Source organism: Leptosomus discolor, chromosome 8 (assembly GCF_034619465.1).
Source record: "Leptosomus discolor isolate bLepDis1 chromosome 8, bLepDis1.hap2, whole genome shotgun sequence".
Classification (NCBI taxonomy): domain Eukaryota; kingdom Metazoa; phylum Chordata; class Aves; order Leptosomiformes; family Leptosomidae; genus Leptosomus; species Leptosomus discolor.
Genome location: NC_141398.1, coordinates 31,353,647 through 31,497,825, shown reverse-complemented (window position 1 = coordinate 31,497,825; position 144,179 = coordinate 31,353,647). Strand labels below are relative to the sequence as shown.

General features: G+C 43.5%; 2 protein-coding genes across 3 annotated transcripts; one reads left to right on the top strand and one right to left on the bottom strand.

Moving 5' to 3' along the window:
• The first annotated feature begins 25,015 nt into the window (after positions 1-25,015).
• Positions 25,016-49,701, top strand: TXNDC5 (thioredoxin domain containing 5). Of its 2 annotated transcripts, none has more exons than XM_086469416.1 (10): positions 25,016-25,254; positions 30,346-30,495; positions 33,274-33,379; positions 34,660-34,756; positions 37,080-37,195; positions 39,399-39,485; positions 42,433-42,573; positions 45,562-45,644; positions 48,868-48,997; positions 49,579-49,701. In XM_086469416.1, the coding sequence occupies exons 1-10, from the start codon at positions 25,016-25,018 to the stop codon at positions 49,699-49,701; spliced, it is 1,272 nt and encodes a 423-aa protein (XP_086325542.1). The 2 variants fall into 2 exon arrangements, with proteins under 2 accessions (XP_086325542.1, XP_086325541.1); XM_086469415.1 differs by having other exon boundaries at positions 42,433-42,579.
• Positions 49,702-52,555: 2,854 nt separating this feature from the next.
• BMP6 (bone morphogenetic protein 6) lies at positions 52,556-143,492 on the bottom strand. Its single transcript, XM_086468993.1, has 7 exons — positions 143,066-143,492; positions 76,658-76,850; positions 63,795-63,943; positions 62,363-62,560; positions 54,576-54,652; positions 52,797-52,907; positions 52,556-52,705 (listed from the first exon to the last, which is right to left on the bottom strand). Exons 1-7 carry the CDS (start codon positions 143,490-143,492, stop codon positions 52,556-52,558), a joined length of 1,305 nt encoding a protein of 434 aa, XP_086325119.1.
• Between the last annotated feature and the right edge of the window lie 687 nt (positions 143,493-144,179).

The following is a 144,179-nucleotide window of genomic DNA, read 5'->3' as shown; positions in this document are numbered from 1 at the left end:
ATTGTTTTTCTTCAGAGCAGGAACAATGAAGTGCTTTTACATCCTCTTTTGTCCAGTGGCAGGCATGGCTTCTTTCTTAGTGGGCTTTCAGCAGCAATCACTCGTAGAAGAAAAAGGAACCTGACAGCAAAGTACTTTGAACCAAATTCATTTAGAGATAGGAAAGTATGATAAAGTAAAAAGCATCATTAAAAAAGTTTAATTTCTTTTTCTCCATTTTACCTCTGTGAAATAAAGCCAGTAACATGGTCTGAGAACTGCACTGTAACAGGAAAATAAATGGGAAAAAAATTAGTTGGGGAAAAAAAAATAGCAGGGAAAAGCATCTTTACCTCTTTCTCTTGCATCTCAAGGAAAGCGATTTTTACCAGCATTATTCTGGTCCCCTTTCTGTCACTGAGATCTGCTGCTCATATTCATTTTATGCTTTTTTTTTGTTTTATTTTGTTAGTGCAAAGGAAAGAAGGGTAAATATACTGAAAAGGATTCAGATACTGCTTTTGCAGGTTCTCTGTCCAATGACATTTTCAGCTTACTTGTTAATTCATGTTTAAATGGTTCTTAGATGGGATTGTAAATTTGGATTGTATGATAGACATTATATAGGCGTATAGAGAAGTGAAATGCTGCTCCTGGGAAAAGTTGATGCTCTTTGAAGAGCTCACTTTAGGTAGTTTGTAATCAAGCAGGTTGAAAATACTTGTGAAGATCTGTGTGTTTGGATGCGAAGTGAAGCATTTTAGCAATGGCAAAGGTAGCATGGGGAACCTTGCACTACTAAATTTGCAAAGACATAGCAAGAAAACAGCAAATAGATGCACATCAAAAATCAAACAGTATTCAACCAGAAGCTTTTAATTGAGCCTGCTCTTGTTCTTGCTTCTAGATGAAGTTCAAAGAAAATACTCACAAATGGGAAACATATAAATTATATTTAATGGATTAAGGGAAGAGAGAGTTCTGATTCAATGAGAAGATGTGCATATTGTATAGCTTTTCTAGGAGATGTTTTTCTTTGTTACTTCTTTGAGAGAACTTGACTGAGTAGTCCTACCAGCTTCAGGGGTAAGTGTGTGAGCACGTGCTGCACGCCAGCAGAGGCTGCAGGGTCTAGCTCTGCACTTGGTGTCTTGAAGCGGATTCAGCATTTACAAGGGATCGCTTGGCCAGAAAGACCTCGACTCAGCAGAGGGGTTTGCTTGTGTCCACTGTGCGTTATGTTTGTGCAAGGGAAAACGGGACAAAATCCTGCTCCTACTGAAATCTTTAGCAAAATTCCCATTAGCTTCACTGCAGCTAGAATTCAGCTAGCCTTTTTGGAATCAAGCACAACTCTTCAAGGACAAAAGCAAATAGTCCCTTTTTTTAATAACAACCCTGAACTCTGGTAAAGAAATGCAATTAATGTAGTCAGTGTTCCCGTACCACTCAGCTTTCATGCCCATACTATTTAGATATTTTTCAAGTTGAATCTATTGTTACAGGTTTGTAATTTATCTACTTAGTTCTCCTTTATGCAAATTTGAAAAGTGTAATCCTGTTTGCTGAATTGAGCTTTAATTAGTTCATCACAACTAAACACTGGCTTTTTCTAAGCATTTAAAATTGCTAGGCATCTCATCAATAACGAGGTCAAACACCTTTAACATATTTCATGGCTCATGACACGCTTTGTGAACAGCAGACTGGTTGGTAATACCTGTGCGGTGTAGATAGTAAGACTACCAAAATGTCACAGTGACTTTTATATGAACCAAAAAAGAAAAAAATAATAAGGATTAAATTTCGTTTATTGTTAAACAGATCTTTCTTTTCCTGCCTGCCAGCCCTGGATACATAAACAGGGATATATGGAGGTGGATTTCTTATTTTCATTTTGCTTTCTGTACTCTTGCTCATGGTAAAGAGGTGATGCAGTAATAGTTTCTACCGTTGTTTTGGTGGAGCCCAATGGGCTTCACCCCCCCATCCTTTTCAAATGGCTTCATAGTTGCAGCTGATGATAGGATTCAAGCGTGCTGCAGGACTTGATGCGCTGCTTTCCGCAGCTGCTGTCCCTTCGGCTTCATTTTGGCTCATTGCTGAGTTGGCAATGTGATCTTGAAGGAGTAAAAGGTAGTAAACTATTTCTGTTACTGAAACACCTTCAGTGGCCATTAAGCTGGTAACAGATGTTTAAATGAAAGGTCAGATAATTTACAATGTGGAACATAATTTCAGTTACCACCTTCCGCAATTACAAGTACGTAGTTTACCCACACAACACTCTGAGTGTTCATGGCCCCGTGCAATTAGACATGCATGACCGATTGTTAGCTAAAACCTGGGCTAAGAATCAGACCATTCTAGAATCATAAAGAAGAAAGAGAAGCAGACCCAGAGAGTTGAGTAAAGCAAACTAAGAGTCATTATTGTGTCTTGGTATTCTATAATATCTATATCGATGTTTTGCCAAGCCCCTTGATCAGAAGAAATTGAACTGAATGGTAAACAGCTAAAGATTGGAAGACTCAAACAAATGTCAGCTTGCTTGAAAACAAAGTGTTTTGTAGGACATATGGTCCGGAAACCTTGGGCAATCTATTTTTTAAAAAAACCCATGGAATTTATTAGAGAAGAGTGGAATTTATTATCTGTTATTTTAATGTCTGTCAAAACCAGGATTGTCACCTTTTCTTACAGTGCAAATAACTGAGTCATGAAGGCTCAACATTTATTTTCTATAAAATTGAAAGGGAAAGAAAAGGTCTCAAATCATGCTTCTTTCCAACAGGTAACTGTACTGTGCATCCGAGAGTAGTAGGGTTGGGGATGGGGAAGTGTTGGGTTTTTTCTGATTTTCTTACTGGAGTAGCTGTGTTTTGTGATAAGGATGATACCTTGCTCCTGGGATCTATATAACTTGTGTGTAAGTAAGGAAAAGGATAAAAACAAAGCTGTAGGGATAGTGGTACTACAAAGACAGATAAGGCATTTGCAGTCAGATTCTCTTCCTATACTTCTTGCTATGAAATGCTATAAACAGAGAGTAATGAAAGCTAACATGTATTCAGAAAAAAAAATACTTTGCCTACCAAATGCATATATATTTAATTTTTAGATCAGTGGTGGAGCCAGCATTTAAAATAATAATTTAAAAAATTGAAATAAAAATTGACTTTCTGGGGGCTGTTGTGTTGTCAACCGGTGGCCGGATGCTGGGGCAGACTTTCCCCAATTAGCAGGTTGCGTGCCCCATCTGGTTGGCCAACTTCACTGTTTATGCGTCCTACACGTTACCGCAGTCGAGACTTAAAACAGTAAACGCCTCGGAACACCAAAAGTGCCAGAAGCCACCTTATTTTTGTTGTTATTTTCTGTAATTATACCTGGGAGGACTGGAGAGTTCTAGCGCGCTTTTTTTCTCACTTTTTTTTATTTTTCTATTTTATGACTTGGTTTTTGCATTTCATCAACCCTTGGCAATGGGTACAACAGCTGCCTTTGGACTTGCAGGAGACGAGATCCTCTAGGACATGTACACTTCCAGCAATGACCAGTCCCTTCCACCATGCAACATGTCAGGGGTGCGACCCAGAAAGTGGACGTCATGTGTATGGCCGCCTCGTGTGGTGAGGGACTTGCCCTCAAGAGCTGTTTCCCAAGGGGCACATTCACTTCTGTGATTTCCCTCCTCTCATTTCTGTTCTGTGCTTGGCTTCCTAGTGAACAATGATGCCCTCTGAGCTCCAACATTCCTCTTTTACCCACCTTGTCCCTGACCGTGCTTTTTCTCAACAAGCCTAAATCAGGGGTTGCATAGTTCTGATATATTTTTCCTTCTTTTTTTTTATTTCTTTAACATGAAAAGGTCAGTTTGGTTTATTTTATGGTGGAAGGTCTAAGACTTTATAATGGAAAAGGTGGATGCAAGTTGTTTTCATAGAGTTTAAGTAAGGTTAAGCAGAGTTCCCCCAAGGTTTGTACTGGTGCTGGCGCTGTCTAATGTTTGATTTGGAGGAAAGCACAAGCAGTGGAGTGGTAAAATCAACATATGACCAAAAAAAAATTACCCAGTCACATTTAGAAAGGAAGAGAAGGAAATGCAGAAGGCCCTAACAAAGAGCAGGCAATCTGACATGATGACGGAACCGCAATTGCAGTGTAATGTGATTTGGAGAACTGTGTTACTATTTATATATACTAGATATTAAATTTACTGAAAACAGCTGGGAAAAAGATACACACGTTACTGTGAAGAACTGAGTGAAAACATCTCTTCATCATGCAGTGTTGGCTGAAAAGCAAATAAATACGTGGGAAATTAGGTAGTGTTACAAGAAGAGTAAAGAACAATACTAAAAATAAAATAATATAATCCCAATGACTAGTAAATATAGTCTGCTTCGTCTCAGAATGGATATGACTGAGATGGGAAAAGCACAGTAAAATAAAATGAAGTTTTGAGAAGTGTGTGTGTATGGAGAAATGTTTAGAGGTCTAACTTGGAGAGTAAAGTCTCTAATACAGTAAACAGTGCAGAGAAACTAAATTGTATGTCTATTCACATTTCTTTGTTATTCAAGAGCAGAGAGAAAAATGGGTTAAATCTATTTGACTTTTACAACTTATTAAAGAAATTGGTTTTCACACAGTACGCAACTCATTTGTAGTCCACACCACAGGTTGCCTTTGACCAACTGCTTTGTAGGTGAACTTTCTGGGGAAATTGCTCACACTTCATTGAAACACTCCACTTAGGAAACTTTCCATTGGCTTTTTTTAGTCAAATTTCATCGTGACCTTTCCTAACTCTTGTGTACTAACCTTTGTACAACACTTTCTAATACAGATGGGGGCATCTCATCAGACACTTCGCTTTAGGTATGCGTTTTCCATGGATTTTACTTTTTCAAACAATATATTTCACACTATATGCTTGTGTAACAATTGCTGTCTAATTCATAATTAGTTAGGGAACTCTGGGAATGCATTAACAAAAACCCCAAATGTTTTATCAGAAGTATGTGGTCACTTTTTTTCTTTAAGAATCCCCTGTCCTATTGCTGCTTGATGTGTTTCTGGGGAGATACAGATTCATGAGTACTTCACGAAATGCTTAAATGAGGAGAATGCATATGGCTGGTCGTCTTTGATTCATTTCCAGAGTTAAACTTGTCAGTGAATATTGGGCAGGAAGAACGACTAAGGCAGTGCTCTTTGTTAGAAGTACCTTGTAGGAGGTGGGGTGGCTTTGGACCCTGCGTGGCTTTGAAAGGTGCTACAGGGCGTAACTACATGGTGTGGTGACTTGCGGGAGAGAGCGTGCTTCTATTAGGAAAACACAAAGAATCTCTTTTTTTTTTTTTTTTTCCTGTAAAGCAAATACATCCATGCTGTTAGACAGACTTTCTGGGGCTTTGAAATAAATTTACCTTGCAGAGGTACTGAAAGACGAGGTGGCTGCTGTCTGTGCCAAACTTGTAACACTTTCTTGCTCTTGCTGAATGACGGTTCGCTGTAAATAAGCTTTCTGTCTAGCTAGCTTTGCTTTATGTGGAACTTAATAGTCCAGCAGACTGTTTGCCTGCAGCTGGTTTTTCTTCTAGCTTTTCTTCTCAAGTGTAATGTATCTACCTTGCTTTATTTGAACATCGCTGGAATAATTATGCACTTGTGTGGGGACTGACTGTTGAAGTGTCTCTTGGAGAGCAAGATTGGCTTCTGATCGTAAGAGAAGGGGATATGGCTGTGAACATCTCACAGACGATGAAATTGTGGGGCTTTCCCAAAGCTGCTGCAAAAAAAGCGGTAGTACTGTCCTTAGGGATGGTGTAAGGGAGCATCAAGTGACCTGAGAAGAGCCAGACTTTCTCTTTACCACTATAATAATATTGCTGGCCAAAAACTAAGGCCCAATCCAAATGAAATCTTCGCTGGTCAACAGTGAGCTATGGACAAGGCTACTGTGGCAAGGAAAAAATACAAAAATCTGGTCCTTTTTAAAAAACAAAACAAACAAACAAAAACCCACAAAGCAAACCCCACCACCTTCCCCCCAGCAAAAAGCTGCAACCCCTCTGCCCCAATTCCTGTGCTGCAGAATCTTCATAGATTCAACATAGAAAAAAATTTCATGAGAATTTAATACTTCAGTCTTGAGCTTCCCACAGAGCAGCTGGCTTGGGCTCCTTCACAGAGACAGGGTATAAGCAGTAGGTGATGGAAAGTTTTCCAGTTAGCTTTGGCATCCTCAACAAAGCAGAGAAGGTATAGAAACAGAGAAACAGATATAAATTTATAATTAAAAATAACCCACCTTCACCAGTAACAGCACAGAAAATACTTTCCATGCTATGTAAGTAATACATCAATATTTAAGCTGATTAAAATTTGATAAACTACTAACTTCCCTGTTTTCTGATAGGAAGGCTGGAGCCCGAGATAAAGCAGTGTCATGCTGGGGAGGACAAACACCCTAGCATCCAATAAACTTTTTCTGCATTTATTTTGTTAAGACTGATTCCCATTTCCTTTGTAACCCTTTGTTTATTAATGAGTTGACTCATCCAGAGTCCAGCAGCTTGTTTCCACACCAGAGAGATGGATTTGCACCCCCCCCCCCCGCCAAGTGGAGTCAGAGGCAGAGATAACAGCCAGCAACAACAATAGTCTTCCCTGGTCTGTTTGCCAAGAACAATTGGCAGAAAGGACTCGGGAGTAACTTATCACCAGCACAGGGAGAGGCTGAAGCTCTAGAAGCACAGAGGTTGCTGCTTGCCTGCCACAGATAAATGGCAGGATGTGATCAAGAGCCAAGCTCACATCGCAAGCTTTACCTGGCGGAGGAGGCGGACGCAGACACCCATCAGTTAATGTAACACTCCCTGATAACCAGCCAGTTATTTTAAGTAGCCTGCGACACATCAGACCAATGCAGCAGGGTTTTTTTCAAGTGCTAAATTCACACTGACAAAACCCCAAAGACCATTTGGTCTCGAAGTAAGTATTGTTTGTGAACGCACATGCATCCTTGAATCGGTGAAGATCTTAGATGAAGCACTGTATTTTTAAACAGGAGTGAGTCATCAGATCCTGCATTACAGGTGCTGTGAAATGTGCTCACAGCAGTTTGTGTCTGATATTTCAACCTGCTTCTCTCAGTTTTATTCTGTAGCGTGGTGAGCACCTGTTTGTATCAACTCAGCTGTATTCAGTCCTGATGGCTCTTTCACTTGAGAGTAAAAAAATAGGAACACCTGAGGCAAATTCTATTACAAAAGTTTTATCAAAGTTTGACCTTGTGACTGCATCATGGTTCTCTCTGAGAGGAGGTCCCCCTGCTATCTAGTCAAATAAACTCAGACTTCACAAAGATGATAACTCTCAGGCAGCTGCGGCTGTTATTTATATGGCTTTTTGGACAAAGCGGACATCTTATTAAATAGCATTTTGAATTTAATTAAAACACCCATGAAGATAAAAGTCCTGTGTGACACAAAACTCATCATGATTAATGACTCAATGTGTTTAATTTAACAGAACATTGTGGCAAGTTTCGGGGTTTAGAGTGGGAAGTGGAGTGAAAGGGTGTGTTGTGGATTGTCTGCTACAGTTGGGCTTCATCCTGCTAAACCCCCTTCAGATTAAGGAGAAATTTGAGCAAGTTACTTTGTTCTGCGTTTCTTTGTATGTCTTGTCCAAATTTTCTTCTTGATCTGACTCAATGTCAGAAACTATCTTTCCAGTCTGGTGTGGTAGAGATTATTTTTTGTTATTCTTTCCTTTCCCCCATCTATACAGCTAGATCGTATTGCGATCCTTCCACTTTTTCTGCAGATCTGTCTTTTCCATAACTTCAGCCAAATCTCTTATTTGAGCTTTTATTGTGCCGTGTGTTGCTTTTCAGCTTTTGCAACATGCTCTTTGCAAGTGTCAGAGAGACAGATGCTTTCCCCCAAAATCAGGTGTTAAATTCAAAGTCTGCTTTTATTTGTTTGATCATGCTACTTCACACTTCAGATCTCAGAGCTGGCTTCTGTGTAGCATCATATCCAATTTCGTTCCTTCAATGCAAGGACACAAAATTACTGTTGATTTTTAAACTTTAAATTCCCTGGTATTTTGAATTCCAAAGTTAGGCTTTACTGAACCATTAACATTATTTTTGTTTTGCAACAGAAAGGAGAGAGGTAAAAAACAACATGAATATGGCGTGCAATAAAATTTTTCAGAACCACTAGACCAAGAGATGAGAAAGTTACTGGTTTCCGAGGTATATCTGAGTTCATGGTGGCAAAGTAACGATTTCCTGTGAATCAACAATATTATTATAAAATTTGAACATCCAAAATGTACTTATGCTGTAATCTTTGTCCATGAGCCCATCTCAACCTTCTGTCTTCTCACTCCCACTTTATCCTATCATGTCTAAAGTTGGACTGTTAGCACTAGAGGAAGAGCCCACACCTTTCCCCTATCTTCTTTTCCTTTTTTTTTTTTTTTTTTTTTTTAAGAGCATAGTCCATTTTTGCTTGCTCTATAAATAAATAATAGCCAGTGTGGTGCCATGGAAGGAAAGGAAAAAGCTACATTAGATCATAAGGCAAAATAATAAAATAACAACCTTAAAAATAAATATTTTCCTTACAAAATGCAACCACTCTTGGGAGAAATCAACGCATTCAGTGTTCTGTGAATGAAATTAATCTCTTTGCTCTAGCACCCCTGTTCCTGGCTGAAGAGACTGCCATGGCATGCAAGGACATTTGGGCCACCTAAACGACAAGGCAGACCTAGCACTACGGGCTGTTTGCTGAGCATCACCTTGCCAGCCACCGTCAGGCAGCAGCTGCGGGGCTGAGGCCAGAGATGCTCCATGGGTTGCCAAAACTCCAGGTGGGGACTGGCAGTGACCCCCACCTTCAGCTTCTTGTTGCTGTGGTGCCCCTCCCTCGTGCTGGGTGTTTGCCAGCAGGATGAGCGCCCCGACGGGCTCTGCCGGGCAAGGGTGTGCACGGCTGTGTTGGCACAAGAGGAAAGGGAGGAGCAGGGGAGAGAAGGGGCGTTGGGGCCAGGAACTGCTCACATCAGCATGACTTTCTACTTATGTCAATGTGGTAAGTAGTGGTTGAGCATCTGTTTGTCCCCACTGTTAGTCCAGAGTCAAGATGTCACCAGCGTGGCTTTAAAAACCCATTAGTATTTGTTTCCCTTATGGTATTGGGGTTTTCAGCCCACAATCTTACCTCATGTGTTTCTAAGCATTCAGCCATTTGTGTTAGCAGTCCTGCAACTTTTTTGGCATTTGACGTAAAACCCCCTACTTTTATTTTTAATAATGCGCTATCGAATCTATTTGTCTGTTGTGTTTTCACTGTGCCTCCTTCCTTCCCATCTAATATCTCCTTAAGTCTCCTTTCTGTGGCGTCACATTAACCTTGCCTAAGATTCAATTCCGCATTTCATTCAGATTCTAGGTTTTTTTACAAGGATTTGAGGAAGCGGGAATACGGTTCTCCATCATGGATGGATAGTATCTAATTCTTTAAAGTGTTGTAGATTTCTTGTCTTATCAGTAACAAAATATAGATATGGAACATGAACCCTGCTGGATTCCCAGCAGAAATGTAGGGAGTGAGGAAGTTAAACACCTTCTCATGAGATCAGAAGAGAGCATTGTTGTAAATGTCTTCCTAAAAAGAGATAAAAATGTGCGGCCACTTCAGGTGCAGCAGGACTCTATGTAGGACTGTTCTTGGAACTCTGAAATGCTTTTGCTAGCTTTCTCACCTGAAAAGGCCAAGAAATGCTGGTTGGTCCTCAGTAGCAGTAGGAAAGAGCCCACAACAAAAGTTATGTTTCGGGCTGGAGGAGATTCGGAAGTGCAGTGCCAAGACTGTCAGTTGTTTCCGCTGCAGTCATAATTACCAGACATATTGGGCTGTAGTTTATAATTTCTTCATCTGTACCCTCAGGATACATATACATTTGGCAACGATAGCACTTTTTATCCTTTCACAGGTTACTGTGCTATATTCAGACCAGAGCTATCTCAAATAGCTTGAGACTCTTCCTACCACTACTGGCATGGGCAGCATCCTGGTGTTTCAGTCTTGGGTGGATACCATCAGTGAATCCTCCACTTGGACCCTCAGCTGCTTCTTTTAGAGTTGTTTCTTCACGTACAGCAGTAACATTGGCTTGAAGAGGACTTTAAGCGGTCAGCTCATCTTTCTCCAAGCCCTTTCTCACCACAAATTAGTTAAGATCACACTCAAAATGTATATCTGGTAGCTATGCAGTAGATTTTCTTTTTTTACAGAGTAAAGGACTCTAGAAGTTGGGTACACTTAGAGCTGCCTTCTCACTTCCTTTCTACACGGGCAGATGCAGCTGTTTGTGGTTTTTCTCCCCTCCCCGGTGTGTAAATCAGCTAATATTCAGCAAATGCACCTGGTAAGTGTTTCTGAGACTGAGGAGCAAACAGGACTGAACGTGCTCACAGTGCTGGTTGAGAAAGAGCACCTGATGTTACTTCAAAATAGCATTTGAAAGTGGCAAAGGCAAATAACCCTTCATCCAACTACAAGTCAATTTGAGATCTCCTCTAATTTGATCCAGTTCTGTAAGTTTTAGTGAAATCTGTCCCCTGATGGATCCGAACAGATTGGAGACAGAGATCTATGGGATCTGTTAACTTTTCAACAAATACTGCTATTCTGAGCTGCCTGTGGACAACGCCTTCCTATTAATAATTAGACAGACTTGTGAGAAAACTATTTTCTTTCTTGATGTAGAGGACACTGAAGCTTTCCCGCAGTTTCAGGTGTGGAGCATACACGGCACCAGGACAGTCCCCAGCAAAAGAAAGCCATGTGTGGGATGGCAGCTTGATATAGGGAGATGGTTCAGAAGCTGGTGGCTGGAAGCTGCTGAAAGCAGCTTGAATTTGGCTTCATCTCACAGAGCTTTGCCTTTAGTTCAGGGAGGACTTTGTTCATGAACTGTGAACGGTCCAGCATTGGAAAGATACTGTTCTAAAGTGTTAAAGGTGTTTAGTTATTTCCATTGACTGTGCAGGGCTCAGCAGAAGAATAACCTGTCTACGTTGTCGTAATGTTCCAAAGAATATGTAATCTAGTGCCCTGATAAGATGGCAGGGAGGCCATGCCACTGTCGAGGTTGCATTTCTGATACTGGCCTTAAGCAGTTGCTGTGGTTCCCTAGAACATGAGCATGCAAGGAGGAGAGGTACAAACCTCAAATGTCTCCCTCACCTCTGAAGAGATGAGATTCGCAATGTCAGGACAGGGTACTCTTGGAAATGCTACTTGTGGGTAGGTCAGGGTTGCGAGCTCCTCCGAGGCTGCTCGTGTGGTGGAAGGGCATAAGGCTGTGAGGAGTGAGGGAGAAGATGCTACTTTGATTTTTCTGCAGGTATTCTTCTGGGACACTGCTGCAGAGTTCAGCATCTGATAGAGCTTTTACTAGGTCAGCCTGAGACTCAACACACCAGCCTTATCCTTCACCTCGCTTTCCCAGGGCATAAAGAGAAGGAATGATTTTTCCACCTCTTGAAGCAGCTTTCACTAATTAACATTTGAAAACGTATTAAAGATTGAAAATAATTGCAAGAAAGATTTTTAGTTAATATTTAGTTTTATCCTTTACAGAAATAAACTTTCGTGGCCAGTGCTTTGCTCTCTTGAATGTTAACACAATTGTGATAGATATCTATATATTTATATATCTATATAGATAGATAAATACTAAGATATATATATCAATAGACCTGAAGAAGTATTCTGCTGAAGTCCATTAAATGAGATATTCCAGGTGCCTGATAATTAAAAATACTCCATTCATTTAAACAAATACGTGTTCTTGTCTGAAAATTTTCAGTTAACATATAACCAGCTGATTGAAGTTCCATATGACCTTCTCTACTCTTCACTAGTTTAAAGACTTCTGTATCATTTGCAAATTTTGCCACCTTAGAATTCCTTTTTCCAGGTCATTAATTTAAAAGTCTCATCTGGAGGCTTTGCAATCTTAACTCGTCCCAGCTATCCATGGTTTTTGTAGTTTGTATTGGTTTTTGCTTTATGCTGCGGTTTGTAACAGCGTGTAAGGCTCTCGCCATGGAGCACATCACGTCTGTGCTATGTGCTAAACATATGCAGAAGCTCAGGAGGACGCCTCTGTCCGTCGATCACTCCTCTCTGCAAGCTGTTGTGGCTTTGAGTTTTTTTTCCATTTCTTTGTTGGTTTCTGATTCAAGACAACAACATTTTTCTTCTTCCTCTGTCAGTGGCTAGTATCTTCCATAGTCCATTGAGAGCACTTTCCATCAAAGCCTTTTTCAAAATCCGAGTACATCTTATGAATTAATTCCTTTCTCCTTTTCCCTGATTTCTTTGACACAGGTAGAAAATTGTTCCTCCATCTGACCTTTCTACCTACTATTTTAGTGATGGTCAGTGACTGGAAAAGCAACGTCTTACGGTACCTGGTCTATCAGAGAGGCACCTTTATTGATGGTTATAAACATACACCATAGCACAGTATTACCATGCAAAATTAATAGTTTACACCCTAAGACCGTGTCCGTTTGCCTCAGTGGGACTCCAGGCATGTCAGTATGAGAAACACAGCGGATAAATCCCCACCTCCTTCTTTGCAGCGTCTCATTTCAGACAGCTGTTGAAGATGTAAGCAGCTAGAGGTGGGGTGGTACCTCTAAAGATGGAAGTGACACAAAGCCCTTGATGATTTCTGTGTGCCCTCCAACTTTGTAGAAGTTTGAATATGCATCTTGGATTTATGGCTCTGGTTCCAATCAGTAGGAATTGTAGTAATTGTGGTCCGACTGTAGTAATTGCTACCTTAGGGTACCCAAAACGGTAAGTCGCCTTTCACCATCAGATGTTGAGCATGTGAAGGCTTCAAAGAGTGACTCACTGTAATAAAGCCAGTGACGTGTATTGACTTACGGAGCTGTGTCAAGGAACTACACTTCCTTCTTCTGGTATCTGACCTTTGCCAGCAAACAGAGGTCCCAAGCCAGACATCATTGTGACAACAGATGTTAATAGGAGTAACAGATATTACAAAGCTTATTTTTCAGCATGATTTCTCACAATTATATTTTTTAAAGACCATGTTTTGATCTTTCCCTGCACAGTAGGGATGTGCAAGTAGAGTTGTGTGACATCTGTAACCTCACCATAGTTTGAATGAATATGTTATAAGGAACAGGAAACAAACTTAAAGGAAAAAAAAAGCACAAGTTAATCATATGCCAGGGGTTGTTCCTATATTTGCTAGCTGCACTGCTCAGTAGAACATTTACTATTTATTATATCTTTTTTTTTCCAAAATAATTTGCAAGTATTCAAAAATTAATCCTCACATCACTCAGGTGGATTGAGTATAAATTTCTTTGCAGCAAAGCAAAAGTACAGACTTGCCACTGTACAGTGACTCATCAGAAAGATTTTTACTGTGTCGCTCCAAACCTGGTAACCTGGAGGCTTCAATTTGGATACTTTGGCCCATGACGACTGAGGAAGACTCGTGCAGGCAGTGTCTGTCCACCGAGAGTGCTGGAGGCCCAAGTCAGCTGCCTGTCAGTTGCAAATAAAAGATCAGCAGCATATGTTGTCAGCATACAGCTGCCTGTGTGCTGACAATAAAAGATCCACTTTAAAAGCAGGATCTTCCATTTAAAAATAGCTACCCTTTCTAAACAAGCTCTATGTACACAGCCTTATCTAAAGAACCCTATATTGCCTCCACTTTGTGATGCCAGAAAGAAACTGTAGCCAGGACCACGTCTCAGCAGATGAAACAAGCGCCCTTGTCGCAGGTGCTGCCTGCCCAAGGAGGATCTGCTGTGCATCAAACAGGATCTAGAGCTTGTAAACATGCGGGGTGGGTGGCTCATGTGTTCCCTGAGGTACAGCTAAAATGTCCTTCGATTCTTCTGGTACTTACACCAAGCTGCTGATATTATGGTCAAAACAGTTGTTTCAGGCAGCCTTCGTTCAGATCCATCTCATTCACACACAGAGGAAAAAGGTGGTTTCATTGATTGTTTTATGCCCTTTTGTTTTAATGTGCTTAATTTGGAGTTTGAGTTTCCTTTTTTGCTGAAAGCTTCTACAGGTCCTAGCACTGGGTATACCTTTCCAAGTAAAGAAAGGCTGTCACATGGGTCTTTGAGTAGAAATATTCCTTGACACATACGCCTGAATGGTGAATCTTTATTACTTCTTCCCAGTTGTTTTCCCCACAATACGTTAAAATGGGTACTCTGTAGGCAGGAGACCCAGTTCTCTTCTTGGCTTGAGTTGTTTTGAATTTACACTAGAACTAGAAAAAAATACATGAGGAATGGATTCATTACATCTGAACTAAGTGTCACACTGGCTAAATATCAAGTGAAGAAGTGCTGCTTCTTAACCCTGGGTTTTCTCACTTTCCTACTCCTATCACCTAAAACATGCTTAGCCTTTGCCTGTTACTGTCTTAATGTTCGTGGAGGACAGCATAAAAACTGTGAGATGCTGTTTCAAAGTTGAGTCAGTCTTCCCAAAGAATTTCACAGTTCTTGAAGATAACACTGTAATTTGGACAAGAAGTACGTCTGCTTTGCAGGGAGGGCATCTTGCTGGTGGGAGAGAAAAGCTGCTTTCCTTTTTTTCTAGACAGTGATCCGCATGCCTGGTTTATACTGCCTCACGTGCCCTGTGCCAGTGGGAATGACCATTACATGCCTGCATGGTATTATTGATTTAGCAATATGACCTGCTTGCCATCACATACTCCTCGTACTCCTTTGTACACATGAAAAACCGGTAGTTATGGCTCATTTTCTGTTGTTTCCAGAGTTTGAGGGTTCTTCAGTATAAAAGAAAGTCAGACTCTGAGCCAATTGCCAGTTTTGAGTACATGAAATTGTCAATCAGTATAAATAATATGAGTTCAAGTAAGAAATATGTGAGGATAAATAAAGTTTTAATATCATAAAAAACAGAGTAAGATTCTCCCTCTTCCTCTTCTCAAGCAGGAAGATGAGTAGCAGAATACATTGCATAAAAGGCGCTTTGTTTACCTGGAAGTTTTGTAGAGAATGAAGCTTCAGAGAGGTGTTTGCTGGTGACTGACTGTCTTTAAGAGGAATCTTATGACTCACAACACATCATGAGGAACTGACTGTAGCCCCTGGTGAAGGGTTTTCAGTTAAGACTGGGCTTGACAGAAACAGGAATTTTGATGTGTCACACCACTGGCTGAATGTTCCCAGGCTACCCTTTGTACCTCTCTGTTTCATGATCAAATGACATGGTTTTCTGCATGAGATGGAGGAATAAAATAGATTAAACTGTTCAAAGGTTGGTGGTACGGTGTTCTGAGCCGTCAGTGACTGCCGCTGCTCCAGCCTTTTTCAAACTACTGCTGTTTTCTTGTAGGATGCCATGCTGGGATCTATATGCCTCAGGGACAACTCCAGCGTTATGCCCAGATAACTGATTGTCTTTCCTTTGTTTTCAGAATATTTCTCATCTCTCTTGAGGAAGATTTCATCCCCATAGATCCATCTGGGAAGAGGAAAAGAAGATAACTACGCAATTCTAGAGTAGCTGTCTTTGTGTGGTTGGCTGCTTAGGAGTTTCTATAAAAAACAAGTTGTTCAAAATTATTGAATTATAACTGCCTAATTATAAGATTTTTAATTTTCTAGATGCAGAGCCTTAACAAATTGTGTTTGAGCTCAAACCAAGGAAAAATATTTGATCTAATGCTTTCTAGTAGCAGGCACACATACAGTCTATATATCTTGGCAAGACGGCAGTCAAGGAAGGGTTTGGTTTTTATCACATAGTCTGAGCCTTCACATTAAAACTACCATGTTTAGTTTTGTTAAACTGTCTGAAGTACCTGAGCTTTTCATTGAGAACATCAGCAAGGAAAATTAATTTCTCCATGGCTGAATGCCTAAAGCTACAGACACTGATTTGGTTGTGTTTACCAAAGGATTAGATCAGAATTACAGGTACCTAATACTTCACTAGAAACACACTCATGTTTCATGAGATAAGATTAAATTCTGTGTAGAAAAAGAGCAACTTCTCTGATTGAAAATTATTACTCCAAAATCTCTGCTAGCTAAAGCAGTTTAGAGCAAATTGAAATGTCAAAGGCAAAGTTACTGCTCCTAAAACAGAAGTCTCTGCTTGGGAGCTACATGGACACATAAGGAGAATGACAGAAAAGCTGATGAAACTATGCTGGCTACAGGCATCCAGAACAAACTCTAAAGATCCTACCACAGCCTCTCTTCCTCTCTTGTGAATGGGTAGTGATACTGAATTTGTTAAACACAGTGCTTAACGTGTGTGATGTTAACTCCCATCAAGCAGGAGTTAAACAGATCATTCAGGGTGAGCTAGAAAAAGCTAATTTGGCTAAATCATTGTCTAGCCAAATCAGTTATATTTAACCACTGTTATCTGCAGTCCTCTCATTTGTTGTCTCTCTTCAGAAATATATCCATTTCCAAAGAGTTTCTAGACAACTCTCTGTGTTCAGGGGAGTGATGACATGCTTCTCTGCTAGCTTTGACCTCCTTGATGACTTAATCTTATACAGTCACAGAATCATTAGGTTAGAAGAGGCCTCTAAGATCATCAAGTCCAGCCATCAACCCAACACCACCATGCCCACTAAACCATGTCCTGAAATGCTACATCAATATGTTTTTTGAACACCTCCAGGGATGGTTACTCCACCACTTCCCTGGGCAGCCTCTTCCAATGTTCGACTACTCTTTCAGTAAAGACATTTTTCCTAAAGTCTAATCATCTACAAATGCAGGATTGAAATCTTCCAAATTGGTATCTGCACAAGGTTACTAAAAGTTCCCCTTGCAGAGAGAACAGATTAGTGACAGCTGCAGATGAAGGGCAGCAAGATTCAAGAGGCACGCAAAAATATAGAATCGTAGAATCATTAGGTTGGAATAGACCTCTGAGATCATCAAGTCCAACCATTGACTTAATACCACCATGCCCACTAAACCGTGTGCTGAAGTGCCACATCTATATGTTTTTTGAATGTCTCCGGGGATGGTGACTCCACCACTTCCCTGGGCAGCCTGTTCCAATGCTTGACCACTCTTTCATTAAAGAAATTTTTCCTAATATCCAATCGAAACCTCCCCTGGTGCAATTTGAGGCCATTTCCGCTTGTCCTATCACTTGTTACTTGGGAGAAGAGACTGACTCCCACCTCACTACAACCTCCTTTCAGGTAGCTGTAGAGAGCCATAAGGTCTCCCCTCAGCCTCCTCTTCTCTAAACTAAACAACCCCAGTTCCCTCAGCCGCTCCTCACCAGACCTGTTCTCCAGACCCTTCACCAACTTCATTGCCCTTCTCTGGACACACTCCAGCACCTCAATGTCCTTCTTGTACTGAGGGGCCCAAAACTGCACACAGTATTCGAGGTGCAGCCTCACCAGTGCCAAGTACAGGGGCACGATCACCTCCCTACTCCTGGTGGCCACACTATTGCTGATATAGGCCAGGATGCTGTTGGCCTTCTTGGCTTCCTGGGCACGCTGCTGGCTCATGTTCAGCCAGCCTTCGACCAACACCCCCAGGTCCTTTTCCGCCGGGCAGATTTCCAGCCACTCCTCCCCAAGCCTCTAGCGCTGTAGGGGGTTGTGGTGACCCAAGTGCAGGACCTGGCACTTGGACTTGTTAAACCTCATAGCATTGGCCTCAGCCCATTGATCCAGCCTGTCCAGGTCCCTCTGCAGAGCCTTCCTACCCTCGAGCAGATCAACATTGCCACCCAATTTAGTGTCACCTGCAAACTTACTGAGGGAGCACTCAATCCCTTTGTCCAGATCATCAATAAAGATGGTAAACAAGACCAGTCCCGATACTGAGCCCTGGGGGACACTAGTGACCAGCCACCAATCGAATTGAACTCCATTCACCACCACTCTCTCCACTTGGCCATCCAGCCAGTTTTTAACCCAGCTTAGTGTACAGCTGCCTAGGCCATGAGCCAACAGCTTTCTTAGGAGAATGCTGTGGGAGACAGTGTCAAAAGCTTTGCTAAAGTCCAGGCAGATGATATCCACAGCCTTCCCCTCATTGACTAGGTGGGTCACCTGGTCATAGAAGATTGAGTTGGTTAAACAGGAACTGCCCTTCATGAACACGTGCTGGCTGGGCCTGAGTCCCTAGTTGTCCTGCAATTGTTTGAAAATTTGTCTTTTCTTGGATTTTGTGACGTTATTCTTTCCCGTTTCCTCTCTCTTTTTTTGCCTTCTTTGTCCACAAATGATGTCCCTTCCCTCTCCTCGATTTCTAAAGAAATGTCTCACCACATAGCCAAATGCTTCCTGAGCACTTCATGAAGCTCTTGCCTCTTGAACACCATTCTTTAGTCTCTAGGTTATGGCATGATCCCTTGTTTTAAAGTGTGTGACTTTATATTTGACTTTGGTAAATGTCCAGCTTACCAAGGAATTAGCATCCTCTAAAATATTTGCCACTGACTACCTTTGCCTTATTCATGAGTATAATTGTCGACAAAAAGGTGTAAGCATTGACAGGCGCTTCTGAGAGCTTCTCACTGCTCTCAGACCCGTTGCTCCCCAGCAAGTAACATCTTGCAGTGCAGAGCATGGTGTGCCCTGTGGTCCCAGATTCATGCAGCAGACTCAGGTGGGGTGTCCCAGCCAGGGTAACTTACAGCTGCTCTCCTGCTCTTAACTTATATGAGTAAACACTTAGCCTCCAGTTGATTGACAGATTAAGAACAAAAGACCTGGCCAGGCACCATCTCTCTTGCAATATCCTGGGTCCTGCAGCAGGCACACACAGGTTGCTGGACTCAGGTACCTTCTTTTAGATTGCTTCTGCCTTTGTTTGTATGGACAGACACCCTGGCTCCCCCAAATCACATGCATATCTTCATGCCTTTCTACCTTGGATATTTCTTCTTTTCTTCTCACCAATTCTTGTGCTCTACAGCAGACCATGCCTGGTTACCTTTCTTCTTGTCTTACCCTGCTGCTCCCACCTTATCTGTTTCACAAACTATTTTCCTTAACCGTCTCCAAACTTTCTTCCTACTAGGGCTGTGCTGTTCCTCTGGTGGTGTGTAGTAAAGTCCTGCCTGTAGACCCATTCCTTTTGTGAACCTAAGGGAGCCATGATCAATAGGTCATTTTTCTGTGTGTCTTGGATGGATTTGTCATGTACGTGAAACAAAAAGGGGGTTGAATGTTAGCGTCATTTAGAAAGAAACACAATGAGTATTTAACATGGTTTTTTAATATTTCTTTCATTTATCACATGATATCTAGAGAATTTTATATTCCATAGAATAGATAGCGTAACACAGCAATTCCTCAATTAATAAGCTTCCATAATAAAAGAAGGGAAATACTGAGAAGCATGGCTGTAAAGACAGTAAGATGAAGAGGTAAAAATAAAGAAAGCAGCTGTTGGCTTGGTGAGAGTTAGAAAGAAAAAAGTCCTTGTCCCAGAAGTACAAAATAGCAGGTTTTAGAGTCAGAAGAGCCAAGTTTGAAGGGAGTGAAGTGCACATAAGGAAGGCATTTGTGTTTAAATCCTAATCAGCTAACTGATATTTAAAAGGCTGTCTATTTGCTTTATTCTTGAATCTCTGTACATTCCTCTGCTTCTGTGAAACCGTAAATACTGCATTTGACATCAGCTGTTTTACGGGGAAAAGAAGTTCATTAGTGCCCCAAAACATCCAAATTAGATTATGTGGCATACTGAAAGTATAAAACAAACATTAAGTAATGGCAGCACTGTCAGTTAGAATTACAGCCCTCCATAGTTTTCGGTCTTCTTTTCTAAAGAGAGGTGGTGTCGCAGTTCAGAAGAGAAAAATGAAGGGAAAAAAATTGCTTGTATTGGTCCCCTAAATTGCAGCTGGCTTTGAAAGAGCAACATCAGAGTCCAACTTTGACTGGATATTGGAGTATGCTAGTTATGAGCCACCAGAAGGGTACAGGGCAGAGCAGGGAGAAATTGCTGATTAAAAAATAATTAAAAACAGTTTCCTTGCAATACAGCATGTGGAGTTGGCCAGAAACTATGAGTGAGTAACCCTATCTACACAGTGATTTCTTTTTTCCTAATCTTCATTCACCTTCTGGGTATCTCAGAACATTTTACAATTCTGTTCACCCCTGCAGCCCCTGTTTCTTGGTTGGTTTTATTTAGGGTACGTGGAGAAATCACGGGGGCTCTGTAATGTGTCAAATATCACAATGGACCAGCATTTGTGCTGGTAGATAAAAGCAGCTGCAGGTTACTTAAGAGGGTGTGTGCAGTGTAATGGAAGAGAATTCAGCCATGGAAAAAAATAGCCTCCAGTATTCCATCATTAAGAGGAACACGTTAAAGCAGCTGCAGAGTTAATAGACAGGAAATTCTTTCTTTATGATCCATGAAATCTTCAATCTATATTATCCTATTCTTCCTAACAACTTCTAATTGCATAACTGAATTTCCTTGTTTATTATCATTGCAGCATAGTGACTTACAATTGAGAGTAAATTGCCTGAAAGCAAAATTCTGTTTCATTTGACCAAACCGTAAGAATCAGACGACATGAAGTGAGCAGCATTTCCAGCTGTTATATGTTCCTTTCCTGCAGCCAGTGGAGAGAGCAACTATTGAAACTGGGGTTTCTGGCCACAGTGGTCAGAGTCCCACAGAGATATTGGTTGGCCAACACAATGAGCATACTTTTCCCCTAGAAAGAAGAGTGCTCACTTGCCATGAGATTCCTCTTTCCTTACTGCTATGCCTTTTTCTAGGCTGTCAAACTTGTAACATTTTGTGGGTGGCAAAATGATGTCATTTTATTCAACAGCTTGTAGTAATTTCCACTCCTAACCCTTCATGAGAGGTACAAATTACCAAAGAAAAAGGGCTATAAGCTTACAGATGGCAGTATCGCTTTTCTTTTCCATTGAGATCACAATATCCTTATTTCTAGCTGAATGACAATTGTGCTGTCACTAAAATTACATAATGCTGTGTCCCCTGACGCTTTATAGTTTGGGATTCAAAGGACAGCTGTCAAAATACAACTTGCTCTATTCTGAGATTTTAAAGTCACTTAGGCTATCGTACATGTGAGTTTGTAATTAATTTTTTTTTTTGGTGGGTTATAGATAAGAGTTAAGAGTGGAATGTAAATGAGAAAACTACATTTACATGTCAGGTTAAGTGATACACCTGAGATACAAATGACGCACTAATATAATCAGTGTTTGCTGTAAATCATGGGGACCAAAATCAAGAACACAAATGTCAGCATTATGCTGACTTGGTGGAGTTTGGTAGCCTATGGTAAAACTGGCTTTTCCCTTTATTTTGTATACTATCACACCATACAATGTGTAGAAAAGCTGCTCTGGTTTTCCAGGCTTTTGTCTGATGTTTCAGTCAGCTGTGCTCTAATAGCCTCCACTGCTGTACACTGGCTCCCAGTGCCTGCCAGTTACCGTGAACAAGCATTAAATCAGAGGAAAAAACTCATGTAGTTTTAGAAGATTTCCCCAACCAAGACCAAAAAAAAAAAAAAAAAAAAAAAAAAAAAGTTGTGAAAATGTACCCTGGTTTGGATAAGTGTTGTGGCTTAACCCCAGTGGGCAGCTGAGCCCCACACATCTTCTTGCCTGCTTCCCCTGCAATGACTGGGGATTTCTGGACTCTATCAAGGCAGGCAGTCACTTGTTCTAGATTGCTTTGGTTGCCAGTAAGCAAACCACTGATAAAAAACCTGAATGCATACATAATATTATCTTTTCAGGTCAGGGTCACAGAAGAGAAGTAGTTGTCTGTGACTTGAATGGAAAAGGAGACATCTGCAAAATACTCATACTCTTAGATAAGACGCTAAACCTGTTTTAGGGATACATTTAACATCGGGGATAAGGCAACTAAGATGTACAGGCATTAGAAATCATTTGCGGCTCAGCTGTGTGTGAGTGGATGAGAGGATGATGGATTGTTTTTATTTGCCAGTCTGGTTTGTGCAGAAGATTTGTGGGATGATACTTGTGAATGAATGGGAGCTGTTAGCTTGTTTAGTCTAGCAGAACTAAAGCCGAGAAAGGATGCCACTGCTACCTCTAAATACTGTCAGAGAGGAAAAGAGTATTTTGTCTAAAGGACAATGCTGGCACAGGATGCCCTGGTATGCATAAGCTATAAATAAATATAGGCTGACTATGAAAAAAGTTCGTAATCCTAGGCAAGGAACTAACTTTAAGCGTGGTGTAGGCAAAAAAACCCTCTCACTTTTTTAAAAATAGAGCTAAGGCAGCTTCCAAACAGGATTGTATGATGCTATTATGGGGCAGAACAAGGACTAAACTCTGTGATCTCTGAGGTCCTTTTCAGTCTTAGGCTCTCTTGGTCCTCCAAAAGGTTACATCAGGCCTATGCTATTTCACCTTGTGTAACGGGACGTGAGTATGGCTTGGGTTGTGTGGAGCCTTTACGGGTGTTCTTCCCAGCAAACTTAAACAGCGGTTGCCACCAGGCTATCTGCAAAGGTACTTTGACTGTTCTTCTCCCCATCCTTGCTATGTTCCCAAGGCAGTTAACAGAAACAGGAGGACGAGAGCTACAAAGAAAGTTTATCAGCTCCAAAGGCAAAGGGAGCAGGGAGTTGGAGTGGGGTGGTGGACAGAGTAATTGAATTTTAATCAAGATCCAAATCAGCAAGCAGGAAACACTGATTTGCATAAGCAATATTAATCTTATTGGCATTTTACGGTGAGGAAAGAGGTATTCTCGGAGACTTATTCTTATCACCAGTTCTGACCTAGCAGTACTTCTTGCTAACTGACAAGAGTTTAACTATAATCTGTACCTGCTTGTCTTGGTTGAACCATTATACTTGTGCTTCTACTGACAGCGATGCTGTATTTCTATCATTTTTGTGGTTTGTATTTTAGATGGAAACCTTAAACTCGCACATTTACTAGTAATTATTTCAAAATACCTTTTAATCAATCTACTTTTAAATTAAGATAAGAAGATAATTAATTTAATTAGAAAGTGTATTTTAAAATGGGTTAGACGTACAGAGAAAAAGTAGACCAAAAATACACTTGTGTGGAAGAGAAACCAGCTTGCTTAATGAGAGGAGGTACTTTCTGTGGTTAGACAACTCACCTGGTTGTATCAGGACATTGTTCTTCAAGGTCTGAGAATTAGTCATTCTCACGCCTTCTGGTACTGCCTTTTTGGTTAAGGGGGTTTGTTGGTATTTTGTCATATGCTGAATGGGGGAAATAACCTGCAATTCTCTTTTCTTTTTGAATTCATGATTAGTCAATCACTTAATTTCAAGAGCACAGAAATAAACCTCATTTAAAGAAAAGGCTGCTGCTTTGTACTCAAGTTTACTGGTTTGTACTTAAACTCTGATCGTGGTGATTAGCTACTCTTCTGGACAATCTACATTTGTCTTTTTTTCTAGCTTAGCAATAAATGTAGTTTGTGCCTTTTGTAAATGTTTCGCATATACATAGTAAGGATTTTTGGAAGCCTAGTTTTGAGGCAGATAGTAGCTTTCAAAAGTAATTTAAACTTTTTAAAGAAAAGATATCTCCAATTTTCATTTTTACTTTTTCTTAAATAAGTGATTCTTGTTGGCTCTAATGGTGGCTCTTGATGCTGTAGCTAAAAGTGAGCTGAGTGACCAGAGCCAGCAGGGACTCTACGTGCAAACCGGCCCCGGCAACAAGATGGGTGTTGCACAATGTGTACACCGGCGGTGCAGCAAGCTCCTTCCTGGTGTTAGTCCTGCAGAAGAGGTGATGTTAGAGGGAAGCGTTCAGAGAAGAGGTGATGTGGGAAGGAGGAGTCTGGAAGACACCGTACAAAATGAGCTCTACCTGTCTGGACACATTAGTGTACTTGACTTCAAGCAGCAGCTTGTCAGAGCGAGGAAGGGTACCAGGCTGAGCTCGTCTTGTTGGGCATAAGCTCTGATGTTGCATGAGCACAGATCTCTGCAGAGGCGGATGTATGAGGTACAAGGGCCAGCCTTGTGGGCCTGTGCCCGCGTCTGTGTGTGCATGCCCAGTCGCTTGAAATTTTCATCGAAACGCACTTTCCCATTAAACTAGGTGAGCCACTGGTTTTTACCTACTTCTCTATCCCAAACTCAAGGACCTGCAGTTGAAATATAAACTAAAATTAATTAAAATTAGAGCAATTATAGGAACACAAACCCCTCTCCTGTGTTATATCAGCTTGCAGCTATCTCACACCAATTATCTTTTGGTATTATTTGCTGCTACTATTATTATTATTACTGTTTACTGACTGTTGTTACACTGCTGCAACTCGAGCATCCCTCAGTAGACCCAGCACCTGTCCCCTTCCCCCAGAAGCAGGTGGGAAGCGCAGGGCAGGAGAGCCAAGGGACGGAGACCTCCTCCCGGCTGGGCACGGCGCTGGGAGGGAGGACGTGGGCGGCAGGGCTTTCTCCTGGAGGCACGGCACCCTTATTAACCGGGCTGGTACCCCCCGGCCTGCCTTTTTGTCAGTGATTTACTTTAAGAAAAGCTTCATCACGGGGTGTGTGTGTGTGTACATAAAAAAAAAAAAAAGCATTATTACTTTAATTGTGAACATAAATTTATACAAAATATAATGAATATATAATATAAAATGGGATATAATACAAAACCAAGATAATATACACGATATATAGATAATATTATTTTAATTTTGAAAAATTATTTGCAGCAAGCAGGGGTCCGGGGGGTGCGGGGGGGGGGGGGGGGGCGGGGCGCAGGGGGGTGCCCGGTGCCTTCCCGGGTGGAGGCGGGCGGGGGCGGGGGCCGGGGCCGGAGCCGGAGCCGGCCCGGGCGGGGCGGGGCGGGGCGGGGCGGGAGGCCGCAGCAGCCGCCCCCGGCTTTGGCTGCTCGTTCTCTCGGCGCTGCGATGGCTCCGCTCCGCTCCGGCCCGGCCTGGTGGCGCTTCCTCTCCTTGGCCGTGCTCGGCCCCGTCCTCTGCGGCCGGCCGGGGCGGGCTGAGCCGGAGCCGGAGCTGGGCCCGGGCCCGGACGTGGGCCCGGGCCCGGCGGCGGAGGCGGACCCGCACGGGCGGCACCTCTACAGCGCGGAGATGCTGCGGCACGGCGCCGCGGCCGCCCCCCACTTCGTCATGTTCTTCGCCCCGTGGTGGGTATCCGGGGCGACGGAGCACGGCCCGGCCCGGCGCGGCGCGGCGCCCTTCTGCCCGCCTCTAACCACGTTGACGTGGCGGCGGGAGGCGGCCGGGCCGGGCCGGGCCGGCGGCAAGAGAGACCTCGGGGTCGCGCCGCCCTGAGCCCCAGCGGCCGGACCGGGCACCTTCCCCGGGGGCGGCGGGGCCGGGGGGGACTTGCGTTAAATGGCAGCCGGGGGCTGCGAGCGCCGGGCCGGGGAGGGGGAGCTGAAGCCTCGCTTGTGCTTGGCCCGGGCCTCTGAGGCCGTGCTGGCCCGGTCGGGGGCTTCAGCCGGCCCGCGGTGGCCGCGCCCTTACCCCGAGGGCCTGCGGCAGCGGGGTGCACCAGCACCCGAGGCGGCCCCGCGGGCGTGGGCTCCCGGCGGTGCCCCCCGCGTCGGGCCTGCGGGTAAAGTCGCTCGGCGGGGCCGTGAGGAGGCAAGCTGGGTCAGCCGCGGCTCTGCGGGGCTGGAGCTGGCCCCGGTCCCCGGCGGCTGTCCCGGTCTCTCCCCGGACTCTGTTTCACGTCGTTCCTCAAAGAGACCGAGAGCGTGCGGCCTCTGTGTCTGGCAGTAGTTGTAATTTGGTGGCCGTCGCTTACCCTGTGTCCCCCAGTCTCACAAATACTTGCACTGCAGAAGTTACGTTCTCTGCAATCACGGAATTTAAAGATAAATTTGCCCTGAAAGCAGTATAACGGTAGCGCTGTGTCCCCGAGGCCGCAGGTCACTGCAGCAGAGCTGGGTAGTTCTCAGATTTGCGAGACCTACTGGGCTTTTGTTCTGGGCTGGTACTTATGACACAAGAAAGGTTGAGAAGAGTGTGAGAACAGGGCTCTGCTGGATGTTACAGCTGTCAAGAGGACAGTACTTCTGATCTTTGGGCCTTTGTGGTGGTTGTTCATATTCTTTTTTTGTCTCTCCCCCTACCCTTTCTTATCTGACTTGCTGATATCCAAGTAGAGTTTTTGTGGGTTTTGTTGTCAGGGTTGATTGACTTTTTTTTTTTTCCTCCAAGTTTTCTTAAATTTAGGTAAAATAAAGTTAAGGGAACAATGTGCTGAAGTTATGTTTTGATGCTAAGTTATCAGTTGGTACATGGTGCCATTTAGACATATGTGAGTCATGACGCTCTTTGAAATCAGCAGCAGCAAAGGATTTCCTTTCAAAACTGAGGAACTACTGCTTTGTTTTGTTTTGTTTTGTTATTAACATCAACTTGTTTATGCCATATGAAAATGTTAAGCAAAAGCTTGAAAGAGCAGATGCCTGCCTTTGTTCTCTGAAGATCACAAAAGTGGAGGACACCTGACGTGCTGGTGAAGGACCTTTCCCTGTAAGAGCTGTAAGGCCTAAGAAATGCCTGTAGAGAGCAGGAGTGCTGCTGTGTTCTGTTTTCAGGTGATAATATCTTACGCTTTGACTTACTGTTTCATAGGCATCCCTAAAACCAGATGAGCTTTTGTCTTGGCGCAATCTCCTAGGAGACCTTGTGCCAAATGGGCTGTTGCAGTGTCCATCGTATGCTGCACACCCTCAGTGTGCATCAAAGAGAGCCCTGGCCTTGCAAACTTGAACCGTGCTGTGCCGTTAGGAAGGCTGAGGTTCTCCGCCAACATGAGCGTGAGGGAGCTGTGATGTTTCACAGACTTGTGCCTTCTCTGGATGTTCTTCTCACCCTTAGCGAGCCTCCTCCAGATCTCCAGGTCTCAGCTTCAGGGCTCTTGGTCTGGACTCCTGGCTGCCCACAGGCAGCAACAGGGCCAGGTTTTGGGTCCAAGGGGAAGAGAAGGACAAAGGGAACATCTAAGTGCTTGAGCGAGGTGCTTAGACATACCAGTGGTTTTATCACCAGAGGGATCAGGCGGCAACCTGACAGCGCTGGTATCTGTGTTAGAGCCTCTTGCCCTATTCCTAGGTGATGTTAATGTGCTAATCTCCTAATGCTTCTCACAGAGGCATGCGTTTTGGCACATCTCCCTATAGTTAGAAGAAAGAAGCCTAGCAAACAGCCCAATGTTCAGCTGGGATTGTCTTTCAGATTGCTATGGGTGCTGCTAATGTTGCATCGTCAACGCCGCCAGTAAGAGTTGTGTTAGAGCCAACGTAACTCTTCTCTACTGGATTCTTGAAACAACTGTTGCCGAGGGCCCTGCTCCCAGACAGCAGCGGTACGTCTGAGGTCCTGCGTTTGTTTCAAATATGGCAGGCTGCTCCAAGAAGAGAGCATTCCAAGTCATTTGCCATCAGATGTCAAAGGTTTTCAATCATCAGGCTGTCACCCTTGGTAGCTACGCTTGACAAGGGACAGAACCATAAGCAGGTTACTCTCTTGGTGGCACTAGATAATCTTAAGATGTTGGCCATTGCAGTTGTGTCTACAGTGGAAAGAGGTTCTCCTGGATCCTTAGTTGGAAGGAATCTCAAATGAGTAGTTTCATTGCGTTATTTTGACCGTTAGAGATCTTTCCAACATATGTGGTCTCTTGGTACACCTCTGGAAGTCCACTGAGCTGAAGCAGACTTGATCACCAGAGTTTGTTGCTGTTGAACTGAACTCTGTTGACTGGATTTTACCTTAGCTGGTTTCTTTTGTCTAAGGCAAGACTGGGCCTGTGCTGCTTGTACCATTAGACCCTGGGATAGACAGGCCTACCAACCATTGAATAACAATTTGTGCTATATCTTGGTGTGGAGCTGCCCGTGGTAGCCACAGAGCTCAAGGTCTGCTGCTGGCCTCCAGAAATGTCTGTGTTCCTCATTGGCTGCAAAGGACTTATCAGTAACTGTAGTTTTGACATACATTGTTGTTGTGTGCCTTTACATCCCTTCTTGTCATGACCCAGGAAGTCCGCCATCAGGTTTTCCAGATGAGAAGTGCTGATCCTGTGGGAGGAGCACTGACCTGTCAGCATGAGGTAGAGCAGCCTGGTACTCTGTAGATATTGCCACAGCGAAGTAATCTCCAGGCATGAGCACTTGTGGTACATGGTTGCTCAGAGTTAAAATGGGCAACTGAGCTCTTACAAATAACATAATTTCACCCATACCTCCTGATGTTAGTGGTGTATGAGAAGCAGAGGGTTGTTTTGTTGTTTGTTTTGGGATTTTTTTATTCAGAAAGGTGGATCTTTCCAGGGCCTTGTTAGTTTCTTTTGGATCTTCATTTACCTTTGTAAACAGAGATTGTGAATGCTTGCACCTTCCTAGCCCCAGTAGGAAGGAAGAGCAGGACTCCTTGTTGACGCTCAGGTCTCCTCCGTCCCCAGCGGTAGATCCAGCCCCATTGATGTAATGTGGAGTGGTAGCAACAAAAGACTGTAGGTATATGTTGCTAAGGGGGGGCGTGTGATGTTGCATGGTCTTGCTGTCTTTATTTTTGACTTCTCTGGTTTCACATATTCTGCAGCTACACCTTGTGAATTTCAGAAGTATATTGGGGACTGTCTTGTCTTGTTATTTCCTTCTGTGTAATGCTAACTTTTTTTTTAAAAAAAATAAAAAACAAACAAAAAACAAGGAATGACTAACTAGTTGATTACTGATTCAGGTATGAGCATTTTTCCTGCTTTATTTTCAATTTTAGCTCATATAATCCGAAGAAGGAAAGGAAAGGGGAACTTTGTGTATAGCAGAGATCATGGTGTTAAATATGGACAAAGCAGCTCTGTTCTGCACTTAAAAACCAGCAGGTTAATTACTTGAGACTGCCTTACCTAGTTTTCCATGTCTTTAACACCAGTCAGTATTCATTAGGTATTTAAAAATCCCTGCAGCTGGTAGGGGAAGGGACCAGGGAATCCAAAATCCTCCTCTTAATTCAAGCTCCATGAAAGAGCTGACTATGGAGGGACTTCAGTTTGAAGTTAAACACTTAAGGAATTTTTAATTTTAGTAGTAATACATAGTATCCCTTCACCGTGACAATTCAGAATAAGATCATATGGGAGGTTGTATTCCCCCACGTAGTGGGAGTGTGTGTGACCCACTGTGCCTGACTGTGACAGGACCTTATTGAGGTCAGAAGATGTTCTTTATGTTAAGGCAAATCTCAAGGTTATTTTTTTTTCCTTAAAGATATCAGGTTACCTGGAAAGGTGTGAATCCATGCAGCTTTTCTCTCAAAACCAGTTGTATAAGTGAAACTGTTTCAAATGGGAGCAACTTTCTCCGAAGTCTTAATGGTGTTTTAATTGTTACTTATGAAGTAGACTGACCCGGTCATGCCGAGGGCAGTAACAGCTTTCATGCTGCCAGGTTGAGAATGTTTTCTGTTAATCCAATTATGTATTTTTAGAAGTCTTGGAGGGCTGGCAAAAGCAGCCATTAAAGAGAAATGAAAATCCAGTCCTTAAAATTTGTCATCATAGTTCCAGGAATGGGGTATTGCTATAATGACTTGAGAGAGTAGGAAAACTGTGAGATGAACAATAACCATTTTCTGCTTCTGGGGAGCTGCTGTTGTAGCAAATGTATGAGGCCAGTTTTCTGTGTACATGCAGGTGTAGTTAGTTGATGGCGTGCTGCTGGGGAAAGCACGGTATGGGAGGATTTTGAGAAACCCTGCTCAGAAATCAGTCCTGATGTGTTTCATGACTTGTGAGTTACAATTCCTGTGATGCACAGAAGCGCAAGTGGCCTTAGAAAGAGGCTAGAAACATTATCTTCTTACCTGCTGCTAAAATATTGAATATTTTGGAATGTTAGAGCACAAAGAAAGCTGGAGAGCCTCACAGGATTTTTCTAGAAAGCTGGAAGACTGAGATTACTTTTCTTAATAGCCTCACTAAGTTCAGGGGGTGTTCAGTAGGCTTTGTAACCTAAAAGGATAGTAGCGAGAAGTTCTCATCTCTTGATGGTTTTCACATGAGGTGTGTTTGCAGTGTCCTACAATTCTTGATGGTATTCTCTGTGCTTATAACGGTGCTCGAGTATGGAATGTTTCTGACTTAACTATTTTTAATTGTATTAAAGTCTCTGACCATTCTGCATATGACTTTTCTGTAGATTCATTCCCCTCTAAATGTGAGCAACTGTTAAGCAAATATCTTGTTCCTTCTGTTGCAGGTGTGGACATTGTCAGCGTCTCCAGCCAACTTGGAATGATTTGGGAGATAAATACAACAACATGGAAAACCCACAGGTCTACGTTGTTAAAGTGGATTGTACTACAGATACACCACTGTGCTCTGAATTTGGCGTCCGAGGATACCCTACGTAAGTATGAAAGGATGTCTGCTCCTATTTCTTCCTTTTTTAGTTTTCCGTGATCCTCTGCCAATTTGTTGAAGTTGACTTCTAAGCTGTATTTTTCGGTGGGTTTCTTTGTAGCCCTTTGGACCTCATGTGTTCATTTTAAGCCTTTTACCATGTTGCCAGGTATCGTGTGATACACACTACTCTCTCTCTCTCCTTTTTTTTTTTTTTTCCCAAAGAAACTGTTTTATGTCTTGGAAGATGGCTGTGTTTAAAGGAAGTCCAGAATTGCCCTTTTCTTTTCTTTGAGAGTACCTCTTTCTCAAGCAGCAGTATATTATACAGCCATGATATGCTTGATAGAGCTGCTCTCTGGTAACTGGTAACGGTACTGTTAAAAATAACTTGTCACAAGTTCATCAGTACGCTGCACCATTCATAATTAATGTACAGGTGATCTCTTAAATTTTTGAGTGAACTTGGTGCTCATAAAATGATAAACTAATAGTATCGCTTAGCATACTTAGTGGTGGTGATGTTGTACAGACTTTTTCTAGGTAATTTTGCTTATATTGATCTAGGAGAGATTCATTTGGAGTATAAGGTTGTTAAACTTCTCCTGTTGTAAAGGATGTATCCCTTACTACCTCAGCTTTGGTAGGCAGAGCGTGGTCTAGAGTGTCTATGAGAGGGTCAGCCTGAATAGGGCTTTTGTGTTAGATATGTGTGCTCCCTTTTTAGCTGCCAAAAAGGAGCAAAGGGATTTTTTTTGCTTGTGTTGTCGCTAAAGCTTCTTGCAAAAATGGATGGGATCATTTCAACTGCTTTACTACTTACTCATTTTACTGGCGATAAGTGGAGAATGTAATCATCTGTAGCCCTTCCACAGCCTGTATGTTTCAGTTTCCTTCCCTTTGCTCACTTTGTCTAACGTTACTGCTGACCCCAGCACAGCCTGCACCTGACATACGCTCCTGGCTGCCCCAACTTTGACGCAGATGAGTGCGACTGAGTAGAAGTTGAGAGTTATAAATAGTGAAGCCCTTGTTGAAAAAGGCATTGTCCTTAAGGGCAGTTTGTGGCTTAGTTCTGCTAGAAATTCCAAGAAACAATGAGTATTACAACTCTATTTTAATATCCCCAAAAGTGAGCATTGGTCGTCTTTGCATATTTGAATAAATTGTATTGTGGTAGTGTTCCTTGTAAAATAGAGAGAGTGGCAGATATTTTGAAAAGGAAAAACTGAATGGGCATGTAATTGTTCACCCCTTCTCTTTAAGGTCATTGCATATCTAGGAATAGTTAGTGCTCGCTTTCATCTACTTGAAAAGTGTAAACGATAAGGCAGTCGTCTGCTAATTATAGAAATACAGAGATGAAGAGGAATATGTGATATCAATTCTCTTCCTGTCTGAGTCAGATTTTAACTAGCTTGTTTTTAAAAACCTCCATCAATGGAAATTTCATGGCTTCCTCAGGCACAGAGGGGTTGTCGCAGGTCCAGGATGTGCTGGTCCTTACACTGCTTTTCCAAACGCCCATCAAAGGAAAGGCTGCATCCCCTTTCCATCCCCCTGAGAGTAAAACTGACTGAGCAGGTCCCTGCACTCGTTAGTGCAGTTGTCCCAGGATGATTTGCTGCTGCAAAATACTCTCTCAACTGAACTAGAGAAAACTTACCCTCACTTCAAGAAAATAAAGGTGCATCTGGCTCTTCGAGCTGATATCTTTTCATTTTCTTGTTACTTTTCAAAAGCATTGCCATGAGGTGCATTTTAAGTGTTCTTCTGTTTTGTTTTTGTTGTTTCCTTCTTATAATGAAGTTGCTTCCCCCCCACACACCCCAAAAACTTTTTTGACTTTCTAGGATCACAAGGAACATTTGGGAATACCTTAAAAAGAAAAAACAGTATCCTGTCTCTTTTGAATGTATTTGTATTATGTGTTTTTTTCAACACTTTCATATGTTCATTTTTTTCCAACTGTGGAACAAGAAGAGAGAGAAAAATACTTCAAGAAAAAGCAGTATCAAATGACATTGTGGCAAGGGGAACTGAGGGCTAGGTGACAGTAGTAACTGAAACTATGATTTGCTTTAAAAAAATAAGTCTAGATCAGAAGTCTATATTGTTCCTTCACCGAATGTATTTCCAATTTTAGCTTAAATGTTTAATAGTAGAAGCTTTAGGTAGTTTATGGAAAAGTTTTGAAAGCAATTCTCAAATGTTATAATTGTGAAGTCTTGAATCCCTACAAGCAGTCACTTATCTCCTTGTCCTATTGACTTGTTCCAGCCTGTTTTTAATCAGTTTAATACCACATGAAATGTCCTACATTCCAAGAGCAATCAGGGAAGGAAACGTGAGAAAGAAATTCCTGGGAAAATAAGCATTGGCTTTTTTCCTTTGGTGATTTTTCCTTTGCTTTTTGAGAAAACTGAAGTAGGATTCATAGGCGTAATGGATGGTTAACCTTAGAACTGAACGCTGCAATGTTTTATTAGCTCTTGCTTATTGATCAAAGTAATATTAGGCCATGTGGACTTTTAATGTGGTATTTCTTTTTGCTGTTGTTAGAAATCTCCTGTAAAAGCTTACATGGGAATAAAAACGTGTCCAAAGTTCTAGCCATGACCCTTTACATTGCGGGAGATGCCTGATGCTGATGTTAATTGTCAAGGGAGCTGTTACTGCAGCCTGAACTGCATTGATGTGGATTAGCAAAGTGTGTTAGCTTTCTGGGAATGTTTCCTCTGTGAAAATTTTTTTCCTCACGCTTTTCTATATTTTGATCCTTTAGCCTGAAGCTGCTTAAACCAGGACAAGAACCTCTGAAATACCAAGGCCCTAGGGACTTCCAGGCACTGGAAAACTGGATGTTGGAGAAACTGAATGAAGAACCATCTGTAAGTGAAAAGGAAATATTCCCTTCTGCAGACTTGGTTATCTATAATTTCTATAGGTTAGGTTTCATTTTCCAGGAGGAAATCTGTTCCTGAGAATAAAAGTTTTGTGGCAATAACAATATGGAACAGCTTCCACATAAATCAGAATAGTAATTAAAACTGTCAGTCTGTGACCTGTCCTTTGCTTCCTGTATTTAAAACTACAGTACGTAATGCAGTTTTTAATGTTTAGCATTTTGGTGTTTTAAGATACCATTCTTAGTGTCAATTCAGTTGATGCCTGTGGGCCGTAATGCTTCTAGAATAAGAAAAGCAATTTAGGTGTAATGGTTATTAATTGCATTTGTGTTGGGCTTAATTACCTCTTAAAACATGGATGCCATCTTTAGCTCAGTTGTTATCTGGTAATGTTGTAGCCCAAAGAAAGGGTTTAAAATGGTTAGTTAAGCTAAGCTAATACCATTGCTAGGAAACCCCTTGAGTTTAGGGGTAGCACTTAAGTATGGTAGCCAAGCCTTGCCTAAAATTAATTGCAATCACAATTGTGATCGCTGTTTCTAATCAGATAAAGCTTTAGTGATTGCTGAACCACAGTTAGAACACGATTATATTTAAACAAACATGGTAATTTTAATAATTAAGCATTCAATGCTAAACTATTTTAAGAAATATACTTTGACGTTCATAAAAAATTGTTTCCAGCTCTGACCCTAGTATCTAGAAAGTAGTCGCTTGCTATTGCTGCAGTGCTAGTGGGTTTGCTGCAAGTTATACCTATAAAGTGTTGGCTCTTTTCCCATCATTGCTGCCTTCGTGGAGCCGTTAGATTCCTCTTTCTGGCATTAGGGGAGCAGAAAAAGCTTTTTCATTAGCTATTCGTAAACAGCCCAAAGACCCCTGAAACTGGTGCAATGGCAGATGTGGCTGATGTGTGATGCTATGGAGGAACTGTTAGTGATGTAAGTGAATTAGTATATGGTGAAGTGGTGAATGCCATAGCAATTGCTGTGCTGTCACTATACTGCAGCACAGTGAAAGACTGTGTTATTCCAATGACTGTGATAGCTGTTTTCTTTCTGGTAGTCTTTTTCATATTTAGCTTTTGAGAAGTTTGTTAGGAAATGTTAGATGCCCAAATCAACCTAAATAAGGACATTGCTTTAGGAATTTAAAATTTCAGAATACAGAGTTTGCAACACTGCCATGGAACAGCGTGATATAGGAGTTGAACATTGTGTATTTACTGTACAAGACAAAAGTTATTTTTTCTCATGAAATAGGATCCAGAATCTGATGTGGAACCACCAAAAGCCCCTGAACCTAAGCAGGGAATGTATGAACTCTCAGCAAACAATTTCAAGATGCACATAGCAGAAGGTAACTGTTTTTTTTCATAAGCAAGAGATACTTGCCCACAGAGACATCAGTAGTGGGAAGTCTACAACAGAAACGTTAGTTTCCAAGGTACCTCCTTCCCACTTTTGTTTTCCAGTAATACCTAGTGCAAGACTGCAGACTGAGTAAAAATGCAGTAGTTGAATTACATATTGCACACCATGAGAAAGGTTAAGAACAGCACTCCACTCAGAAGGCAGTAAAATTAAGGCCCGTAATCACATGGAAGCTGCTAGTGGGGTTTGCTCGACTAAACTGTCTCTTTCCCCGAGTTCCTTGCTCAGTCACTTGGTGTTTTTGCAAGTCCGGTTTCCTCTTTCCCTAGGTGCTGGCTTGGTCTTACTCCCAGGCTGCTCTTCTGGATAAATATAATCCACCCACTTCCTCCTTACTGCCCACATCCCACTCCGATCTGGCCCCTTATTTGATATTGTTTAGCTTCCTTCCTTCAGAATTTAGTGTGGGCGAAACACTTCACCTGTTTGGCCATTTTAAACAATATTTTGTCTGGAAGCTTTAAAATTAATGCCAAGACCGATACCTAACATGGGAAGTTTCACCCCCTACGTTGTAAGGTTTTTAGAGAATGAGCAAAATCTTACAATACAAACTTTGGGCTGCCATACACAGCAGGTGATTCTATCATCTCTGTCTGTTTTCCTGAAAACAAAGGCTGGATTAAATTGACTGTCTGTGCCCATGTGATACCACCAGCGAGCTAGATACTAGAGCTTCATAAAGTAACCATTAACTGATTAGAAATATTTTCAAGTGTAAAAGAGCATTTTGTGCAGCTAACTTAAAATTTCCCAGCTTGTGTGGCTTAACACAGAATTACATCAGAATTTTTCATGGATTCTTCTCTAAGCCATCAGCTAGTTGCTAAGCATTAAACAACTTTACAGTCCGAGAAGATAGTTTAGTGTATGTGTAAATGTTTCAATATTTTTTTTACATATCCATTGGCACTCATAGAGGAGATATTCTCATGGTCATATCCGATGGTTGAGCGGATTTATGATCATCTGTAAAGCTGTTGTCCTCTCTTGACTTCAATTATAAGCAGTTCAGTGCTTAATTTAGCAGAAGGCTTAGCAGTTCCAGCTGGAAGGTTAACTTTTGTTCTTAAAAAGTCTCCCTTTACCTCTTTGGTGCTCTAGGGCAAAAAGAATTTTAGTTTTTTTTCTATCAGGGAGGAGAATACATCACTGTGTGGTATAGAATAGCTGATTTTGACTGGATGTTCTTATTCATCCATGAGAAATTTCAGCTTGCAGTTTACTTGACCAAAGCAAAGCGCATCAATCAGTTTGAAGGTCTTTCATGTGCAGACCAGGCAAGTTAGAGTACACTGCTACTACAGTTTACATCTCCTAGTTATTTTGTGACAACTTTCTTCTGACCTCCTTTTGTGAACAAGCCCTCAAATTAGAAATGAATTCTAGTAATATCAGCCCCAAAGCAGTCTTCAAAGGATTATGAATAATTCTGTTAAAAAGAGCTTTGCTTCGGTTGCTGGTGCTTCCTTCAAATTAATTTGATTTTTCTTTTCCTCATTTTAATTAAGTTCAGTTTTATTTTGTATTAACAGAGCCTTGCCCTGATGTGTGCAAAAGCATGCAGCATCTTGAATTAATAACAGTCTTAATTGAAGGAAATTACACATTCTGGTAATCTGCAATGAAGATTATACTTTTAAACTAAACATTAGCAGGAGATAGTACAGAGACTCTCTATAAAACACTGCAAAAATCTGCTAAAGGCAGTGATTTCTGCATAGTTGACATAAAAAAACAAAGAGCAGGGCAGAAAAAGGAGAATGGAAAGCTGAACAAAATTATTTAGATAGTTCATGGACTTAATGAACTGGTGTTTCCTAAGAAATGTTTAAGTAGAAGTCCAATACTTACTTTCATTCCTGCTGTTAGAAATGTTCCTTGGTGGTTCTTTCTACTCTGTAATAGGGCAAGTGATTGACATGGTAGAATTAGACATTGTAGCAAATGGTTAGGTTAAAAATACCACTTTTAATACCTCATTTGTTGGCTTGATGGTGAGAAACTGTTTGGATTTTCAAGGAAACTGTTGACACTGTGGGACTGCATACAGTATTGAAAACCTAATTGCTGAGGTATTCTGTCCTGGCCTTTGATTCAGTGTTTCCCATCTTTTAACTCAGGAAATACCATGATAAATTTGCAGTCTGAGATAAGTACTTAGTATTTAATTGCAGCCAAATTTATTCCAAATGAGTAAAATGTTTTTTTCTTTTCTTTTCTTTTTTTTTTTTCCTTTGACTTAAAAGGTAATCACTTTATCAAGTTCTTTGCGCCTTGGTGTGGTCATTGCAAGGCTTTGGCCCCAACATGGGAACAGCTGGCTCAAGCCTTTGAGCATTCAGAAACTGTCAAGATTGGCAAGGTAGGTGAAGTGCTCTTAGTCTGAAAATGTGTTTTGTCTGAATGAACGTTTCAGCCAAGCATCGTTCTTTTCGTGCTGTGATTTGCAAATAACAATTGTTTTGTTTGTCACTTCTTAAATCCTTTTATAGTCATAGTTTCTATTTAATTTTGGGATGCTTCTTTTTTTTCTCACATCCACAGTTGACAGGACTCCCTTTTAAGCAAGGACTTGTTATAAACACAGCTAGTTCCCTGTGTTTCAGAGAGAACTGGGAGTAAGTAATGCTTCAAATGTAGGGAATACTATTTTGAGATTTGTTTTTTATTATTCTTCCCCTTTGTTAGAACTTCATAGACTTCAGGATTTATATTGAGTGGGAAAGAAACTTCTAATTTGCTCTTCATAGCACTGGATTCCTTAGCAAGCTTTAGACCTACAGGGCTCCTTATGATGAATTATTCCTTGGTTGGGGGGGGGGGAGGGGGTTTGTCCTCTTTACCCCCATAGAAATTTCTAAAGGTTTCAGGGGGTCTTCCACCTTAAAAACTGATGCCTTGTCCTCCTTTACTATTTCCCCTAGGGTTGATAACCAGGTTCTGTGGTGTATTTACCATGGGAGCTTGTTACTTGTACATGGAGTGACTGCTGTGCGGAGGTACGGGGGTGGTCTGGCAATTGCAGTTACTTGCTTTATTTGCTGACCTATACTTAAGTCCAGGTGGTTCATGATGTGGATTCCTCTGTATTGGCCAACGTGGAAAACCAACAGGGCTCAACTTGTCCTTAAGCTTTCAGAGCAGTCCTGCTGGTCTGAAATACTGCGTAACAGTTAGCAGTGTTGTCAGCCCCGCAGAGGGACAAACCCCCAGCTATCTCCCCTGCCTCTGCCCTCATAGCACTTTCGGCTATTACTAGGAGCGATGAGCTTGACTCTTTTTTTGCCTTTTAAAATTATTTTTTTTTTTAATGCTTTTGAAAATCTGCAAATTTAGGAACACTGTAGATGTACAGAGTAGGTCAGCATAGCTGAACTTTAGAGAAGACATACAAATACATGATTTTGAGACCTGGTGGATATAAAATTAGATTCCCCCTGAGAATAAAATACTGGAGGCTGTTGCTCCTTTGATGTTGTCTGTACCAAATGTTGCACCTGCTGATTTACTTTTTGAGAACCTGTCTGATAAAATCTTTGCTTAGCTTAAGTGTCTTCTCAAAGTTACCATTCACTGATAGCTGGAGAAAAATAGACAAGAAATTTCCAAAATTTCCGGTTTATTCAGTTGTCTGTCATGTTGACAGTTACTGTTACTGATAGTTACTGTTTAATAAAGGCACTAAGATTTGTCTCAATGCCTAGTCAATTTTGTGTAACGGTCTGCCTTGTGAAACTGTTTGAAACATGTCTTGGCTAACATTGTAAGTCTGTAAGTAAACAGGAAACACAACTGTTTCTAAGAAGGTTGAACCGTGACCTTCATGTAATCTGGGGAGTAGTGTCTTAACAGCAATGATACCTGCTGGCAGGATGCTGTTTAATCTTTAGACTTGATCTTCAGTGATCTGGAGCAAAGCGCTTCTAATGTAAAATTCAAAATTCAAGTGCTGGGTCAAGCAAAGGCTCCAATGCTGAAGTTATCTTTTTTTTTTTTTTTTTTTCTGCTTCAAAAAAGATTATAAACTGATAAGTTTACAAATCAGTTTATGACATACAAGAATTGAATGTTGCTATGCACTTGGAACTTCCCTCAGAGGACAGTTAACTTGCTCTCTGTTGACATGTCTTCTCTAGTCTTCAGAGAGTAGTCTTTTAAGAAATGGATGAGCCAATGTATCTTCACTTTAAAGCGCTCTCACATTAGTGTATTGTCCATGTGGTGATTTTATTCACTGAGAATACCAAGTATTTTTTAATTGGAATATTTAATTATGTCTTCATTGTTCTTTGTAACTGTTACTACTTCCTTCTGTCCGTAACTCTCTCCCTGATCCCCCTAAAAAAAAATAATCAAACACACACAGAGCCTCCCAGCTATACAATCCAAACCCCTGTTTGGAAGGCAGACACAATCATTCTCAAGACAGTATGTGGTACTGAGTTTTGCCAAGCCATGTATTGCTTGTTCCTGTATTTTTCTGAGATTTTAAACATAAGGGAGGCTATCGTACTTGTATATTTATTTTATGCACTGAAAGTTTTATATTTTCTTTCCAAATGTAGGTTGACTGTACCCAGCATTACGAAGTCTGCTCTGAAACCCAGGTTCGTGGCTATCCCACACTCCTCTGGTTTAGGAATGGTGAAAAGGTGAGTCTGCAATCTCAGCAAAAATCAGGCCATTTTTTTCTCAGTAATACTTGGACTATGCTTGCATCTTGGGGGGGAAAAGATCAAGTGGGCGTATATGGAAGTCTGCTTGTGAGAGAAAAGATGTTGGAGGTTCAGTTGGGTACTGGAAAAGGTGTACTTCGTCCACAGATAGAAGTTAGAGGTTTTTGTTCTTTGTGCTCTGCAAATAACTGGTATGATGTCCATAAATCTGTAAGCAGTATTTCTGGTTGTGCTACTGTGTGAGAGAATTCTGGATAAAGAAAACTTGATCTTAATACCTTACCTCCTATGGAAAACAAAAATATAGATGAAATAGAAATAATAAAAAGGTACGTAATTTTCACAATGTATCAGAAGGTTCTGGTCTCTAAGTGGTGCCTGTCTGCTGAGTGATGTCTGAGTGATGCAAATTTTCCTTCTTATAAATCTGAACGCTTCGTATGACACTGAGTGAGAGTCCTGTGGGTGCAGTTGACATTTTTCCTTGTAGCAATTCAAAGGAGTACGATATTGTGAAGTTGCGGGGAAGGAAAATACTTATAAATACCACATACATGAACAGCAGCAGATACATTATAAATAGTAGTGTTACTTACCATGTTTCACACTTTCAAGATAAAGTAAATGTATTAAATGAATATTAAAAATAGGTCTGCAAGCAGAGAACCCAGGACTCCTCTTTTACCTGCTAAGTTTTGGGAGGGGTTGGGTTTTTGCCCCATTCACCTTGCATTCCTTTTTTGAACATCTACAGCATCAGAGATGTGATGTTTGCTGCTCAGTCCAGTTTAGTGGCTGTTGCTTGTGGCAGTTTTCTGGCACTCTAAAGAGAAAGTGGCCACAAGTACATACCAGCGTGTGTGAGTTCTGGTACAAGCATTGATACAAGATTAGCCGCTCCAGGGAATTTAAATGAATCGGCACCTGGATTTTTTTAATCCCAGCCTGATTTGCACAGGAAATACACGGCCTTGTTACTGCTGGAGCAGCGGTGCCTGGCACATGTCAGGAGCAGAAGCTGAGGGAATGCTCAAGTCAACCATGGGGGCATGTCCAAGGTTAGAGATGTTTTCAGTTAATTAAACTTTTGTCTCTGTATGGCATGAGTCTCAAGAATGGGAAGTGTTCTGCTATTTCTTCAGAATGGTTTTTCACCTGCTTTATTTTTATTTTTCAGAGAGCTACAGATAGCAAGTTGCCTTGCCAGAACCATACTATCTTGATCTAGAAAAGTTAGCTGTGGTTTCTCCCAACAAGCCAGATCAATTTTGGGTTTTTTTGACCCTTTGTAATTACTGAACTTTGAGTTGCTCAGAGTTATTTGAATCAAAAGTGCGGTGAAAGAAAAAGTGAGATCACTGCTGTTGTATTTGGTAAAGCTCAATCCCAGCCACTAGTCTGAACAATGTATTTCTGTTGACATCAAACTGGCTTTTCTCCATTGGCAGTGTGGTATTCCCTGGAGGCACACTGCCATCAGAATTGCACGTTCCTTCTTAGGCTGATACAATATATTTTAAAAAACCACAAAACAAACCAACAACTTTCCAATGTGGCCCAGAAATTCCTGGAAGTCTCTCTGGTTGCTATTATACCATTGGTAAGGAGCAGAGGAGGAGGAGGAGAACTGCTTCAGCCATCCAGCCTTGTTGTCTGTAATGTCATCATCCCCTTTGTCTTAACTGAAGTCTGCCTCTTGGTTAGATGCAGCAGAAACCCTGGGAGGAGCAAATGGGCACTGACCCTGCCCTGCTGAAATGGATACAAACAAGCACGTACAGGCTTCTTGCATCATCTTAGATTAATTCCATTGTGATTTAGACCAGTGTGGGGAAAGTGGCTATAGTTACAAGTAACAGTATCAATGACAAAAGAAGGAAAATGCATAGAAACGGTTCCACAGATAGAAGAAATGGTTGAAGAGGTGTCTGTTCTTCCTTCCAACGTATGGAAGATTGTGTGCTGTTTCTTGAAGAGTGTTCCTCATCTGTGAGAGGAGATATATCTTGTAGCCCACACCTCGTGGGACTGAAACTCAAGAATTCTATCCAAAATGGGTATGTAGTGTCTCAAAGAGATGACCTCTCTTTTTGAACAGAGAAATCACTACTAATTTTCACAGAGAGTGCTGAGGGCAATCACGCAAGTGCCAGTTTGGAGATGGCCAACAGTGGATTTGAGACTAGAAACTGCTCAGAGGCACTCTGATTTCTTGTTCTCTAGAGCTATGAAAGTACCTGAGGTATGGGGAAGCACCTAAAGCAACCCGTGGCTTCTCAAAGATCTGGCTGGTGGAGTGCTTTATGTGCAGGTTCAAAAATATGACCTAACTTCCGTGAGAGTGGTGCTGTTGGAAATGCCTGCCCCGCAGGAGGCAGCTGTTGTCTCTTACTCCCAGGTGAACTTGGGTGCGCAGAGAGCATTGCCTTACTGTTTGGGTTTTCCAAGGATGTGTGGCAGGTGTGCGGGCCAGAGGAGCGGCTGTGTAGTCAGGCGACATGCAACTCAAGTCTTTCAACCCTGTCGAAGCACTGGACAGAGCTCTCATGGTAACAGAGACCACCACTAAACAGTGATGGGTATTTTGCTGTTCCTTGCAGTGGCTTTAGGTTTAAAGAATAAAACCTTGAAAAAGCTGATTAGAGTGAGAGATGAAGGTCAAAGTGGAAAAGTTTCTAAAATTTGCTTCTCTTTCTAAAATACCTTTCATTTCAAGGAAATTTTAGATTGTTCCCTTTCGGTACAGAAGAATCTATGGCAAATTCTGAAGACATGGAGTGAATGGAATGCCATGGAGAGGTTTAACAACTAGATAATCATTATGAATATGCTTACACTTGGCAATCTTATGTTTTTCTGGTGACTATTTATTTGCTAGATTAACTGCATCTACACACTTATACAAACTACTTGGTAATTGTAGGGTGACCAGTACAAAGGGAAGAGGGACTTTGATTCCTTAAAGGAGTATGTGGATTCCCAACTACAGAGCTCTGGGAAAGAGCCACCGGCTGATAAACCTGCCGAAGTGCCACAGCCACCTGCAGAACCCACCCGTGTTGAGGTAAGTGCTCCTGCACTCTGCAGCAATGTTAAAAGTATTCAAACCATTTCAGCAGTCTGAGACTTCCATGCATTTTTCTCCAATAACTTGACAATTTCTAGATGTAATCTTTACTAATACTGTCCTGGTTATTGTTTTAGTAATTAATGAGTGGAATCGGACCATAAATCCTAGTGATACTTTTATTAACCTCATGAATTGGGGAAAAAAAAAAATCTAGCTCCTTTTTTATGGTTGCAATAAGCTGTTTGGATAGAGTGGCATAAATGTGGTCTTTTTTTGGTCTGCGGAACTGCTGGCACCTCAGTCTTTATGACAGCGTATTTCATCACCGTGGAGATGAACATTTTTGCAAGAGTCTCACCTGAACCCAGAAGGATGGCACATGCTGCTAAGCCCCTAAAAACAGCCAGGGTCCTATGCTTACAGACTGTCTGCAGAAGCAACAAAATAGCAAAGATTATGAAGACTGATCTAAACGTAGCAAGGTAATGTGTCCTGTGGCAAGAAGACTCCTCAGGTTTGGAGGCTTATTCTAATCCTGGTTGTAGGAGCTACAGGGGTTATGAATGTGGCCAAGGAATTGGCAGAAATAACTTTATCGCCTTTCAGACAATCACAGAATCACAGCATGTTAGGGGTTGGAAGGGACCTCAAAAGATCATCTAGTCCAACCCCCCTGCCAGAGCAGGACCATGCAGGTCACACAGGAAGACATCCAGGCGGGTTTTGAATGACTCCAGAGAAGGAGACTCCACAACCTCTACTTCTTGTCATTTAGTTTTCTGTCTTTTTTAATCACTTTGGCATTTCATCTGGCATTTTTCTTGTAGCTGAACGTGAAGTTGGTGAGGTTGAGAAATTAGGGATGGTTTTCAAGCGTACTTCCTCATGAAATGTGGCAAACGTTCTTCTGCCTAGAAAATATGGGACGATGATTTAGACTCCCTTGTAATGTAGAATGAACTTATGTAATTAAAAAGCATCAATGTTATTAATACAGTTTATACGCAGCTTCTCACAGGAGAGTATTACCTTTCCCAGTTGACTTTTCCAGCAGCATTACTCATCTTGCATAAAGTGGCTTACCAAACATTATGGACAACATCATAGTTTTGCAATTTTCAGACCCCTCAATTTTATTTATTTATTTTTAATTGACCTCATATTTGGAAGACCCTAGCAAGCTGGTGTTAGTACAATGCAGAAAGTAATTAGTTGTCTTACTGTTTTTATAGAAATCACACAAACCATGTGTGATGCAAATTCCCACTTATCCCTCGCATGCACCAGGACACACACAAACAGGATTTTTGTGCGGGGATTTTTTTGCCAAATAATAGTAGACACAGTGTAGGACTCAACTTGTCTTTGCAGCTTTACACCACAGCTTTGGATGCCACCATTTCTTGGTCACTCATCTTCAGATGCCTTGATTCTGGGTTTGTTTTCATGAATTTTGAGACAAGGGGCTAGCCCACGTAGCCAGCAGACACTGACTGCATTTTCCATCAGCAGCCCAGAGCTGGTACCGCAGGCAGCAAGAGCAGTGAGTTGTCTCCCAGTGTTGAGCCCCTGCATGAATTCCCTCATGTCTTACATGAGCCAAGGACTTGCCAGCCTGTTCATGGAAGCTGTACTTTCATGTCTGTGAGACTTCTCTCCTGCAAGACATCACTAAAATTACTCAAAAATGATCCAGATGGATTAAGGTAGAGTGACCAGCAGATGCTCACGTCATGTGATTGCATAAGATATCTTTTCTAAAGAAACCAAGCTAAAAATGTACTATCTGACACTAAACATTTTTGTGGTTATCTAGTTCATATTACTATTCTGATAGTAATCTAGAGAGCTTTAAAATTTGTTTTACTGTGGGGAAGACGCTATTTATAAGGTTTTCAGATTTGATATCTTAGATGGTAAATGATGTTTGGAACATCTGGTTTAGATATCCATTTAGGAAATTCAGAATAGAAGAATATGTATTCACCGTTCATTTTTTCTTCGTTTAATTGTCTGTATTTAATAATTAAAAAGTATAATTTGTGAATAATTCTTTAGAGGTAATAGGACTTCAACTTAATGAAATAATTTCATGAACTAACAGTTATTTACAGAAATGCTTAAAGGTACTGAGTTATTTCTAATTTCAAGTTTCTTTTTGGCTTCTCTTGCTAACACTCTTGATGGGTTTAAAGTAGAATTGGTAATACTGTCAGTTGCGCTCTTTCTTTTGCTTTCATTTGAATTCGAAGCTTTTGTAGGTGTGAGGTTTATTTATTTATTTTTAATCCCTCCCACCCTTAAGGGTCTCACACAACAAAGAAGTTTGTCCAGTTCTGTGCTCTCTTATGAGGCTGGCTGTAAGCAATGTGCTATTGTCTCATCGCTCCTGTGCCATTGCTCTCGATGTTATCAGGAGTAAAAATTCTTCCTGGTGTCCGTGCGAGTGTGGTGAGGTGATGTCCTCTTGACAAGCAAATACGTGTTTCTGGTAACAGATTTTTCCATGTGTGCAGCACAGGGATGTAGCAGAGGGAGAACAGCTGTCAAGACATCACTCGTGTGCCTTGAATACCTCACTAAACTCTCAGATGGCCATTACGTGCTTTAAGACAGCTCCTCTCAGCGTTGTTCCTTGAAACACGTGCATGACAGTGTATTAAAATGAAGATGATTTTTTTTCCAACAACTAAACTTCAGATGCAGGCAGATCCCCTGAAAATAGGGGTGTTTTGTTTCTCCAATTATGGATGAGATTCAGTGTGAAATATGCATTTCTCTTCATCTCTCTAGGGCAGGAAAGTGGCTGAGGGACAAGTGTGAGGTGTGCTGCTGCTACTCTTGTTTATATTATCAAGACAATAATATTATCTTTTCCAGTTTGAGTTTCCCTTTCAGGTACCTAAAAGCTCATTTGGCTGATGTTATATGTACAAAAAGTTTTGACTGTTTTTGGTTTGGTTTTTTTTTTTTTTTGAACAGGCTGCAGTGCTTTCTCTCTCTGAAAAAGACTTCGATGCAACCATTGCTAGGGGGATCACCTTTATTAAATTCTACGCTCCGTGGTAAGAAGTTTGCACCTGTTGTTGTTCAGGATTATTGCTGTCAGTGCATTAGTTGCTGTGCGTCTTTGAGTTGTGTGTAGTACTGTGTGCGTTGTCTGATCTAAAATGAATTAACTGAAGAACGTGTATGTTGGCAAGAGTTCCAGCAATGCAGCTCAATCTGGTTTAGCTTTCTTGGGATGCCCCTCCGTGGAAAGGCTGACTGAGCAGCTTTACTGTGTCAGCCTCGAGGTAATGCCAGGGAACAAGGAGAGTGAAGCTTTCTTTGCAGGCTTAGCGTGCTCCTGTCCCTTGACTAGAGTAAGGCGAGAGGAGTGTAGGACCAGTGTTGAGAAGGGAGAGCATGCTCGCCTTTGGGCGCTCTCCTGCCATGACCAGCCTCTTTTGGAAGCCTCATTTGAGCACCTGGGCATTGGTACAGACTGTAGAGCTATGGATAATTGGCTGTTACTCTTCAAATAACTGACAAAAAACTTAATTTGCACAAGTGACGATTTTGAGATGTTCTTAAGAGTATATTCCATGTAGTATGTTTTTACAGCGACCCAAGGTAGAAATGTCTAATGCAGATGGTGTAGGAGTAGATATCAACTGGAAAGCACTGGGGGGGGGGGTGTGATAAAAATGAATGTCCTATCTGTCATCTGCCATTACTGGCATATCCAGCAGAGCCTGGGACCCAAGCTGGGATGAGACCTCAGTATTACAAACTTGTAGAACAAATATTTTTCCCCTTTTCTTACTGTTCCCTTTCTGAGACAAAGTTTCATGTTTCTCTCTGGCTTATAGACTATATCATATTTGTGCCTGGATTGAATTTAATGAAACTTGTGTGCCATCTTTCTCATCCATTGCCCAGTCTCTTAGCCAAAGAAGGAAGCCTAGTGTAGGGGGAGAGAATAAAAATAAGCTGTAGCTCACTGTGTGAAAGATAACATATCTCTGATTTCATCACTAGCCATTGCATTAATGCAGTATATGAAATACAAAAAGATCTTTTGTCTGGAGTGGTAAAAGGTCACCATCACAAAGCCACACAAGCAAATGCAATGCATATTTAAGTGTGCTCAGGCATATCAAAATACTGCAGCTTAACTCTGTCAGTAGGCATGAATGTGTTTCTAATTGTAGGCAAGAACTACCAGGGAAAATTTCATTTTACATAATCTCAATGATGCAGTCTTTCCCAGTGCTGTCACCCTTTGTACTGCAGTGTGGTTTGCTGCTTGAGAGCCACTTCTGTGCTCCCTTACATCTGAAAGATCTGCTTTTGGATGTGGGCAAGTGTCTGCCACCACTGTTAAGAAATACCCTGCCCATACACACACCTTCCCCCTTCATGTTTATTGCTCTCTCTTTACTCCCTTTATCCTCTCTGTGCACTGTGAAGGACTGAGATCAAATCCGTGCCTGTGCTACTACTGCAGCACCAGTAGAGCTGGCTGGTAAATTCAGTTTACATCTCTGCACAAAGCGGCTTCTAGTCTGATTTTGGAACCCAGGGCTTGTTGGCATATGTAGGAGGTCCTTATCTGAGAAACTTTTTCTGGAAAAGTTTGAGATAAAGAAAAGCTCCCTTTTAAATTAACTTTTCTTAATAATACTGCACTTCAACCATCTCCTCATCTCGGGAGATTCCAGTGGGGTGCTGCTGGATCTCACTGCTGTGATCGGTGTTGGATGGCAGGCTGAGAACTGGTGGTTCAGGAGGCAGAGTGAAGTTCTTAAACCAGTATGTGCTTCCTGGCTGCAGTGTACAGAAAGCCACCGTTTAGGAAAATGCTTCCTATATTTATGTAGCTGGTCTCCTAGTTTTAGCTCTGAAAGTCAGGCTTATGTATACAGTTGTAGTGCTCTGCATATAAATGACCTTTTTCTCTTCCAAGTGGATTAACTTACGTAGGGCTCAGCAAACACTATTATGTTGCTTGGTGGTTCTGTCTTTCAGTTAGTTTTGGGTAAATATTAATGTTAGCTTGCATAGTAAGCATAAAAATCATCCTCTTCTAGTAGTTTTTGTGCATGGTCAGAAGTGCTTTTATACTGCCACTGTGTATTAACAAGGTGGTTTAAATATACACTGGCTTGTATTAAGAAAACTCTTGCAGAGACATCTTTCATTATTTTTGTAAATGCCCTGATCCAGCCTCGAGGCAATCACAGGGCTGTTTTAATAACCCAGTTAAGGTGCAGCTGGGTGACCAGAACAAGCGCTGCAGCTTTAAAGTCTGCCGTGTGGGAATTCTTCTTGCAGGCAGCAAGAAGTTCAAGTTATGAACTGGGCTAAGCCAAGTTCAAAATATAAACAAAATCAATACTTTACTATAGTTCCTACCATTTTACAGTATCATTTTCACTCTTGACACTAGTGTTTCATTGTGTGTAATCTGTGGACCACATTCTCATGTTACTGTAGAGACATAAGGGAATAAAATAGAAATAGGCTTTTTGGTGTTATCAATGATGTAACTGGAATGATTCTCTCTAATGCAAATCAGAGTAGGGCCTGATATATTATTTTTTTTTCCATCTATGAAGTGAAACTTACTGACTCTCAAACAGTTCCATTGCAGACCTGCCTGAAAGTAGAGCAGTGGTGGTTAAACTGCAAAGTACCATCAGTGAAAAAGCGCATTTAACTACCGGAGTGTTCGATAAAAACAGAATCTGTGTTGACAAATGCCTCTATTAAAATTGAGTTTCCAGCACTGGGTGATGCTACATTGGTCAAGGATGCTGTTGGGAACTGGAAGACATTTAATAGGGAAATTAAAATCTCGTTTAAATAATTAAGCTCAGGTTATGTAGCTTTAGTATAACTGGCATATGCTGCCTGAAAACTTAATGTGGACCACAGACATGCTATGCCTTACTTTTAGAAACAAATGTTTTAAGCAAATTTTTTTTTTTTTAATTTAAATATTCTCTGTGCTTGTCTTTATTTGGCTTCATGTTTGTCTGTAGGGTAAACTGTTACTGTACCAACATCCAGAATACCATTCCAGATGAGACTAATGAAGGCCAGAAACTACTTCAGTGCTTAACTTACATAAAATTGCTCATTTTCTTAGCTCGTTTACTGACATAATAGCGCAAAGGAGTCGGAGGGCCAAAGCATTAGGGGATAGGAAAGGCAGCTAGTTAAAGGTACAGCTACAGCAGCAAGATGGCAGAGATAAACTGGAAGGTATATCTGCTAAACAAATCTCTCTTTTGTCTCTAGGTGTGGTCACTGTAAGAACTTGGCTCCAACTTGGGAGAACCTTGCCAAAGAGCAATTTCCAGGTTTGACTGATGTCAAAATAGCAGAAGTAGACTGCACTGTGGAACGTAACGTCTGCAGCCGATTTTCTGTAAGTGTGGAAGAGCTGAAAGGAGCAGGCTAGCATTGTGTACCAAACGTTAGAGGCTCCAGCATGCAGCTGAGCGGGCTGCTGCATTGCAGGTGCCTGGTAACAGTGCAGCTGTGTTCTCTGTTAGCCAAAAAAGCACTGGTTCAGAGCAGCATCTGATGACACCATTTCATTCCTGGACTGTTTGTTCAGACCCAGTCGTTCTCAGTATTGGCTAAAGCTGAAGAAGTCCCTAATGTAAGAAGCCTCCCTCTGTGAAAGCACCAAAGCTGTCTTGTGGTAGCCAGGGCAAAGTTCTGTTCCTAGGAAAAAAAGTCTTTTGGTGCTGGAGACGGAGCTGGAGCTGCCATTCCAAGAGCTGAGAGGAACGTGTATTATTCACTTACAAACGTTCAGAAACTGCAGGTTGACATCGGCACTTCGGGTGTGGTGTTTGGGTTTGGGTTTTTAAATTCAAATGGCTTATTGTTTGAGGGGTTTGGTGGCTTTTCAGTGTCAGGTAAATGCAAGTGATGGATATCAGTGACTTTGGACATTAGTAACAAGTTTCTTTTTTTTGTGTGTGTGTGTGTCTTTTGAAGGTACGCGGTTATCCGACGCTTCTGCTTTTCCGAGGAGGGAAGAAAGTCAGTGAACACAATGGAACGAGAGACCTTGAATCACTGCATAGCTTTGTCTTGCGTCAGGCAAGGGATGAATTGTAATAAAAGTCCTCATGCTCCATCCCTGGCTGTCTTTGTACAGTAGCTGAGGGATTTCAATCATTGCTAGTTTTCAAATAGTGTGTTTGGGGGCGGGGGTGGGGATTGGGGCATTTTGGTTTAGTGTGTGTGTGTTTGTTTGTTTTTTAGGAAACTGAATGTACTAAACATTGGTATCTTCCCTCTGTGTGTGTGTGTGTTAAAGACATGCCACCCTGTTAGCGAAGGAAAACTAACAAGTAGTTACTGTGCAAATTGAGACTATTTTCAGCATTGGTAGGTTTACTGCATTTCTGCATTCCCGCAATGAAGTGTAAATGGTTTCCTTTGAGACTAAAATACATTAAGAAAACCAACTTAAGGGCACCAGTAGAATATTTTTGTCTTCAGGTTGGATTTGGTTAAAAACTAGTCCTTACAAACTGCCCACCATTACTAGAAAGGTAAAAGCTACAGCTGTGTTGAGTCACTTTTGCCTCTACAACTGTACTTAAACCCTATTTGTCTTAATATAGCTGCTGGTTGAGAAATGGAAAGTCACGGGAGGCTGAAAACACACACACCTTTGGAAGATACCAGGCCACCATGAGCTGGTTGTTCCCTGTTAACCCTCTCAGCATGGGAGGTCTAGCCATAATGAAAGCGATGGTACTGTAACACGTGCCTGAACATCACTGATGCTGTAGTGTACATGTGTCAGGTGGATTTTTGTAGGCTGCTTCCGTCCAGCTCCAGAGCAGTAACTATGCTCTACTGCTACAGAGCCACAGTGAAAAGGCACTACTATAACTGCTCCGTGGATACTAAATGCTCAGTTAGACTTCAGAGCTGATGACATGTACATGTTTCCTACCCTCACCTGAAGTCAGACTTTGGGCTGACCTGCTCCTTACTCCTTGTACTTTGAGAACAACCACGTTTAATTTTTCTTTTTCCACTCAGCTGCTCTACAGTAGTGTACAATAGCTCCCCCCTCCTCTTGAGCCTTAACCTTTTTCCAAGCTGTAAGCGTTGATAAGTTTGAATGCTAGGACCATGCGCTCTGTGGTGCCTTGGATTGTAATAGGGATCTGTTCTTTGATGCGCAAGATGTTCCATGTAAGACACAACTGAAAGCCAAAGAATTTACACTGCAGAGACCGTCACAATACAAAGACAACAGCAAACCAAGGACTGAATTCTGCTGTCTCACGTGCACAGAAACTCATGGAATGAGGATGGCTACAGGCTAATTCGACTAATCTGTCAAGATGCTGATTTTTGTCCATCATATGGAGTAAGCTGTGGTGTGGTGTGGGTTTTGGTTTGGTTGTTTTTTTTTTTTTTTTTAAAAAAAAAAAAAAAAAGGCAAAACAGCAATGAACTTTTACATCAGTGAATTTCTCCTGGTACTTCACTTCACTGTCTGTCCAGAACTTTTGATTCTGTTCAATCTACAACTGTGTAAGGATGAAAAAGCTACAATGAAAGCTGTGTTGTACTGGCAGACGTATTAGATCAATGTATATGCTTCTGCCTTAAAGGAAGCCTTTATTACCAAGTTTTTAACAACTTTCTAGTGAAGCACAATCTCATGAGTTTCTTATATAAAATCAAAGTGGTACAATTGTTTACACTGAGATTTTTCTAAATAAACACTTTTTTAAAAAGCAGTCTTTCTATAAATGGTACAGCACAATGAATATACAGTGACAGGTGCAATAAATTATAGCTTGTATTTACAAGAAGCCTTTTAAATGCAAGAATTAGAGGTAAGTGCATTTAATACAACTTTAATATTGATCAAAACAATTTGCTATTAATTTCTGCTAGACAAACTGTGGCTAGGCTGTGAGTGTATCCTTTACACCAGTTTGACAGTTGCGTGAGTTGAAGAGGAAAGGTTGGCCAAAGACTTGCTGATGTTGTTGACATTCTGTCTTCCTGTAACTAAATTGTCCAGCTAGAGAATGAATGGCCCCTAAACTTTTATGTCTGAATTACAGCTGTAGAAGCGTCCCGTCTTCCTTCCTGGGCAAGTGGTAGTAGATGAGGCAGCACCATGGCGGGGAGTGGAAGGAAGTTGCATAAGAACAAGTGTATAAAGTTATATTGCTCAGTCAAATAGTGACCTGGAAGGACCAGCCTGGGTCCGTGTTCACGCTAGTGCTCCTAAGGCAGGGTACAGCCCCGCCATCTTACGCTTGCAAGATCAGACTTAACCTGTGCTCAGAGAATGACAGAACTGAAACAGTTGCTTTGGCACAATTTAAAATGCTTACTGTCATGACAGATGTCAGGAGGAGACCTAACAGCCTAAGAGTAGTTACTGGTGCTTCTAGACAAAAAGCAATTCCTAACCCTAGGAATTTTTTATTACCTTGTACAAGATGGCTGAAGTACTAACACCACTTTCTTTACTCCAGCTTCCCTGTCTCTCCCCTTGTCTTCCCCTTGCCCCCACCCCCCACCCCCCCAAAAAAAAAAAAACAACAAAACAACAAACCCTCACTTGTTTCAGGTGCCTGTCTGGTAAAATGGCAGCGCACATCCAAGCAACTGCTAAGGCCAAGCTGCTGAGATTAAGACCGTCCCAGCCAAATAAAGCAGGTGTGGGCCTAGTGCTGCTGTGTGCCCCCCGGGCTCTGCAGAGCTGAGCAGCTACCACGGTGTAGGGTCAGTCTGTAAGAAGTCCAGCGGTTTGCTCGTGCCTCAGCCTGTGGTCCCCACACCCCTTTCTCCCACAAGGCACATACGTGGTGTTCTAAAAGGTGGTTCATCCATTATTTTTTTCTCCAAGGTCAGGTAGTTCATGAAAGCAGGGAAGGGAGTAGGGAAGTTCATGGTAGAATCATAGAGTCCGTGTGAAGACTGTTTGTCAGTGACATCCACAAGCTCTTACAACCATATTCCTGTATTTCTTCAAGATGACGTTAGAATTGTCATCGAAATAAAGAACAGATATGGCATTTAGTTTGGTAGGTGCACAGCAGGGTTTGGGAACGTAATCAGGATTCATAAGATGAACCTGTTGCCAAGAAAGAAAACACAGCTGAGACAATGGTAACTCATTTACAAATTCACCTATTCCTTTGGCATTGAGCTTTCTGGAGGCTTACCAGGGTTTGTACAATGGCATGGTTGGTTGCGTTCATATGGGCGTTGAGTGGGAATGAGCACTCCCCATCACAGTAGTTGGCTGCGTAGCCCTTTGGAGCGATTATCCAGTCCTTTTTAGGAAACAAACAGAACGTGATTCAAATTAAAAAGTTGCCAACTTGTACAGACAACTGGATGCAATTAAGAGCAGCTGAAAATTTTCCACTAACTTTTTTCTTGAGGGTGAAAATGTGTTTTCACTGAAAACTGTTAGGGTCTGGGGTTTTTGTTGTGAGCCATGTCTTTTCCATGGACACACTGATTTTTATGTCCAAAAAATGGTGCACATCTATGTGCAGCTTAACTGCCATGAACTAAAAAGAGTTTTATTCCTAAAACTCTCGCTGGGTTGCGTTGTGGGGATTGTGGTTTGGATGCCTTTATGTTCCAACATTTCCCGCAGGTTAGGTCTTCTGGCTGAACTACCTTGCCTAAGTTGAGTCACAGCTTCAGCTGGTGTCCCCTCTCGGAGAAAATCATGTACGTGATATGTGTGTGTGCGCACACACACAGTTCAACCAGGGAGCTCCAGAACAGCAATATAAAACACTAGGGTGGTGCCTCACAGACACTCTACCTTACACACCCTTACACAGGGACACGGGTCTGCTAAGGCCACTGGGGGAAGTTTTAGCTGTGTAACAGCTTCTCGACCCCTGGCAGACTCCTCCTAAAGGAGGGGCAGGACAGCCAGCCTGAGCTGCCTGGGCAAGCAGGTGGCCCCAGTGGACAAAGGTGACTCGTCACCCAAGGGCTAATAAAAAAAATCACAGCTTCTCTGCTGCTGACACAAAAGAGCCAAAGGGTAAATTAAAAGCATCACCAATTAGCAGGAGGCATTTCACCTCCTTTGGTGTCAAGACCGCGCACTTCACAGCTGGAATACGCTTCCTGCCTGGAAGCAGGGCAAGCGAGCTACGGAGGAGGTGGAAAGACTGTGCGCAAGTAAAAAAAGCCACTAACAAGTAATGGGGAACGGCGTCAGCATGCAGCCACAGTTGTGGCTAGTGGACTGGAGTTGACATAAGCCTCAAAAAATGCTGCTGGCCCATTAGCTGGGAGAGGACTTTCATGTGTAGGGTCTTACAGAAGCAGCAGGGGCAGCCCTGGCCTCTTGAATTATAATGTGGTAAAAACATTAGCTGACAGGAGTGGCACCTCCCTCACAAAAGTGCTGAATGAAAGAATTTTTTAAAAAATTTTTTAAAAATTCAAAAAAGAGATGATGACAGCATTCTTTGAAACATGATGTTTGATGACACCATGGCCTGGTCCTAAAGCACGCGCTTACTCTAAACAACACTCTGGCCTCATGGCGTTGCAACTCAATCCAGTCTTCAGTCCACCTACCGAAGGATTTTGACACAATGGCCAAGGTTAAAATTAGGCTGATCACTAGAAAAAAAACCTTGATTTCATTAATATCACTGCTTAACATCAGATTTTTTTCTTTATCATTAGAGGTACACAGATATGAGCCCTTGCCCATACCATGGCTCCCACGAGTGACAGAGAATGGCTGTATACTTGAATCTCATAAAGCATCAAGCTTCCTCTGGATCTTATCAAATGTCACAACTGTCAATATTTATTTGCCCTTCCCTGTGACTGGTTTTAGTGAGGAGGCACAAGGGACATTTTAAAGCATAATGGCAGCCTCGAGTGGAATTACTGTGACACTGTTTAGATAACATTTCATAACAAAATGTCTAGTTTATCCAAAGAGAAACATCACACACCTGCCATCCCAAGTCTTGGAAGCTAACGTAAAGCTCATGCTTTCTGCACGCTGTTTTTAAGTCACTGCTGTTGTAATCTGTGAAAACAAAAAAAAACAAACAGGAATTTAGAAAGTAAACCAGGCAGAGCATCCCTGGAGGGCACACTGCGGGCTCAGCAGTGAGAAACGGTGAGCTCCCTCATCAGCCAAAAGGATAAGGGTGTTGAGGGACATCCAAAGCAGGGCTGGAGCTTTTAAGATGCCTATGGGAATGGAGGCACCCAAGTAACAGCGACATGGTTATGATTCCTTCAGCTGCCTTGAATAACTTGACAAGCAAGGCTTGTAAAGCATCCGCAATAAAATGACTTCTTAAAAATAAATTGACTCCTTCAGCCAGGCACAGGCTACATCCCTTCTGGGTGCTCAAACTCACGCCGCTTCCTCGGCCTCAGTTTCCTATGTGTGCCAGCCTGGGTGGCAAGCTCAAAATGCACAGGCTTACTGAGAGAATTACAACCCCAGGAAGGTTAATCATCACCTTAATAATCACCCCTGTACCAGTTAGCAGAAGTCCTTAAAAGCGAAGATGTCCCATAGGCAGTGAGCCTTGTCCCTGTCTCTCTCTGTGCCTTACCCCCGGCCTGCCCCGGACATCACACATAGCTCCATGTACCACCTCTGCTCTTAGACCTTTACAAGCCACACTCTGAAAAACAAGTTTCTCCTTCCCATAACCCGCTTATCTGCAGATGACAGAGGATTTGACACACTCTCAACATTAACTTGGTCCTTAATGTCAATACTGCACAGAAGAGGGGGGCGCAGGGTGCAAAGCCCTGACCAGAGACCTTCCCCCTTGCCGTGGCGCAACGGACGAGGATGTTTCCAGCATGCAGGAGCTGCTCCCAGTGGCCCTACAGAATGCAGCTTTTGACAGTGAGTGGAATTTCCCATTTATATTTGGAAAGAGAGGTGGCTCCGCACGCGAACACCTGGAACCGCAGCGAGCGGAGGAGCTGAGCCGTGACAGAGGGGCCTTTCACCCCCGGGTGGCTGCACAAACCCAGCCTCGGCGGGTGGTGGCTGATTTCGTCACACCTCGAGTGGCTGCCGGATCCCAGTGCAGCAGCCACAGAAACCACCTTCGCAGCGGGGCAGCTTGGCCACTGGCTACGGCTGCCAAACCCACGCTTTGCACCCGACGGACAACACAAGAGGAAGAGATGGGAAGAGATGGTGGCGAATTTGGCCGAGCAGCGCGGGAGCCCAGGTCCCCATTCATGCAGTGACACGTGTGCACCCGTCCCAGAGCTGGACCCAGCCTGGCCACATTTTGCTCCAGTGCCTCCCCACGGGGGCCTCCTCTCCTCTCACACGCCTCACTTGCAAGTAAAGTTGCCTCCATCAGCAGGCAGATGCCCCACACCGAAGTGCCTGCCTCCCGCTGCCCTGGGCCTTTTGGTTAACCAGCCCCCCCAGCGCCCCTAACACAGCTTGAAAGGGCACCCTCCCAGCACAGCTCTCCCCAAATGCAGCAGCTGGGATAGAAAAATATTTTTAGTGCCTTTTTCCTTGGCTCTGAATAAGCCTTTCTTTTTCTTCACTCCACGTGTCGTGTCCCCCCCACCCTCAGTTTGGGAACTACAAATGCAAATATTTATTCAAAAGAAAAACTATAATACTAAAAGCACATCCAACTGACATTAAGGGCAGCACAACATTACAGCTGGGTACAGTTAACACTGAGGTCTGAAAAAAACCTACACCTCAATCCTAGCCTCCAAACCACCAAAGATTAGAGAGGTGTTTTTAGAAGCAGTTAGGGTTTTAAACTTTAAGGATTGCATTTCAGACTTTCAATAGCTTCTCTTCAATCACAGATTTAATCAGGTGAGCACAGCTGGTTAACAGCCTGCTGCACCATAAACATTGCTCTTTCAGGAGCGCTCGATAGCAAGGACGGAGGCGAGTCTTTCTATTCAAGCTTTCCATTTTCAAACCAGACATACCCAGTAGAAACCAGGGTGTGGTGTTTTTTTTCAGATGAAGCTTTTCAGTCCCTGGCTCAGCCCAGGAGCAAATTTCTAGCATGTGCTGTTTCTAAATGATCTGGTCATAACAAGGGAAAAAAAATGAGCAGAAGATACTTTTAGCGGTCAAAGGCTTTTATTTAAGTACCTGAAAACACAACTTTATGGTTCTTCAGTGGGAGATATGTTGTTTGCTTAGGGGAAAACCATCTGTATTTGATAGGGAGTTACACTGGAGTTGATCTATTCACAACCGAGTGAGCAGAACGATGCTACATTCCAAATCCAGCTACAACTTACCCAAATTGGCTACGGGAAAATGGAGAAGGCAAGGGAGGCAGAGAAAACAGGAGTGGGAAGGAAGGCTGGGACCAATCACGACTTTAAAAAAACACGGGGGGGGGGGGGAGGGGGGAGCTGCTTACTTAACAAGCTACATGAAGCAGAACATGTTATGAACGTGTCCTCTCACACTGCCTGAAATTGCCCCCCCCAAAACGCATCTCAATTCGCTGGTTGGAGTCACTTGATTCACACTCTGCATTAAGCATTGGCTACTCTCCACCCAAGGTGGACACAGACAGCTCTACCTCCTCACTTGCCCAAACTCAGCTTTTGCTTTCTTAAATGTCAACATAGTAAACATCCCCTCTCCTGGGATTTGCTCCCTCCCCTGTTTAACCCTTACCCCAAGTTCCTCTCTTCTTCTTACACATTTGCCTACCACGCTTACTTTATGAAATCTACTTTAGCCCAACTTCAGGGATGTTACAAACCTTTCAGCAACCCTTAGCTGTGGCTTTCTGAATGGGGAAAAAAAATGCAGCAATACAGATGCACATAATAATGAACCATTCCCTGTGGTTTGGGGCTCGGCATATGCCCTAGAGCCAAGTACGCTGGACGTACATCCAATTACGGGCCTGAAAAAAGAGGAATCTACACAGTAAAGGGTTTTTGGTGGTGACCTAAAGCTCACTGAGCTACTGAAGTTGGCCTCCACAACGCATTTTCTCCAAAGCCTGGAAAGCAGCATCAGCTACCTCAGTCCAGCAGGCTCGGCTGTTTTAGCCCAAACTGCTGTTTGAGGGGGTTTGCAGTGAGTGATTCTCACATCAGCTTATGCTGCCACCACATCATTTGCAAAGATTCTTTGCCAGAGACCCTCAAAATCTCTGCGAGTTTAGGGAGCTGCTTTGGGAGCTCCTATAGGCTCATTGGGGGTTTAGCCAAATTGACTTTTTTTTTTCCCCCCGAACATACCGATTCAGGAACACTAGCCTGGCATTTACAAGGCACCGCATTTAATCACACTGCAAACTATTTTATCAAAAACAGAGATTTAAAAAAAACCCAAACCCCTAGTTTTGCACTTAAAAATAACTTCCAGGGCAGCAGAGTTAAAACAGCACAGTTAAGACAACTTGTCTCTGTGGCTTGTTTGCACTGAACATTGTCTGCCTTCACCAAACCCAAGTCTGACTTTCTGCAAGCACAGATGTTTCTCTTAAGGCTGGACACTGGCATTCATGTTGCTGAAAGGGGAGAGAGAATAGCCTGACCCTAATGGTCTTCCTCCTACAGATACTTAGGTACCCACCTTAGATTTCCTACAACCTCTCCCACGTTAAGTGCTGGCAAAGAATATATAAATATTTACTGAGGTTGCTCCATCTGAGAACACCCTCGCTGCTCCCAAGGTGCCAGCTTACCAAATTCCACACGGTAATTAATTGCTTCTGTGATTCAAAATAGCTTTGACAGAGGTCTCCAAGGGCAGCCCCTTCTTCTTGGTGTTTGACTTCGGTGATTTGTCCGGATAAAGCTGGTGTAAACTGATCACACAGTTAATAACAGGCTGTTTCACATGAAAGCGATCTGCTTGGGTGGGAAGAAGGGGAGATGTCAGGCTGATGTGGACCCGCATGCAAAGGCACATACAGAAATTCCGTCTATGCCACTTCGCTCTGCATTGGAGTGCTCTACTAATGGGAAGACTGGCTGTGAGATAACGATGTTTATTAACAAACAGCTTGCCACCACGAAAGCATTTGGACTTATTTGCCTTCAGGGTTTGTGCATGTTGCCCTTTGCGGTATTTGGTTCCCGTACACTTGGGAAATTTGCCTACTGCTGTGCATGTCTGCTGGAAGGAAAGGCCACTTGGAGGGCCCCTCCATTTCTCATTGAGCACCTCACACCAGTACCAGAGGCCCCAGGTTGGCTAAAGAGAAGGACCCGAAAAGAGGTGTTGTGTGAGTTTCACTCAGAGCAGCAAGCACAGCCCAAAGTCGGACATTTAAATTCAACTCTCTCCATAAGGAGGGGCTGAGAGGAAGGGATGTGCCAGAAGGCTGACTCGCAGAAGACGAGGGTTATCACCACTGGACAAGGAGACAGCCCTGTACAGAAACCATAACTCACAGAGGAGCTGGCCGTATGGCAGCAAAGTCCTTAGGCTCGAGGGTCACTGTCTGTTGTGTTGAAGAGTGTCCCCATCTCTTCAGGTTAACTAGAGGGTCAGCCTGGAGCCTAAGAGCACGAGCTAAACCCACCACAAGACACGGTTGAGCGAGGGCCTCCAGCTCTTACAGACAACAGCAGAGAAAGACCTGCTTGGTCCTCCCGCCCACCTTGTTCCTCTACACCCTGGGCCAGGCTGGCGTATGATTTTCTGCCTCGCAGACAAAAACAATTCCTTTTCTTCCTGTTCATCCTCCTTCTGCAGAAGAACAGAGCTTGGCTCCAGGAATGCACTGACGCAGGACTATATGTCAAAGCAGTTTATAACCATGAGGGTTACTCAGTTCTGCTTTATATAAGCCAGTCATAACTACATGTTTATAATACAGCGAAATGTGCATTCTTGGAGAAAAAAACACAGACCATTGAGATACTTATGCCACAGCTACAACCTTAGCATCTGAGCACTTGGTACCAACTGCAGGAGAAGAACTGCACATCAAAGGGAGCACAGTGGGGTCCCAATCCTGCACGTAGCAGCATGCCTTCATATAACTCCCCCCCCCGGCTCACCAGATCCAGTACCAGCCCAGCAGCACACTTTATGCACTCCGAACTGCAGAACTTGAAACGCTTTTCATATTTAGAGAGTAAATTGGGGTTTTTTAAACATACTGCCCCAACCCAACTCACAGCATCTTTTGAGAAAGGGATTCATTTTTGGCCTGAGGAAAGAAAACCCTGTGTGTTCACTTACATAGAGGAAGGAACATCTACATCATTCACATCTACACAAAAACATCAACATCAGCCAGCTGTCTTGCTCTCCAAGGAGAGAAACTGCCCTCAAGCCCTCATAGGCAGTGGCAATCCTGGCTCAGGGAAGAGCACAGACGAAAAATCTGACAAGACATAAGATACCACAACAGACGAAGATGCACAGGAGGGGACGGCAGCATCCCAGTTCTGTACCCGCTTTGGGTCCAGATGCAACAAGGCACCCTCAGAAAAGCAAGGCAGCCTTCAGCCTAACTGCTGGGCTCACCTCCTGCTTCATCCTGGGGCAAACACTTCACCAGCCCTGCCATGCATCATTGGGGCGTGGATGTAGAAACCCACACAACTAAAAAAGAAACAATCCATGTGATTTCTTTAACACTAAAAACATATATTGGTCATTGGTTCCTCTTGGGCTACTAAATCAACCACTTCTAAAGGAGTACAGAGTCTAAGAGTGTCACACTTAGAAAGGAAAATAAGCTGATGTAGTCTCTCTTTTCTAAACACAAAAACTAACCAAACGTACATCTTAACTTAAAATTCCCCTTCTTTCCCCCGCCTTAAATCCACAGAGGTTCAACTATACCTTGTTGACTACCGAACTGCCAAATTTCAGGTTTTAAATTAAAGCTGGCTTTGAGCTAGAGGAGCTCAAAAAAGCCCTCAAGACCACAGAATGACCAGCTATTTTTTTCCCCTTTTTGTCATTTTATGACCTTATGTGTGGCACAGTCAAGAAAGCAGTGATGTAAAAATGGCCCTTTTTGCTCAATACATCTGCTCCCTCTGGAGCTCTGAGTCACATCACCTGATTTAACAGTAGTAAAAACTTCTTTTTAGCACTACAAACTTGTAGAGCTGGGGAGAGAAAGCTGGAGCCTGTCCTGACTCCACTACCAGCACCACTAAAAAGCAACACAGCGAGTAACTTTCCCAAAGGTATTGGCTCTTGTGATGAAGGGAGCATGGCAACTGAGCCCACCTGAGTGGGACAGTTGCACACCGCCTGCGTAAAAGCTGAGCTTGTAACACTCAGATGAATGAACTAGCTATGTCCTGGGCAAGCCCCTCACATGGGAAAGTAACCCGTGGAGTAGCTGTGGTGCTTGCAGCTTGGAGGCTCCCAAGGAAAACCAAGTCCAGAGCGGGTCCCAGCAATTGGGACCAACAGTCGGCTCCACTGCTGGGACTGGCAGAGAGATGCAAGATGAGATGGTAACTCATCCAGCAATGCCATGCTGGCACTGGCTGGCCTCCCTCAGGGAGGTCAGGCTGCAGGATCGAGTCACTTCTCCTTTCCTTAAATTCCATGAAGCAACATTTCACACCCAAATGAGTCCGCTGCTTGCGTGGCATGGCATGGGAACCCACAGCCACGCTGTGGTGTGCACCATGAGGACACACAATGACTGCTAGTGGCCAACTGCTGCTGGCATGCACTAGCCCAAAGGGCAACTCCATCACCACAGTGAGCTGGAGCAGTAAGGCTGCATCGGCACACAGCCATGCCCAAAGCCTGGCTGCCAGCCCTGGAGGGACTCCCAGCCTGGCTCTGGTTCCCTGCAGTCTCCCAATGCCATGGCCAGCACCGGGCCACCTCAGGTTCAGCGTGGCTTACTCACAACCTGAGCATGCAAGAGCAGGGGATAGCCTACGGATTCACACTGGCTAAGTTTCAGCAGTGCTTGCTCATCTCCTCACACTGTGCGGACATAGACTAAACAATACAGCCACCTTTCTTCCTTGGCATATAGTCATTTCTAGACACGGGAAAAGCAAGGATCCTATTGGAAATGAAGGGGGCAGCATAAGCATATTAATCAAGTAACTTGGAACAGGCTGAAATGTTCGAGAGGAAAGAAGGTATTCAATAAACAAAGCACTGTGATGCAGGACAGAGTGGCTGGAAAACAGACAAGACTTAGAAGATGGAACACTCTCAATTTTTGTCAAAATTTCAGTGTTATCCTCTTGTGCCACCAGCCTGCAACAACACTCTCAAGGCTGCTGTACACCACCTGCAACATGCAACCTTTCCACAGCAGAGAGGCAAGCCTCCTTGCCTGCCTGGAAATGCACTTCACTGTTTATATGCTGCTTTTCTCACAGGGGAAAAAAATAAAAGATCTCATGCTGATTTTTCCAGAGAAAACTGAAAGAGAATGCATATGTGCAATACCATAAATCTCAGTGTACACAGAGATGGAATCTTTTAAATACTGCATTTCACATGGCATAATTCTAGGCAAATACTGCATAGCAAGTAACCTACAAGCACAAGTTGGGGTTAAAACACCTCACCCCCCTGAATTCAATGGCCGCAACTTCGCATGGGGGTCTGGGCTCCACCCTGGATTCAACAGAACTCCTGTAAGTCTCATTATGTGAGACCCCCTCTTCCACCCCCTTGTAGATGTAACCTGTTCCCCCAAGGAAGAGTACCGCACCTCACATCCCCCTTCTTGCTTTTGCACTCCAAAGCAAACAGAAACATTACAAGAAGTCATCCCTGCTTGTGTTGCCTGATTACCTGTGACACTAGACACCCTGGAAACATCCTGAGCCTGGGTGGAGCGGTTCCGACTCTGCTGCCTGCGCCTGCTCGTCACTGACCTAGTGGTCCGTACGTGAACTTCGCTCACTTTGAAGAAGGCCACCATGAAGGGCTGTTTGTCGTAAGGACCATCTCGGCCTACAAGGCCTGCTTCTCTAGGATTTACGCTGAAACCTTCAAACCAAACAGAAAAGTGAGTGTTAGAGAAATGGTTCGGTGGGATTGCTCCTTCCAGCATTGCAGCATCCCCCTAAGCAGTGTTTCCTTTCTTCTTGCTCACACTCTCCTTCTTTAATCACTAAACATTGCCCTCCTGCCACCATGACCTATGGACAGCACCCCATCCATCCTGGACAAGAGGCTCGACTGCAGCACGTGGCTCTTTGGTACCCCTATGGCATCTCTACTCTGGTTTAGCCATTGAACAGGTATACAGATAGATGCATAAAACACAAAGTCCAGATGTGTCATGAAATTAGTTCTGCTGCCCGTGAAACACAGCAGAGATAGGATTAAGAGACAACTAGGGAAAGCAGAGGGCAAAGAGATGGGATGCTTTTGTCAGGAGCACAGGGACGGACACTCAGCCCATTTGGGGAGGTGGAAGCTGGCATTAACATTTTCCTCGGGGAGAACAGTGGACAGCCCCTCTGGTCTCACTTGACCCCACAGGTGTACCAAATTCCAGCATTAAGTGACAGGAAGAAAACATAAGGTTGGAGACTGGTTCCTATAGAGGACTCTGTCATCTTTTTGGTCACCTTCTGCTCATCTACATCCTCTCCTTCCTCACTGCTTATCTTCCAACACTCAATTTCACGCTCTTTTGCAGTCTCTTCTCTCATTTTCCACCTTTCAAAGTTTCTGTGGGCTGTGAAATGCTATCACTGCAGCTGCACTCAGAGGGACCAGCCCCACACAGCGACAGCATTGCTTCTCTAGTGCAGGGCTCCCACCTCAGGTTTGATGAGATCCAAGCAGCGACGGCAGCTGCAGCAGCCACGAGGGCTGCCATAATCCTACATGGGGAGGCGCATACCTATATACCTGCCCTCTTCTCTTCTTCTCACCCCTAAACCTTACCCTACTTGGGAGCTCAGCTCCACATCCCCTTCTATCTCCAAGCCAGGAACTGGGACCCCACCCCAGCCTGCCTCCACCAGCTCATCCTGGCACAGTTCAGACACCTGACCTCACTCATACTGAAAGACATGTCCATCATGGGACAGCCAAGAACTGACAGCCCATAATCTGTGCCCTCAGATGCCTTGCTCATGGTGTTGGCTACAGCTGCCTACGAAAGCAGGGTGCTCACCCCCCATATCACAACTGGACCCTGTTAGCACCACTTTGAGACAGCATCCAAGAGACTGGCGAGGTGACTCTCATTAACTGGCCCATAACCTACCATCTTGGGTCACCACGCTCAGCTGCAGTCCCATGTTGTGCTGAGGGTTCATCACCCACATGTTACTGGTGGCAGTGACATCAAACTCCAGCCAGCCCTCCTCTGAGGCCCACACCGCCCGTGTGTCCAGCAGAAACAGGTCAGAGGCCCTGCAGAGGAGAAGCATAATGACAAGATTGAGAAGTCTGCGATCTTCTCCCCTGGCTTTCACTTTACAAGAGACAGAACCTGAAATCATTAAAAGTTACGTTAATAGCTAGAAAAAAAGACCACCTAAAATCTGCCTGTTTCTATCCACAGTTTTGCCATGAGACGCACATGCTTCTGCATGTGAAATTCAGGACTACAAAGGTTCTTCACCATTTTCTAGGCTGGATGAAAGCAATCCTATTCCTTGGGTCTGTCTGTTTCTCTAATAGCAAAGGATTAGTAAAGCACTATTCTTCCTGAAGAGTGTAATGCCAGCCCTGTCAGGACAGTGTCAAACCAGCATTTACTGGCATTCAGTGGCTTTTGCCAAAGAGGTTTCATGGTTTCCACCCTCCTTCCACAACACAGACCTACCACAATTGACCAAAAAAAAAAAAAAAAAAAAATCAACTAACAGGCCAAGCATCAAACAGTGAAGGAAAATGAACGTCTAAATGCCTCTAAAGATTTTTCTGAGGCTTACCAACAGGGATTAGAGCACCTTGTTCCAAGGCTGTTGATACTGGGTCACCTTTGTGGGCTTCAGCTTCAAATGCTATCAAGTCTCTAACTTTTTTGCAGCATCAAATGCCCACCAAAACTCAGTTCAGTGAAATCAGCTGGAGAAGCACCCAGAGAAATCCCATGTATATTTTCTCACTGTTTTATAGGTGTAACTTTCCTGTGCAAGAGAGCTACAATTTCTATCCTTAACCTGCGGCCATCATCGCAAAATGGATACCAAGTGTCAATCCCATCTTCACCTGGCTTTCTCCCCTGGATTTTTTTTTCTAACAATAACTTAATGGAAATGAGAAAACGGAGTACCTGTCCTTCCCACCCAGCAAAGGTTAACCTCAGAAAAAAAAAATTTTTGATTGAGTTACATTTTATTTTTGGCCAACTGCTATGTCATACTGCCCAGCAGCTTGGTTTGCATGAGATCACATATGGAAAAATAAGCACTTAAGTGTATTAGCCTGGTGTGGCTATTTTTACAGCGTGGAGGCTTTCCTCCGCCTCACGGGTTAGCCGCACACTCTGTGGTTGACTCAGAAGCCTTTCCCACATGAGACTCTGCCACTGCTCCTCCAACGGGAAGAGGGTTCAGGAACAACTCTGACCTTCACCTCCAACAGCAGCGAGCGGCTGGGGCTGGCCAGCTGCTACATGTTTTGGAAACCTTGAGGTTGAAAGATTTGGGCTTTCCCAGGCAGGGTATATAAACTGAAGTGTTGCTTAAAGGAGACTGCAAACAGCAGCTGCAGCTAAGACCACTGCTAAATCAGTCCCACCTCTGAATATGACTTACACATTGATCCTCTCCAATGCTTGAAACGGACTATATCTGAAAAGGGTTTTTTTAGCACCTGACCTCTGCCCTCACACCAATTGCTTTTTGATCTCCTGTCCCACCTCCCCTCCTCTAAGTGCCATACTCTCCCTGGCACTCACCTGTTCCAGACAATGTCCCACTGGAGCCTCCAGACTACAGTAACTTTGGCATTACGTCCCCCTCAAACCAAACATGTCTGGTTGCAGAGCCACTGGGAACTCTGTAAGAGCAAACCCTCATGAGCACTCAACCACATGGGATCAGTCAGGTCTACAAAAACAGGATGAGGAGGCTCAGAGTTTATATTCCCCTTGCTTTGCACTTTGGGAAGACACTTGCACATCAGAAAGCTGTAAAGCCTGAAAGGACCACACGGCATCATCTAGCTTGTTCCCGTCACTCCTGAGAGATGTTTGCCTGACCTGATCTTACAGATTTCCAGCCTCAGGAACTCCACCATCTTTCCAGGAAATTGAATGGGTTTCACTTGAAACATTTTTATTTTTTGCCTTTCCCCATAATATCTAACTCACATGCACAACTGTCTCCCCTTCTTATTAAAACAACACCTTCAGTCCTTTCTTGCAAGCCATGTTTTATAGACTTTGACTATTCTCATTGCTCTTTACAGACCCTACTCTGATCAAGATCTCACTGATGCTGAGTAGAGTGGAAGGATAATGTTGATGCATCTCACAGACTATGCCTCTACTCATATATCTCAGAATATGATTTTGGCTTCTTCACAAAACTCACACTGTTAATTCATGTTCACCTTGGAATTCACTATAATCATTAGATTCATGCTGCTGAACCACAAAGGATCCGGTCACTTCCTAGGGTGTATTCACACCACTAATTTTTCATGTCCAAATGCAATTCTTTTTTCTACCAAACCACACCTTTTTTTTTTCCCCAAATTGAACCTCCATCATTATTAGATTACTTAAAATACAGTCTCCCCCATCTTAGTCTCCTCCACAAGAGTAACACACAAACTGCCTGACAAAGGTACAACTCTACCAAATGAGAATGCTCCACTTTATCCCAGTATGCCACACTCACGTTGGAAAGATTTCAATTCCTTTGTAAAATGCAGAAAAATGGACAACTGGGCTTTCCAATTCAGTTAACTCTGCAAAAAGTTTCATATACAACTGGTTTTCAATCAGTTCTGCTCTTCAACTGACTTTTGCATTATTTGACTGATGAAGCCAACACTGAAGGTTCACCACACAGGTACTGCAGGTCATAGTAGTAATGCTAGGAAGTAACACATCCTAAGACTTTCTGCTTAAACCTGTTTTCAATTAATGTTTGTCATCCAAACCTCCCTAGGTTGCACAAAATTTCATATGATTTCTAACTAGTTTTGGCTTTAGCATGAAGGTTTTTAAAAAAATATTCAGTCACCTATTTCCAAAGACAAAGTTGCGGGGGGGGGGGGGAGAATTTACTCACATAAAAAAGAATCTCAACTATCTAACTGAGAGTATTTAACCACTCCTTTATTTTTTCAGAATAGAAATGTTGTATGTCCTTCCTCCTTTATGAAAATCACCTCAAGTTTGGCCAAGCAGCAAGTATTTGAAAATTGTTTGCCACACAGACTCAACAGAGATTCAGAGCTTAGCAACAAAATCTTGTGGACTTTTGTATGCAGGGAACATACTTTCCCCTCCTTTCCCCCTTGGTAAACCAAATACCATGTATCTCCAGAGGGGAGTCTGCTCTTCCCTACAACCACATGGCCGAGAAGAAATGTCCTTGCTACTGCTGTTAAAAAGCCATACGATGTCTGATCTTGGAACAGAGACTAGGATATCTCCCAGGCTGGCCTGACGTGGAAGGGAAAGAATTTCTAAGGGCGAAGGATTTGCTGGAGTCATGGGGGACATATGGACATGCAAGGACTAGATGGAGAGACCCTGGATAAAAGGAAAAAGTCTACAGAGGAAAGGGGGGAGAAAGTAACCATGGCCACCACACCTCTGTGAATCAGGCCCGTTATTCCCAACTCAGCATCCCTCTGCTTCTAGAAGTAGTTGGGAAACTACTGGCATCTTCCTGCACCAACGGGCTACAACCTGCTACTGCTGCCATTTGTAGCAACACAGCTGCCAACAAACACAGCGACAGATGTCAGTGATGAATCTCACACTTCCAGTCTTGCCCCAGTGTTCACAGGGAAGCTCAGCCACACAACTGCAATTCCTCCTCCCCCGCCAAGTTCTGCTTTCTGTAGACCATGGAAAACACATGTATTCCACTCCTCTCCCGCTACAGCTGCAAAGAAAGGTCAGGAAGCATGAATGAGAGCTAAAGCTGCTGCATAGCCTTATTACCACGCCTGATGCTGGACCGTTGGCTGGTTTTGTCAGGGACCATTTTTGCCACTGGTGTTGGCTTAGCAGGTCCACACTCCATGGCCCTACCTGTTGCAAAAGTTGAAGGGCACACAGCAGATGAGCAGGGGATTCCCACAAGCCAAAGGGTGGTGCTGGAGAAAGGAAGAAAATATCTGAAAGTGGCAACTAAACCTAGTGAGACAGTTGACCTTCAGCAGTATATCCATCAGCTTCTCACCCGCATGACAAGAACAACTCCACTAGCTTTGCCTTATAGCCATGTCAAAAAAAGAAACAGGTTAGGAAGCAGTCAGACACAACCCTGAAGAGTGCTACACACAAGTAGATGCAAGCCCGTAGTCAAAGCAAAATCTGAAGAGCAGCCAAGAAGGTGAGAAACAGATCATGTACCAAGCAAGTCGCATGAAACAAAGTATTGCATTTCTAGCCATCAAGTGATGACATTGATCCTGTGCAACAAGGTGGGCAGTAGCCTTTCAAAAGAAAGCACAGAACCGTGTATGCAGTCACGTTAACAGGAGGCTATCTGAAAACTTCAGCATTTGAGAATAATAGAGGCAAGACGGGGCCTGAGGGAAACAGGAAAGCATGAAGAATGGGAAAAACTAGAAAAAGAAAGGCTGGAAGAAATGCGTGATCCAGCATTACTGAGCAGAAAGGAAGGAATACCTGCTCCCAGCACAGGCTGAAGAAAGCAGTCAGTCCAGAGGTTTCATGCCGAAGCAACCCTGCATGTCAAGGACATCACACTTTCAAATTCAGTGTACAGAAGATGAACTTCATCACTGAAACAGGTAGTTTCTTAACATCCCCTCTGCCTCTGGGATTTTATACAGCTACTGTCATCTCATTGTCACTATGGTGCCCAACAGTCTCATCTTTATTTTCAGTGTGCTTAACCATCTGGATGAGTTCAGTTAACGATTTCCGTAACAAGGGTGCTGCAGGCATAATATGCATTAACCTCAGATTATTAAAGGAATTTAAGTGAATGGGAGAAACTGAGGCAGTGAGCTGAAACAACTTTCCTGAGACAAGAGAGGACATTAAATGGGACGATGCAAGTTAGAGATTCACATCTTGAAACAAGAGCAATTTGTTCTGTATCAGGGCTCTAAAGTACAGTCTCAAATCCCAAGAAATAAATGGCAGTGTTTCCATGGCCTTCAGAAGACTCTGAAGGAGGATGGAGAAGCAAAGTTCAACAGAGTAATCACAAGTGGCTGCAATAAACAGAAAGAAGTACAGAGTTTACCGGAGAAATACGGCCTGTGTAATTCAGAAGGCAGGATTTAGCGCCAGTGTCCTCAGAGAGTGAGCTGATTTGTCAGATATAAATATCAAATATAGCTACTATTCTTAACACCGGCATCCCAACCATGTACTCAGGGCATTTATAGGAGAAACAGCTTGCATTTAACTCCAATGCTTTTCTCCCTGTAAGATAAATATTTTGTTAACTGAAACCTCTGTGTAAACCTTTCAACAAAACGTCTCTGGGTGTTAATTCTCTTTAACTGAACACTAATTAGATTAGAATTTAGTCAAATTAGTAACCAGGACAAGTGGTTAATCTTAGTTACTATGCTTAGTGAAATGTTCACATTAAAATAATTTCTCTGTTCTGGGTACACATTACAACATGGAACTTTGCTACAGGAAAAACACCAAAGCTATAAAAAGCTAAATTTAAAGAAGCATCTGTTGAACTAGGTTTTTTACTTTCCCACCCTCCCTGGCCTTCTTTCCTCGACCAGGCAGAAGTTTTACCAGGGAGACAGTGAGAACAAACAGAAATCTCACCTTCAAAATGACCAAGTTAAAGGTCTCTTATTTTAATTACAAATCTCGGAACAACATTTTTGGCCCAACTTCAAAGCTTGCAATTACCCAGGTGTTTAAAGGATTGTTACGCATCAACAGCCATTTACCAAAGCATTAATTACTTTAAGTCTCAAAAACTTTCCTCAGCTGAACCTTTTTGTTTACTTTTCTTCAAAGACAAGTTGACATAATAGTCTAGACTGCCTAGCAGCAGTTTCTCAAAAGGGAATTTCGCACAGAAGTGTGTGGGATTTACATTTTAATTAACACACTTTCTAAATACTCTTCTGCTTACCTCAGGATCTGAGTCTTTAAATTGCACTGACATCAACCTTCTGTAACAACTATCCTGCATATAGCAAACTAGAAGGATTATTTTCTCTTTTCCACTGATGACAAACTAATAACTGCACTCACAACTAACTCAGTCTTACAGAGTTGTACGGAAGTCCACATAGATAAAACTTTGAAATCATAGCCTTTTCAAACATGTAGATCTGCCCCCTTGCAGTAGGTGTAAGCACTACTTTCAATTTAAAAGGGTTTATCCCTTATAGAACAGACTATGCAGAGCTCACACAGCATGAGGTACTTCAAACAGATGCAATACAAAACCTCAACAACCCAGTATGTCTAAATGACCATTACTCTGAAGATTTAAAAGCACCATACAAAATTAATCAATCGGCGCTCGCTCATATAGAGTGCCTCAGGCAGGGGAAGGCCAACACGAGGAATGAGCTGCCACAGAAAGCAAAGGCAGTCTCTATCATTTTATGAGAAGAAGTAAGGCTCAATTTAACTGTCTTGAAGAAGCTATACCATCTGTGGACCAGGGGACCAGGAAAGGTGTGCACATCCTATAAAAGCTCCTTAGAAACAAGGAAGGAAATATCAAGAGCTGTCACTGTACAAATGAAGTGGCTTCCAAGTTGAAATAGAATACCAGCAACTGGGCAGTAATTTGCAATGTTTGACAGCCAACAGAGGAAAAAGTACAGAACGGAGATACTGGGACACTCTGGAGGGTCCAAAATTCAGCACAGGGAGAGGAGAGCCATTCTGGCCACATTCAGACATAGTGACATACCAGAAGGGACAGGTAAGCTTGGCCTCACACCACCACCATTCTGTCTCGTAAGAGCTCCCCTGGGCTGAAAAGGCTGTCCTGTTGCCCCTGGCAGTCAAGTCTGCAAGGGCAGGGGGTTAAGTCTTGTAAAGTCACTGGAAGAGCAGCAGGGTGAAACACTGGTTTCAAGGCTGCATCTGGCAGAGTGGAGGCTTAGAGTCTAGAGCTAGAGGATATGGTCTCCCCATGCCAGGACTGCAGGAAGCTCAGCGTACAGGTCCATGGTAATCCTCAGCAAAGCCAACACTGATATTTGAGTACCAAGGTGTCCCTGCACACCCAGCTCAAGGTCTTGAGCTTCACAGCTCTGAAGAATGAACATTTTACCAACAGGAGCAGTGAAAAAAGGAAAAAAATCATCCCGAGTCACAGGGATAGGAGACATATTTCTCACTTCCTTGACTACGATTTAATGAGACTAAGGGGTATTCTAGCTGTAGTGATCACTACAGCACTACACCTCGGTGTTTAAATGCAGTTTGAGGCATGAAGATGGTGGAGAGGGAAAAGGGGTAGTATTTATCTTTGTCCTTTAAGAAAAGAAGACACTGATACGGTATTCTTTAGTTTTGGTAGAAAAAACCAGCTGGTTATGGAGCCAGTAAGTTTCACTCAGAATAACTTTGACTTTTAAACTACTAAAAACCAATCACCCTAAAACACAACAAATCACATGCCTGCAGTGGGAGTTGAACTGAAATGTGGACAGACGCTTCTCTATAGCATCATGGAAACAGCTCTATCATATACAAATATATGCACACTATATACAAATCTGACCCCAACTTGAAACAGATTGACGCTAGCTTTGTCATTTGTATTACACAACCCATTCCAAAGCCCAGTTGAGGACGGTTATTTATTTTCTAAGCTATAAACACTGCTGGCAAATCAATTTGCCCTTTAGATTAGAAGCTCGGATTGCATTTGTATAAATATCCTGTTGCAAAGAGGAAGACTTTATTACCACTGTAACTGGCAGCTAAAAATCAACAAGCACCTTAACCCTTAAGGAATTGTGTTCAGTAGAAGAACATACTCCCCAGACAGTTGGTCTGCTGGGCACACCTATGTCCACTCATGCCTCATCATATAGGAGGAATTCTTCTGCACTTCAAGTCCTCGTATTTCATTCTGGGTGTAAACAAAACTGTTTAATAAACTCTGACCATTAAGGTACCATATCTTCCTTTGATCACTAACACAGGCCACTGTGTTTTTCATAGATCAGTTGTTTGGACAGTGTGGGAGTATTCTGAGGTTTGCATTAGCAGGATATTTACACTTGAAAACATACTGATGATCCAAACCAAGGACCAACATCTTTGATCAACCATAAACTGCCTTCTCTAGTCCTGACCTGACACCTCCTCGGGTGAGAGCAAGGAAGTTTCAAGAAAGAAAATTAAATTAATGAGCTGTTTCCAGGGACAAATTCATTTCTTCCCTTCCCTTGCAAAGGTCTTGCTTACATGGCAATCTGCTCCCAAGAGGTATCAGAAGTCACAGAGGGCTTTGCTGGTCCTTCCACAAAATCAGTGCTACACCTTAGAAACAAGCCAACATGCAGGGCTTAGCTGTGCATTGGTACCACTGAAGGGAAGAGAGTCGAGGCTGTGCAGCTTCTGCCTGCTGAAACTAAAAGCCCCCTCAGATATGGCCAAGGTGGGACAAGCACCTGGAAGCTGACGCCTCTCGTCTTCCTAAACTGGTGCTTTGGCAAATCTCCCTGCTTTTTGCACATACCGAAGGAAAAAAGAAAAAAAAAAAAAAAAAGAGAAGAAGAAAAATACCCCCCAACCTAGCTTTCAAACAGCTCAGTCTCTTAATTCTGGGGGTTCAGAAGCTGAAGGTATTGCCCGTTCCCTCTCCAAACGTCAGCCCCTACAGCCCACAGCCTGTTTCAAAACCCAGAGTCATCCCCCTCAGAGCAAACCAGACGTCACCTCAACTCTGTTTGGTGAAGCCTCTTCTCCACACAATCCCAAATGCACACCGCTGATGGCTGGCCACAAGCTTGACCCATCCTGAGGATTTCATTAATCTCTTTGGAACATCCCACTGACAACTCCAGCAGTTTATGTTATGATAAAATGTGGCCATTAACTGCAGTTCAGTTAGAAAACAAAAGCCTAGTTTCTAGGCACTATTTTGTTTTACCTTATGAAAGGGTGGAAGGAATGGGGAGATGAAAATATTACTGACATAAGTGAGTCAGTACGAAAAATGTTTTCTCTTTTAAGAGAGAAGGTGCTCAGACCACACTGTCCTCAACTTGTATGTCACTGAAGCCTCCATGAGTATTGTTTTCATATTTCTGAGGGCTTTGAACGAGAGGGTCAAATTTCTCCCCAAAGGTTTTATGCTATTTCAATCAGCATCGATCTCCGATCATTCGTGCTCTCTCCACATACACCCCTATCTAGGGCACAGTCTCAAATGGGACCAAAAAAGCCTTGCTGTTAGCCTTGTCTACAGTGGCAAAAATCAGTTTGATAATTCAGTAGCTGGTAGAAATTTTAGCCTCAGGCTTGGTTTTGTTTTTAGCCATCAGGGAACGGCCAGCTGTGCTTTGCTATTCTGTGCAGCAGCGCGCACATCTGGGCTGGAGTCACATGCTCATGCTGTTACTGTCCAGATGAGGGTCTTTTTTCCTTTGCTCCAGCAATACTGAATTAAGCCACTTCATTACACTTAATTGGAGCCAAGGGATACTTCCAGGCTGTGAGCTTTGGTGAACATTTGTATTTACTGAAGCTTTCTCTTCTCTCCTGCCTTCTCAAACTCATTTCATTGAGAGGAGCAGGCAGGTTTCTTTTTCTTTATATTTTTTTCCCTCAGAGGTGCACACTGCCTTTCTCTTGCGGACTGCTGGTTTAAAACTATACATGCCAGCCATTCTGTAAAGAATTATTTCTGCCTGAAAGTATTTTATTAGCTACCAATAATCACCTCAGACAATTGTTAACCTCATAAAAGTCATGGTGTCTTTGAACTTTCTCTGGACACTGCCAATGTTGACTGAATAGGCACCTTCTGTGGCCTTCAGAGACAAGTTTTCCCGACCAGAAGGAGTATTTGTCAGCAGAAAAAGATGAAAAAAGGTCATACATTAAACCCTTCCATTTCACCTGCCAGTTCACCAGCGAGACCTCAAGATCTGTACAGACTCTTCCTTATGCAATAAAATGTCATCAAACGTCAGGAAATATCAGGTTGTTGTTCAAATTATTAGTCCAAAGGAAGCGTGACACAACTTTTTTTAGGTTTTGGGGTTTTTTTTAAGACAAAGGCAGCTGTTATTTTCTGGCTCATAAGATATATGCTAAAATGCAACAGAAGCCTTAAATATTTAGGAAGTTCCTTCAAAAAATAGTGCTTTTTCTCCTGTAATTTAACCTTCTAGTGTTCTCAACAGGAAAAGAAAACATTATATTCCAAATTAATCCACTAAGACAAAAGGGGGAGAAAAAATTGGATTTTTTTTTTCCCCTCAGCCAAAGCAAGTAAATGAACCAATGATCAAACCCCAAAACCACCCAAAGAACAAAGCTCCTTAAGGCATACCAGAAGAATCTGAGGCATTTTTCCCCTCCATGCAGAGATATTAGCGAACAACTAAACACAACTTTTTAGCATTTGTTTTCAAGAGTGTTTACAGGCCAAGTCCACACAGATCACCAACATGGCTGTATGTTTGAATCTGTAGCAGCAGTAGCCTGTGGAGCCAGAACCGCAACTGAAGGTAGCACTGAAGAGTGGTAAGCAGCTTCTAATATCTTTTTTTAACTGTAGTTTAACAGCTGCATATTTTTAACAGAGGACAATTAATATAGGTGACTATATATATGCACACTTTTATATACAGATACAGAGAATACATACAGATGGATATATTTATACACAAGCACACACGTTTTCATATGTGCTTTTTACATGTACGTGAAAGAGTCCTTTAAGCTGAAAGGAAAAAGGGTGGAAAAGGGCACGTCCTTTTTACAGCTGCAAGAATCTGTGAGCCACATCTTGCCCACCTCTGCACAGATGATGTGACAAGTCCTGCAGACTCATCCAAAGTGCAAGTTTCTTTAGCCAAACATTTCCCTCCTTCCCATCAGTAAAAATAAATAAATAAAGAAGAAAAAGAAACAAAAAGGGAGCCTTGAGGGACTGGATGAGTCACAGTAATGAACTACAGACACTCATTCCTGGGTCAGCAGTTCACGCCTTGCCCATGTCAGGAGGTACAGCGAATTGCTGGCAGTCTGGACCTGGAGGAACCCACTTGACAGTTCCCAGTCCCAAGTGTGGGATCCCCTCAGCACGGCTGTCAGCAGCAGCAGGAGGAATATGATGGAAGGGAATGGAAAGCCCCAAAATACTCGCCAGCTTTGGAGAGAGACCACTGTGTTGATCCCCACCCAAGCTGCTGCCTCTGCTCTGTCCATAGGGAGGTCTCTAGCACCCAGTGATGCCCAGCACGTGCAGATGCCAAGTGCCCCATGCCAAAGGACACGCGTCACAGCTTCACAGTGCAATCTGATTTTGACATGTTTCTGGCATGGTATTTGAAACAAACAGTCTGCAAATTCGTTAGGAACAGGGTACGTTAGAGGGTGTACCCTGTACTTTCCCACAATGCTTTACTTGCTTGCTCAGTTTACTCTGAAAAAATGTTATATACACGTAAAAGTTGCCAGTTCTCCTACTCTGTGCCCTGCTTCAGTGACTGTCACAGAGCAGCATATTTATAGCTTCCATAGACATTTGGCAGAGCTACAGAGGTGAGACTTCTGCTTGTGAAATCTAAAACAGACCAAGACTCAATACTTTTTATTCAATGTGGCTCTAAATGAACAATACAGCTAACATCTATGAAATGTGCATGACCATCTGGACTTCGATCAGCTCTTCAAGTGGGCATCGATGTAACATCCTGACCAGCAAGCACGTTACCCCAGGAGGCACTCCAGCAACCCGCAACTCAAAGCACAAAGGGAACACTGGTCTTCTAAACCTAATACCTTCTTCCCCATAATCTCTATACCCAAGTATCTCTCTCTCCATTTCCCCAGAGGCCACACTCCGCACAGAACAACCACTAGCTGTTTGATGGTGCCCTCACAACAGCAAATCATCTAAGGCAGATCCCCTCACATGGTATCAATTGAAAGGGTGGAGAAAGAAGGACCAGAAAGGAAAACACCCAGGAAACCTTCACAGACAAAAGAAACGGAGCTTTTTTTAAACACTGCACTTCCTGATTTCTTTTTCTCTGCCTTCAGCAGAGGAACACTTAGAGTCTTGACACGTTTCAGCAGAAGTAATGAAACACTTTTGCACCACAGCATTACTCTGACATTTAATTGACCACGTATTTCCATCTTTTAGCCTTACGTGATTCCCCCATCTGAAACATTACCCTTTTAAAATTAATCACTCCATTTATGCTTGTTTGGATTTTTGTGTCACAGTTTCTACCCTGCCTCTCTGTCTCTTGCCTCTCTCATTGCCACTGAAAGCCCAGAAGTGATTTTGTACCTGCGGTCAGCATGATGAATTTTCTTCTGCTTTATTTACTTTAATGTAAGTCCAGCTGAGAGCAGGTCAAGTCTTCACTAATTACCAGTATTTTTCAAACAGGTTATGCTTTTTATGCTGGCAGTATTAAGTTCAAAGCGGATATGTGTTTTTCAGTACACAAGAGCAAGGCCAGCATAGTAACTTTGGTTTAAAAATCTACTGCCTCATGTCTGATTCTTGCTCTATTTAAAGACAACACAAAGGTTGCAGCTAAGTGACACCCTGGGCTACAATACCATGGACCTTCTCTGACTGAGGTCCATTTTGCACATTACCATATCCACTTCCCACAAGGAAAGGACCATGCAATAACATAACCCCATTAATGTGAATAAAACTGATGGTTATTTAGCAGTCCTCTCACATGAATGCACAAGCTCAGCATTCCCCTGGACAGCAGCTGGTGGCACAGAGCAAGCCCCCTCTTGCATACCTGTTCTGATGTTCCTGCAGCACTTGGTAGATGCTGATAAGGAAGGTTTGGTTTTTAAAGCTCCCCACAACGCAGTCCTTGTAGATCCGAAACTCAGCGGCTGTGACAGCCTCGCCCTCAGGAATCTGAGACAAATTAAATTTGAATTCCTTGTGGTGCCGCTGGTGAGGCGTGAACTCCTTGTCATACTCAACTGCAGATGGGAAAATGAAAGAAAAGGAAAAAAGGAACCATGACTAAAATTTAACAACAAAAGGTTTCCACATGCTGCCACCTGTTCCTTCAAAAAAAATAAGTATCCTATTTTCTTCTCCAAAGATAGCCTTGGCAAGTGCCAGGAAAGCTTATGCAGCTAAAGCCTTTCAAATGCAGTACTAAGAAAAGATTAATGTTTCTCTTCTCTAGCCAATGCCTTTGAGATTTCCTTATTTTTTTTAAAGAAAAGTCAGCTTTGACAGGTGAAATATGACCACGTATGTTGCTCCTGTGTAAAACTCTGGAGATGTGACCACCCCCAGCATTTTCCACCTGCGAATCTCCATGCTCTTTACGGCATTTCCTTAAGCCTTGCACCCCTTTTCCAACAGAGGAGACAATTAGTTCCATTTTGCTTTAGCACATAAAGGCACAGACAGAACTGTTAGCACCAGGTCAACTAATTCCCTAACTGTCCTAAAAAATGCTGTTTTCTGGCTCCTGGGTTTGTGCGTTAGCCATTGGACTGCCTTGTGAGCAGAGTAAGATTAACATGACATTTATTTCAATGGTTAAAGTTAAACAGAGTTCCCCTTCCTTTTGCAGAAGCTTATTTGAGAATGAGAGAGCTGAGGAGGAGTGACACCTTGTGCTTTCTGGTCTTAGCCCTTCTTGTGTATGCTATCGGATACAGGGTTTAAGACAGATGCAAACCAGAGCCCCTCCTACTTAGGCCTCAGGATTTGCATTTTCTCTGTTTGAGGCTCCCTTTGCAAACTCTACTTCTAGTCCCACTCCTGTGTTACTTGATTATATCCTGGTTTAGTCTGACTTTGATTTATTATTTGTTATTTCTTCTAATTTTCTATCAGAAATTGCTTAAAACATTAACATACTATATAAACATACAAAATCACATCTTTAAAACCCTGAAGGGAAAAAAAATAAAACAAAAAACCTTTTCCCACCATGCAACTGAAGGAGTACATGTCAATGATGAATAAGTCACCATTATATTATCATTAGGGACATGATTACATTCAGAGAAGGCGGTGAGGGAAGTGCAGATCCCTTTTCACGTTTGTCTTTGTGCTCACTTTTTGTTGCTCCCCCCCTTAATACATCAAACTGCAAAGGCGTCCATAAGCCTACCCTCACAACATCCCATGAGGTAAGCAGCAATCCCTGTTTTACAGCTGGTATACTGAGTCACCAGGAGAGTGACTTGTCCAAGGACAGGCAGCAGGAGGGCTTGCCACGGAGCCAGGAACGACGGCCAACGTGCTCAAGGTTCGTTGCTTTACCCACAGGTTACCTCCCCGGAAAGCACATAACATCTCCTGGCTGCTGGAAACAGCCCATGGAGATTTTCCCCTCTACCTTTCCCAACTGCCTGTTCCTCCTTGTCCCCCAGTCCCAGTTTCGTTTGTGTCCTCTCCCCTTCCTTTGGCAGCCCTTTCATGTGAGCTGCCTCATCTGGCTGGGTCCACGTCCTGGCTCCCTGCAAGACAGTTAGTCACATCCTTCTCTTTGAAGCTCGCCTGGAAATCTTTTCACCTCCGCGTGACTGCTGCCGAGCATTTTGTGGGACACCACACTTGGAGATGCTGCGTTCAGAGCTGCCATGGGGTGAAGAGGCAAAATCTCAAACTGCTGTCAGAGTCGGACACTGCTGCCAATTTTGGCAGTCTCGCATTCCGTCTGAGCAGTTTAGATGTCAAACAACTGACAAACTTGGGTGACCAGACCCTATGGCTTCCAGAAATGAGGTGGTGACACACAGCATCTCCGTCAGAGATTGCACCAAGGCAAACGACGGTACTGCTCACTGCCAGTGCTGCCTAGGAATTACCTCGCTGGGCACCAGTTATTGGCAATCTAGGCTTCCCTTTGAAGCACTTGCCCGTGCTTTAAATTGGGAATGACTGTGGCAATACTGGACTGGTTGGCGTCACTTGTGTGTACGCCCTCTGAGAAGGACCCTGAGCTGGCCGGTTACTCCCCATCCGAAGGCAAGCTCTGCAGGATGCACCTCCCAAAACAGAGTGTCCATGTACTTTCAGAAACTTGCAAGCATCCAGCCCAAAAGAAACTGCATTCCGCTGCTTGCAGCAGGACGATGTGCCCAACTTACTGCTGCAACTCTCTAAGACGAGAGGATGTAATTAATAGTGAGGGAATGTCTAAATCCACGGGTTTGGAGAGACATGCGTATGAAGTGACGGTTCTCAATTTAGAACTTGCTAAGTCCTTGCTTGTGGGTGCAATGACCAGCCAAAACCCACGTCCCGTCCCCTCCCATTCTGTCACGGGGATGAGCTGACCTGCGGCCGAGATGCAGCGAGGATGCCTTCCTCTGGGCTCGTGGCTGAGAATGATAAAGGAGGATCAGGAAGAGCAAGGGGAAGGACACAGCCAGGATGAGCAGAACTCCATTAGGGTGCCGGAAAACTAAAATTACACCAGAAACAGCAAAGGGAACATTTGACGCTTCCTGCCAGCTATGGCCCTGCATCAAGATGCGATGTGGCCTCTACAAAGCACACGAGGGAGAGCGCGGGGCCGTTCCAGCCGGCACGGGGCTCAAAACGAGCCCAAACATCACTTTTTGTTGTTCCATTCCAACCTCAAGTCAGCTATGGCAGCCTGACCTCCACGCGCCTCCACTACAAAATATGCAGTTTAAAAGCAGTATAGCCAAACTGTAGTCCTTTAAATCAGTACTTTCCCATACCTCTCTTCTAAAAAGTCAAACATAAGCCTCAAGAGGAAGAAAACCCCACCAAAACATCTACCACAGGGCGTCAAAAGTAGTAGCAGGTATGATGCCTGACTCCAAATACCCTTTCCCAGTTTCTGACTTGCCTGATATATTTACAATAGTATTTTCCTGTTTTTTGAAACTTTCTTCCTTTCTCCCTGTCCTTGTACAAATACCCCACACAATCACAGAAGCTGACTAAACTGATTACAGGGGGTTCAGACTGATTTTATTATCAGGCTTGGCACAATAAACAACCTGAAACACACAAACAAGGAAACCTTTTTTTAATCCTTCAGATTAAGTAATTTAGCTTTTTCTGCTGTAAGAAAGGCATGTTCAGAAAGAAATACTGTTAAGTTGATGGTGTCCTCCTCAGCTCCATTCAGAAGCATCCCTACATCACAGGATGGAAAAAAGCCTACATTAAGCTTGTATGAAGCACACATAAAAGTTTAATGAGTTGGAAAGTTTTTCTGGCTATGTATCTTCCCATGATACAATGGAGGGTGTTTTTTTTTCTTTGTGGGAGTGGTGAGATATTTAAGTTCTATATACTCATTGTCACCCCATCAAGTTAATAATCAACTGTTTTCATTCAGCAAGACAGCTTAAAAATATAAAATGCCAACAGCTCTTCTCTGGGGGCTTTTTACCCCCTGGAAACTGTTCATTTTTAACAAAGAAGTTAAGTTTTAGAACAGTAAAATTTGGAAAGGCAAGATCCAAGCTGCCAGTTCCCAGGATTACCCAGTCTGTATTGCTATCGCGTTACAATGCATCAGATGACCTCGTATTCAAAATGCAGACAGCACACACCAAAATACAAGGCAACAGCAAAAAGGAGAAATCATTCCTCAAGCTGCTTTCCAATTATTATTTTTTCCATGTGAATTCATTCAGGTCAGTCTGATTTGTGACATGTGAAAGCTAATTTCCATCTGAAGATGGACACATGCACGTCCCAACTGCGCAAAGCCCTTGCAGGGAAAACCAGACAGCTCACAGCTGGGGCAGGTTGAGAGAAAGCAGCCCTGAGCGGTGCTGGCCTCCCACAACCTCTCCCCAGTGCTGGCTAGAACATCAGGACCAAGCAAGGCAAAACCAGGGATTGTAGGGGTCACGACATGAACTATAGCCATATAACGTTAATCCTCATGGTCAGACTACGTTATCCTAAACATTACTACTCATTTGCCAGAGTAGCTCCTGGGAGATTACCAATCCAGGCATGCACACACCAGGGAGAGTTGGGAGAGGAGATGTCAAAGAGAGTCTTTAGCCCATCATGGGTGTATGTCCTTTGAGCCAAAGGGAGTCCACTCCACCATGCAGGTCTTTGCCCTCATCCTGGCTGGGGCTTCAGCTGCTCCTTTGCAAAGCAAAGGAGGGTCTGAGCTGTGGACAGCGGGAGTACTCGCCCCTGAGATTTCCTTACAGCTCATTTCTGAGCAGAGCGGCTGAGCACGCACAGTTAACAGAGAAGCCTGCCAGTAGCTCTTTACATTCCCCTTAACAAATATTTTTAAATACTATACAAACACAATGCTATTGTTGAGGAGTTAAAAAGGCAAGAATGGCAAAATTAGGGTTACTGTGGGTTTTAATTTTGTGTATTCTAATTCTAACCCACTGTTGCAATAGCCACTTTCAGCACAAAATGTCCTTTGTTTAAAAATAACATACTACTTACAATACTTGTTCTTTAAAAACACTGCACACACACACACAAAATAATTAAGAAATTAACACAAGGCATCTATTTTGGTAACTACACCATCCTACTTCCATTTGACTGTGTCACACCTTGGACCAAAGGAAACGCAACCCTAATGGTGGTTTGGAAATAAACTCTCCTCATGTATAGGAATTTTCAGCATTTCATTTTGGATCTAAAGTAACTGGCAGGCAGAAATAATAGGATGACAGACAAGGAAACACAATTTTTCACTCAGAACAGCAGCACCAAGTTTCATGATACTCAGTGGTTTTTTCCAGTTCTCAACTGAGAAAAGTGTTAGGTCAAGTGCTCAGGTGAGAATCTGGCTTAAGAATGTCTCTAGCTCATACTCTAAGGACTTAAAGCCAAAAATACTAACATGTATACTCATAACCTAGAGCTCCAAAACTATTTTTTTTATTAATAAATTGTCTATATGAATAATTATAATTTCCATGACATCCTGGCTCCTTGGAGGGGGCAGAGGACTGGGGTCACAAATGAATGAGATATGATTATGTGGGATGGGATATTCTGCGTCTGTTCTGTTCCCAGCAAGGCTAAAACTTCTGAAGAATCTTTTGCACCCAAAGACGTTCCACGATGATTTGGTTTTGCAGGACAACTGCAACCACACTCCAGCAAAAGTGACAAGTATTCATAGGCTGCTTATGCAAAGTGCGTTTTGCACGAGTGTTCATGAACTCAGTTTGAGTACAAATGTAAGCCATTCCTACTCATTTCTTCTCAGCCTCCATACACAACCCCCTCCCTAATAAAATGTGAAAGCCACTGAAAACTGGAGTTGTTAACAGGAGATTCACCACCATAGCTACATAAGCACAGATGCAATTTCTCCATTTTACATCACCAATTTCTGCATTAAGTCAACAGCATTTATCACATCTGGAGCAAGGAAGCAGTGGATTAGGCCTCACATACTTTAAGCATTACCACAGCCCCAACAGTCTCCTCTAATAAAAGGACCACGTACATATATGACTGATCTACTGCTGCAACCTTACAGCTGTATCACCAGAATGTCTTCAATAATAGCTGTCAATAGTTTGCACAGGACAAAATTTGTCTAAGGTTAAAAAGAACACCCCCAACCTTGGTCACAGTTGCTGTAAAAAGAAGCAAAAGGCAGTAAGAACCAAAGTGCAGGGCAAGATTAATATAGAAGTTAGTGGTACTTTTATAAGACTAACTGACACATGGTGGGGGAGGACAGAAGACAAGCTTTCATCTGAGGGATGTCCAACTTCAGAGTAAGACTCAGTCTTCATTTGGGTCTTACAATTTCCCTCCTATTTAACAAAAAGTGCTTATCTAGACCATCAGACACAGGGATCTATGTGGATGGGACTGCAGCACATCTTTTTACTCTGAAGAGAAGCCCTGAAGGCTTAACTGTGTTTTCCAAATCTATCAGGTCAAGACATCAAGTCTCCCAAACAGTCTCGCCTCACTGGCAGATGATCACGACTGTAGAAGCAGCAATACTATTAAAGATTAAAGCTGACCTTTATTACTGAAATAAGCAGCGTTTCCTAAATACTGTGTAAAAAAGAGCAAAGAGTACAATCCAAAGAGTACAAAGTACCAGTTTAACATCTTAAAATGGGAATACCAGAAGACTTCACAGTTACTTTCTGCTGTTTAAAAACAAAACAGAAGTTGTACTGAGTGGACCTGCAGGTGCAACAGCAGGCCAGCAGCAAAAGCAGATGGCTCCTGGAAGCAGTGAGGATGCATTAGGGAAAGGATCGCTGCTGCCTGGATTTCACACTTACATATAGTACGTGCCACTGTCAGTTGGACGCCAGGCCAAAGAGACGTGTGGTCTAACCCACTGCAGTCACATCCTAAATCCACTACAGCTTAGAGATAGGGCTGACCACTTTCTCTTTACAGTAAGGACCCAAAAGAAAGCAAAACCTTCCCATTCCCCAAACTAAGATTTATTAACATGCCATTTCACTAGTAGTGAGCAAGTAAATGCTTTAAAATAAAAGAAACTCATGTGAGACATGAAAAGAAAAGGTCTGAAAGCAAATCCTCCCCTGCCCAACATGTGCAAGGGTGGGGGAGGCACTTTCTTACCATCTTGTTCTCAGCCCAGCAACTTCAAATACATTCCACGATCACAGCAATTCTGCACAGTCCCTCAGGATCTCTACGAAAAGACTCTTTCCATCACCTCGATCATGGTGACAGTTCCATCCGCTATATCAAGCGTGTTGCCTACTGCTGCTGCTGCCTCACTCCTATGTCCCACATCTCCCCTGTTCCCTCCCTCTTCACCCCCTTCTGAAAAGCAGAACAAGCAAAAATAACTAATTTCAAAAAAGGAGCAGCCCCTCTGCTTCCCAGACATCTCCCCTGGATTTGCAGTATAGCATCTCCAACGAACAGAGCAATGGTTGTTCTCATACAGAAGTGCATATAAAAATCTCACTGGCCACCAGTAATGAACTTTCCCACTTGCACTGTTGGTGATAAAAAGCAGTTTTTAAATAAAAAAAAAGTCCAGATACATATGATTGAATCTGGCATTGCACCTTTTGTTGACCCCTCTGGGTCCAGCTGAGGTGGTGCAGAGACAACAGCTAGCTGTACTGCCATAAATATAATGCAAAAGGACGTTAATGCCCAGATAGCTTAAAAATAAGAAGATTCAAGGCCAATAAACTCCAAAAGAGTGCTTTCTTTGAAACAGCTATAATATCACATCTGGGCCACCACAATATAAAGTTGAATTATTCCACTAACTTTGGTGGAGCAATGCTAGTTTACATCCAATGAAGACCTGGCTTTATGCTTCATAGCTGTGAGTGCTAGAAAATAATGACTCAGAAAAATAACCCGTCATTAGTCCAAACCCAATGTAATTAAGGAGATCAAATTTAAACAATAGCAAATCACTCTCTAAACATAACACTCTACAGAAGATCTTCAAAGGAGGAGGGCCTTTTACTTTTGGATGAAAAATACAACTGAGCTCTTTTTTGTTTCTTTGTGCTGGAAATCAAGCTGGAATCAGCTTGTAAAATCAGATTAAAACAGTTGCACAACAGCTTCCTTTCAGGATTCTTGAACCAAAGGCAGACTGAAAATCAAAATAATGCACTAACCAAATATATAATACCCATGGGACACCAGAAAGTACTAAAGGCATTTTCACAGTATCCACAAAGATGCCTACTGTATGGCCAGTAAAGCTTTTCCACTCTGCACTGGGAGGCAGGCGGCAGTGGGGACCAGCCTTGCTCCAGCACATCATGGGAAGAGCCAAAGAGAAGGCGAGGAGGACGAGAGCCCTTGGCAGAGTGCTCTGGAGGGAGCTAAGCCCGGGGGACTGACTGCAGGCTTCTTCGTGTGCTGTTCCCCTAGCAATAACAGAGATTGCTTTGCAACTGCAAAGGCAGCCACCCCCTTCATCCCCTCCCCACGGCTTCCGCACACAAAAATACTGGTTAACAAAACCAGTATTTTCTTTCCATATGCTGGCACATACGGCAGGTCCCTGCACTGAAAACACTGTTGTATCTTAGGAAAACAAAACATCTTTCTGCTTAAGAGATGTCAAATTGCTTTATCAGAGGCACTACTGTTTGCATTTTTGTGGCAATATTAATGCAGTTCCCACTGAGAAGTTGATAAAGACCCTGACTGCAAAAACACCCCTCTGAAAGAAGTGATCTGAAGCTATTTCTGTATTGCATTTCCAAATAATTTATTATTAAAATAATATTATGCCTTGCAAAAACCGTTTCTAGTTTATAGCCAGGTTTCATGCACGCAGACCCAGTGATCGGGGAAGAAGGCGATGCTGTCAGCCTGGTGGCAGGGTCACACGATAGGAAGCTCTTCGCAGCTACGCACATGGAGGGAAGAGGATGCTCCTACCAGTCCCATTTGCTCCCTTGGCTTTATGTTTGCTCCAGCGTCCATGCCCACACAGTAACTGCCTGGGGCACATAGAGCCACCCATGGACATCTTCTGCATTTCCCACTCTCCAGGCTCACCACAGGTCACGCCGCATTTCCTGCTGGCATGGCCGCTGGCATGCAGCTCCCTGGAAGCACACAGCTGCCCCAGGTGCACTGACTGGGTCTGAAAATGTTTTCAGGGTTTTTTAAATAGTGTATCAGTTGCCTGGCTTCTCTCACATCATCTCTCAAAATTATCTGCTCTTCCACAGGAATTTAAGGCAGTCCAAACCAATCCATTTGCACGTTTGAGCTAAATTTCAAAACTGAGGTTGTGCAAAGTGGGAAAGTTTTTTTTCATTTATGGGCATTTCCCTCTCTGCTTTCTTCACAGGGAAGGTTTTATGTTTACGAGTAAGACTGTGAATCAACCAGCAACAAGTAGGACAGCAGGCAACATAAAAATGTTTACAAGTTAAGCTGCGCACTTTCATTTTGTCGAGTATTCATCTCTTAGCATCACAGGCAGGTTCCAGCTTTTCATTTAATAGCCCAGCTGAGAAAGACATCTCCTGAACACAATGCAATCACTCCCTGTAAAAACACTGCCCAGAGAGCTTAAGATTTCATAAATTATTGAAAAGGTTTAATCCAGCACTTGAGACACCGACACACAATGAAAATCAGCCATGCTTCAGAGCTTGTCACGCTGTCCCGAAGCCTACATCCTCACACTGTAATGGTAGTGTGACTTGGGACTCCAGCAGACACCACGAAATGCTGTTGTGTCACTTATTATTTAGTGTATAGTATTTTACACAGGGGTCCAATTTAAAATGACTGCATTAAGCAGCATCCAGTCAAAGGACCACCAAAGAACACAGGCTTTGGTGAACTGGCAGGGCCCTTTGTGAGAGAGCACGAAGGACACCAGACTTGGTATCGGCCAGAGAAAAGAGAGGACATGAGAAAGAAGGAAGCCCTGCACCTAAGGAGGACAGAAAGTGATGGCAGGAATAAAAAGAGTAAAATCACGGTCTGGAGATGCCACAAGTTCCCAACGTTCAATGCAACTACAGAGCAAAGGTTCTCTGGAAGAGTCAAGGCAAGAAGATGCCACAGCTCTGAAGACTGAGGAGAATGAACGCATGAAGAAGTGGTTGAAAAAACATGAAGTCTTTTAAAGATTATTACTCCTGGCCACGTATATCTGTCTAAGGAGCAGCGTGGTTTGGAAGTGAGCCCCCCCTCGCTGCCTCCATTTACTGCATGCCGGCTCAGCACACCAATCTGGAGGAAGCAGCTCCAACATGTCATCGGGACGGGCGGCTCCCAACTGTCGCTGGGGCTGGGCGCTACCACAGCACCAGGACAACCCCCTGTGCCAAGTGGAAGAGCCAGAGCCTTGGGGGTCACTGAGCTATGCAGAAACGCCAGAGCACCCTTGCTAAACCTACTATTTCTCTTGCTGCCCTTCTTATTTATCACTCCTTTCTCCCTGTCCTTCTACCCCAACCGTCCTGCCGGCCTCCCTGAAGGCTCAGGAGAGGCTCCCTCAGGCCCAGCGTGAGGGGGAGTGTGCTGAGAGCTCTTGCTGCAGCCACGACTCGTTCCAGTTCCTGCTCGTTTGCAGATGATGAAGCCTCACAGAGGCAATGGCAGCAGAGCCTGTGGCAGGCGTACACTGCCACCATGTGAGGAGGCCCAATGGGAGGTGTGGCACGTGATGGAGGAGCCCTGGGGGTCTGTAGTCCCAGCAGCATGGGTCTGTCTGAAAATAGTCTTTCAGAAAGCTCTGACCAACACCTGCGTGGCATCATATTTGGCCCTGGGAACTGGAGGAGACACAAGGCAAAACAAACCCACTTTAAAAGAAATATAAGGAGCCCCAGCACCTGCCACCCTGATTCCTCCCACTCTGCCGAATTACTTGCGAAGGCAGACACGGCCTCCGTCCCCCACAGGTAACAAGGAGCCTGGCTGGCTGCAGCATGTGCATAACCCTGCTCCCCAGCGCACTCTTCTCGTACAGCCAAGATAAAGAGCTGGGAAGGCAGGCGACGGACAAGAAAAGGGGGATGGAAGAAGGAAAATTAGTCTCACCACTTCCACAGCCTTCTCCAGCAAAGGCAGACAGACCATGAAGCCTCTTAAGGCTCTCACTGTCCAACCCTAACACATCTGGGAAGCACTCAAGAGCTGCAACCATGAAAACTGAAGAAAACAAGAGACAAATCTCAGAATATTTTACAGCAATTACAGCAATGTGAGGTAACTGTCCCTCTTTCCAAGGCAATAACAACTTGCAAAGCACTCTCCCCACACTTGCCCTATGTCATGTTTTTTCCCCACCATGCACGCTTTCCCCCACTGAGGCAGGTCGTGGCCTTGCTCCATGCCCCACACAACCCCAAGTTCACGCTTCTCCACGAGAGCCATGTTACGTGGTACCGGCCATGCCTGCTCGCACTGAAGCTCCCCACCGCCTGTCTCGCACCCGCTGGGAGCACACATCTGTGGAAAAGCAGAAGAAGAGGGCAAGCCCAACATGTTCCCAGAGCCTTCTCCTAGCAAGCGCCATAGGGTAAGCCTGGCACCACATAGACCTTGGTTTAGACAAGACAAGCTCTGGGCATATTTGCCCTCCATGCAATCCACAGGAGGGATGCAACCAGAGTCAACCAGAGGGAGCTCCTGGCATGCCTTGGTCATAAAAACAGAGGTCTCCTGCCCTACCAAACCACTGAAATCCCGTTTTTTAATCTGCCCACCGGCCATGCCAGCAGGGTGAGATTTGGGAGGTGACTTTTTTACCTCTGAAATCTCATCTGCTGTTGACCAATATAACGATGCTGCAGAGAGCCAAGTAGCTGTCAGATATTTAAAAATTTGCAGCCGCTGTGGGCGGTTGGAGCAGAGGTCACAAAATGGTCATTAATAGTTTTACCTAACCTGCAGCCTTTCAGCTTCTCAAAACGCAGCTTTAAAAAGAAAAGAAAATTACATCATGCAGCTTTAACAATCTGTGTAGAGGTAAAGAATTTCACCCTTAAAAAAAAATTAAAATAAGAAAAAAGAACTTGACAAAAAGCCCGCCCCAGTTTACCTAACAGCTTTTCTCTAAGCCTTCCTTTTTCATTATTTTTTATATTCCCATATCCCCCAGTGACCAGAAGCATACTTGGAATGTCCATCTGATAAAGCCATCAGCGGCTGCAGCCCTGCGCCAGGTCCATGGGGGACACTGCTCCTCTCCCCAGCTGTGGCGTACAGTGCCCAGTCCAGTCAAAAGCCAGGGAGATACAACGCTTTGGGGAAGATGAGAGAGTCCCAGTCAGGGTGGGAAATCCTAAGGAAAAAGTAAGACTTGAGGAAAAACACCATTAAAAGAGCTATTAAAAGAGGATTCGTGGAATAATCCTTAGTTCCACATAGTTGGCCTGACTTTAATACAGTAGCATAGTTGGGTAGTTCACCTGAAAAACATCCAGTAGGAAAAGGTACAGCCTCTGCCAAGTTCTACTTTTTTTTTCCTCCCCTTCTTTTTTTTCCCCATCTCACTTTCACCAAAAACACAAAGCAATCCTTGGGCTCTAAGCATTTAAAAATCGAAGTTACATACAAATGGGCTTAAAGTAGCAGCACATAAATTGACTCCAAAAGTCCTCAGGTTAACAAATAGGAAATTAATAAACCTCACTGGTTTAAAAACCAACCAGGTATGTAGGCATTTCTGGCTTTCAGTTTATCTTGAATCTTTTCCTTAAATTACCAGGTTCCTGGAGGCAGAATTTAAAATGAACAAAAGAGAAGGTGTTAAAATTCTCAGCAGAGCCGCTTACTCACGAATTAATTTTTAGACATTTGGCTTCTATATCTTCACTCTTTGCAATTCATGTCTCAGCTGTTTGGCTATCCCAGCATTTCTCTGCCCCACCCAATCCAGCCTTGTCATCACTGATCTTATTTTTCCACTCCTTCTCTTTTAGTAATGCCCTCCTCTCCTGCCTTGACTGGTCACATGCCATCCTTGGAGAAAAACATCAAGACTCTTCCAACTTTTAGTAAAGATAAAAATACAGAGAGACACAGTTTTGATCTTAAAACACGTCCTTTACCCTTTGTCATGCCTGAAGTGTTTCTAATGTTGTCAACAGCTGAATTGCCCAGACACAGATTTTAGTTTACGACTCAGTAGCGATCACATCGGTTACAAAAATTTGCCTTTTTTTTAAAAAAAAGTCTTTTAAAATATTTTTTTTCTTTTTTGATGTTACTGTATAGATCTGACAGTGTTAGCAAGACTCCAGGGGGATAGTTGCCATACCTAGTCATTTTTTGTTTGTGTTTTAATAAGAAAACCATTAACCATTAGAAAGTTTAGATCAGGCTAGCACCTCAACACACTCTCTTTACAAACATATAGACAGTAGAGTGATCTGACAAACAAACCCCTTTTTAATGCACCCTTACTAAGTCATTTTTACCCCTGCACACTAAACCACCCTAACAAGTGGGGATGTGGCTTGCCTAAGTGAATGTTTTTACTGCCGTTCTCACATAGAGAAAGGCTAAAGCTTTACATAATGTTTGCATGCAGCAAAAAGGCAATCAATTATATGGCGTGTCCTAGTAAAGAATTTCCTCCAGTCAAAAAAGGAGAACAGGAACCTAAACATTGTATAATTGATGTTACTAGCTGCAGCTGCTATCATACTTGGAGAAATCTCCAACTCAGAAACAGCAGTGATGAAGCGCTCCAAGATGAGTAATAATATGCTTGATATTAAGGGAGGGGGATAAAAAGGATTCTAAAATATGCACTCTTTGGTAAAATAACAGTCTCTCAGAGAATTGCCAGGCAGCAATCACTGTGGGATACCAAAAGAAAAGCACGCCACATTTAAAGTGTTGTCTCCATTAAACTGAAACTGAGCGGGGGGGAGAAGCGGGTAGAGAGGAAACCCCTTGTATTTACCTAACCTACACAAATGCTAATGCTCACATGTATGTTGTAACAAGATTGGGGACTTTGAAAGCTCTAATCAGTAGGTGCATGAGCAAATATTTATTCTGATCAATTCCAACTCTCTGTGGTTTGTAAATCCCCAAGAAAAAAAAAATAGCTGCAGAACAAACCAGTCTAGACCACAGGTTTTGGCTACTTTACGCTAGTTAGAAAATTACAGGAAATAGGCCAACTCCAAGGAGGGGTTTTTGGGTGGACTTCTTTGTTTGTTTTCTGAAGATCTGTGACTACCTGATGTACGTGCACTTGTTTGGGTAGCCAGGGAGAATTCTTTTGGGCATTCTTTAAAGCATAATCACTGCAATATAGAATTCCATATGCTTGATGTCTCGGTGAGGTGTTGATGTATGTAACCTCGCAGACTCCTTCTGATCCACGCTTTTCATCCAGAAACATTAAAAAAAAAAAAAACCCAAAACCCAAATAATAACGCCTTTATATTTCAAGATCTTGAACAGTTTCTAGGAACATTATTTCTCACTCTGTTACCCAAACGCATGGAAAGAATCACTTGATATCTTTCTATCAGAGGAAAATCTGAGCTGGAAAATAGTTTAGATAGGTTTATCTTATTGGGGATAGCATCCATTCAAAGTGTTAGACGATCTTTCCATCCAGCGCTAGAAAACCTTTTCTATGGGATGAAGACAGAGTTTCTGCCTTTACCATGTGGAAAAAAATCACAAACTTGAGCAACTCTGCTTTAGGATGAACCCGAAAGAGTCTGGGTGAAATACAACTCTCGGCTCCTACTCTAGGCACTGAGTTAAGGCCTGAGACGTAAAAAAATACTGGTAAATACAATATATTTCCTAGTAAGTATTTCCATTAAAAATGCTTTTCTCATAGTTATGCTCTTAATATTTTGGATTTGGACTATCAAGTGTAAACATCAAGGTCTTTAGACAGGTGTCTGAAGCAGTGTGACTATTTAGTTTTAGAAAAAGTCAGCTGTCCTCTCCACACAGAAGAAAGTGTGATGGGAAGCCTTTGAAGAGACACTCAAATCTGAATTCTGGCATGGGAGCCCCCTCCCCTGTCTGTAATTGCCTTCAAGAAGGGAACCATCTCAGCACACAGACTGCTGCTGCACAGCACCTTCCAAGGAAATGACCTTCCCACAGGCAATTGGATGATTTGAATGCTCTGCAAAATTAAACTTTTTTTTTTTTTGGTTTTGCTTAATTTTTTTTTCCTCATTCAATACAAAGCTACCAAGCCTCTAAGGCAAGTCCCAGCTCCCAGCACTGCCCTCGAGGCTGTTGCCACAACTTTCACTCCATAGTGGGGTCAGACCTTGCAAACACTATTCCAATCTCAGTGTCGCTCATCTCAAGGCACCTTGGAAAACCCACTCCAGCACTTTTCCGGATAACGACCAAAGGAACTGAGTGAAGGAAGAGTCTCTTCTCACCTCCCTCTTCTATTATTTTATTTGCAGCAGCTTTACAGTTAAGTTTGCAATGGATCTTCAAAAAACCCAAGATTTTGCCTCCTCCTCCTGTTAAAATCCGTTTTAAAAATCACATTGCTTTCGAGGGAATAGAGAAAAGACAAATGTGAGCTAGTCTATTCATAAATAAATACAGGTTTAGAAGGACTTGTTAAGGCCCTTTAGTTTTGGTTCCATTACTAACAGCAAAATGTGCACCGATAAAGACATATGTAAGGATGGAATCAAGTACAAGTTGATTCACTTTGAATTAAAAAAAAAAAAGTTTTGCCATTGTAAAATAAACACCTCTATAGATTGTCTCTGTGTGAGCACCTTAACACACATTACACCAGGGCGTCAGGAGTCCTACAAAAACCAAAGCAAAATAGGTAAATGGATGCAAAATAAAACCTGAGAAAAATTAACATAATAGTTAAATACCTTAACATTTACTATCTGCTGATACATACAAATAGCCAACTCTCAAGTTAACATTCAGTGCTCCATATTGGTGGTGTCCTACATACAGAACACGAGAAGAGGCTTAAGTTGCATTTCTGTATGGCTCAGGTAAGGCCATGGGCTGTACTTTCACTATATTTTTCCTCAAACACTTCTTATTTCTTGTACACACAGCTTTAATGTTGTATTTTCTGGCGTGGATTAGTTTTTTTCTTAAAACTGAATGTTCCTGAAAGGCTGCACACTCTTAAATAACCAATACGGGCTGAATCAAAAGTCCCTTGGACAGATACATGTTATATGCAGAATACAGCAAATACTACTTCTTTCCCCACCCTGCATTCCTTGTCCAAGGAGATACACCTTGCAAGCTCAAACTCACCGGCATTAAGCAACAGCAAGAAACTGCCCCTCAGAATCCCTTCCAACACAGTCAACTTTGCTAGGGAAGTTATGGTCTTGCTCAATTTCCACATTACTAGAAAACAGAGCTTCAACAGGGAATATTACTGAATAAGCAGTAAAAATTTCTTATTTAATAAGGATACATCCTTATCTAATAGGATCTTTACAAACTTTACAGATACTATCATGGCTTAGATGTCCTGCAGCTAAGCATTAAAAGTTGAAGCTCACAGGAACACACCTAGAGATCTCAAATAGCCTGGGATTATGAAAGGGCTAGAAATAGAAATGGAGCTTCCATTTCGAAAACATCAGCACTTCCGAGTGGGTGCTGTTTAATATCATACCGGAACCAAAGCTTCACAAAGTTAAACTAGTGAACCAAAAATACTGAAATTATGTTTCACTGAAGCAAGAGGTTTCATGCTAACAGTACATAAAAACTCAAACTTGCAAGACAACAGAACTCACTAGATGAAAAGATACAAATGGCCTAATTTCACCTCAATTTATTCTGAAGTTGTATAACTGATCATTTTTTTAATTAAATCAGCACGCTCCCGATAAATATTTCTGTTTCAAACAAAACTGTATTTTTCAGCAGAAAACAAAATTTTGTCCCGAAATGCCCACACAACCCCATCTGCAACCCTAGCTGCAGCATTGGGTGATCCCCAGGGAGCACATCCACTGAGGAGAGCCCCAGCCCCATGGGAAAAGCAGATCAGCAGAGGGGCAGAGTGCTGTAGGGGTCAGTTCCTCCAAAACAGCACCAATTCCTTGTCCAAAAAGTTTAACAGCATTGGGCTGTATGGTGGTACCACTGTACTTTCAAGGCACTGATATCACAACAGGGAGAAATACCATCACCACCACTGGGACAGGTTAGTCCTCTGCCTGGAGGTGCATGGAGCACTGCATGTATTTCCTCTTATGGATACACTCAAAAAAGTCCTTTCCAGAGACACAGGTGTGGTTTCTCCAGCGATTTAAGCCCAGCTTTACACAAACCACGAGTGATACGGAGGTGTATATCAGCGCTTACATCATGTTGCATGAAACTACCCATAAGAGAGGTCAGAGTATGCAAAAAGAAAGAGCTCCGGGAAAACGGTCTGGTTTCACTAAAGGCTGTGGCTTTACCAGGTAGAATTCAAAAGTATACTTCAGCCATTTCAGGTAATTCACCAAGAGCTCAGCTAAGCTGAAAAAGCAGAAACACAGGAGGTCTTACCTCTGCTTGGGCAAGAAGGCTCAACCAAAACCATACCTGACACTCTTGAATTACCTGAAGTACTGCAGTCAACATAGTTCCTCAGATAAGAGCTCTGCAGGACATGTTATTTAACTGATGTAATAGCCACAGCTTTCACAAACCTGCAATAGGCAGGTTAAGAGTCTCCTGAAACTCCTTTTCCACTCTTAAGTCATTGTTAAGAGTCCCATGAAAGCCCCTCTCCACAAAGCAACCTCTCTCCAAGTTATTTGACCAACTGCAGGTATTTGCTTCTGACATAAAAACAAACACTAGGCTATTTGCTTTTGGTTTTTTAAAAAATACCTTGGAAAGACCTTGGGAAACTAGAATGTAAATTATCTTGCAGCTTCCCTCACAATGCTCTTCTCTACAAGATGAAATATTTTGCTGGCATCTGTAATAAATTTATATTTTTAATACCAGTAGCATGCTGAACAAGCAAGGCAATTTAATGCTGGAAAATATTCTACTTGATTTTCCTCACTTCCCAATAAAGTTGGCTGAACTTCATTTGGCTGTTCACCTCTACCAACTAAAGACTGACGTCTGCTTTTTGGTCTATGTAGGTAACAGAAAGTTTCCATTTATTTCGAGTTCATTTTGCATTCCTATAGATAGCAGAAAACTGTAACAAAATTTTGCATTTGCAGGAAATAGCATTCACCACACAGGGTGCAGAAGTAGACATTCAGAAAGACTTGAAAATACATGATCAAATACTGCATCACCTATTTAGCTCAAAATCTATTTAACCTCTTAAAACTCTGCTCTCCACTGCTCATTTACTATATGCGCATGCACTTGCTGCACTTTTATCTATGTTACAAATGTAACAGTGTAAAAAATGTGTTTTCAGACCATTTCCTAATTTTTACTGTAGAGGTAACGGTATTTTATAACCAGGAAAGAACTCAGAAGCAGATGGTATCGTCAAATATCTGTGTAGGTAAATCACTAAAGGAATGAAACCCTCCCTCTCACTCAATCACCACATGCAATAGTATAACCACAGACGAATGGTGGCTCTTACATTTCTCTCTCCTGCCTACCTGGCTGCACCTTTGCCACAACTCAAAACGCTGCATACACAAGCAACTGCCTTCCTCCACATAACCCATCTGGAGTCAGAGCTCTCCCTACTGCCCCTGGGGCACAGTTGAATCAGCGCTTGGTTTAATTCCATTGAGGGAAATGCCACAAGTACTTGAAGGTCTCTTGCAAGCACCACCAGTACTATCCCCACCAAAATGAGCTGCTGAAGCACAACTAAAGTGCCTTCAACACTTCCTGGAAAGTCCTTGCTATGCCACTTCCCTTCCTTTTGGATGGGATCCATGACCATGTTTGTCTGTGTAAGCAGATCTTCTTGCTCCTGCCTGTAAATTCTTATCTCAGCAGACCTTTGTGCCTGTGGTTCTTGCACCCTCCAACTGAGTTGTTTCTTTCTAAGTGTATTATCCCTCGCTTTCTCACACACTCACTCACTAAACCAACAGTAGTAGCATGGGATATAAATGCTTACGTTCATTTACAGAAACACAGAATGGCAGGGGTTGGAAGGGACCTCTGGAGATCATCTAGTCAAACCCCCCTGCCACAAAGCAGGTTCACCTAGAGCAGGTTGCACAGGACCATGTCCAGGCAGGTTTTGAATATCTCCAGGGAAGACGACTCCACAACCTCTCTAGGCAACCATTTCTAATAATTGATAAAATCCCCTCTCTGTCTTCTCCAGGCTAAAGAGCCCCAGGTCTCTCAGCCTTTCCTCATAAGAGAGATGCTCCAGTCCCCTCATCATCTTCATAGCTCTCTGCTGGACTCTCTCCAGTAGTTCCTTGTCTCTCTTGAACTGGGGAGCCCAGAACTGCACACAGCACTCCAGGTGTGGCCTCACCAGGGCAGAGTAGAGGGGGAGGAGAATGTCCCTTGACCTGCTGGTCACACTCTTCTTAATGCACCCCAGGGTACCATTGGACTTCTTGGCCACAGGGGCATGTTGATGGCTCATGGTCAACTCACTGTCCACCAGGACTCCCAGGTCCTTCTCCGCAGAGCTTCTCTCCAGCAGGTTAACCCCCAACCTGTACTGGTGCACAGGGTTATTCCTCTCCAGGTGCAGGACCCTACACTTGCCCTTGGTGAACTTCATCAGGTCCCTCTCCACCCAGCTCTCTGGCCTCTCCAGCTCTCACTGAATGGCAGCACAGCCTTCCGGTGTGTCAGCCACTCCTCCCAGTTTTGTGTCATCAGCAAACCTGCTGAGGGTGCACTCTGTCCCTTCATCCAGGTCATGGATGAATATGTTGAACAAGACCAGACCCACTGACCTGTGGGGAACAGCACTAGCCACAGGCCTCCAACTAGACTCAGCGATGACTGGTAATAGGTATGTCTACACAGATGTTCAAATTCACTATCTTCTTGCATGTCAAATTAGCATCCACATCATAAAGCTCTTAGGTCCTCCATACCACCAGTTATTATCTAGGGAGGTACACGGCTTTGTATCTGGCTGACACAAACAGTGCTTTACTAACTCCACACCATAGACACTTGCCTCCACCAAGAAGCAAGAAGCGTCTCCGTGGCAGACATACCCCATCCACTTCTTTTACCTCTTTAAACAAGAGATTAAGGCAATTGTTTAAAACTTAAATTTACATTAAGTTAAATCTTCCCTTCCTTCTTGTTACATGCATCAGATTATTTGTATACTGCATCATCAGCGACCACTGGTGAGATACTAAGAGGAGATTATGTGTGCCTCTCTAGCACCCTGAAAGGTCAGAGAGGGAAAGAAGTTACTGGTTCCCTAGTCACCCCCAGCACATTCACTTGCAGCACCAGGAAAGCAGTGGCAAGGTTCTGGCTTTTTCTTACCAAGAAAGTAAGAGGTTCATCAATAGAATGAGAGTTTTGGAAACATGAACAACTTCTGCATGCTAGATTTAGCTTTAAAGACTTGGACAAGGAGAAAAGGATTTTTACGCTATATATAAAGCCAGTTGAAAAGCACATTGAACAGAATCAATACAGCTATGAAAAGCTTCCGAGAGTGAAAATGGGAATTTTGGCCTCTTTTACATGTGGGCAAGGCTAATGAGAAGGCTGATAGAAAGGTCTGTTTCCAGAAGCTTCACTGGTCCCACCCACGTTCATGCAAGCTCACGGTGATTGGCAGGCACTCATGCTATACCAACTTTGTGCAACCCTGGGGCATGCCATGAGTGCCAGGACACGGGCTGGGAGTACTGGCCCGGTTCCCAGGGGGGCAGAGCTCAACCTCTGAATGAAAGTTTTAAGTGAGTTAGACACACACTTCTACATATGATGTGTTGGAGTTGAATAGGGTTAAGACACCTGCCTAGACATAACCAACTACACTTTGAAATAAAGCCTTTTAAGACTTTCAAAACTTTACACTACTGTACTCAAAGAGCTGGGGGTGGAGTGAAAACAGAGAAGACAAAAACCCTTCCATAAGGGCAGCTGAATTTGAGGTTTAGGTCTACAAATAGTTTAAATCCCCAGGAAGAGCTTGCAAATACCCAGCATAAATTCCCCATTCTTTGTCTATTGAACCTTTTCCTACAATTTCCCCCCTCCTCCCAGCCCAGATGAAGCCTCAATTTCAGATATAAACTCAACTCACCAGCTGCAAAAGCTTAAAAGAGCTACTCACAATAAATCGCCCCTCAGGAAAAAAAAATAAAGATAAAAATCTCTTGCCATTGGCTTGCTTATGGATTCTGAAAATCCCTAATGGGTGGTGAGTGGGATGTGGTCAGTGGTCAGCAGTGTCTCCTGCAAATACATGCTTTCTGTGCAGTCCTCCAAGGAGAACAGCGATTGTCTGCATTTGATTTCTGAACCACATTTTCATCCTTTTCTGCCTGCACCCAACCACAAAGAAAAACAACGTCCGTGCTGCGCATTCTTTTCCCAACTCGAGAGCTGCTCTTCCCCTTCTCCTCAGGACAGCTCATCTACTACAGAGCGCTTCATCTCAAGATAAGCTGGGATGCAAATAGCAGGACCACCAGTCTTTTTTTTTGGGGACGGCCAGCCAAATTAGTGCTTGTGGGGATGTCAATCTATTTCTGTCTGCAAAGGGCTATACGCTGAAACCACTTCTGACAGCCAAGTTAAACAGCAAAAAGGAGTAGGGTGGGGATGGGGTAGGGGGCAAAGCCCTTCCCAATGTATGGATCAAAGATGACAGTGTATATCCTGTCATTGTTTGACAGCACTGGAATTTTTGCCAGATTCTGTGTGGTTTTCAGAATAAATGACTCTATGCTTTCTTTATGGTCTCAAGATTTCAGAATTTTAAGGAAGCATCAGAAATAATGAGAAGCGGGTGACGCTGGTTACTGTGGATCAGCCAATTGGCCAATTCTCCCTGTCTCTCAAAGTAAATAAAAATAGAGAACTCTAGCGCTGCCAGTGAGGGGGAAATATCAACATCTTTCTTAGCCTTTCTGTTTCCTAAGAACAAATGTTAAATTTAAAAAAAAAAAATTTCAAAACCAGAATCTCAACTGAGCTATTTGTTGCATTTAGTTCAGAGTAACAGATTGTGACACAGCGGCTTCAGTTTCAAGACACTGAAAAGGTCTCAAAAAAAAGATTTATGAGATTTATAAACCTATTTTAGAAACATCCCCCCATTAGGCCATGCTGACCAGAATACTTCCACTGGCACTCAACATAGGAACAATAAAAGCCATGAGAGGACTTCAACAGATGATACATCTAGAAGAAGAATGTTATTCTTAAATTTTAAGACATTTAATTAATTGTGCTTCCTTTTATTAAACCATATAAAAAATAAGCCACAAATCAATATACACTGAGTTAACTCATCATCCCACTGTTTTATACAGCCACAGAACTCAACGCTGACATTATCTACGCCTTTCCGAAATAAATGTGCCAGTGCTCTAGGTTAAAAGGAAAAAAAAAAAGGTCTGAATGAAGAATGCTATCACCATAAAATTTTGTTCCTCTTAAGACTTTATACTGCAGAGACTGTTCCATTCCTTTAAAATTATGACTAAGGCAAATTGTCCTCATGCCACTCCAAAAAAGGCAGTATATTAAGCAGTGCCTTATCCAGTCTTTTCTGTATTATTAATACTCAACAAGGCATGATGAAACACCATGAAAGTAACGTTGCTGACAAGATACAAGAACGCACTGATTTGTTCTCAGACACTAATTTTAGACATCCACTACTACAGTTCCAATGTCAGAAGTCACCAGAGATACTGTGTGGTATGTCAGAAAACCTCATCAAGTGTTTTTAACCTGTGGACATTAGGAGGGCATTCCATCTGCTGATTTTTGCCACAAAAATTGCAAGAACATGAGGTAGAAATCGCGACCCTTCTGGATAAGGGCTTTTTGGAGGTTTGGTTTTGTTTGGTTTAGTGGCACGGGGGTGTTGGGGTTTTTTTTGGTTTGGTCGGGTTTTTGGGGTTTTGTTTTTTCTAAAAGTTTTGGTATGCAGTATGAAGAATGTGGAAGGTAAAGTCAGAAATGGGAAACTCTTGTGGGAAAAACAGCAGCACTTTCTTGCTTGACTTAGATTGGACACTTGCTCTCCTCTCATAGTCCAAAGACTGACATGTTTGTGTAACATAATTCATCCTGGCAATCTTTGAGCATGCAAGAGCACCGACTGCCAGGACCACTCTGTGAAGAACAATAGGGTTTGAGAAAAATATGTTCTTCTGGTTTTGTTTCAGCTCTCCATTGCCAGCACGCTGTATTCCTTGAAATGGGTGAATATCAAAAAGTCCCAATCACAGACATTCACAGGGTTAATTTTGTATTCTCAAGGATTTCAAGTTTAAAATGTATTAAAACATTAATCGTTTGCAATGCTTTGAGCCATAGTGCTGACCTGACCCATTAAAACAGAGCAATCCCTATGGGTGAAAAGCATGTCGTCTTTTTAACCTGACACTTCACACTTCAGCAGTAATGAGACTAAAACCCAAATGAAGTCATGTGTTGCTTTGACTGGAGATAAACAGAGCTGACTCTGCTTTACTTGATGACCTCCTATAGTGTGGGAAGGCTCAGCCTGAAATTTTTCACATACAGATCTAAAGCACTGAAGCTTTTTTTCTTGTACAGTATTTTATGCTCTCATTTGAGCCTTTTGATGATCCCCTCTGGGATTTTATTTTGCCTTAAATGGTTCTATAAGTTCCTTTAAGAAACAAAGACAGCTAAACCCACTGTTCATGCCATGTTTGTTTTCTTTCATCACAATGATGTATCAAGTAATTGATTCATAGTCATTCTCATTACGCAAAAACTTCAGCATGACCCTCACTGGGAAAGATCCGGTTTCATTCCAGAGTATCCAATGCATCTGCACAATTAAAATGCCATCTATTTTGAATCATTTAAAAACAGAGATAAGCTATGGGAAGAAAAGGAACCTGTGTAATGCAAAAAATATTAGCATCTCAATGTCTGAACTGTGCAAAGTTATTATACGGAAAAAGTTAAATCCAGTCTCTTATTCAAGCTAGTTACTGCCCAGATAACAATCTCACCTGTGCTGAATGGATGCAGAGCCCTTCTCACACCTGTATATCAGTATATGATTTCATAATCCAAAAAAAACGAGGCATGAACTACGCATTGTTAGAGACATTTACAATGAACTCACTTATAGCAGCTCAGCTCATCAAGGCCAAGTGAGTCAGCATCTGACAAAGGCTGGTTTATTGTAAAGGAAAATATACATATCTCTCTTCCTGCTTGCAAAGCAGGAAAACAATAGGGCATTAAATGCCACAGATGTTTTAACAAACATGAAGTTTTTACAATCACCACAGAAAGAGAAAAATAAGGAGAGGCCCTCAGTGACAGCTTCCACTACAGCAACCACCCTAACATCCATGTTGATCTTCACAGAAGTGATGGAGGAAGCAAAACTCAGTGCAAGCGAAGCTGGTTCCATATTTCTGATCAATTAATGGAAAACTGCAAAGATTTTTAAAAGCAATGCTTTTGAATGATACAAATAGGTGTGTGTGGCATACTACAGACTACGTGTGAAAAGCTTTCCACTGTATTTTTGTTCCTTTCAAATGAAGAGAGTGAGGCAGACACTCTGCTCTCCTCCTGGTAGAGAAGAGTTTCAGGATGATCAGTGGGTGATAACAGGCTCCCCTGCACTGAACATCATGTATTTTCTCAGCGTGCAGGAAAACAATGCCAATCCTACCTCCATTACTCCAAAATCATAGAACCATAGAATGGTTTGGGTTGGAAGGGACCTTAAGATCACCTAGTTCCAACCCCCCTGCCATGGGCAGGGACACTTTCCACTAGACCAGGTTGCTCCAAGCCCCATCGAACCTGGCCTTGAACAATTCCAGGGAGGGGGCAGCCACAGCTTCTCTAGGCAACCTGTGCCAGTGCCTCATCACCCTCACAATAAAGAATGCTTTGTTGCTCACATGATGTTAACTAAGCAGGCTTTGAATTGTCACTCAGACTTTAGATCAGCAAGACGGACACAAAAAAATTAGGAAGGCAAAAACTTCATTGTGACAGAAAAAAGATAAATCTTTCAGACGAATGAATGAATCTTCCCCCATTGTTCTGCGAAACACTCCGAAGACAGAGCAGGCAGTTCCCCAAGCCGACGGCAAACAAGAATGGCTTCCAGGAGTTGAATAGGAAAGCCAGAAGAGGGATGAGCCAAGAACCACAGGTTCAAAGGGCAAGGCCCCGTATGTTTCTTAGGGGAGATTACATGATTTACATAAAGTCAGAAGGGAGCCAAAGCTTGAGCCACAATCCAAATTCAGATGTTTTTGGAAGCCTCATTTTTTGACACAGTTTAGAGTGTTTCATCTTATCAGAAGAGAGCCTGGGAGTCTGCCTTGATGTTCCCAAATTAAAAAGTGCTCAACTAACCACACAGCCTGCAATTCCTCTTCTCCTCCTCCCTTCAGGGCCTTCAAGGACAAGTTTTTCCCAGGACCCTCAATCCCAGCCAGCGATAAACAAAGCAGAAGCAGTACCAATCTACTGCACCCTGGGAAAGCACAGAGTAACCAGCTGTGGGGGGAGTCTGTAGCCCACATTATGTCCCTAAACTTCCCCCAGCACCAGCCCAGTACTAGCACACTCAGTCTCTGCCATAAACCCTCTGGCAAGGCTCTTCAAGCCAAAATGGGAGACAGGTTCCTACAACAGCTACCCACAGCTGCAGCAGCACAGGGGACACCTCGACATCAGCAGCTGGCAACAGCACTGAAAACGTGGTGTGGAAGAAGTCCTCCTCCTTTGGAAACGCCAACTTTGCCTGTCCAAGCAAAGCCTGTTTGCTGTAGCTCTGCAGAGCAGTGAGGATCCAGTCCTGGGGAGCATAAACTCTACCCATGTGCTGAGCGCTGAGTTGCATTTTTACAACTCTGATGTATTGAGCATTGGAAAGATTTCTTTTTTTCCTTAGGACTTTTTTGGGTGGGAGGAGGAAAGACTGCTTGCTCTTAGGAAAAAATCTGTAAGAGATATTTGATGTAAAAGACCCTTGAGCATTTAATAAAGTGGAAAGTTAGTCTTTTTTGGGGAAAAAAAACCAAAACAACATTAATAGCCTTCAGAGTGTCCATGCCAAAGCTAGACCTATTCAGAAGTAAACTCAGTGTCCGTTAGGCAAGGATTAGTAGATTATAGGGAGGGACGGGGCAGAGATTATTCATTACACCTACTATGCAGCTAGTACAATTCAGTGTTCACTAATAGTATTTTCACAGGTCATGCCTCAGTCCAGCAGTAGACACGAGTGTCATTCCCAGCGTGGGGCCAGAACACAGGAGGTGAGGCGTGACCATGGTGGCCTGCAGCATTCTCTTGTCCTCAGCCTGCAGAATATAATCTGCAAATTAAGATAACTTTATCCCCCTGTTAAGTCTGCATTCTGCCCCAGGTCTGAAAAATCCCACCACATCAGCCCTGGGAGGTGCTATTAACCATCACTAGGAAAAGGAAGGTACAGTAGATGCTTGAAGAGAGCACCATGTGGGGTATGAGGAGATACCATGCCAGAAGCCCAGAGACAAGACCCAATATTCTCGTCTCAAAATGCTCCATACAACACACATAAACACACTAAAAGCCGCTTCAGCTCTCAGCTAGATCAAAAGCAAGACAAACGTTTTGGCACAATAAAAGAGAAAGCAAGCAAGGCTTTATCATATGATTCCAATCACCGACAAGAGGCCTTTCAGCCCTGCAGAGATTAGCTTGAATGAGCAGCGTAGGTTTGGGCTGGAATAACTCTCCATTTCTTAGAAAGTTAATCTGTCTAATTTTGGAGGGGGGTGGCAAGGGGACTCTCCTCCTCAGGAGATAAGCTGCTTTTATAGTCTAGGAAATTCTTACAGCTGCCAGGGGTATTAACAAGCCTCATACACACAGCGTGATCTTCTCTGCTTTCACTAAGAGCGAATCTAGAGCTGCTGGCAGCCTCCTTTACAGCCATCTCCCAACAGGCAACGATCGGGTCATGTCACTGACAAACAGGTTCCTGAAGCATTACCAGATTGTTTGCATTAGTTTACACAAGACTTCCATTTGTGGCTGTTGGTTTGTTTTGTTTTTTTTTAATAGGAGGCAAGGAAAGTTTCAGCACTTCCCTCAAGCATAACTATGTTTCTGACATGCTAATTGCTACTCAGAAACCCCGCAATTAGCCAAGTCTAACATCATTGCTTTTGATGCCTATCACCGAAATCATGATTTCAGACCAATTAAAGAAGCCCCTCACCCATCTGATGAATTTGGTCAGGCTCCTTTGACACACAAAAACCTTTTACTTGAAGGACAACACTGGCCCTTTCACTATTTGCAACAAGGCTCTTTCTCAAATGAAAGTTTACCGACAGAGAAGATCGGCATCCTACCCCTGACCGAAAGAATATAAAACCACTCCAAGACCATCTTCGAATGCCGTCCATTCCACTTTCTGACTGGCTATGCCTTACCACTCTGCTTATGAACAAAACGTATCAGTTTGCACTAGCATCTAAAAGGCTACTCGTATTCAAACCTCCCCAGATTTGTCTTGTCACACTCCTCATAATCATCTTTCATTTGACAATGACATAATATTTTAGCCACATCCTCATGAACAATGAGGGCTAGAGAAAGCAGCAACACACAAGTCCCTGAGCCCACCACCTTCCGTGCCTCCTCTGAACAAGAACAGCACCTCCTAGCATAACTCCATCCCCAGGTGCTGCTTCCCTGGTGTTTCTATCACCATTTTCTTTCCGCAGGTGGGTGATAAGAGTGCTCCCAGGATGACTATCAGACAGAAGAGCAACCCTGTTAGCAATGTCCATTCGTATCAGAGGACTCAGTGCATGGTCCAAACACAGCATCTGCATTTACTCATTTTGGTTACTCTCTGTAATGAGACTATCAGCAGAATTTGTCCATGACCTCTCTTTAGCTGCCTGAAGTAAACAAAGCCACCCCAAATGCTTTTGCCTCCTGCAAATTCTCAGCAGTATCTCTCGACCCAGATTAAGATAATCCCCCCAATAGACAGGGAGTTTCTGAAGCTGCTGTCAAAATACATAGGAATTATTTTCAGTGACATATTACCATTCTGTAACTTGGTTGCAGTATCCGCCATGGAGAAAATAAGTTTCCTGAACAAGCCACCTCCATAAATTCTGTTTGCACATCGGAAGCCACTCCAGGGAGGTGACTATCTGCAAGTTTTACTCCTTCATTACTGCTGGTGATATGCAGAGCAACTGTAGAAGGGAAGTGAGGAACGAAGTCCTTATATTTATCTTGGCTTTTCCAAAATACATACATTGTTTCACTCTTAATTGCCTTAACAACAGTAGCATAACAAAATCAACCTACATTCTGGTTTTGTGCTGGACCTTTTCAACTATTTCTTAAAGCTATTGGAAAATATGTTAGAAAAATAAATATGCAGGCAACACATAACTTGGCAAAATCCATTTATACCCTGTCTCAGTATTTAATCATAGTAGATCACAGGATCAAAGCCCAAATTCTGCCCCCTTTTGCCACAGGGGTAGTTGTACTGGTGCACCTGAAGGTGAAATTCACTCCTAAAATGTTGATGAAGGGGAAACAATTTTCCCTCATGTGGATTTGCTTCCCCTTAAGAAGCACTCAGACCCAACCAGGCAAAAAACAACTTCACAGCGTGAGTTCTCACAGGTATCTCTCTATCAGGTTTCAACATATCAAAAACCGATGACAAACTCAACTTAGGTCCAGCAACATAACAATGAAAAAGAAAACTTTTATAGATTTAAGAAGACAAAACCAAACTGTTCCATGGCAATTGCAACCCAGCTTTGAAAAGCACAGATGTCTGGTTTTTCAACATAGGGAAAAGTAAGAAGGATGCTAGGGTCCAGCCTTAGTCAAGGTACACACCTAACCTCTGCAAGTGGTAGCAGTCTGACCTATGAGAAAAACTGCTTCTAAAGCAAGAGCCTGCAATGGTCAAGGCAAAGGAAAAATGACACCATAACTCTGCAAACCCAGGTTTGGGTGCTGTCCCACCAAGACAGCTGGGAACAAACATGGCATGGCAGGCACAAGTACCGGAGAGCAGCAGGAGAGGCAGATCTTCCCACCTGCTCTGGGTGGTACCCACAGCAGCAAGCCCAAACTTCTCCTCTTCCCCTCATAGCACCTTCCTCCATCACAAGTGGCCAGATCCCCACCCATCATGGGGGTGGAGGGGGCAAAACTCAGCAAAAAAAACAAAACCAAGTTTCATGGGGAAATACATGAATAGTCTTTAGCTAAAAGGTCACAAAAGAATTACCACTTAACTATATTTGCTATGACTTAAAAAAGTCTTTTTTTTTTTCTCCCGCTCCGACGGCTCATAAGCAGAAAGGAGAAAACCTCCTACACGTTAGTTTAAGGCAGCATGCTTCAGTACAAAATGCAGCTGGTAGCCCACCAGGTGTTAGCCTGGGGGTATTCCTTTCCCTGAGCCTTGCAGCTGAACCATGGGGGATGCTGTGCCCAGGATGACTCCTTCAGTTCACTGGAGAAGGCTAAGCAGAAAATACCACTGTTTAATCATGCTCTTTCCTATACATGACACACCTGCTTCCTCCCATGACTAATCCCCTTTTCTGTTGCGGAAATATCTGGTTATGAAGACAGCGTGGGCACAGAGAGGCGGCTAACAGGCTAGAGCACTTACCACCAATCCATAAACACAGCTAGTAATAGGAAGACCAGTTAAGAACAAATACACTCTTCTTCGGTGCCAGCATGATTAAGTACCAGCTGCAAAACACAGGGCCTAGCCCAAAGGCCAACAAAACTAATGGAAGCTTTTCTGGACAAAGACACGGACGGCAGCCTTAGCAAGGGCTTCATCACAAACACCTGGGCCATCTCCCCACCAGTGGTGCCGCTCACAAGCCCCACCGACACCAAGGAGGGTCACAGGAGCCCAGTACCTCCTCAAGTCAAGCCACAGCAGGCTCAGCTTCATTCTCTCAAATCTCACTCAAGACACAGTCTCATTTGGAGCTAGGGTAAGTGGAGAAAAGCAAAGGAGCACCCCTCTGCCTGCAAGCTTGCCGCAGTCACAGACAGCCTGGGACTGCAACAGCTTTGCAACAAAACATGTCGCTTTCTAGATTCCTGTTACACACAGAGGGAAGAGGCGTTTTGCAGGATTATTTACTGGTGGGCTTTTTAAGAGCGCCTGAAGCCTCTTTTAGGAGGCCCCCACAATCCCAGCTGACAGGGGCATTCACTAGTCCTCATCTGTTCATGTTCCATGTCAAATACCTTAAATCAAATCCTAACTTACTCATGGTCCCAGTCAAAACACTGACTTCAGCATTCATGAAAGCACATGGGAACATGTCACATACAATGCAACACAAAGACAGAGGCTAAAAAGTTATATTCCAACTCTGCCTAATGAATGTGTGTACAAAAAGCTCTCTGACCAGACAGTCAGGATGATAAAAAAAGCACATTTAACATGCCAACAAAAAAAAAAAAGGCAGCCACAAAAAAAAAACCACTGTGATTTTTGCCTTTGGTTTCTTTTAGTATTGTTAAAATCTGCTTACACTGGTCTTTAAATATTTTTCTGATCTCCAATTACTGCCTGGAGGCACCTCTCTGAAGAAGAGAGTTCTCTCCTCCCCGTCTCCAGTAACATCCTATGTTAAGAAGTACTTTTTTCAAGAAGTCAAGACAGAATATAAGATTTAGTTCACATGTCCAGCATTGCAAGAAATTTCTTCCTTTTCTTAACGACAGTAAGTTCATTATGACACAGGTGTGCTGCTGAAATGCTGACATTTCCAGCAGTTTCCACAAAGATTTCTCCTTAGTGGCACTGCTGCACTGAATCATGCCCTGAACAAATAAACTCCTGTTGAAATGTTTGTAACCATACACGAGGGGGACAGTGATGGGAAGGGAAGTGGTTGTTCCCAGTTCAGGTTCTAGAAGAAATGTCAACATCTGGAAGCCATCTCAGATGCAGTCCTTCCTGCCAACCCCTGCAGAAAGGCTCCTTAATAGACAACAGGGATGCAGCCACCAGCTGCCCAGCTGGAGAAGAGAGGACACCAGTGGAACAGCATGGTGAAGTGTGTATTGCTGCTGCTCATCCCAAATCTGCCTCGCCTGACTGCTAAGGAGGATCAGGCAGTGGTTCAACCCCTGCTTCACAAGGCAGTATCTTAATTTTTCCAACAAGGCTCACTCGTGCCAGTGCCATGAGCTGCAACTTGCTTTTACTCAAAGGCAGAGGGAGGACCAGTAGCAACCTGGAATCATCAACAGGTCAACGCGTATATTAAATGCCTGGTCAAGGATGCCCAGTGGGAGTGTTATTAATATAGAGACTTTTATTAGTGCTCTGCCTGTGTTTCTTTGCAGACTGAGCTGATGACAGTCGAGGCTGCAGTATTTAGGTCCAAGACTCCAGCAGAGGTGTGTCCATTAGCTTTGCACTTGTCCAGGATCTCACCAGGAGATCTTTCCTCTTTGCAACCTTCATCTGAACATAGCTGTATAAATCCAACTGTGAAAGAATACAAAGTTTACCAGCAAAACAACAAGTCTCATATCTTAAAATACTGCTTTCACCCTTTTGAGATGAACCTTGGTTTTTTTAAAGTGAATCTGGAAGCAACAAAAAACACTGTGCTTTAACATTTCCTTCTTCCTATTCCCTTTTGGCTTTTAGGTAAAGCTACTTACTGCATCCAGTTTTAATTAGACTGTAAACTCTCCTACACTAAGATCGATCCTCATGTAGAGTGCCTTGCACAATAGAAGATGACAAATTTGGATCAAGGCTTCCAGATGTCACCCTAACACAAACAAAACAGTATATTCATAAACATCAATGCTTTCCCTGGTATGGAGTAGCTCTTAAGGGGTAAAAGGTCATTTGTGTATGCACTTCTGTCACATATTTAACCAGGAAAACTACACTTCCAGTCATAAACCCCATAAAAGTGAGGTATTCCCTGAGAATTGCTTGAAGACCCAGGAGTGGCAAGATACATGTTCATAATTTTACAGCCATAGTGACGTTTTCCTAGCTAATTAAGATGCAAACAACCAACATAAATCAGAGATACTACAGCATACATCAAATTTTAATAAGATTTTGGAATCAAACTGTTTGGAAATGTAGCTTCCAATCTCATATTTAATATACTGTTTCCAAGAGGGAATAATATTTTCTGCTCTAATTCTATTATGTAAAAATATGTTTTCTCTGCCCGTAAACATATGGGACAGTTTTTCTGTTGTTAATAACTGAAGTCATGCAGTACACGTTTTCACATTTAGCATTATGAAACTAAGCCCTTTTTGGTAAAAAAAAAATGGCCAAAAATAATCCTAAACAGAAGTGAAATTAATTGCTTTCCCATCATCTTCTCTAAGGGTGAATTTACATACAGTGTATTTTTATTAGTCATTGAAACACAACAATCATGGGTGACATCTTCCACTGAAGTCAGTCAGTAACAACGCTGTAAGAGGAGGGGCTACAGAAAGATGCTCTCAGGAAGATGCATGTTCATTCTTCTCAAGCTAAACAGAACAAAGTAGTGCTCTCATTCAGTTGAGCCTAAATGCAAATTTTTGCATCATCAGTCCATGAATGCCTCAGTCCTCCAACATGGTATTCATGTGCACGATTTTTCAAGTTGCATAAATTCCACCTGAACTTTAAGGAGTCTCCTCCGAGTACATAGGTTCAAGCATCAGCTTAAGCTTTTTGTGGAATTCAAACCTAGACCAGAAGCAAGCAGTTTTTAAACAGAAAGAGGAGCTCCCTATCTAAGCTAGCATGAGGGCAGGACTGGTAGGTCTACTTGAATTGAAAAAAAGTAGTCAGACCTCTTGTTTATCAGGAGTATAAGTGCCTCATTTTAGGATATAAAAAAATTCCTAATTTTTACTGCTTAATAAACCTTAACAAGTGGTTTTGTCCTAAAGAATATCTTTACAAATATGAAAGCCAAATACACTTTAGCCTTATAATGGTTTTCTAATAGCACATTTCCTAATACTGCAAATGCTGTAATAGTGAAGAAATCACAGGAAAAACTTGCTGCATTATTTCTTTGCTGTTTCCAAACTGCCTCTCACCACACTAACTCTGAAGAGTTTACTTCAACAGCAGATAAGCTCTGAAACAAACCAACTGCTGTAGCTTTTGCCTGACAATAGAAGAGAAACAAAGAGAGTTCAAAGCTACTGCCAAAAACCTAAAGTATGGAAGCGAGTTAACTAGCAAGTACCATCCCCGGTTTTGGCCCTCCTGACTCAGCAGGCAAACAAATTGCATTTCATTTTGCAATTCGACACCATGCAATTCTGGCATGTTCAGTTTGAACCCACTTAATACAGCATGGGAGATGCAGATCTCTCTGCCAGTGATGCAGAAAGGGGAGTCCTAACAGCAGTGATGCATCTCCAATACCAACAAGAAGCAAGATGCAGAAGCAAAGAAAAACTAAACCCAAAAGCTGGTCAAGACTACATATATCTTCTGTAATGCATTTACCATGTCAAAGTAAGTTCATGATTTCTAAGTATCTTGCTCAGCTCCATAAGGTACTTTGCACAAGGTCTTGGAAACTGCTCAGATCTCACCAGCATACAGAAAAGACAAAGAAGTCTTGCCTTTTCAGAGCCTTTTGCCCTACAATGCTGTACCCCCTAAACATTAGTTATGTATCTCAGCTGTGTGACCCACAGCAAATGCAGATAACCACTGTCTGTGGTCAGAGAGAGCAGGCACTACCTGACAGCCTCCATTTTCAGGACACCTGAAACGGCCAGCATTGGTTTTATTTCTTTACCTGGAAAGTTAAGAAGTTGATGTTTCAACCCTCCCAGCTCCAACTAGACCCATCTATGGTTATTACCATCTGTTTATACGCTTCATTTCCAAGAACTAAGTTGAACGATGTTTCAAATGGGAATTCACCAACATCCACTACAAAACTTGGGGACCCCCAACCACTTACAAAGCAGTAAGCTGCTCAACAAGAGGGAGAGGGAACAATCCAACTCTGATCCAACTATGTGAGGAAACTAGGCAACAGGCGCTCCTTGGTGGAGGAAAGGGGTAGGGATGTCTCCACAGTGATTACCTACACATCCTTCTCTTTCATGGGTGGTCTGACCAGAGTGTGGGTGCCACCACATTCTGGCCTTGACCCTCCTAGCAGGGATCCCTGCAACCTTCCAGCTTCCCTGCTGCACAAGCACACACACATTTTTTATAGCAACCCACCACACCCATCTCTCCCCTGCCCCTGGACAGGCAGTGCCCCTGGCAGGGGTGCTGCCCAGTGGCCCTGCTGCTCCTCTGCCACAGCCTCTGCTGAGGAGCTCCAAAATAAATTAAAAATGAAGACTATCCTTCAGGCTCCCTGTCACCCCCCTCCAGGTTGCAGAGCTCCCTGCCAGCTTGTGTAACATTTATTCTGTTCGAGTTTGATTTCTCAGTGCTTTTCCCTTCCATGCCAGTGCTGCCCCCACTCCACATGCTCCACAAGAAGCCAGAGCATGGCGGCCATTTATTAAGAGAGAACTGCAGTGTCTTGCACTCAGTTTTGCAAGAGCACATGGTTAATTCAACTCAGCATGAGGGGTGAACGGTCGAGCCCATCTACAAAAGAATCGCACAAAAATGCAAAATCATTTTATCACTTGTTTTTTTATCCAGCAAACACTTTGGTTTGGAATCCAACCTTCGAGCTGCCGCTCCAAGAACCTGCACTGAAAAAATTAATCTTGTTTCTCAGAGTTGCAAAGTTGTCACAAGTAATCACCTGCACAGCACAGACTTGACAACGTGATGATGAAAGAGCTGACAGGCCCTCTGAGTTAACAAAGCTGGACCTAACCCTCAACCAACCAACTCCCCGAGCATCCTCCAGTCCAGGCAGCATTTGAAACCTGCTGTTACAAAACCTGAAACCTCATTTAGAAAGAAGGCAGCCCTGGGTTTATTGGCCTTGCACAATAGGAGCAAGGAGGGCTGCAACAACCCTGGAGCACCATGGCAGCATTTGCTTGCCCTGTGCTCCTTCAAAGCAAGGAACTGCCATAAAGAAAATTTAAAAGGAAAATCAGCAAATGGAGCATATTCATGATTTTGTGAACAAGTTAAGAAACAAACAGCTTTGTTAGAGAAAGGATTCATCTTTGGACGTTCCCCCCTTAAACAATCCACGGAAATCTGACTGGTGAAAGGGAATATGAATGGGAAAAAATCTGGCTTATGAGCCAAGGATTGAGTTGCAAATGCCTAGGGATTTTTGTCAGCTGGCCAAATAGGGCGCTCTGGCTTGTTTTCATTCTTCCTGCTTCCCATTACCTGCAATCGAAATATTTTACATTGGTACAGGACCAACCTCAGCACACCATGGAACATCGGGGTTTGACGGCAGCAGCAGGCGAGCGAGAATGCGCTCTCCTCTGGGATAACAGATGTGTGATGCACCTTGATACTTTAATCTGCGCACCTCATACAAGCACCAGAAGTGGGGTGAAAGCTATTTGAACAGTGTGCCCTTGAGGCAGAGCATGGCTATGGCCACCATAGAGGGGTCCTGGCGTGACCAACCCTTGTCTCAAGTGCTTTTCCATCTTTTTCCTGGGTCATTTTAGGAAAAGCTGTAGGTATGTTGGCTTGTCCGCCCCGGGCCAAGCCTGCGGGCCCCTGTGCCTGGGCTCGCTGCAACCTGCTAAAGTGAGCCCCCCTCAGCAGTAGCAGGTGCTGCCCGGGGGTCTGCCCCAGGGTCCTGTGCAAGGGCTTTCACCGAGGGAGCCCCTACCAAGGTTGTGAGCCATCAGCCTTCCTCAGGGACTTGATAAATAAAGGAAAAATGGACCAAAGAAGGGAAAAGCAGCTGTTTAGAAGTGAAAGGTGAAAACATTTGTAGCGAACCACGGACTGCCTCTGGCTGCAGCCACGGAAGGTTTTAATGGGCCACAATGTTGCAGCAGAAGACTGGGACTTTGCAGCTGCCTCGACTAGATACACACTGGCACTGAACAGCACCTCAAAGCAAAATAAAGAAAAACAGAGGAAAACTGAGTTGTGCTGCCACAGCAAGCGCTCTGCTTTTGGGGCTATGCAAAAGAAGGAAAGAGGAATTAAACTATAAATAAGGAAAAGTCCTTAATAATACCACACTACACCTCCAACAGCCCCTCAAAGGTGATGCTCTTTTTGGTGAGTGGCATCAAGGGGAGGTTTAAAGAGGGCATTGCAGTGTTTTAATTTACTGCTGGAAGGCCAGTAGTTGCACTACTGGAAGTGGTTAGTTCACACACAGACAAACTTCGCCGCTGGCTGCACTTGACTAGCTGACAACATACCAAAGACATACTAAAATCAATCTATTTGGCTTTGGTGCCTATCATTCCAAGACAATTTTATGCATTTCCTTCAGACTTGGGGGGGGGGGGGGGGGGTGTTGCAAAAAAAAAAAAAAAAAAAAAGTTCAAGGGTCTAAGTAGCTCAATTTATTTTTCAGTAACTAAGATACCAGAGACTTGTAGGGAGATTGTATTTATTTTCTGAAGGAGGCTCCAAGTTGGCAGAGAGGTCTTTGGAAGTACATATTTCTTCACGTTCTCTTGATCTCAGTGTGTGGAGATTCACTTAACAGCTGTTTTATGTGCAAATGTTTTTTCAGGCATGTCCTCCCCAACCATAAACAGATTTTTAAAGGAAACTCTCTTAAAAGAAGTTAAGGGACAACAAATCTCTGAGCCTCCTCTCACCCAGACCTGGAGGTGAGATGTGAGCAAAGCCCCGAGAATCTTCACACCACAGAAGCAGGGGGGGTTGGTTTTGTTGCTGGGGGTTTTGTTTGTTTGTTTTTCTTTATCTTTTTTAAAACATACCAATACTGTAGTAGCCCTTCCAACAGAAAAAAATGCTCTGCCCTCTGCACAGCTGTACTTCATTCCTTTTTTACATATACATGCATTCATATGTGCAGTATCTATATTACATCTACCTACATTTAATCTTAAATGACAAAAACAACGAGGTTTATTGGCAATGCAGAAAACAAGACAGACAGTCATCTTAGAAGAGCTGCAATGAATCATGTAACCATTTGGCTACCACACAAACCAGGCATATCCGCAGGTGTGTATACACGCCGGCACACAGGCAGGGATGGGGAATTCTGGAGCAGGGGGAGGCCATCACTTCCTACTATTTTCTGGAGCACGGATTTAATAAAGAACACTGTTTATGAACCCATCTCAGAACCGAGGTCCTACAAAAAAACCACTTAAAGGTTCTACATCACATTACTAAATTGGTTGTGTTAACTTCTTCAGGTTCGTTAGAAGAGAGGACCCGTAGGCTGGGCTTCAAAACAAATATGCAAATTGTGCCTCTAATGATAAACTGTCAAGAATTTCAGCAAGAAATAAAACATGCAAAACTGTTTTGAAGCACCAAAAGGAAAAAAAATAAACAAACAACAAAAAAAAACAGAAGAAGGAAAGACAAGCCATACTTTGAAGGGAATAATAGCCAGAACCAGAAGAAGCACCTCTGAGGCCACCTGGAGAGTCAGGAAGGCAGATCCTAGCTCTGAGACGGGAGTCCCATGTTCTACATCCTTTGGGGGCAGAGACAATTTAGAGGTTGCTGTCCGCCTTTCTGCTTCCAGGATGCCATTCTAGACATCTCCTCATCTCCAATGGCTGTTGTTGGCCCCTCATTGTGCTGAGTGAAATGTCTGTGGAGTCAAGCTCCAGGCCAGATCTGCAAAATGATCTGGCTAATAAAAACAGAGGGAGAGGAGTTGAGAACCAGTATTAATGCTGATACTATGGTTTGCTGGTACGGTGAACCCAGCTTTAAAATTTATACTACCAAATAAAAAAAATTGTGATAAAGAACCAAGATATGGTAAAAATGTCCTCTGGTGGTTAAAGGTTGCTCCACTCTTTGCTACCTATTCGAGTTTGTATTGGCAGGCTCCTGGCCAAGTCATCTGTCAGCCCGTGCCTCCCACAGGCAACATAAAGCCAACATAAAAGCACCAAGGTAGCATTAAATCCCATGTCATCTGTTCACAGCTGATCCAGATCGCATCCACACTGCAGAGTGACCTGGTCCAAGGCAGGGACCTGGGGCTGGACCACAGATCCACGGCTGAATCACTGTCTCACATGAATGAGTAGGCAGGCCAGTTGACAAAGTACTGATGAAATCTGCCTCCTGCATTCAACAGTGCCATTACCTCTTCCGTCCCAAGCTGTCAGCCAGTAATTAGGATCTTGAGGTTGTTTCCATTAGGAGATGAAATCAAAGCCAGATACAGAGCTGGCAGAAAAATAGGATTCCCAGTTGTCAGGAGATTTTCATTTATTTCAAGTATGGTTTTGGACCAAATTGGATGTACTTTTTCTGCAGCTGGAGACCACTGTTAAGATCTTCCAGTCATACAGGTGCTGGAACTGGGGACCCCAAAACTCCCAGCACCTCCTGCCACAGGGGAGGGCTGCCACATGCAACATGTTTCTCCTGGACTCTGGATTCAGCAGCAGCTCAGCAGCCCAAGGTATTTCAAGTGAAACATCCCTCAAACTGCAAACCAAACTTGTATCATCTATGTTCTGAACACAAGCAATTAATAAATGGTCACAACAAAATTCAAGGTCTAAGATAAATTGTCAGAAGCACCTAAGAGAAGTGTATGGAAGAAGCAAATCTTCTTGAAAACCCATAGAGTTTTCATAGAGGCCCAGAGAGTTCAGGAACGATGTGCGCTTGGCTGCAGGTACCTCTCAGGTGCACCAGGGAGGGTGATTCATATCACACTTGCTTTTCCTGAAAGTTGCTATGAAAGGTGTCTTTCTGAATTTTAACTTAAGAAAGATTAAAAAAAACAGTCTCTTGAACTGGTGCTCTTTATTTAGTTTGGAGTGCTTCCTCCCCACCAAATGCTGCTGTTCTCAGAGTTACTAACCCTGCAAGGATTCAAACAGCCAAAAGATGTCACTCCTTTTGCCAGTCGTCAATGAGTCGTCTATGAACATCCCAGATCTCTTAGAATAATGCACTCCTCTGCTTGCTACAATTAATTTTCAGGGACTGTCAGCTGCAAACAGGCAGTTCACAGCAGCAGTTCACTGTCTGGCCTACTGGCTTGTTCAGTGGACACAAAATCTGCAGCTTCTTTTCATTCGCCTTTACAACCCTACTAAAATCTTGTGCTCTTATGCCTAGTATCAGCAACATGAACATTTTTGCAGGCTTCTGGATAGGGATGTTTCTTTCTCCTGTTTTGGTCTGATAGTTTTTCAATACAAACACTTTCTACTTCAAAATTCCCTTTTTATTATCCCATACTCAGACAAGTTTCAACCCCTTCACCAACATCCTTGCCCAATGTATTCACTTGTTTGCAGACAACAAAGTAGAAGGAGGCACAACTACAGTTAAACAAATTTATTTTGCAAGAACAAGTATCTGTGAAACTTTTTTTCTTTTACTGAACTCCATCTCCTTTATTTAATTGTTGTCAATGTAATTAAAACACACTCCTATCAGTAATAGCTAGCATCAACATGATTGACATTTTCCAAGACAAATATTTAGAACCCTGGTCCCAGCAACACAAGTATGTGTCTCTCATGTCGGTAGATTCCCAGTTGTTCACTCACTTGACCCAAAAAATGCCCCCCACAAAACAAGCAAATTCTTTCAGGATCCAAAAAAACACATTAAAACAGCATTGCCCCCAAAACACAACATACAGTGCATGGACCATGGCCAGTCAAAACAGCCCCATCGCAGGACTGCTGCTCAGCAAAGGTGACAGGACCATGCAGCGCGGCTGGGGGCTCAGCTCCCCCGTCCACTCCATATCCACGGGTCAGTGATGTCCGTGGCTACCATTACAGTTTGTGCTGGCACTCACTTTCTGAGTCATTTCAAGACTTTGTAAGTCAGTTGTAAGATCTCCCTCTGGCCTTGAACCAGAACTTGGCATAAAACCCCCTGAACTGGGGCTGCATTTAAAACAAAACAAAACCTTGAAACAGCTGTTTGCACTTCTTTTTTAATTGTAGGTATGTCCAAACCAAACAATCTTGCCTCAAAAGGTTACTACTTGTGTGTGTTCTCATACCATAGAGCCCATATTAATAGCAGGTTTACTTTTTTATAGGTCTATCATCTACCACTTGGGTATATGCTCAAGGACCTTTAATGAACAGGTCTAGAACTGAAACAGCGGTTACTGGTACCTACGTATTTCTCATCAGCGTAACATACCTTACCTCATGCAAAACTGTCCAGCAGACCAACAGGAAGGGGTTTCCTGCAGCCACTGTGCAGATGATGCCCTTGCACATCTCATTCCCAAATCAAGGAGTTTTATCATGAGTCTTATAATACACTTACATTTGTTTTCACATATTCAAAATCCTTGAGTCAGGCACTAAACTAAAGTCAACTCCTTTTAGTATTATATTCTATACATATATCTCTTTCTAGGTATCTTTCTAGGCTTCTACACAAAAGCTCAGAAGAAAAAAATAAAACCCAAAAGTGAAGAACAAAAATATTAAACATCTTGTTCTTTTCAGCCAAGACAACAACCTGAGGAGTTTGATCTTTGTTGCTCATTTCTGCTCTAGAAATACACACAAAAGAGAGGCTGGCAATCCCACTCCCTGCAGTTTTCATGTTGGAAAAGGCTGATGGGGGCAAAATCACAAAAAGCTGTAGTTACATGCCCATAACAGTCTGCTCAAAAGCTCCTGTCCTGATGGCATGCTGCTCTAAGGCCCTGCCCCAGCGAAGCCTCACAGGAAAGATCAGCAAGAGATGATCAAAGGGACTATTTCCAAGTCTCCTGATGCTGCTCTATGACAAGCTCAAAAGCTGAAGGATCTGCCTCTGTTTCAATTTCTTAATCAAAAAACACAGTCACCAAGGGCTGGTGCAGGGCTGAAGCTGATCCTTTGGTCTGTGATGTGACACTGAGCAAGTCATGCTTATTGACTCACATGCTTCAGCTTAGTCCTGTGCAGAGCGAACAGCCACCTCTTGGGCCTTCTTGTTCTCCCGTGACCTGTAAAGTGCTTTGGAGAGAAGGTACAGCCACAAAAAATTCCTCACCTCTGTCAAGCGCTGAAATGGTTCATCATGCAAACAGGTAAGACACAAGAGCTAAATCCTTCCCTTGTGTGCACGATTAATTCACTCAGGAGCTCATGTAGGACACAAGCAAACATCCTCTTAGGTGTAATCTCAAAGCCTACGCTATGTTGAAAACCATCATTGTTTTCTCCTGGTGGTTACACCTCTGTTCTTCAGCTTTTAAAAGAATGAGCTTCACAGTCACAAAGGCAAGGGATAGGGAGCATTTCCCCATGGGCTTGCACCATCATATTGCTGATGACCTACATGCTGCTTGCACCACAAACTGGAGAGCCCTAACCAAAGTCAGAATCATGATATCGTAGAAACAGCCTTAACAGATCAGACCAAAGAGTCAGGCAGCCCAGCATCTTGTCTCCAAGGGTAGCCAGTAAGAAATGTTTAGGGACAAGCACAAGACAAGAAACACAGAAGGCACACAGTCTTCCAGCCATCAGAATCTTAGCAGCTTCGTAGGAAAATGAAGATCGTCACCATTTACCAGTTATCAACAGATGTATTATCGCCATCCTTTTTTTGAAACATTCATGCCTCTATCCTTTGGCAGTGGCTTCCATAACATAACTGATGCACTACAAAGGGAGTCTTCAGGGGGTGGGGAAGAAATTGCACTTACAGGACAAACTGAACAGGGACTAATAATAAGATACGCACAGCCCACAGATAGACTGTAAGCCAACCAAAAGTTGGTAAAACAATGAATGTATAAGAACGAATTTAATGACAAAAACACATGTTCTGATACAAAATCTGAGAAAGATGGCAAAAGAATTTTTTAAGTACTGTGCAAGAAAAAGTTATGAAAAGGCAAGATCAACACTCAAAGAAATACTTATGCATGACTGTACGAAAATAACTGATTTTTCAATTATTTTTAAATGTAAGCAAAAAAATTTGCTCCAAAGTATAGTGACCTGGTAATTTTCTTTGCACTTTACAAGCTAACCTTCAAAAGATGATACTTTTCCCCCCTAGCATTTTTCATAGTGCACGAGAGGCACACTTTCTGCACAATTTGTCTGGACTGAACCGTTAAATCTGTGCCCACTCTGTATCTTTTGGCTGGTTCTCTCATTATAATCCTACATTGGCAAAAAAGAAGACGACAACTGTTATGCAGAGACTCACTGATAAAAATGGATGCAAGAAACCAACTAGGTAGCTCCAATTGATAAACTGAGCTCATAGCAAGAAAAACCCTCCAAAATGAAGTAAATGAAAAATGAGATTTTCCATATTTAAAATATTTTCTCCAAGAAAAAAATGGCTGGAGGCTCTTAAAAAATGAAAGAAACTTTTACAAATATCCACCACATATGCCAGTAAAAGGAGGGGAAAAAAAGAATCTTTCTTAATGGAAAAGACATTCTATTTTTCATATTTTCTTCCCCTTCCCTTTTTCATTTTCATTTCAATGAATAATGAATAATGTCCTTAAAAAGCCCAAGTCATAACACTTTGGCTCTTTTGTTAAAAAAAGCTTAAAAGTTAATTTTTAAATAAAAATCAACCAACAATAATGCTGAAATCCAGCAATGCAACTCACAAGTCATACTTATGCAATACCAAAATCAGTATTTACTAGCACTAATCAGAAAGGCACCTCTCACCTCTGAAGGTGAGAAGTAGGAGGGTTAGTTTCAAGCCAAATTGCATCCTGTCACTGCTGGTAGCTACTGCCAACTCAGAGCCCAAAACACTACAAGCTGGTGGCTCCCAGCACCTGCAGGAGCAGAAAGAGCAAGGAAAGACCATGCCCAGCCCTTCCCCTCCATCAGGTATGCTGCAGAAGGGTTTGAAATAATTTTAAACCCATGGCAGTGACACTCAGGCTGGTGCTGGGAAGTGGAGGGGTCCAGGCTGGCAGCCAGCTCATCCCACAAGGAGGACCAGCCAAGGACAGGGCCAAAGATGACCTGCAGTAGGAACTCTGGCACCCAGAGCCCAAGGGCCTTTTCCCACTTCTTGCAGGTGTGGTTGAGACTTAGGTTGGAGCACCACTGAAAGTCAATGGCAGCAAAATTACAGCAGCCTGCTTTGCAAACTTATCCACTCCTGCAAAACATTGCTTGCAGAGTAATTCAGCATCTCACAACTCTTAGGAACGCTCTTTCAGTTTCTTTAACGTCACCATTTACCATCCTTCCACAAAAAGAGTTGCATTTCTGCAGTGCTGTCCCAGCTACCACCAGAAGCACAGCAGCACCCTTGCACACAGCCTCAAAACCCAACCTGTTCACACAGCATGCCGATAAGCCACCTCACTCGCTCCCACACTCACTTATTCATCCACTCAGGGATCCATGCAGAAATGTTCTTGCCTCCTGCTTGACAACGCACCCTTTTACCAGCCTCACGTGTCTCTCCCCTCCATTCTTGACCAATGTGGGTGCCTCTCTCCAGCTTCTGGGCACTTTTTCCAGGCCAGCCTGGCTCACCGCTGGTCTCTTCTCACTGCCACTGACCAGGGGCCTGATTTACCACCTGAATTCCTCACTGCTATGTATTTCAGAGGAGCCCATAAGCATCCACACTCACCCCAGCACCCACCATCTCTCACCCATGACGGCCAGTGCAAACCACGGGGTGTAAGAAGCCAGCCTAGAAGGCACATTGTGAATGCTGGCTGGACTGTGGTGGAGGTGGCTGCTTTCTTCGGAGTGAAGAACAGGAAGCCCCAAAAACGAAGCCCTAAAAATGAAAACTCAGCATTTACGTAATCAGTAAACAGGAGGCTTAAGTGGTAAAACCCGAGACAGTAAGGGTGTGACGTGGCGCACAGCCTCCCACACTTGTCCACAAAAATGTGACTGTCTCAGAATTACTTGACCAAATTACAAGCCGTTGCATAGCTGAACAGAGAACATTCCTCCACCAGGGCATGGTCTTCAATTGCTGCAGATAGCCCACAGCAAAGAAACTCAGAGCTAAGACAACTATCAGCTTTACTGTAAGAAATGAGAATGCATTTTCATTTCCAATCTCCTCGGGCAACCTTTGCCCATTGTTCAACCCACCTGGTCTCAGTGATTTCATAGTGCGGACATCAAGATGACAGTTCATAGGAGGAAGGCCAGAAAGTCCATCTAGCAGATGTGGGAAGAATGTGCTCCTCACCTGCAGGGACCCCATAAGCTCCTCTGCAGTATACTACCAAATGCAAAGCCATCCCTGCGACCCCTGAAGATGCCCACAGCAAACAGCATGGGCAGGAAATGGCAGGTTACCCTTACCTCAGTGACAGCTTCGTGTCATGAACTCCACATGAACTCCTGCCATCTTCCCAAAAAACTAAGTTTAAGTGAAAAGGTACCTTTCTGTCTGTGTTTGGGCTTTGAACTGAAAGAGATATGCCTACTCTCCTCCCGTTCAGCTGACCAACCTGAGTCCCTACACCCATGCTCTCCAAAAAGCAGGGTGATTACGCACATTCTGCTGAGACCAACCATCAATACAGGTCCATCATTTCACAACAGAATTGATCCCTCTGTTCTCCACTGAGCCAAGAGTTCAAAACATCCCTTCATGACCAGATAGCCAAGTTCTATACCCAGACATCACCAATGCCTCATTTTCTCTTCCAGTTTCACCAACCTAAAAATGATTTCCATGTACAAAAGTCTCACAGGGACACAGAAGCAAGACTAGATACATTTGTGTATACACAAATGAATTTTCTCCAATCCTTACTTTTCCTTAAAGAGAAAAAAAACCTGTGTAGATCTCCAAATGTGACACAAAATACTGTAAAATGAATGTTCCCACGTAATTGATACATTACATGTTGTATTTCAAATAATTTGTTTAACGTGGGTAGTCACATATTTATCTGTTAATCTCTGTGCATTTTGTTACTCTGTCCTCCACCCTTTTTGTTACTCCTATCATCCTGTCATGTCCTCTTAGCTGTCAAGGGCAGAGCTGCCTTCTCTGTTATGTATTGGTACAACGCCCAGCACAGACTTCTCATTACAAGCTCCAAGCCCCACTGTAAAAGAAATAGCAATTAAACCCATGAATAAATAGATAAATTTCTGAAGAGAATGTACAATTTACATAATGACACAAATTCACAAAAATGCTGGTTTCATGTCGGTCAGCACTGCAAACGCCAACTCCCTCAAGAACCTCCATATTTTATAGGGTTTTTATGGTGCGCTGTGACAGAAGTGAGAAGATGACAGCCTAAAGCCAGCTCTTAATTAAACGCAGACTTACCTACGGAGCACAGACTGCTGATTAGCAAGTTACATTAGAAAACAGATGGGGAACCAAAACAAGTCTTGGTGCTAAGTAAACCGCAGCTCACCTGAATTTAAATTAAAACCCTTGAAGAAAAGACTCTTCAGTTAGCCACCATTTTTTATTACCGGTATGTGGGACACTCCCTGCTACAAATTCCTGCTTCTCTGGGTGGAGACTCATCGCTTCTGAGCCGTTTCTTCACTGAATCTGAACCACCCACATCTACCAGGAAAATTTATTGTGATGAATAGACCTATTAATACCAGCTTCACCCCACCCTATACTGCTTCAGAGTACGGAAACTTCATGGATGTATCTGGTTTTGGTTAATATTACATGACTCTCAAGTTTTACAATGGGAAGGCGGAGGAAACACATTATGTATTTTATTGTACTAGTTTGGCACATCCTCCACAACATGGAAAATTCAACCTATCAGGGATCCAATTTGCAGTCTTTGCTTACCAAACCTTACATCCTTCTTTGCCTTTTTCACAAAAATTATTTTCTCCTTAGTTTCTAGCCTCCTTGCCAGGAGGAGCCAAGAGCAAGCCTTAGGTCCTCCCAAGCTCAGGTAGAAACCACGTCCAAAAGCATAAGGAGAGGACAACCGCATGCAAGGCTTTGTATGGAAAAATCTTTCAGGATCAGTTTTGAATGTGGCACGGACCTGCTCTCACCTTGCTTTTAGAAGCCTGACCACTGCTAACAGCTATCAACCTCAGAAATTAAATGCCAACTTAAAAATCAATGTTATTGCAACCTGAGGAAAACCCTACACAGGTGTCACTCAGAGGAAGACACCCACACAAAGGCAATGGCTTAGATTGCTGCGAGCTATCCCACAATTACAGATCTCAAGTTACGGAGCAAGGAAAATTAAAATCAGCGAGCCAGGACAACCATGGTAAGAATGAAGCCAAGTCCAGGCAGTGAGAGGGAGGAAGACACTGAACTGCTTTGCTTATGAGCCAAAGGGCAGGCCCACTAAACCTAAGATGAGAGAAAGAAAATGCAACTGGCTTTCAAACCATAAACACCTTGTTTAAAGTTCAACTCCTCAGCAAAACCAAAGAGTGAATTTCCTCCTCCATGGGTGAGCTGAGGGTGCTTCAAGACAGGAGTCTTGGGTGGGCTCTGTATGGAAATCCTCTCAAAGTTACTTGTCTGCCTCCAAGCTGCTAGAAAAAAAATATCTTTCTTTCCTATGTTTCCTGGCACTGCAGGAGACGCTTGAAGGCCACCTCCTCAGGGCACAGGGACTTCTTGGCAATGTGTTCCAAAACAGCTTCACTTTCACCGTTACTAGTATGACTGGTAGCCACCTCTCTCTCTCAGCAAAGCAACTTCCTTATTCCTTCAGCAACTCTTGCTCCTTCAGGTAGGAAGCCATGAACACCAAACACGGGGAAGGGCAGGAGAAGTGAGTAGTGCTCCATCTGACGTTTCAGAGACACAGACACCAGCCAGGACCCGATGAGGGGAGAAGCAGCATTGCAATGACTCCACTTTCTCTAGCTCATCTGATAGTGCCTTTAACACAACTGGCTCCTAGCCATCAAAGCAAGGAAAAGACCAACTGGATGCTCATGAGGAATGACCAAATAAAAATTTAACATCTGCATAAACAGAACAAAACATCTGGCAAGATGACTGTGGTCCAGCCACATGTAGCGATGGCACCACAAGCTCCAGCGCTGCTCAGCACCACTGCAGCATGGAGAAGCCTCGAGCTCAGGCTGGTTCCAATGCAGACCCTGTAAACAGTTTTGGGCTGCTTCTTGGCAGAGCTTTTCGATTTGTTTTAGACCGCCGGCACTCGCCAGAGGGAACTATTGGGAGGCCCATAAAAATCAAGTTTCCTCTCCTAGTGTCAACTGACGAAGTAGTCTTCGCTTCCTGTCCTCGGTCATTGTATAGTGCTACCGCCTGCTGTTACAGAAAGTTGCTGTGTGACAGTAAGCAAGCTGACACCTAATTGTTAAATTCAACCAAGTGTTTTAATTAAGGGAAGAGTGTCTTTAAAATAAACTCTTAGAAGGCTTTGGCCCACGTTCAGGAAAGCACTTAAGTCCAAGCCTTAGACTATCCCTACTCAGGAAAGCACATGCTTAAGTGCTTTCCTGAATGCAGATATATTCCTGTCCTGGGGCCTTAAAAGTGCACTAAATAATAAAATTTATTGCAATTTGACTTCACCGTTTTATTGAAATATTTATTTAGCTGCTTCTTTATTAAGAGTAGAGTCACTTAAATTTTCTATCTATTTAACAACCCTTACTGCTCACTGACTACATTCCAAGAGACAAACGAGCTGTTAATGCCATTTCAGTTAAACTCTAGTTTCCCCCATTATCATAAAACGGTCTCATTTTCTTGAAAAATATCCCAATTAAACCAGTTACGCTGATACAGGGTACCAACCTGAATACCATCTGAAATAATTTTGCATGGAGTTGGAGATCTTCCAAGTTCATTCTCCATCATATACATAATTAGGATATAACGTCAAACTTCATCTAAACCAACACCCGTGCCTGGGGCATTCACTGAACAACGACGTTCAGTCACTGCTTCTAGGAATATTAACGCACATGTTATTATACCAGTACAGATGTCACGACTCAGAGCAAAAAGCCAAATTTCAACAAAAGCAGATCCTTCCCCCCCAGCCAATACAGAGTACCTGTGTTTTACACCTCTCACAAGCTACCTCCAACACCTTCTTGCTCCAAATTTCAGATCTTCCTAAGAGAAAGCTGACAGTGTTGAGCAGGAGGGGAAGGGAGCATGAGCACAGGTTATACACATGCACGTGAAAAACTGGGAGAAGATCTGGGGTGTGCTTTGTCCTACTTAACCACTGCTTCTTCAGCTCCTGAAATGGGAACCTGACACTTGGGAAATAAGGCCCAAGGTGTCAAATTTGCCAGAGTGCAATGAAGTGGCACATGATCATCATTTTTCCCTGTGTTCGTTTGGCCCATAGTTACACTGTATTAGTCCCATGTTTCATGACTTACACCAATGGTCCGAGCCTTTTTTCCTGTGGTCCTGTGAAGCATCAGATACTGACCTCAGCCAGAGAAAGAGCCTCAGTGCCTCTTATGAGGCAAAAACCTGCTGGGACCCAATTACTGCGTTACTGACAATCTCTCACATGCAAAGATAACACCTGCAAAGGCTAAGACCAGTAAGGAAATTTTCATCAAATCAAAGTAGCAAGAAAGGTTTACATGTTAGGTATTTTCTCTTCCCTCTCTAACACTGAGGACAGTTCACATCCCACCTGGGAACATCACCTAACAGCTGCTGCACTGCTGTGAGGACCAAAGACACGTCTCCTGCTCCCATGCACATCTCCCCCAGTAGCTTACAGCTGTAGGCACTGGTCTTTACTTCTTTGCTCTTAATTTTTTTTCCAGGGCAGCTGGCAGGAGTCCTGTGACCTGTGAGACATGGGGGGAAACTGGAAAGGATTTCTGCGGGGCTTGCTGGACAAAATTCCTACAACTTCATTGTCTGCAATGGCCCTGAGGGTCCTTGCTAGTCCCAACATCAATTCCCCTTTCTCGCTCAGATTTGGTCTTTTTGTGTGCATCACCACTGCTAATGAAAGTACCAACTGTTGTACCTTAGTTTTCTACCTCTGCACTCCAAGCATGCACAGAAGTGACAAAGCAATGGAAAAACAGGACATTTAAGTGTATTCACATAATCTGCACAATAATCAAAAGCTGGAAAAAAATCTGCAAGATTAACTGTCTTCTGGCTACATAGAGATGCAGGTGAAAATATAAGTGCCTCAACTGTGACCAGCAGGTACATAATTAAGGGAACACCACACAATGACACATGCTTAATTTGTTCAGGTGGCAAGGTTAACAATATAAGCTCAGGGAATAAATGTGGCACAAGCAGAATGACTTAAAAATGAAGAAAAAGCCAGTCAAGATGAATCATGCATCTCAGTCAAATAAAGGAAAGTCTGCTTTAAACTCAATTGTAATTGGTTTCCTCTCACCTTCCAAAAATGTATTTAAAAAGGAAAACAGTGTTTATGGCACAAGCTAAACCACAACCATTTTATTCATCTCTTGTTTCAGTTTTTCCTTAGGGAAAAATTTAAAGACAACCCAGAGCAGCCTACTCTCAGCAGCCTTTTAACACAAACTGCATTTAATGAGAACGAATAAAGAACATTAGGATCAGGTTTCCTAGTAGAGCACATCGCAAGAAAAGCAGAACAGCATCGTTTCCTCAGACTTCCCTCCTGGGCACTGCCAGGCAGAGCTGGCTCACCCCTCGTTCCGGCAGCCATCCAGGGAGCTCAACAGGACACCACCCAGGGATGCTCATGGGATCTCAAGGACAAAGAGGGCAGAGAGCGTGCCCGTTTTCTCAGCTCCATCGGCTGGTCTAATAAAGATGGTAAACTTCTTGCCCCTGTGAGCCTTGTCTCTTCCAGGCAGCTCTGCTCTCACAGCAGCGAGGCGCCATTACTAGTGTTTACACAGGTCTGAATCATGCAGACTAGGAAAGATGGAGTAAGAGGTAAAATAATCAAAAGGTGCATCAGCAAGACCTTCAGTTTCACTCAGCTGAAAACATTATTTTTAGAAAACTATAATCTCTTAGGCACCATCCTTGAAGTGCCTGCATGGGCAAGAGCCAGGACCTGCAACATGCATCCCTCTCTCCTGTCCAGTTCATTCCTTCTGCCCCCAGTGTCTCTCCTCTGTGCCCATAAAGTCAGGTGTGCGTAGCCAGCCCAAGTGACCTGCTGGACGTGACCCACCCATGACCTACTGCAGCATTTGCTCCAACACTGGTGAGGTCTTTCAAATTTTGCTTTTGATTGTATCTGGCATTTTAAGGGGAATGTGGGGTGTACTTACAGGGTTTTTCCCCAGTTGTGCTTCACGGTAACCTCAGATGACCAAGGTGGCTTTCACAGCCCATCTACCTCAAAAAGCATTCTGATTTTTTTTTCTTCTTCAGTACAGCTTGGGTTTACTCAACCAGAAAGAGCAGAAGTAGCGATGTGTGCCCCTCATGCCACATGTAGCAACAGGCAAATACCTCGCAACCCAGCCAAAGATGGTTTGAATTGTTGTATAATTGACTTAAAACCTTGAACTGAAATCTGGGTTGGCAGATTACATGCAATTGCTGAGGATTCCCCTCCTCTTCCACCTTGCTTCTTTGCATCCCAGTTAGCCTGAATGCACCCACGTGCATCAGGGGAGCCCTGCCTGCAGTAGAGGACAAAGCAAAACCAACAGACAACTTTGCGACGGCAGCTCCGATGCTGAGTGTGCGGCAAGTAGCAATATGATAGCAGTGAGGTGAATCCCACCAAGAGACTGTGGCGGAGCACTGGCAAGGTGGGGGTTTATTCCGATTCCAGAACAAGTTTCCTGTCGGCATGAATTTCTGAAGTGACTCTTCCCTCCTTATCTTTGGGAATTGATACTGGCCTCACGTAACTTCCTGCAAGCACAAGGGCAGTGCGACAAGAAAACATGTGACATGGAGACAATCCATGAATCCCAGGAAGGAAAGTGAGCATCTCCATCCAGGCCATCACAACCTGGGCTTGGTACACAATCTCTAACCTCAGGTTTGCTTTTCTTTGTACTTGCTATGGGCAGGTTTTGTTGTCCTTACTCCCCAAACAGCACCAGTGAAATCTATGGGACTCTCTGCAGACTACAGCCTTTTCTCAAGGAAATTATTGCTTCTGAATCTGGCATGAGGCTGTACTTTCAGCAGGAAAAACAGATTAGAAAGCCACTGTTTGATATCAAAAGTCCTCAAGGTTTCTTAATAGTCCTTCATATTTTTCTGTAGCTTCGTAGAATTTAGAAAAGTTTGCTAATTTAAAAATAATGTGTTTGTTCAAACATGATATCTCTCTCTCTTGTTTTAATTGCTGAGAGGACCTGTAGTACAAATCCAAGTTTTTTTCCATCTCAAACTGGTACAGTCCAAGGCCAAGAATATATATACTGCTAGCTGGAAAATAAAGTGCCCTTGATTCCTAACTTTATTTTGGACAGTTCCCTCCAAGTTATTAAAAGCCAAATTCAGTAGTGAGAAAAATATATATAGATTCAGCTGTTTTGTGTGGGTTTAAAGGAGTATTTGCTTTATGAGTAAGTGATTCAATAATGCATATATTTACATAAAAATAGTTTTGACATTTAAGTTTACTTCTTGCCAAGCTGCTGCAAAAATGGAAACGTAAAAAGCATAAGCACAGAAATGAGCCCCTATGCTGTAAGTCTGCTATTTACAGGTAAATTTTTTTTCTTGGCAACAAGACCTAAACGGTATGTTTTATAGCACTAGACATAGCCACTTTGAGTCAATTTAGTGTTTATGGAAAGAGCCAGACTGACAGTTCTAGTATTAAACTCTCCATGCCAGCATATACTTGAGTAGGGGTAGCTGCAAGGAGAGTTTCCAGAACCTGGGCCACTGATGAGCCCTGGTCGCATTCTGCAGACATGACAAAGTCAAGATAGCATGGTTGAGTACGCAGCAATTCGAATGCCCAATTATTTCTCAAGCCCCAAGAGACTTCTGAAGAGGGTGGCACCACCATGTGCTGCAGGAGAGCACGGAGTGAAGCACCTAAAGCAATTCAAAGCCCTACATGGCTATGCAATGTCCGAAACTTTCAAACTGGAGAAAAAGTCTATCTTGCAGAAGATTTTAATATTATAAAGCAGATGTAGATTTGCAGAAGGAGATAACCTGGCACTCTGGGGGCTTCTAGGCAGCACGTTAAGGCCCCTGGGACAGAATGAGAGGCGAACAGCCAGAAGCTCACAGAGACCTGCATCACAAACTACAGAGCCCAAAGCAAATCATGAGGAGCCAGGACTTCTGTCTCCGTTTCACAACCTTCCAGCAACACACATTCAACAAAGCTGGCCAAGCACCCAGCAAACGGCCTGACAAAAGGCCGTCACAGGTACCACCACAGCTTTGTCAAAAGTCAACCCTCCCATGGAGCATGGAGACCTTGTTACCTCACCCATCCTCAACACATAACGTAAGTAAGAGCGTGTCGCACTCAAGGATTCCCCAACAATTCCTCCAACAATGAATCATACTTGGTGATGCATATTCCATCTCATCCACTCTCCACTACTTTCCACATGAACTATCTAGCTCCTTTAGCCTTCTCTTTTCTCAAAGCTAAGGAGGAAAAAGAAATCTCTTTAATGCTCGGTTAGGATAGGTGATGCACAACATGACATCAAGTGCATTACTTAATTGCATTGTGGCAAGCCATTGGAGCCTGACTCTGCTAAACCTGGGGATGACCATGCAGCACTCACTAAATAATTGGTCCAATGGCCAGAAGAGGTTGGAAGCTGGTTTTCTACTACACTGACCGAGACTGTTCTTTTTTTCCCCCAGAGCAATCAGTCAGCTCAGGGATATCAAAACATATACCTGGGCCACAAGACAAATTACAGCATAAGGGCTGCTGCTTTGTCAATGACTTAGGAGGCTCAGCCCCGAGGTTTCTACTGTTTGAAGCCTCATGTCCCTTGTTCAGTAATGCAGGATTTCGAAAGACATTTTAACAAAGATAAAATAACACGCAAACCTACCTGCACAGATCCTTCATATATATAAACAAATAACGACAAAGCCTGGATGACCAAACTGATGACATATCGGTATGAAAAAGAGAACTATAAAATACGTACATATACACTCACTTTGGTCACCTATTCTGACCCTTTTGCAGAAGTTCATGACAACCGGCTTATCGATGCTTAACACTCCGACTGTCTCAGCTGAATAATCTGGCAATTAAAAAGCCATCTTTACATTCTAGTTACCCTACAGCATCATAAATAGATGGAAATATGTATACAGAAACAATCAGAGCTGAGGATAGTCTTGATCCTTACCGCTGCCTCATATGTTACATATATTTTCTGCCGTGATCTCACTAGCAATGCATCACTGGTTTTAACCACTCTGAGCACTGATTCTACGCTCAGCAGCTGTGTTTGTTTACAGGGCTAGAAATTAGCACAGGACAAATGGACTTCATCCAACTGAAGACTTTTTTGGCATTTTCCACTACACTTCACAATATATTGGTCCTCATAGTCCAATTATGTATTTGTCACTGACGCTGGCCAAGGAGAATGCATAAGTAAAGACGGTACTCACTAATACTACATGGGGATGCTTTTTATTGCCGCAGACACGGACTCCCTAATTACTAAGTACGGTTCAGACACCTGCAGCCAGCAAAGTCCACTACTGTATTGTCCATACTTTTTTCCACTAGGAACGTGGAGAATGTCATCATAATCCACCCTGCGCTTTGCACTCTGCCAGTTCAGTACAAGCAATGAAAAGCAATGGCATTTTATACTTAAAGGGACCTGCCGGTGCCCTTCACACTTGTAACTAAGCTCCCAAAGCCAATTCCAAAAGACTGTAAACCAAATGCGGACAGATCAGCCCTAAGATCATTTTCTGTTTCAATATCCGTACGCTTTTCCACAGACAGTTATTTAAAATAAAGAGCAGCCCTATGCCGCTACGTACTTTTCACGTCCTTGACCGTTACCTCAGCACAGATTTGAGGGGTGCCCATCCCATTTTAGAATAAACAATTAAAGAGGAGTTACTGATTTCACTGGGACATGGCAGCAAACACTCCTGCCCTAGATCTCACACCCCTGAATGTAAATATAATCTTAAAAGTTTCCCCTAATTATTCAGAATGTTTTTGAAAGCAACCCCTATTTATGCTAGAACTCACATAACCGACAAACACAGTGTGCATTAAGTTGTACTTTACAGTCTGTTTATGTCTTCCACACTGCTAAAAATGCTTCAGTTCCATCTTATAAACTGTATTATACAGAAACTACCAAACAGCCTCCTGGGCAGCTGCCGAATCCCAGTATTCAAACAATTTCTCCATGCCAATATCCACCACTGTCTGTTAATTCACCAATAAATCCTAATCAGGCACCTCTCTGGAGGGAACAAGATTAAAAGCACTATGCAGCTTCTTGAAATATATGTTCTCTTCGTAACAGAAAAAGCCTGTTTCCCAGAACATTTGCAGGGCACTGTGTTTCCGAAGGACTGCCTCTCACTATTTTTAACTTTGTTTTGTGCAACAAAGTCCATATTTATCTGATAATTTCAAATAATAGCGATGATGATGTTCTGACATCACAAGACGCATGAAGAACCTTGTCAAAGTAATATATTGCACTTCACTGCGTAATTATGTTATGTTGGAGCAGAGTGTTGGAAAACTTAGTATAATCATTAGCTGAGCGCTGAATGTTTTGATTGTCAGACAGGTTGTATATGATGCAAATAAATGACTCAGAAATGATTTCACATAAACATTTTGGTAACAGTAATCTGACTCATAACCTCCGACATAGAAAATAACAAGCTACACAAAACATCTGTGCGTTCTGAGCAACCCCAGCTTGTAGCAACCTTCACAAGTCTCACAGCCCAGAGAAACCAGAGGGTCCCATCCCCAAAGCCAAGAGGTACGGAAATCTACCTTTCCCAAAAGAGTCAAAGCAGGGGTAAAAGAGGCCATTGTTCCTACCGGGGATCCCCGTCAAAGAGCTATGACAGTGTACACCACCCGATAGGCTGCCTGGTGGGCACTGCTTGGTTTAGGTCCACATTTAACAGGGCTAAGATGGGAGGAAAGGTTTGTTGTTATTCCACCCCGAAGCTTCACCATGTCAAGTATGACACAATGCACAATTCTTCTTCTATTTATTTACTCATTCATTAGGAGACGGACAGCTTCTTTCACAGCCCCTTTCTGAAGACAAATGTGCAGTCTTGAGTGACAAGGAAGATTTACCATCTGTTATTTCAGAGGAGGTTTGCCATGTTTATTCTGGAAAGTGCCATGAATTAATGAACTATCTCTTCAAGCTCAGTGAGTTGGAGCTGCCAGCTCTCTGCCTGCCAGAAGCAACAGACTGTTTTGGGACCCCATAAAATTGTTTTTACTGAGACTAGCGATAGCAAGAGTATCAGGCGGACCCAATCCCAATACCTCCTGAAACATAATGGAGTCATTATACTGACTTCAGCCATTACACTGCATTTTTATTCAGTTTCTCAACAAAACCATCAGTTAACTCAGAATACCTTCAACTAGTTTCCCTGCAGTATAGAATTACCAAAAGACATTATGACTCTGCAGCATAGACATTACTGTTACCACAGATGATACCGAAAGTCAACCAAACCTTTACTAGGCTCTCCAATAGTTTGAAGTGAAAATTGTGCTAGCCTGTGACTGCTTTCATGTTTCCTATTGAGCTCCTTGTGGATGCCAGCTTACGTCCATATACAAGAGCTGCACTTCTACAGACACACAAAACCAGAGTCTGCCCACACGCTCCTGATACCACCCACTGCATCCAGGTGTCTCCTGCACCATTCAGAGACCCGAAAGGAAGAGATGCACTCTTGCGAAAGCCATCATTTAGGGCATATAGTAGACATCATATACAACTGGACATCTGGTGAATATTCGTGTTCAGGTAGCACCCACAGAGATCGGAGGTGTTACCGATGTTAAGCTGTTTTCAAGCATATCTGAGAAGCCATGTCCCTAACAGAGTGCGGTTGCAGATGGCACAGATTGTGCAACACGGATAAGCAAGGTTCACAAGCAGGAAGGTCTAAAGCCTAAACCAGGTGAGAACCTGTGGTCTCCATCTGACTGATGTTGCAACCTAAAGAAGGACAGGTTTCACCAAATAAGACCACACTGTTCACCGACTCCACGAGCCACTTGGGGACCTGCCAGAACAGTAACACAGCACGCCATTTCATGGTTAGATCACAGGACTGGAAGCAAGAATTTCAGAGACCTCATCAGAGCCCCAGTCCAGTCATGCTCTCCGAGCCTCAGCTTAGCCATTTGGAAAATGAGTATGGTAGCGATTTACATTTGTCAGAGCATGCTGTGAGACTTCAATGCTTATGAAGTGTTTTGAGATCCTGAATAAGAGACAGAGCAGTATCCTTACATTGCCTAGTAGGTAACGAGCGTTACACATCCTGCAGAATGGAACATTTTTGGACAGGACAGCTGCTACAATCATTAAAGTGTAAAAACTATCACATGCAAGAGACAAGATGCAGACATCTCAAAATGAAATGCTCTATTGTAGTGTGTTAAACAAATGTATTTGCTCTCCAGCTATCTTTCATAGCATAATAAGTTGAAACTTCCTTAAATATGAGAACTTTTTTTACATCTCCCCTTTTTCTTCACTCCCTTCCCCCTCTGTCTTTTTTTCTTTGTGGATTAAAAAAAAAAAAAAAAAAAAGAAATTGAAAGGGCAAGCCAAGAGATTCACAATCACCAAAGCCTGCAGAACATACAGTGAATTTTGGCAGGACATGCATGTTTATCCTTTTCATATGCTGTTTAAATTATTTTTATAAACAAGTCATTATCTTGCATAGCCACTGCTTGGTCCCTTTCATGCTGAAGACGTTTGATGTTACAATAATTAAGCAAAAGGGTCTGCATGCTTGAAATGTGGTCTCAGGATGATGGTTTGCAGGGAAGAGAGACTGCTGCTTTTCTAAAATGATGGGTTTCTTCTCCAGGCTTCATTATTTAAGTTGAGCACCTGGATTCTGTACTTGTGGATCAGATCTTCAAATATCAATTTTATTCCAGGCTTAAATTTTAGAACTATGCTCCTACTACTTTGCACCAAAATCATGCACGTAGGACAAGGCTCGTGGAGAAGCCTCTCACTGCTTGCACACAAACATGTTGAGGAACCGGGCTTGGCACTATGATGAAGACGCAGGTATAGTAAAAGCTTACAAAGCCTCTTCCCCCACCAAGCAGTGTGTTTATCATGGCTGAGCTGGACCAGACCACCAGTGTGGGCATAAGAAGAGAAAAAACGTGAATGGGAAGTCCACGGCAAGCGACAGAGAAAATGCTTTCTCCTTTTTTCCTTCAGAGCATCTGGTGATTAAAGACAGCCACTTTGACCTCTGCTCATCTGGATTCAGCCAGAGGGAGCTTGTGCCTCTGCAACACCAGGAATTAAAGCTCCAACCACTTCTTTATTCACAAATTCAGAGCCTTAATCCAGATACTTGTAAGACTGACTGAAAAATATGGAAGTTAGGCTGGAGTAAGTGTTTATGCCCAAACAACTTCTGTTACAGATTACAAAGCCAGAGGCAGACAAGTCTTTTGCATCTTGTACGTGCTTGTTACAGTTCAACATTTTTTCCAAATCATTTGGGCAATTGTATACCTTGTAAAAGGACTCAGATTGACTGCTTACAGTTTGACTCTCCTGGATTTCTCTCTCAAATGGTCTGGAAAGCCCAGCAGACACCAGGATGCAAGAAGGCACCTCTGTTTCACAGCGAAACTGCAGACCCTTTCCTCCCTCCAAACCTCTTGGCTTATGGGTATGACTATCACAACCTGCCCACAAGCTCTAATCTGTTCTCATTTTTTAAGTGCTCCTTGTTGCCTGGTGTGGAGCTAAATGCCTTTGCTTCAATAGACATTATGTCACCCCTTAGCCCCTGTACAAACACAGTGTCTAATACTTTGACCATATACGCCACGCAAACGCAATGCAGTAAGTGACAAGATAAGAACACTGCATCTGCACCTGTGTACAGTAGTACACCTCACCACAAACATTTGTGTGCGTACTTGAACACGGCATATTTTACAGCCTACATTTGATAAATCGTGGCTCTCTATCTGCCACCAGTAAGATTTTGGGTTGATCAAATAAGTCTTTTTTAAAAGGGGGCTTCAAATAGCAGATTCGTACATCTCTCATACTGCACACGACCATTTAAAATACACGGAATAATACATCTTTGGAATACTGTTAAAAAACCACTTTCTCATGTATTACTCGGAAACTTCACTTCTTCGGAACAAGTGTTAACACTGTCTTAATTAACTTGTAAAGCTATTCAAGCCATTAAGTACATCTGCACACTGAGTAAATTTCAAATGCTGTGCTTCTGTTTTCATTTTCAAAATGTTTTTATTTATATACTAATATTTGACCTATGAATATTCCAAGTTTATATGGAACCAGCTGTTCTAAATTCTGGTTATACTGAGCATTAGTGCAAAACATCAGGTGATATCATTGGATATTTTTAAGGGGAAAGTTCATAGGGAAGCAGTTATGTATTCTTGTGATTAACACCACATTGGATCAAAACAGTCATGTCTAGCACTCTTAAAATAGAGCTACTGTTTTAGTTAGCAGAACACTTCGGCTCTGTCTACATTATCCTTTTTTGCCAAAAATTCCCACTGTTGCTACCACTGGTTCAATTCTGTCACTGTGCTATGATGAACACTGCAATGTAAAATAAAAAGAGCTGCAGGCAGTGCTGTCAAAATCTTTGTGCCCTTAACAACAAATCAAAAAATATCTCATGTCATCACTAAAAAAAACACCCACAAACAAAAAAACCAACCCAAAAATATACCCAGCCCTGCAAGGCTATTAGGCTGGGATCCTAAGTAACTGAAAGTTCAGGAAATACCAGCCCAAATCCATAGCAGGTTTTAGGAATCAAAGTCCAGTACGATGTACTAAACACACCTGCAATCCCACAGGGGCTCAGTCTCTTTAATTAAACTTTTTTCCTCCTGCAACAGCCCTGTGGCAGCTGCAGCCCCATGCTCTTCCCAAAGCCACCACCTTGGAAACCTGCTCCGGGTGCAAAGCACAAGACCGCAGGGCTCCCCGGGGAGTAGGTGCCTCTTTGGGGTGCTGGTGCTGACCATCCCTACCACAAGCGCTGCAGCCATGCAGGAGGCACCACTCATCCTCTGCCAGCCACAACTTGAAAAAAGGTGGAAAGAAACAATCCACTGAACAGTTTTCACACATGTCCCCTCGCCCTCAGCGTATCACAGCTGGAGAATCCCAGTCCCAAATGCCCTCTCCACGCTTAGAATCACAGGTATTGGCTGGAAGGGACCTTCAAAAAACCATCCAGTTCCACCCACTGCCACAGGGCAGGGACATTGTTCACTAGACCAGGTTGCTCAAAGCCCCATCCAAACTGACTTTGAACACTTCCAAGGATGGGGCATCCACAACTTCTCTGGACAACCTGTTCCAGTGTCTTTCTTAAGAAAATTTCTTCCTTCTATCCAATCTAAACTTACCCTCTTTCAGTTTAAAACCATTGCCCCGTCAAACGGGGAACCTAAGTTTGACCCGACACCAGCCTCCAAGAATCAGGTACGTGGAAGAAGGCATTTTGGTCCTTAACCTCAGTCTCCCAGGTTCTGTGGTATGGTGCCTACTAAAACAAACTGGAATCTCTCAACCCTGAGCCATTTTTCCATTCAGGAGATAGTATTTGCTCTCTGTTTCACACTGCTATATAAATGGTCAAACAGAAATGTTAAATGATTAGTAGGTGGACTGTGCTTAACAGCATTACCATGCATCTGCTGGGATACCACAGAAACACACAATGGGACTTGTTTACTTCCCAAGTAACTTGTACCTTCCTCTAACCCTCCACAAGCTAGCAATGAGGCAAGATGACTTAAAAGGAACCGTGCCTCTGTGGCATGGAAATTCTAAACACCACCTTCCTTCCTCCTAAATCACAAACACCACTTACAAGTTTATATTTAAAACTACAAGAGAGAGCATCACCACCACTAGACCCAGGAAGGACCCATAGCTCCTCAGCAGAAGTGCAAGCCTGCGGCAAGAAGTCCCTGCAGGAGCTCAGCACAAGACATCCACAACAAAGCTGCCTAAGTGATTTTCAGATGAAGCCACGTCCAGCTGGAAGAAAACTGCCAAAAGAAAATATTTTTATAGAAGTGGTTTAGTTTCAACTTTGTTTGAGGAAAAGGACTGAGAAGTGTTGCTTTTGTTTTTACCAAAAAAATCCAAACAAACCAACCCCACACCTGAGTTTGTATTTCAAAACGCAACTTTTTAGTTATTTACACATAAAAAATTTTACTTGAATCAATCAAGACTGCTTTGGCAATACTAACTTTTTCCAATTATAATCACTTTTTGTTGTCATTGTTATTAAGTAAGACTTCAACCTTTCACCCAAATTTAAGATAGTGTAAATTTTCAAGCTCTGAAAGGCTTTCACAAGACAGAGAATAGTCCTGCTAACATCACATGGTCTGGTTCCAGTAGCTTAGTCCAGATGACACTTAAACCTGGATAAACTCCTTACACAAACGTGACCCCTCTACTCATTCCAACAGTGCAGGTTTTGAACAGCAGCTTCTCTGGGAGCCACACATCTTCCAGGGCTGCTGGCCAAAGGCATAAGGATGACTGCAGTCCCTCAAATTCAGAGTCCGGAGGAGCTGAGGACTTCTAAAAGACCATTTGCCCTTTCTTTAATTGTGTCGTCAGGCAGCTGCATGCTAGCAGGCAGCTCGCAAGCAACGACTACTTCAAGGAGATGACATCAACGAGGACCTTGAGCTGCATCAGTTGAACAGCAAATGTAAGGCAGCTCTCCGACACTTGGGATCTGTCTTGGCATCGAAGCCCGATATACAAGGCTTGGCAGAAGTCAGTAAACTCATTCCCGTCATCAGCTTCATGATTTCTAATACTGGCCTGCTCTGGACACACGTGGAGGACTCCACTCGCATGCCGAGAGCGCGAGGCTGCACACAGCCAGCTGGCAGCACAGCCAGATCCGCAGCATCACACACTCCAGTTATTCCCTGTGAGTAGATGTCTTGACCTTTACAACATGTGGCCAAGAGAATAAACAGATGGGATGACAGTATGAATGGTACGGTCCCGTCAATATAATCACGCAACGTCCCTGATACGTCTTGGTTGCCTAATTTCATATCCCCTGACAGCAAGCACGATACCAGCAAAAAGACAGGTGGGCTGATCAAATCCTTCAGATGAAAAAATTCACCTGCTTTTGAAAGGCACATGAGGATGCTGGAGCACTGCTTCCCTCCTGTGAAAAGTCATGTGGAGCGAAGGCATATTGCTTGCACCTAAGTTGCCACGGATTTGCGCAAGACCTTTCCTAGAAGGAAATCTGGTAGGCAACAGCTGCCAAAAAGAAGAAAAGCCTGTTTGGAAGATATCACATCCATAAGTTGCTGCTTTACAGGCAAGGGGAGAGAGGGTATTTGTACAGCGAGCCCTGCACTGACCTCCGAGTGGCTCCTTTGCACTGAAAGGGCGCGCCCCTGCCCCAGCACATACTTGAAGCCTTGCAGGGAAGACAGGGATTGCCTGGGGTTTTGAGATTCGAAGATAAAAGAGGCTTTTCACTACGGTCCCAAGCAGAAACACATGGAAAGCTTCAGGGCTGCCTGCAGGACTGCCTAGCAAACAGCTGGGTCTCCCCTCATCCTTTTGCCTGAAGTCCTCCCTGTGGGTCTTGTGGTAACAGGGAAAACCCTCTCTCCAAAAGTACAGAGATAAAGTGAATCCATGCTGTTAGTCTGCTACAAAAAAGCAGGACACTGTGGATAAGCAGGCACCACACCCCAATCGCACAGTTCTTCTTATGGTCCTTGTCTCTGGAGGGTTTGATGGGTTCAGACTATGCAGCTGTCAACAGCCCCGGACTTGGGTCATAGCAGAAACCCACAAAGACTGTCATTAGATTCCTTGGGAGTTTTTTTGTGGGAAGCACATGGCTTTTTTTCCCCCCTCAGTGTGGATACCAGGATAGGAAGGCATGGGTGAGGACCTGAAAAGCTTCTTCCCTGTTTTGACACAGGATTGCTCCACAACACCTTTCATTACACAGGGAATGATTCTGGCCACAGGTAAAGTAGCAAAGTCTTCAAGACTCTTGTTACTGCTGCTACCCATGGCAGACTCTACTCTCTGAAGACATCAGCCAGTGGAACAAGGGCTGGAGAGCAGCTCCCCTGCACCTCAGCACTGATGAACCAGAGGAGCCAGAGGGACTTCAGATCTGCCACAGCCTCTGGCCCTAGTCTGCAGCCTGGTTTGAGCTGTGGCCCCTCTCTCCTCAACTCCCTGGACTGAGGAGAACGGGTTTGTTGTCAGGAACTCAATACGTCTCTTGCTAAAACAGTCTTGGCAGCAAAATATAGGGATGCTTGCCTCAGTCCAGCTGCCAATCCAGCCTCACTGCCTCAAAGAGGGATCCCCAGACTAACCCTGGGTTGTTTTGCAAAAAGAAAGAGGGGATAACCCTATCTGGTGCCATAAGGAAGGTACATTAATCAAATAGGAAACATTAATAGATGTTATTTTCTCAACAGTGCTGTGCCAAGACATACCAGTGCTACATTTATATCAAGGATGTTCCTACAAGAAGGGCTGAATAGTTTCACAAGGACACCTATTGGCCCACAATGCCACCCCGCCCCCAGCATCACAACCCTGCTGTACAGCCATTCCCCTGGCACAGAAGTTTGGTGCCCTGCTTGGTTTGATAAATACCAAACAGGGAGATCTAAAATGCAGATGTTTCCATCTGTGCTAGATATCCAGAATTCCTATGTGGGAAATTGAAAGAAACAGGCACTCTTCGAGTGCCTCATCCTAGTGAAAATTCCTGAAACAGACACTTTTAAGATCATCTTCCCAAAACAGGGACCAGGTTTACTGAGAGCAGATGATATTTTCTGTCAAATTATATTTTGGTATCTAACCTGATAAATGAAATTTATTATTTAAATTATCTGAACTGGTTTATACCTTATGTGTGTTTTTACTTGTCAGAGGAACAAACACTTATTTCTACTCCCTGATACTGCTCCCCAGGTGCTTTATAAAACAAAGTGCTAAGCATCTTCTGGAAACCCTGGACGCTCAAGTTCCCCTATAGTCAGTCCCTCTGGGAATCATGGCCCACACCTTCCAAGTCCATACTACAGTGCAGACATCAACAGGTAGGCAAGATAAATCCCAGACTCTACACTTTGAAAACTGATGTTTCTTGTCCTTCCTGTAAGCCAATAACTCCCTGCATCTGGAGAACCTCCAGACCTCTGTGCCCCTCCTTTTTTCACTTTTTTTTTTTTTAAAAAAAAAAGAAACCGTCTCCCAGGACATCACCTTTGCGCCTGGTACAAGCCTGTGCTGCCTGAATAAATCAAGACCTCAAAGTCCCTCAGCTTTGCAAGGCCTCAACAAGGAGGACTTGTACCCTCAGCTCATATGGAAATACAGCCTTCCCCAGACAGAAAACACATCTGCTGTACCTCAAGACTGAAGGAATATGTATGTTGGTCAGGAAGGGCTGGAGCACTGCACACTTAAAATCAGCAGTCACTACAAGCTACTGACTCTTTTCAGGCTACAGGGCTGTAAAAACTAAATGCACTTTTAAAAGAACATCAACACCTGCAAACTGTCAGGATAACAGAGGACTTCGCACAGCTAACCTAGGTGACGGCTTTCCAGCACAGCACGATGCATCATCAAGCGTTTGCCTGGTCCTGGGCTGTGGCAGAAGCAATATCAGCTCCTGAAGGCAGGTCATCGTGGCCACCTTCACCCCCACGCAGCCACACACATCTTCAGGGCAACCTGCACCAGGTACACCCATGTAATACCGTACACTCCTGAACCCGAGAGAACGGCAAGGGCCCCTCGCATCTCTTTGGTAGCTGCCCCCTCAGTAATGGAAAGGGAAGTCTTTAAGGTTGAACACAGACAAAGCTCTTCAGAAGACAATTTCAACCAAGCAGCAGTTATTACAGGTCTGATCACATGTAGAAAACCCCAAATAAAATAACTCTGGCAGTGTCTGTTTATAAGGAGGCTCCAGCTGTGACTTTTCAGGGCTGCCTGGTGTATGCTTCATTGGAATAGTCAGTGTCTTTGAGGTCAGGAAGTTTTCCCTTTCTGCTGCAATCCCACCATCTTTTGCTGCATTTTCTAGACTACACCTGATGAGCTGCTTTGGTAGCTCACAGGCTGGCTTTCTCCCATCACACCTTCGGTTTCTATATTGCAATGTACCCTCAGGCTTCCCCTAGTTTTCTGGCATGAATTACTGTTTAGTGAAAAAGTAAATGTCAATACACATGAGAAAGACCCCCCCAAAATCCCTGACATGTCAGACGAGCTACAGAAAGCAGCTGAACAGCTGTTTGGTCTCAGCCCGTCGATTTGCCAACACTCTGGTAACAAACAATCACATTAAATGACAGTACGGTTTATGACTCGGAACTTGGAAGTTGATGAGAAATTTCTGCAGTTGATTCATACTTCCTGAGACTCATAACTAGCATTTCAATCGCGCTATTTTACTACACTACATGAATAATTTTCCTTGTTGTTACATAAGTGTCTAGATCCAAATTATTAGAACTGATTTGAATCATATGAATTATTTTTTTTTATTTTCAAGAAACACATACTTTCAGGTCTACCATCTAATACCGCTGTCCTAGTGTTTTATAAAGCAGGCAGCTAAATACCTTATAAAACACCACATGCTCACAGTTATCCCTGAAATCAACTCCTCTGGGAACTTCCCAGCCCCTTGGAAGCACCTTGCTCTGCATCCTTTAAATAAAACGTGCTATGGGGATTGCTTACAGGCACCTACAGCTGACACCACGCTCCTTAAATTCACCGCTCGAAGCATTGGTCCTCGAAGTTTCCAAGGCAAAGAACAGAGACAGCGGCGGCAGTTCTTTGTATTCAACAGGGAGGCTGGGAGGGGAGAAGCAGAGAAGCAGCTGCCCTTTGGACTTGAAACCCATACTGTATTCCCACGTCTCCGTGTCTGAGCTAGACACTGACAACGCCAGCTTCACTGATTGACAATTTCAGGACGTCTCAATGAAAAGCATCAGAGCTCTGAGATGGCAGCACCACCAGAACATCCCCAAGGTAATTTTAAACGAGAAAGCTGAGCCCCTGACAGGTATACCTGCAGCACATGGAGCCCAGGGGGCTCTGCACTGCTGCAAGGGCTGAGCACCCAGACAGCTCAGCTGTGCCTGCAGGAGTTGCAGTCACCTCGATTTCAAAGTAGAACAAATCCTTCAACCATTTGCAGCACAAGGGGGGCACTTCTGACCCAATGTGGGATTTTCATCAGGTATAAAAATTACCCAGCTCTTGTTCTAATACAAAGCTATTGGATATATCTACCAAGCTAGGAGCTCAGAGAAATCTCCTGCTAGAGCAACATATCACTGTTCTAGATGAGGAAACGCATAACAATTTGGTGTTTGTTTTTTTTAAACAAGACAAGCTGCTCACAGGTGTCGCCATTCTGGCACGCAGCTCTAGCAGCACTAATGAAAAGACAGTTTTCAGCTGACCAGCTGAAACACTTGAGCTTCCCTGGAATTCCCTAAAAAAAGGAACTGCAATTTGCCAACTGAAATATTTTCATTCTCCACATTAGGCTGAATGTAATTACACTGTTTCCTTACAATTGCAGTCTCGTATTCGGGGCTCCTTCAAGTAAAAAGCCTAATGGTTTTCCCACTGAAATGCCCACCTTGGAGCCCTTCACACCAGTAACACGCTGACAGCATGATTTGTTTGAAGAGCAGGCTGACGTCTAACAGAACTTATTTCAAGATTTCCACATGATGCAGATTTTTATCGTGTTCCCGGGCTCAACCACCAGAATATCCCACACGGAGTCACACACTCATCACCACACTAGCTTAGACTCCCTCAAAAAAAGAGGGACTGGAGACACCAAGGAGTAGCGTGGGACACCATCCTATGAGCCTGTGCACTTTGCTCCAGCCCCAAAGGCACTTCTGCCTCTGCTGGACCTTGCCCGGACCGAACGCATCTTGCACGGCCCCGACTCTGCCGCCACAGGAACCAGGGCAGGGTGGGTTTAACCCCGAACGATGGGCTCTGTCTGCCGGCATCACAACGAGGACAAAAAGACTAATAAAAAAAATAATAATGCACCTTTTTCTTTTTTTGTCCCACTCGGGTTTGGCGTTCTGGGGCTTCTTTTATGAGGGGGATGGCGGGTTTCGCCCCTCGCCGAAGCGAGCTGCCCTCCCAGCCGAAACCCGCGCAGCCCCAGGTGGGTCCCGTCCAGCAGACGCCCGCCGCCCTCCCCGGGGAGCGGCCACCCCCTCTCCCCGGGCGCCCGCGGGCCGGGGGGGCTCCGCGCAACGCCAGCACTCACCCAGGTTGACGAAGCTCATGACCATGTCGGCGTCGTTGAGGAAGGCGCTGTCCTGCGAGCTGGGCACCGGCTGCGGGGCGGGGGGCGGCGGGCGGCCGCCCCGCTCCGGGCCCGCACTGCCCTCCGCGCCCTCGGCCAGGGCGTGGTAGAGGTCCAGCATGAAGCGCGGCGCCGCCGTCAGGCGCCCCGGTGGCGGGGCCGGCGGCTCCCGCGGCAGCGGCCGGGGGCGGTGGGGCAGCCCCAGCACCGAGAGAATCTCCCGCTGCATCTCCCGCTTCTCGTGCGACTTCAGCCGCCGGTAGAGGAAGCCCCCGGCGGCGGCGGGCGGCGGCTCCCCGCCCTCCGCGGGCAGCGCGGGCTCGGCGGGGCGGCAAGCGCCGCTCAGCAGCGCCCAGCAGCAGCACAGCCAGGCCAGCCGCCGCGGCATGGCGCTCGGCCGGGCGGAGGCAGGCGAGGTCCCCGCTTCCCCCTCTCCCCCGGGGTTCCCCGCCGCCCTCCAGCCCTGCCCCCCCGCGGCGGCTACCGCCTGGGCCGGCGGGGGGCGGCCAGGCCAGAGGGGCTCAGCGCTCGCCGCCACGCATGGCCGCCCGCGGGGCACCGCGGTGCAGGCCCCCCCCCCCCGGCGCCGCCGCCGCCGCTCAGGTGCGGCGGGGCCGCCCCTGGCCCGGCCGCTCAGTTCGCCATGCCCCTGCCCGGGGGTGCCGAGCCGGGGGATTTGCGTATGGGGGAGAAAAGAGAAGGAGGAAGAAGAGCAGCAAACTTTTCCCCCTGCCAGGGAGCGAGCAAGCGGCTCCTGCGGCTGCAGCCCCGGTCCCCGCGGGCTGGCCGGAGCGCGGCTGCCGGCGGCGAAGGCAAATCACCAGCGCGCCCGCCTCTCGGCGGGGCGGGCGGCCGCTCCTCCGGGGCGGGGAGCGGGCGAGGGCGCAGGTAGCGCGGCCCCGCGGGGGCGGGAGCAGCGGGGCAGGTTAAGGAGCGGCGGCCCGGCGGTTGTCACCGGTTTGCTGGGCGGGAGCGGCGCTCCGCGAAATAGCGGCGCCGGCTGCCTCAGCCTTGCGTCGGTGCTGGCTTGTTTCTCTTTAAAAGAAGGATTTCGGCCACCCTTCCTGCCCCCGGC

Coding starts and splice junctions, on each gene's coding strand:
- TXNDC5 (XM_086469415.1), top strand. CDS start 25,016: ATGGCTCCGCTCCGCTCCGGCCCGGCCTGGTGGCGCTTCCTCTCCTTG. Junction 42,580..45,561: donor CCACCCGTGTTGAGGTAAGT/GCTCCTGCACTC, acceptor TTTTTTGAACAG/GCTGCAGTGCTTTCTCTCTC. Junction 48,998..49,578: donor ACGTCTGCAGCCGATTTTCT/GTAAGTGTGGAA, acceptor TGTCTTTTGAAG/GTACGCGGTTATCCGACGCT.
- BMP6 (XM_086468993.1), bottom strand. CDS start 143,492: ATGCCGCGGCGGCTGGCCTGGCTGTGCTGCTGCTGGGCGCTGCTGAGC. Junction 76,851..143,065: donor CATGAGCTTCGTCAACCTGG/GTGAGTGCTGGC, acceptor TCCCATCTGCAG/TTGAGTATGACAAGGAGTTC. Junction 54,653..62,362: donor CAGGGTGTCTAGTGTCACAG/GTAATCAGGCAA, acceptor TTGTTTTCACAG/ATTACAACAGCAGTGACTTA.